Here is a 144,179-nt window from a genome sequence, read left to right as displayed (position 1 = left end):
AGTTGTTATCGACAACTGTTTCTATAGAAAAAGTTGTTATCGACAAGAAAATGTTGTTATCGGTGAACTTTCTCCACAGAAGATGTTGTACCGATTAAATTTTCCATAGATAATATTGTTATCGATTAACTTTACTATTGAAAATGCTGTTATCGATTAACTTTTCCACTGAAATTGTTGTTATCGATCAAGTTTTCCACAGAAAATGTTGTTATCGATCAACTTTTCACTAGAAAATATTGTTATTGATCAACTTTTCCACGTAAATTGTGGTTATCGATCAAGTTTTCCACAGAAAATATTGTTATCGATTAACTTTTCCACAGAAAATGTTGTTATCGATCAAGTTTTCCACAGAAAATTTTGTTATCGATCAATTTTTTCGTTGAAAATATTGTTATCGATAAACTTTTCCATAGAAAATGTTTTTATCGATCCACTTCTCCATATATAATGTTGTTATCGATCAATTTTTCCGCAGCAAATGTTGTTATCGATACACTTTTCCAAATATTATGTTGTTATCGATCAACTTTTCCATAGAAAATGTTGTTATCGATTATCTTTTCTATAGAAAATGTTGTTATCGATCACCTTTTTAAAAGAACGTATTTTTATCGGTCAACTTTTCCATAGAAAATGTTATTTTCGATTAATTTTTACACAGAAAATGTTGCTATTGATCAACTTTTCCTTAGAAAATGTTGCTATCGATCAACTTTTCCTTAGCATATGTCGTTATAGAACATATTTCCTATAGGCAACGTTATTATTTAAAAACATTTTCTTTATTATAGACATTTATTTGTAATATATACCCCACGTTGTTCTAACCTAGAGACATCCAAGGTGGCATTCCGCACATTCCACTTTCATTGAAAATAAAGTCCAACGGTAAAACAATACAAGTTACAATTATCAATTTGCTCAGTGTTACAGCATTGAATTAGGCCACCTACTTACAACTGGGTAATTGATCTTAGTCCCTCATCTCTAGTGTTGCACATGATTGCATTTGTGTCTCTTTTGGGGTAGGGGTGTTATCGATTACAATATTCATCTTCTATGTCTATGGTTACGACGACAACGTTACAGTTAAATTCCAATGCTGATCGGGCATTTAAGCGAATAATTAAACGCAAACGATATAAACAAAAGTACAAGTTATTGATATCTTAATGAAGATTATGACGGGGAATTTAATTTCAATAACAAACCTAAAATATTGATGACAAAAATAAATATGGAAAAATGTAAACCATGACTGCAGATGTAGGAATTTGTTTTACTGTGGAGAGGAAAACATTTCTCTATGGAGAAATCGATAGCTGTTATGTATTACACTTCCAGTTTTAAGAAATCAAACCATAGCTTCCTCTAAATCTAATTTTCTTTTTGTTTTTGCATTTTCAGAACATCTTGGAGAAATTCAATCCTGGCGCTCGACAATTAATCACTGCTGGCAAAGGTTATCTAAAATCATTACATGGTGAGTTGGTGAGATCATTGATTTGGAACCAAAATCAATATTTACGTAAATTTGTTACAAAAAAAAAAAAAAAAACAATAAAAACCAACAATCGATAGCTCATTCCATCATGGTCCGCTCTGGCCAATAATTGTTTTTCGGATTTTATTACTTGTAAAACGTTGCGATGGGTCGTATTTCATTCCATGGATGTAACAGCAATAACAGTCGTCATTATATTGTAAAATTTAAGACCAAAGTGTTGTGAATATGCAGTTGCAACAACAGTAATAACAACAAATACGTTTTCTTTTTCTTCTTTTTTGTTACGAACAGGTGCTGCAACATCAGCGCGCGTATTCAATGAAGCTTTAGCTAAAATTGCCATGAATGCTCAACACAGTGGAACTGGAGATATAGGTAAGCACGATATTGAAGATATACAGTAGCGTAGCCAGATGGCAAGGTTGTTATCGAATAATTTTTCGAAAGAAAATGGTGTTATCAGACAACTTTTTTGTAGAAAAAACTGGCATCGCAGATCTTTTCTATAGAACAATACGTTATCGAACAATTTTTTTATAGAAAAAGTTGTTATCGGAAAACTTTACTATAGAAAAAGTTGTTTTCGGACAACTTTTCTATAGAAAAAGTTGCTATCGGACAACTTTTCTACAAAAAAAGGTGTTATCGAACACTTTTTCTATAGAAAAAGTTGTTTTCGGACAAGTTTTCTATAGAAAAAGTTGTTTTTGGACAAGTTTTCTATAGAAAAACTTGTTTTCGGACAACTTTTCTATAGAAAAAGTTGTTATCGGACAACTTTTCTATAGTAAAACTTGTTATCGGACAACTTTTCTATAGAAAAAGTTGTTATCGGACAACTTTTCTATAGAAAAAGTTGTTATCGGATGACTTTTCTCTAGAAAAAGTCGTTATCGGACACCTTTTCTATAGAAAAAGTTGTTATCGGACAATTCTTCTATAGAAAAAGTTGTTATCGGACAACTTTTCTATAGAAAAAGTTGTCATCGGATGACTTTTCCCCAGAAAAAGATGTTATCGGACAACTTTTCTATAGAAAAACTTTTTATCGGACAACTTTTCTATAGAAAAAGTTGTTATCGGACAACTTTTCTATAGAAAAAGTTGTTATCGGACAACTTTTCTATAGAAAAAGTTGTTATCAGACAACTTTTCTATAGAAAAAGTTATTATCGGATAACTTTTCTATATAAAAAGTTTTTATCGGACAACTTTTGTATAGAAAAAGTTGTTATCGGACAACTTTTGTATAGAAAAAGTTGTTATCGGACAACTTTTCGATAGAAAAAGTTATTATTGGACAACTTTTCTATAGAAAATTTTTTATCGAACATTTTTTCGATAGAAAAAGTTGTTATCGAAAATTTTTTTATAGCAAAAGTTGTTATCGAACAACCTTTCTATAGAAAAAGTTGTTATCGAGGAACTTTTCTTTAGAAAATGTTGTTATCGAACAACTTTTCTGTAGAAAGTTTGTTATCGAACAACTTTTCTATAGAAAATGTTGTCATCGGACAACTCATCTACAGAAAATGTTGTTATCGAACAACTTTTCTGTAGAAAATGTTGTTATCGAACAACTTTTCTGTAGAAAATGTTGTTATCGAACATCTTTTCTATAGAAAATGTTGTTATCGAACAAATTTTTTATAGAAAATGTTGTTATCGAACAACTTTTCTGTAGAAAATGTTGTTATCGAACAACTTTTCTGTAGAAAATGTTGTTATCGAACAACTTTTCTATAGAAAATGTTGTCATCGAACAACCTTTTTATAGAAAATTTTGTTATCGAACAACTTTTCTATAGAAAATGTTGTTATCAAACAACTTTTCTGTGGAAAATGTTGTTATCGAAAAACTTTTCTGTAGAAAATGTTGTTATCGAACAACTTTTCTATAAAAAAGTTTTTATCGGACAACTTTTCTATAGAAAATCTTGTTATCGAACTACTTTTCTATAAAAAATGTTATTATCAACCAACTTTTAAATAGAAAATGTTGTTATCGGACAACTTTTCTATAGAAAATGTTGTTATCGAACAACTTTTCTATAGAAAATGTTGTTACCGAACAACTTTTCTATAGAAAATGTTGTTATCCAACAACTTTTCTATAGAAAATGTTGTTATCGAACAACTTTTCTATAGAAAATCTTGTTATCGAACAACTTTTCTGCAGAAAATGTTGTTATTGAACAACCTTTCTATAGAAAATTTTGTTTTCGAACAACTTTTCTATAGAAAATGTTGTTTTCGAACAACTTTTCTATAGAAAATGTTGTTTTCGAACAACTTTTCTATAGAAAATGTTGTTATCGAACAACTTTTCTGTAGAAAATGTTGTTATCGAACAACTTTTCTGTAGAAAATCTTGTTATCAAACAACTTTTCCATAGAAAATGTTGTCATCGAACAACCTTTATGTTGTTATCGAACACATTTTCTGTAGAAAATATTGTTATCGAACAACTTTTCTGTAGAAAATTTTGTTATCGAACAACTTTTCTATAGAAAAAGTCGTTATCGGACACCTTTTCTATAGAAAAAGTTGTTATCGGACAATTCTTCTATAGAAAAAGTTGTTATCGGACAACTTTTCTATAGAAAAAGTTGTCATCGGATGACTTTTCCCCAGAAAAAGATGTTATCGGACAACTTTTCTATAGAAAAACTTTTTATCGGACAACTTTTCTATAGAAAAAGTTGTTATCGGACAACTTTTCTATAGAAAAAGTTGTTATCGGACAACTTTTCTATAGAAAAAGTTGTTATCAGACAACTTTTCTATAGAAAAAGTTATTATCGGATAACTTTTCTATATAAAAAGTTTTTATCGGACAACTTTTGTATAGAAAAAGTTGTTATCGGACAACTTTTGTATAGAAAAAGTTGTTATCGGACAACTTTTCGATAGAAAAAGTTATTATTGGACAACTTTTCTATAGAAAATTTTTTATCGAACATTTTTTCGATAGAAAAAGTTGTTATCGAAAATTTTTTTATAGCAAAAGTTGTTATCGAACAACCTTTCTATAGAAAAAGTTGTTATCGAGGAACTTTTCTTTAGAAAATGTTGTTATCGAACAACTTTTCTGTAGAAAGTTTGTTATCGAACAACTTTTCTATAGAAAATGTTGTCATCGGACAACTCATCTACAGAAAATGTTGTTATCGAACAACTTTTCTGTAGAAAATGTTGTTATCGAACAACTTTTCTGTAGAAAATGTTGTTATCGAACATCTTTTCTATAGAAAATGTTGTTATCGAACAAATTTTTTATAGAAAATGTTGTTATCGAACAACTTTTCTGTAGAAAATGTTGTTATCGAACAACTTTTCTGTAGAAAATGTTGTTATCGAACAACTTTTCTATAGAAAATGTTGTCATCGAACAACCTTTTTATAGAAAATTTTGTTATCGAACAACTTTTCTATAGAAAATGTTGTTATCAAACAACTTTTCTGTGGAAAATGTTGTTATCGAAAAACTTTTCTGTAGAAAATGTTGTTATCGAACAACTTTTCTATAAAAAGTTTTTATCGGACAACTTTTCTATAGAAAATCTTGTTATCGAACTACTTTTCTATAAAAAATGTTATTATCAACCAACTTTTAAATAGAAAATGTTGTTATCGGACAACTTTTCTATAGAAAATGTTGTTATCGAACAACTTTTCTATAGAAAATGTTGTTACCGAACAACTTTTCTATAGAAAATGTTGTTATCCAACAACTTTTCTATAGAAAATGTTGTTATCCAACAAATTTTCTATAGAAAATGTTGTTATCGAACAACTTTTCTATAGAAAATCTTGTTATCGAACAACTTTTCTGCAGAAAATGTTGTTATTGAACAACCTTTCTATAGAAAATGTTGTTTTCGAACAACTTTTCTATAGAAAATGTTGTTTTCGAACAACTTTTCTATAGAAAATGTTGTTTTCGAACAACTTTTCTATAGAAAATGTTGTTATCGAACAACTTTTCTGTAGAAAATGTTGTTATCGAACAACTTTTCTGTAGAAAATCTTGTTATCAAACAACTTTTCCATAGAAAATGTTGTCATCGAACAACCTTTATGTTGTTATCGAACACATTTTCTGTAGAAAATATTGTTATCGAACAACTTTTCTGTAGAAAATTTTGTTATCGAACAACTTTTCTATAGAAAATGTTGTTATCGAACAACTTTTCTGTAGAAAATGTTGTTATCGAACAACTTTTCTGTAGAAAATGTTGCTATCGAACAACTTTTCAATAGAAAATTTTGTTACCGAACAACTTTTCAATAGTAAATGTTATTACCGAACAACTTTTCTTTAGAAAATGTTATTATCGAACCACTTTTCTATAGAAGATGTTGTTATCGAAACACTTTTCTATAGAAGATGTTGTTATCGAAACACTATTTTTTAGAAAATGTAGTTATCGAATAACTTTTTCATAGAAGTTCTTATCCAAAATAGTCATTCCCCCTCCGAAAAATCTCCTTACACCCCTGTCCGCCTTATTAAAAATCTATAATTATTTTTCTAACAAATTTGTTACAAAGTCTGTCGTTTACTACCTGCCAACTAACTCTTGTCTAACCATAATTCTTCTATCTGTCTCTTAAACTTCTAAAACGCTGTTGTATGCGTTTTTTCATGTTCATACATTTTTTCTTTACAGGTGCGGCTCTACTCAGTGTTGTCAGCGTCTACAAAGAAATTCAAGAACAACAAATGAACATTGTAAGTACAACAAAGTCGATCAACCGATCATTCAGTCGACCGGTCTTCTTCTTCTTGAACTTATTGGGAAAAGGGGAGAAAGTTTTTCAACATCCGGAAAAATATGTCAAGAATTTCTTTTGAAATGTAATTTTGCTTTTATTTTCTATTTATTCTTGTTTCTTTGTCTCTGTCCCTCCTTTACTACCGTTTCGTTCCAACAGCTCAAAGCCTTTTATGTGGATTTATTAGTGCCATTAGAAACCAATTTGGAAAAGGATACAAAAGTTGTACAACATGAACAGAAGAAATTTCTGCAGCAGCATAAAGTTCGCATGGAATCATTTCAGAAGGCGGTCACAACAATGAAGAAGCAGCGCAAGAAAAAAGCTAGTCCCGAAAACACGGAAAAGGAACTGAGGGTAAGCTAAATGAACTTAGTTGTTCTATCAAAAATTGTGTTATCGATAACATTTTAAGTAGAAAATGGTGTTATCGATAACATTAGTAGAGGGGTAATGCCGATTCCAGATCAGTAATTTGATACCTTTTTACCTCCTGTCTGTGTGTGTGTGTGTGAGAGAGAGAGTGTGTGTGTGTGTGTGAGAGAGAGAGAGAGAGAGAGAGAAGGAGAGATAAAGTGTGTGTGTGTGTGAGAGAGAGAGTATTTGGAGAGCGAGGGTTAAATTTAACTGCACAGTGGGTCAAAACAACAAAAAATTACAAGAAATATGATAGGCTAAGCCACCTATATGAACGGATGAGGGGGAGAGAGCCCGAGAATTTGAGAGAGACCCACATTTTTTCGATAATATAATCAAGAATACATACATACATATGTAAGCGTTTAAATATAAGCGAGGCAAAATATGAAACAATGTTGCATATTTTACCTCCTGTATGTGTGAAGCAAAATATGAAACAAAGTTGCAAATTTTACCTCTTGTATGTGTGAAGCAAAATATGAAACAATGTTGCATATTTTACCTCCTGTATATGTGCTACAGAGAGCGAGACCGAGATTTGAGGAGAGAACCACATTTACCCTGTATATGTGTGGGAGGGAGCCAGACCGAGAAGTTGAGAGAGAACCACATTTGATCGCTAATGTAAACAAAATACATTTATTTTAATATATGTCTGTCCGTAAGCATGCCGAATCATGATCGTAATCAAAGTGGATTTTTCCGTCCGTCCGCCAGTCTCTCTGTGAGCATGTTCAATCATGTTCATAACTTAACATATGTATACCCAATTAATTTCACAATATTGTGAAATTCATGTTTTAGCATACTACAGTTTTCGTATAAAAAGCAAAAATTTGAAAATAAGATTCACAGTATAAAAGTTAAAGTACAAGTGAAGACATGGCGAGCGGAGATTTAATTACTTTCTTCAATTCCTTCAACATCAAATCAATAATTCCTTTGAAGGATATGGAGGACAACAAGGATTACATCATCACCGGAGCATTCAAGAGCAAAACAAAATATGGGGAGAGAATTGTATTGAGGATAAATGACTCTATTCTTTACTTGCCAACAAGATTTCTTTCACTAGGAGACGAACATGTGAAACAATTAGCTGGTGGAGGATATGCTATCACAAAATCTACCCTGAAAGAATCCAGCGGATCAGATGTATATAAATTAGAGTTAAAACAATTGGAAATTCCAACATTTTATTATCCACCGTATTAAACAAAAATAAAGAATTTTTATAAAATTTAAAGTTTCTGTGGCTTCTTATTTAAATTTGGGGGGATAGAGGTTTCAGTATGAAAATAGTACTTTAGTTAGAAAGATGTCTGCGCTTAATAGGGAAGACGAGCGTTTAAAAACCTTCAATGGTTGGCCATTACCGTATCCAGATACAAAGACGATGGCTGCTGTTGGATTTTATTATATTGGTATAGGAGATTTGACCAGATGTTATTTTTGTGAATTAGTTATCCATCAATGGGAAGAAGCTGACTGTCCTGTTGCAGAGCATTTACGAATGTCATACAGCTGCCCGCTAATGAGAAGACTTTATACAAACAATATTCCCATCAATCAAGATATTTTAGATGATATCCTCCCTGAAATTGGTCTAGATGTTTGCGGCACCAGAGAGTTTTAAACAATATTAGTATTATTGTTCACATTCATTGCTTGCACTTCTATGAATAAAATTTGAGAAAAATTAAAACACTCAGATCTTTGTTGTTTTATTTATAATCTTTATTTTATGTTTTGGTTTTTACAATCCATCTTGTATTATATCACGAATATAATACCATTTCTGTTCAATGAAAACAAATATCTTAAATACATTATTAACAGCACATTTATACTTAGAATCTATATGTATTGGACAGTTGGTGAAATAATCTTGACGAGTTCTAAGATTCATATTACTTTCTAAATTAACAATATTAGTTTGAAGATAGTTTTCCAAAAAGCATTTCTTTTCTTTCCCATTTACAAAAACGTATTGATAGTTGTTTAATGGTGAGAGAACATCCTCGATATCATTGTAGCAGATTTCTCCATCGGTCCAGTCTAATCCATTCACATGTGCTTTGGTGTAGTTGATTGTTCTGAGTGCTTCTCCATCAAGTTCCTTTGCACTATAAGGTGGTCGAAACAAAAAATGATTCGGAATAACAGAAGTTCCACACATAAATGAGAGTTCCTTCATGAAAATATTTTTATCATTTCCATGACAATATTGAAAGTCGGCAAATGCGACATCCGATCTTTGGATTAGGTACGACATCTTGGATAAGTTGTATTAGACTGTAGTGAGTAATTTTGTTGTTGGTGTATTTTATTTATAAAATCTTGCTCATTTGCAACAAAAATTTTAAGCAAAGATGACCACAGTTGTATGTATTGAAACGTTGATCTCGTTTATAATTATATGTTGTATCTGATCCCAAGTAACGTAGAATTTCAGCTGGAGGTTGAAGGTTCCCAAAACTATCGTAATAGTCGATGATGTTATTATTCTTATAATATGCCACCCAATGTGTGCCAGGCCCACTGTCAATATCCAAATTTACGACACCACATTCGATTCGATAAGGCTTTTTAGGTAGTTTATCTCGCATATAAACACCTCTAAAGTGAGGTATGTATTTTTTTCCAAAGGTATTTATATGTGTATCGGCAAGTGGACCTTTGGGCAGCTGTTTTATTAGTTTTTTGGCGTTTCATTTTCATCAACATAAATTCCATAGCCTTTTTTGTATGGTTTGAGATAGAGACCTTTACCCATAGCTATAGCTTCTATGGTTTTGTTGTGTCTGGTCTGCTCTTGCAACTCTTCTTTGGCTTTTTTAGCATTCAAAACTGCATTGGTTATCGCTGAACTGCCCGAAGCTAATGCACCCAATGCTCCCAACCCAGTTAGAATAGGTATGAGAGGAAGAAATCCTCCCCTTTTGGGTACCCTTATTACTCTTGGTATAACCACCTTTGACTTTTTTCCTCGGAATGTCTTTTGTATTTCTTTCCTTGCTATTTTGATGGCAGCATTAATATCAGTTGGTTTAACGCTTTTAAGTGTATCCGTAGCATTCTTTACAGCATTTTTAAAAATTTGTTGACCAAGTATTTGTTTGGGTTTCTTATTACCCATCCCCATTCCAAGCTTTGTCTTTGCCTTCATTATATTAGTTACAAGATATGCGTTTATTTTTTCTCCAATGCTACTATCCTTTGATTTTACTCGTTCCCAAGCTCGTTCAGTTAGTTCACGATCAGCAATATGACGTTGTTCAATATCTTTATTCTGCGAATAGGCAATATCGTGTTTTCTACAAGCAGCATCCAGTGGATTAACACCTTGATCTCCTCTTTGTATACGTTTTCTTAGCTTTGTACCTGGGCCACAAAATTGATAACCTGGTAGATGAAGTTCGACTGGAAGAGAGTTTATCAACTTATTTACAAGTCCTCCTCCTTTAACGGCTTTCTTTCTAATAAATCGATTTGCGTTGTAAACAATCATTTTATACTTTTTCACATGTGCTAAACAAAATATATATGTAAATTGATTATATATTATAAATAGTCATGTGTTCTTATACTAGTCATTAGTTGTAAACATGAGATTAGTTGAGCAACAAGCTAAAATTACAGTACGAAATGGGGACTTTATACAAAAGAAAACCCCTCGACATAGTACTTTGTTACCCAATACTATACGAACATTAATAGTGGGTCCATCAAACTGTGGAAAGACGAATGTTATGCTTAGTTTGATTGAAAGCCCAAATGGATTAAAATTTGAAAATGTTTACATTTATTCAAAATCGCTATATCAACCGACATATGAGTACCTAAAGAAACTGATTTCCTCTGTAAAAGGGATGGGGTTGTTTACATTCACCAATAATGATGATGTTATACAACCAGATGAAATAAAACCAAACTCAATCATGATTTTTGACGATGTAGCGTGTGATAAACAAAACAATATTAAAAACTACTTTAGTATGGGACGACATAAGAATGTTGACTCATTTTACTTATGTCAAACATACACCCGTATCCCAAAGCATTTGTTGCGTGATAATGCAAATATGATAATCATGTTTAAACAAGACGATCTGAATTTAAGACACATATACAACGATCATGTGGGGTGCGACATGAGTTTTGATATCTTCAAAGACATGTGTCATGAATGCTGGAAAGAAAAATATGGATTTCTAACGATTTCTAAAGATGATGAAATTCACTCTGGGAGATATCGAAAAGGCTTTCATACATTTATTCAACCATAATATTATTTAAAAGATGTTATATAGTATATTTACATTAGTACACCTGCAACCATGGAGGAAGCAATGTTGAAACGACTTGTAAAGTCCAAAAATGTTTTGAAAAGAAAATTTCAAAGCATTAAAATGGGCGAAGATGCTAAAACTACTGAATTGACAAACACTTTTAAACCATTAACAGAACCCATAAACAAACTACTAAAGCTTTCGACTGAGAATGCAAACAAAATGATTGCACCCAAGAAGGAGAATATGGGTTCATTTAGAGAATCTTTTGTAGCGAGTACACCCTTTAAAAAATATAAACCGGAGATTAAGCTTGAACCAAGTATATTGGAGGGGAAAGAGGATAAAGGAGATTATTCACAAAATGTTGATACTTACAACACCTCAAAAGATGACACATTTTATTCAGAAAATGAGGATGATGAAGACGATCCTATTAGTCTAACACTCTTGAAGAAAAATAAAAAACTAGATACAGTATATGGACCGCATAAAGATGAAAATGGTGAATGGATGTTTGGAGATAAACCACTGAAAATCAGCGATGAAAAGATTACGATTGGAAATAAAAATTGGGCATTTACACCAGGACTATTTGAACTCTTATTTTATCAAAACCCCAAAAAATATGATCCTACAGAACTCGACATATATAAAACAATCTTGTTGGACTCAAATGCATTTAAAATAAACTATGATCCTAATGGTAGAATCAAGGGGAACAAAGGACAAAAATATAAGCGGATAATTAAAAAGTTAATGGGGGATACTCACAGTGGCAAAGGCTTAATGACACTAAGTCCAAGTAAACCCAACTATATATACTGGGACGATCCTAACGAGTTGGTAGAACGATTAAAGCTGTTGATGGCATCACAACAAGCCGGAAACAATAATCATACTAATGAGATTGTTTCGATTATCGAAGAACTGCGAGAAGGCAACATAATCTATTAAGTAAACTTTAAAGGAAACAATCAACCTATGACTGTTGACAAGTTTGGTCATCATTATAATCTAAAAACCCACTCAATAGAAGTAAGAGAAAATGTTTCGAGAATACTGGGAATTAATATTGACGAAGATAACAACCTTGACGTGCAAAATAAAAAAATTAGGAACGTTGCACCCCCAACAGAAGGAACGGATGCGGTCAACCAAGCATACATACATTCACAAATCAAGCACATACAAGAAGTATTAAACCAAAATATCATTCAGGAGTGTACTCAACTAAGAGAAGAAATATCCCATCTCAAACAATCACATAAGGAAATTTTTAAAGTCTTATCTCAACCTCCATTCAACTCAATTGCTCTAATATATCCCCCAAAACTTGAATAATGGAAAAGCGAGGATTGGTAAACGAACTCCACTCTCAAGCACGAAGAAATTTTAAAAGACGTAGGGTTATTACAAAGGGGATCGATGACCTTTGGCAAGCTGATTTAGTTGAAATGGGCAACTATTCCAAAACAAACAGGGGATACAGATTTATGCTTACTGTTATCGACACCTTTTCGAAATTTGCCTGGTGCGAAGCACTTAAAACAAAAACAGCAACAGAAGTATATAGAGCATTTGAAAAAATTTTGAAAGATGGAAGAATTCCAAAGAATTTGCAAACCGATGATGGAAAAGAATTTTTCAACAAGGAATTTAAAAAATTAATGCAGAAACATTCAATAAACCACTACTCTACATACAGTGTCTTGAAAGCCTCAATTGTTGAACGCTTCAATAGAACTCTAAAAGGTATGATGTGGAAGGAGTTTAGCTACAATGGAAATTATCAATGGATTGATATTTATAGAGGCCTGGTTGATCAATACAACAAAACTCGTCATCGAACAATAAAAATGGCACCTATTCAAGTAAACTCATCGAATGAGCAGATGTTGTTAAAAACTGTATATAACCACATAAAAATCTTTAAGAGGCAAAATCTTCGTGCTGGTGATCATGTACGGATCAGCAAATATAAACATCAATTTGAAAAGGGGTATACACCAAATTGGACTACAGAAATATTCAAAATAAGAGGAATACGATTAACCAACCCTGCTACTTATTTACTAGAAGACTACGAAGGAAATCCCATACATGGATGTTTCTATAAAGAAGAACTTTTACCCACAAAATATCCCAACACATACTTAGTAGAAAAAATATTAAAAACAAAGGGTGATAAAGTCTTTGTTAAATGGCTGGGATTTTCAAACAAGCATAATTCCTGGATAGATAAGACAAATGTATTGTAAACTTAACACATTTAAATAATTTTAATAAAATAAATAAAAACCTTATATAAACATATGTATATTTGATGTTTTACTTATTACTAGAAAGAATCTTACAATGTCAACAACGTTTACTTTGACGGGTAAATCATCAATTTTACACTCAAACTATTCACCTCCTATTGAATTGGGAGAGGGTAGTTATGAGTGCTGTTTAATAGATTTTCAATCCTACAATTCCATTCCAAATGTGGACAATGATAACAATCTCTTCCATATCGGAGACAAAATTATAAAGATACCCATAGGATCATATGAACTACAAGACATTGCTCACTACTTGGAGACACAGTATAGAGCAATCCACATTAACAGATCTATTGAGATTAAAGCCAACAATAATACGCTACAGATAGAGATCTTATCCTCTCATGATCCCATATACTTTGATAAAGAAAAATCCATTGCAAAACTCTTTGGTTTTACCGAAAAAATTTTAGAACCTGGCAAAAAGCATACTTCAAACCTTCCAGTTAACATTTTAAAGGTCAATGCCATACAAATACATTGCAATATTGTTACCGGATCATTCATGAATGGGTCGCCTGCTCATATTCTACACGAATTCGCTCTTGACGTCCCTCCAGGCTATAAATTGGCGGAGAGACCGATGAATCTCATTTATTTGCCGGTGAACGTCAAAGAAATAAGTCATCTGGAGATACTCATATTAGATCAAGAAGGTCGCTTGATAAACTTTAGAGGAGAAGAAATTACGCTACGAATTCATATAAGACCCAGACAGCCATGATTATTTACAATAAATACACCCATAAACAAACACCAAAACACATTCATCATCAAGGAGCCAAACCGTCAAGACCTCCTCTCAGCAAGGAAAATAAAGAATTTTTAAAGCTTATAAAATTAAAAGTCAAACCAAATGTCTGAAATACTCGACATTAATGAGCGCCCACTCTCTGACGAGAATATTGTGAAGAGAGACTACCATAGCTATGTTCCATATATTCAATCATTTAAAAATAACGATGAAATTCGTATAAGTATACAAAATCAAGATCTTTACATACTACCATCGGAGAGCTATCTATACATTGAAGGAAATTTGAAAAACTCAAAGGGGGGTGTTTCGCAGAATGCTAAACTAAGGAATAACTGTGTGGGTTACATGTTTGATGAAATTCGCTATGAACTAAATGGAATTGAAATTGATCGTACTCGTTATCTGGGTACCACAACAAAAGTTAAAAATTGGATTTCTCTAAGTGAATCCGAAAGCAAGGTTATGAGTAATGCAGGCTGGAATCCAGATGGTGACGTTAATACAAGCTCATTCAATTTTTGTGTTCCCTTGAATCGTCTACTGGGCTTTGCAGAGGACTTTAATAAAGTAATTTGCAACAGCAAACATGACCTGATTCTCTTGAGAAGCGCCAACGATAAAAATGTATGTTATTCAACTACTGAAAACGAAGAAATTCAACTCACCATTACAAACATTGTTTGGAAAGTACAACACATTCATTTGTCAGACTATAGAAAAATCAGTTTCTTGAAAACAATCAAGGATGGAAAAACTTTACCGATAGCTTTCCGCAGCTGGGATTGCTACTTTAATCCAACTTTTGCTGGTGGAAGACAACACAGCTGGAGTGTTAAATTGTCTGCCAATCATGAAAGACCTCGATACGTTGCTTTGATATTTGAAAGAGACAACAAGCTACAACACTGTGAACTTCAAAACATTAAAGTTCACTTGAACTCTGAAACTTATCCATATGATGATTTGAATCTAAAGTTTGGAGAAAATCGTTATGCAGTACTCTATGACATGTATGCCAAGTTTCAACAATCGTATTATATGAGGGAACCACAACCACTTCTCACATATGCAAGTTTTAAAGACAACCCCATTGCCGTTATTGACATCAGCAATCAAAACGAAACTGTGAAGAATGGACCCATCGATTTAAAAATTCAATTTGAAACCAATACACCAATTCCTCAAAATACCTCAGCATATTGCTTAATTATCCATGATCGTCTGGTGGAGTATGTTCCATTGACTGGAATCGTTCGAAAAATAGTATAAGTTCTTTGCATACTTACCTTTATATCATGTAAACTCAATAATGAAATAAAACACATTGTTTTGTAATTTCAATTATAAAAAAGTATTGTTTTATTTTTTCAAAAAACGTTATAAATGTATGTAGTTTGTAATAGTACATAGATAATTAGTAAAAATAATGGTTTTTATGTGTAAAGTTAGTATTATTAATAATATATTGTTAATTAGTAAAACATTGTTAAAAAAGATTAATACAAATACCATGTGTAATTTCTAAAAAGTAACATGAAAATAATGCTGAAATTTTAATGATAATATGTTGAAATACTAGCAGTAAGGCAATTAATAACCAATATTTATACATTAGATTTTATTCCTTAATTTAATATATTTACATTTTAATCAATGTCCATTGGGACAGGTGAATCTAAATTATCCGTGTTTAAATCCTTATTTATATTGTTTAGTTTATAGTGGCCCCAAGCATATGTACTTATACCATCTTCTCGAATAAATCTTTTATCGTCTTGATGGCTTAGAGATATTTTTGTAATTTTGTCTGTGGTTATAGTATGCTGTCTTGACCTAAATGTATACATTGTGTCATACAAAACCTTTTTATCATATAAACATTCTCTATATGTATCTATTGTATACTTTTTTATTACGGATTTTTTAACACCCTTAGATTTCTTCACATCGTCGCTATCAACTACTTTGATAGCATAGACTTTAGGACGAAGACCTACAAACTCAATCATGGTTTTTCCGTTATTTTCATCCTTCATCATACCCAATTTCTTTTTATTAATGAGAGGAATTCCATACTTATTGTTGGGTGAGAAGTCTGATGTGTCAAACCTTTCCTCTATTTCTTTCAAAGTCAATACCCTATATAGATTCAGTCCTTTAAATGTTATGATGAAAGAGTCCGTGTCCATATAATTTAAAATAAAGGCGTCGCCAAATTTTGCTTTCAGAAAGTCATAAAGGAAAGCATACATTAACAGCTTTGATATTTCTAGCACGCAAAAGCCTAAATATAATGGTTTATCATATTTTACTTTTACGTTTTGCATCTGGATAGCCACCATATTTTCAGAAAATATAGAAAGACTATGGAAATTGGGTTTAGCAATTAGCTTGCTAGCTACATTTCTTTTCTTCTTGTTATTCTTGTCCTCCCACTCTGTTACAATTTTAACAGTTTTCCTCTTGTCTATATTTTCCATAGTCTTACCGTATACCGAGTTATTCAGCAATTTGAAAAAATCTTTTTCAAATGCATTTTTAGCATTTTCTCGATGCATATTATTCTTTAATATATAGGGAGCTAACCAGGCACGTTGTGTAAATGACAAAACTCTATGTACTTTCTTAAGAATCAGTCCATGTTGCAAACATTGTTTTAAAGCAGAATAATGAATTGTGTACGATTTTTTGTCCGTCAAGTCCGCAATTAACTTTTTAGTTTTAGACCCCCCAACACATTTGTTTTCTGGACAAAAGGGTAAGTCATTATGTTTGTCATGAAGATGCTGAGGGTAATCGAGATCAACCTCTAATATGTAGCCAGTTATATTATCATCTGGAATTAATTGTATCACATTAGGATCATTAAATATTTCCATGTCCTCTTCCCACTTGAAATTTTTTTCTGGGAGAGGTTTTGTCATTGCTGTTCCATATAAATTATTAACGTCCAAATAATATATGTTTACTTCTGGCTTGCTTTTGTCATAATTGGGGACATCTTCATTATTGGCTACAGCATGTCTATTTGAGCACTGGGTTAGTCCACCTCTAATAGCATTTTTACAGAAATTGTACATATTTATATCTGTAAAAAGCTCAAGTTCAACCTTTGTGCATAGTAGCATTGCATCCCAAGATAGAGATGGGGCCGTAAAGTATTGACAGGGGTCTAATTTGTGAATATTCATACAGACATCTCGAAAATTTTCAAAGACGTCTGTTAGTAAGAGGACATCTGTTTTCAGGTACAACTCCATATAATCTTGCAAAGTCTGACAACGAAAATGTGACCAAACTTGTTTTGCATGGTTGTAGTCCTCTACTGAACATTCAGAATCTGTCATTTTATTGTAAAATTCTTCTATGGGTGGTAGTTGGGTATCTTTTAGTTTTTCAAATGATGAAAGATAATCATAAGGAAAAACACCTTTCCTTGTCAAGAGCGTAAAATCTTTCTCCTTAGGGAAATATGATTTCACCGCATGAAAATCGTCTTTAGGCAGATTCTTTGCCAATTTGTCTAAACTTGTAGGCATGAATCTAAAACTGTCCAGGAAACGTAGTTCAAGTCTGTTTTGTCTCTTCTTTTTCTTCTTGTCTTTTTCACATTGTCTTTCCTCCCCTACATCTTCTTCCTCTGAATCCTCTCCCTCATCACTCCATTCTTCTTCATCCTCTTCTCCTACAACAACACTACTATTGGAGCTAGTAGTGTTATTCGACTCATCATCTTTCATATTAATGAAATAAGACATGGATATATAAAGTTCCTTATTTTGAGGAATTACTTTTATATCTCCACCAAAATTAGATAATTCTTTAATAAAAAGGTGACAGTCATAAGATGAGAAGTTATGGAAAAAAATTGGGATGAATTTAGGTATTTGATACTGCAGATTACAACGATTATGTGCAGGCCCGCGATATTTACCAGTTAGGTGGCAATGATCACGAACTCTATCACCACCTAACGGTTCATCGCATATGTGGCATCTGACACTTGTTTTAAAGTGTAATTCTTCTTCGGGTGTTAATGTAATCATTGGTTTAACTTTTGACAAATAGTTATTATAAAAGAACTTGCAATCATTAATTAAATTTTCTAAGAAAACTTTAGGCGCGTCAGGGCCAGTATAAGTAAAGAACTTATCTAAACTAGAGTCAAAACTACATTTTATATTATAACTAAAAGCACATGGTACGTGCTCTTTTACTTGCTCTGTTTTTCCGCTGTTATTGGGTTCCTGCTCCTTATGTTTCAATACGCTCTCAGCATCAGCATATATACTAATACCCACCCTCAGCATCTTTTTGTAGTTTCCAAATTTGAGTATCGCGTCCTTCTTTGTCTTGGGCATGCTGCAAACTACACCTCCACATTGCTTTTTGTGAACATCGAGGTCCTTCTCCTTATGAAAATGTTGAACGCATCCGTTACAGATATATACCGCGTGTCCATGTTTTGATATTTGAGCTGATAGAAGTCTGAAATTAACGGAAATATACAATTAATAAGTTAATGATTTGAGCATTATTAAATGTTGATATATTACCGTGACATGTTCTTAATCCATATGTAATGGAATTTTTCCCCATCGTTGAGTAAAATCAGGTTAACATGATGTCTCTTTTCCTCTTTTGTAAGGTAGTATGGCCCTTCAATGGAATATCGCTCATATCCGTAAACATTTACACTGATTTCGGGGTTGGCTTTTTCAAATTGTTTTACATCCTTTAGAGCCAATGGAAAACTTAAACCCATAAAGTTTAATGTTATTCCTGAATCGAGACGGATGACATCCTGCTTGACATCGACTTTATATGTAGATGGTCTATCGACATTCATTGTTCTCGGGAAACTTAGTGCCGCTACCATACACAGCTTAAAGCAGTATTCATCATTGTTTTTTATGTTTATGCATGCGCCTTTTGTTCTCAATGATGCTGGCGTTTGGATGTATTGTGACCCACGAGTTAAATTGACTTTGTTAATATTGATGTCAATTTTTATAAGTTTTTCCAAGGCCCATCCAGAACCTCTTTCTTGAAACTCGTCTGATTTGTCGACAAGTTCATTCTCTTGGTTGGTAAAGATTTCATCTAGATCATCACCTAGGGAAAGGATTACAGTCTTTGATATGTGATTAAACACTTGTTCTGTTTCTATCGACTCTGTAGATTTTGACTGATTCTCTTTTACAGCGGTGGGCTTCACATATTGTCCCTGCAGCTCCATATTGACTTTGATACAATTTTTTTCAATCAACTCAAATTTTAAACATTTTATTATTGAGTCTTTAGCGTCTCTTAGAAAATCACGGGGTAATATTATGTCTTTAGTATTTTCCACTTCATAACATGTGATGTTTTGATTAAACGCACTTTTTATAATTTTTATATTTTTTTCCAAATTTTTTCTAACAACACCGCGATGATTCTCACTTCGAATATGAGATATCATATTCTTCACTGTAACGTTGCACTCTTCACATAGCTTATCGGCCCGATTAATTTTGTCTATTTTAGGTGCATTCATCTGCGATACAGTTGGTTGTTCTTGTTGTTTTGGTTTCTGATTAGATGTTACAGTTGGTTGTTGTTGAGAAAGAGTTAAAGCTTGTTGTTGTTGAATTTGTGAGATTTGATTAGATGCAATAGTTGGTTGTTGTTGGATACCAGTATAAACTTGTTGATGTTGTTGAAGTTCTGAGCTTTGAATAAATGATTCAGTTGGTTGTTGTTGTTGGGTAACACTTAAAACTTGATGTTGATTAATGAATTGTATATTTGTTTCACTTGATTGGGCATGTTTTGTCAGTTGGTGAAATTTTAGTTGATAACAATTACTAAACAGTTGACCACAATTTTTACAATGCATTTTTACGTGTTTTAAAAACTCGCGTTTAACATTGAAAGTAGTAGCACAATAAATGCAAGTATATTTAGCCATTTTTAAAAGCAATTAGAATTTTGGAATGCGATGTTGAATAATCCGTGACTTGTTAAGTACTGATGATGTTCTCAACAATTCCCATCAATATATAATTATTTGAATGAATCAAAGTATTGATTGTATTCCAGAATCAAAATCCGCCTTCAACCTAATCCCCACATCACACTTGACCCCCTATCCCCCTCCACATGATGGTCAACATAAACACATGCATTGCAGACTCAAACTGTGTAATACCCACAAAGGGCAAGAATTCCTACGAACAAAGAAATATTCTTGTAGCATAGAATACTGCAGATTTGTTTACATTTGTTAAATGTAAACAAATGACCTAATGCTCGTTGACAAAAATCAAATTTTTGGTCAATGTATCGATCACCAGTACGCTACTAACATGGAGTAAAACAATGGAAAGAATTTGTACGAATCATTTCATGGCCACTTAATGTTTACTCTTGGGTTTTTGTTGCAATATGAGAAACTCTGACATTCATCTCAACTCATAGCATTATGAAATTCAAAAGACGAACGAACCTGACCATCATCAATAATTTCACAAACTTGTGAAATTAATTGGGTATACATTGAATCTTATTTAAGATTATTTGCTTTTTATACGAAAACTGTAGTATGCTAAAACATGAATTTCACAATATTGTGAAATTAATTGGGTATACATATGTTAAGTTATGAACATGAATGAACATGCTCACAGAGAGACTGGCGGACGGACGGAAAAATCCACTTTGATTACGATCATGATTCGGCATGCTTACGGACAGACATATATTAAAATAAATGTATTTTGTTTACATTAGCGATCAAATGTGGTTCTCTCTCAACTTCTCGGTCTGGCTCCCTCCCACACATATACAGGGTAAATGTGGTTCTCTCCTCAAATCTCGGTCTCGCTCTCTGTAGCACATATACAGGAGGTAAAATATGCAACATTGTTTCATATTTTGCTTCACACATACAAGAGGTAAAATATGCAACTTTGTTTCATATTTTGCTTCACACATACAGGAGGTAAAAATATGCAACATTGTTTCATATTTTGCTTCACACATACAGGAGGTAAAATATGCAACATTGTTTCATATTTTGCTTCACACATACAAGAGGTAAAATATGCAACATTGTTTCATATTTTGCTTCACACATACAAGAGGTAAAATATGCAACATTGTTTCATATTTTGCCTCGCTTATATTTAAACGCTTACATATGTATGTATGTATTCTTGATTATATTATCGAAAAAATGTGGGTCTCTCTCAAATTCTCGGGCTCTCTCCCCCTCATCCGTTCATATAGGTGGCTTAGCCTATCATATTTCTTGTAATTTTTTGTTGTTTTGACCCACTGTGCAGTTAAATTTAACCCTCGCTCTCCAAATACTCTCTCTCTCACACACACACACACTTTATCTCTCCTTCTCTCTCTCTCTCTCTCTCTCTCACACACACACACACACTCTCTCTCTCACACACACACACACAGACAGGAGGTAAAAAGGTATCAAATTACTGATCTGGAATCGGCATTACCCCTCTACTAACATTTTCTAGAGTAAAAGTTGTTATCGACAACTGTTTCTATAGAAAAAGTTGTTATCGACAACCGTTTCTATAGAAAAAGTTGTTATCGACAACCGTTTCTATAGAAAAAGTTGTTATCGACAACTGTTTCTATAGAAATAATTGTTATCGACAACTGTTTCTATAGCAAAAGTTGTTATCGACAACTGTTTCTATAGAAAATGTTGTTATCGACAACTATTTCCATGGAAAAAGTTGTTATCGACAACTGCTTCTATAGAAAAAGTTGTTATCGACAACTGTTTCTATAGAAAAGTTTGTTATCGACAACTGTTTCTATAGAAAAAGTTGTTATCGACAACGGTTTCTATAGAAAAAGTTGTTATCGACAACTGTTTCTATAGAAAAAGTTGTTATTGACAACTATTTCTATGGAAAAAGTTGTTATCGACAACTATTTCTATGGAAAAAGTTGTTATCGACAACTATTTCCAAGGAAAAAGTTGTTATCGACAACTATTTCCAAGGAAAAAGTTGTTATCGACAACTATTTCCATGGAAAAAGTTGTTATCGACAACAGTTTCTATAGAAAATATTGTTATCGAACACTGTTTCCATGGAAAAAGTTGTCATCGACAACTGTTTCCATGGAAAAAGTTGTCATCGACAACTGTTTCCATGGAAAAAGTTGTCATCGACAACTGTTTCCATGGAAAAAGTTGTTATCGACAACTATTTCCATGGAAAAAGTTGTTATCGACAACTATTTCCATGGAAAATTTTGTTATCGATAACTATTTCCATGGAAAAAGTTGTTATCGATAACTAATTCCATGGAAAAAGTTGTTATCGACAACTATTTCCATGAAAAAAGTTGTTATCGATAACTATTTCCCTGTAAAAGTTGTTATCGACAACTATTTCGATGGAAAAAGTTGTTATCGACAACTGTTTCGATGGAAAAAGTTGTTATCGACAACTATTTCCATGGAAAAAGTTGTTATCGACAACTATTTCCATGGAAAATTTTGTTATCGATAACTATTTCCATGGAAAAAGTTGTTATCGATAACTAATTCCATGGAAAAAGTTGTTATCGACAACTATTTCCATGAAAAAAGTTGTTATCGATAACTATTTCCCTGTAAAAGTTGTTATCGACAACTATTTCGATGGAAAAAGTTGTTATCGACAACTGTTTCGATGGAAAAAGTTGTTATCGACAACTATTTCCATGGAAAAAGTTGTTATCGACAACTATTTCCATGGAAAAATTTGTGATCGATAAATATTTCCATGGAAAAGGCTGTTATGGACAACTATTTCCATAGACAAAGTTGTAATCGACAACTATTTCCATGGACAATGTTGTTATCGATAACTATTTATCTGGAAAATGGTGTTATCGACAACTATTTCCATGGAAAAGGTTGTTATCGACAACTATTTTCATGGATAAAGTTGTTATCGACAACGATTTCCTTCGAAAAGTTGAAATCGATAACTTTATTGCACTATGGGTAATTTTTTTCTCTTTTATCAATTGTTTTTCTCATATTTTCCCACAGTCTCTACAAATGTTGGAAGATCAAAAGAAGAAATTGGATGCATTTTGTGAACAAAGCTATAAAAATGTAAGTAAAGCAATCATCCTGAGGTCTGCAATAATGACCTTCATTATTGGTTTTAAAATGCAGACAAATAATTCTTTATTCTTCTGTTTTTTCCCAGGCCATGACTCAAGAACGTCGTCGTTATGGTTTCGTTTTGGAACGTCAATGTTCGATAGCCAAACACTGGATGGCCTATCACAGTACCGGGAAACAAGTAATTGATAATCATTTGGAAAATTGGCAAGACATAGCAGCATCACGCGAGGTATTGCCCACAACAGTGTACGACGGTAATTCCTTGCTGGTGGGCAATAAAAGATTGGTATGTTGAGTGAATATGAGTGTGTGTTTGTGAGTTTTATTGATTTGTTTTGTTGCTAATGAGCCAATTATGATGTTGCAGGAACGTCTGAAGGATTCTGAAGATTCCCATGCCAATGGTTCATCATCCAATTTGCTGAAGAAGTCACGTAGTGTTGATGCTCCATTTGGAGATATGCGCAGCGTGCATGAGTCCCATATACCGTTTACACAAAATTCTTTGCCACGTGCCAAATCCGATTTTAATTTGAACAGTTCGGCAAATACGAATGGCAGCAGTGGTGGTAATATGCAAGGTAAGGAAGGAGGGGGGCCTTTTCTTGTGGGAACTTTTTTACAGCAAATCTCTTTTGCAGCCAATGACCACCCTGACAATGGCCACTGGGATCAACGCACCGTGGTAAAGGCCCTCTATGCCTACATGCCCTCGGGTGAAAATCAATTACCCTTCGAAGAGGGAGATCGCATTGCCTTGGTGGGTAGCAAGGCCAAAGGTTGGCAATTCGGTGAGAATTTGCGTACACAAATGTTTGGCTGGTTCCCCATAGCCTACACCAATGCTGAGCTGATGTTGGAGAATAAAATGAAAATGGACAGGGAACAGCAGCAGCATGGCAGTCGCAGCGATCGCTTTGAAAGTATGCACTATGAACGCCATGGTGGTAACAGTGGTGGTCAATCTATGCGCAACAGTTATCATGAATCGTATGGCATGGATTCTCAGCAGGAGATGGATAGTGACGTAGCCTATCGTCGACCAGATCGTGGCGAAGAATCATCACCCACCAGGATGTTTGGTGATACCTATAGGAATCAGAAGAAGGTAAGTTGTAAAACATGTCCTTAATTATTGGATATTAATTGTTTAAATCTTTTTAGTATCGCCCCTCCGCGGCCGGTAATCCCCGTCCTGGACCACCACCCACATTGCCCGCACCCGTACCCTCCGCCTCGAACGGTGGACGCATGCTGAATTCTTCACAAAGTTTTTGTGCTCCCAATGGCAGTCAAATGGCCATTGAAAGACGCAAACAAAAATTACAAAATGGCAATCAAATGAATCATGTAAGCACCACTGGTTGTAATCCTTTGGATCCCTACTGATCTTCAATTGTTTTTTCTCCACAGCAATCTTCTTCTATGAATCAAATGAAACCGGCGGCTGCTGCCAAAACTTCATTGCACAGCAGCAATGACAGTGGTTTTGCCAATGAACCACCACCACAACCGGAAGTGGATTATTCCGATGATGATCAGCCAACTAGTCGAGTACCCATACGGTAGGTAGAGAAGAGGTGGTTTTCAACTCTACTTTGGTTGCAAAAGGACATAGAAGCTAGAAAATCTGACTAGATAAGCATTTGCTCAAACGAAAGTCTTCGGATAAGAACATTTTCCATTGGAAAGATTATCGATAACAACTTTCCCGATGGAAAAGATTATCGATAACAACTTTTCCCATGGAAAAGAATATCGTTAACAACTTTCTCTATGGAAAAGATTATCGATAACAACTTTTCCGATGGAAAGATTACCGACAACAACTTTCCCGACAAAAAGAATATCGATAACAAATATTTCCATGAAAAGAATATCGATAACAACTTTTCCCAAGGAAAAGATCATCGATAACAACTTTCTATATGGAAAAGATTGTCGATAACAACTTTCTAATGGACAAGATTATCGATAACAACTTTCCCGATGGAAAAGATTATCGATAACAACTTTTTCATGGAAAAGGTTGTCGATAACAACTTTTTCTATAGAAATTGTAACCGATAACAACTTTTTGGATTGAAATAGTTTTCGATAACAACTTTTTCCATGGAAACGGCTTTCGATAACAACTTTTTCTATAGAAATTGTAACCGATAACAACTTTTTGGATTGAAATAGTTTTCGATAACAACTTTTTCCATGGAAGCAGTTACCGATAACGATATTTTCCCTGTAAGCAGTTACCGATAACAACTTTTTCCATGGAAATAGTTACCGATAACAACTTTTTTCATGGCAATAGTTAACTATAACAAATTTTTCCATGGAAATAGATACCAAAAACCACTTTTTTCATGGAAATAGTTACCGATAACAAATTTTTCCATGGAAATACTTACCGATAACAATTTTTCCAATGAAATAGTTACCAATAAGACATATTTCCATGGAAAAAGTTATCGATAACAACCTTTTTCATGGAAATAATTACCGATAACAAATTTTCCATGGAAATAGTTACCGATAACAACTTTTCCTATAGAAATAGTTGTCGACAACAATTTTTTTATGGAAGTAGTTACCGATAACAACTTTTTCCATGGAAATAATTGTAGATAACAACATTTTCTATAGAAATAAATGTCGATAACAACCTTTTCCATGGAAATGGTTATCGGTAACAACTTCTTCCATGGAAATAGTAACCGATAACATTTTTTCTATAGAAATAGTTACCGATAACAACTTTTTCTATAGAAGTAATCAACGATAACATTTTTTCCATGGAAATAGTTACCGATATCAAATTTTTCCATGGAAAAATTAACCGATAACAAATTTTTCCTGGAAATAGTAACCGATAACAACTATTTCTATAGAAACAATAACCGATAACTTATTTTTCTATTCTATTTTTATCGATAATCTTTTCTAGGGAAAAGGTTGTTATCGATAATCTTTTCCATGGAGAAGTTGTTATCGATAATCTTTTCTAAGGAAAAAGTTGTTATCGATAATCTTTTAAATGGAAAAATTTGTTATCGATAATATTTTCCATGGAAAAAGTTACCGATAACAAAATTTTCCATATAGAAAATTATCGATAACAACTTTTTCCATTGAAAATATTATCGATAACAAATGTTTCCATTTAAAAGATAATCGATAACAACTTTTTCCTTAGAAAAGATTATCGATAACAACTTTTTCCCTAGAAAAGATTATCGATAAAAAATGTTTCCCTAGAAAAGATTATCGATAAAAAATGTTTCCTTAGAAAATATTATCGATAACAACTACTCCCATGGAAAAGATTATCGATAATAAGTTTTCCTATGGATAAGATTGTCGATAACAAATTTTTCCATGGAAAAGATTATCAATTACAACTTCCTCGATAGAAAGGATTATCGATAACAACCTTTTCCAAGGGAAAGATTGTCGATTACAACTTTTCCCATGGAGAAGATTGTCGATAACTACTTTATTTCTTGGAAAAGACTATCGATATCAATGTTTTCTCTGGAAAAAACTATAGATAACAACATTTTCAAGGAAAAAAATTCCATTGAAAATATCATCTATAGCAAATTTCTTCATGGAAAAGCTGTCGATAACTACATTTTCCGTAGAAAACATTGTCGATAACAACTTTTTCCATGGAAATAGTTACCGATAACAACTTTTCTATAAAAATAGTTTTCGATAACAACTTTTTCTTAGAAATAGTAACCGATAACAACTTTTTCTATAGAAATAGTAACCAATAACGACTTTCTATCGAAATAGTTGTCGATAACAACATTTTTCATGAAAATAGTTTTCGATAACAGCTTTTTCTATAGAAATAGTTTTCGATAACAAATTTTTCTATAGAAATAGTTGTCGATAACAAATTTTTCTATAGAAATAGTTGTCGATAACAACGTTTTCAATGGAAACAGTTACCAATAACAACTTTTTCTATATAAATGGTTGTCGACAACAACTTTTTCTATAGAAATAGTTAACGATAACAACTTTTTCTATACAAACAGTTATCGATAATAACTTTTTCTATAGAAATTGTAACCGATATCAAATTTTTCCATAGAAATAGTTGTCGATAAAAACTTTTTCGATGGAAAATGTCGGTAACAACTTTTTCCACGGAAATAATTGTCGATAACAACTTTTTCTATAGAAATAGTTGTCGATAACAACTTTTTCCATGGAAATAATTGTCGATAACAACTTTTTCTATAGAAATAGTTGTCGATAACAACTTTTTCTGTAGAAATAGTTGTCGATAACAACTTTTTCTATAGAAATAGTTGTCGATAACAACTTTTTCTATAGATAGTTGTCGATAACAACTTTTTCTATCGAAATAGTTGTCGATAACAACTTTTTCTATCGAAATAGTTGTCGATAACAACTTTTTCTATCGAAATAGTTGTCGATAACAACTTTTTCTATCGAAATAGTTGTCGATAACAACTTTTTCTATAGAAATAGTTGTCGATAACAAATTTTCCTATAGAAATAGTTGCTGATAACAACTTTTTCTATAGAAATAGATGCCTGTAACAAACTGTTCTACAGAAATACTTGTCGATAACAACTTTTTCAAAAAAGAAGTTATCGATAACACCTTTTCCCATGGAAATAGTTGTCGATAACAACTTTTTCTATAGAAAACGTTGCCGATAATATCTTTTTCGTTAGATATATTTATTGATAACAACTTTTTCTATGAAAATATATGTCGATAACACCTTTTCTCATGAAAACATTTTCCATAGTCGCCTATAACAACTTTTCATATAGAAATAGTTGTCGATAACAACTTTTTCGATAGCAATTTCTCTTTAGAAAATTCTTTACAAAATTCACTATCGATCACTAAAAATACTTATCGATTTTTCATCATCATTTGGTCATCAATCTGTTTTTGCAAGCAAATGTTGTTTCGAAGTTTGTTCTACAGAAAAATAGTTATCGACAAGGAAAAAGATGTCGCCACTAAAGTTTTCAATAGAGAAGTGTGTAAGCAATCAACTTTTCTGGTGAAAATATTGTTATCGATCAGCCGTTGTATAGAAAATATGTTTGTCGATCAATTTGTCTTTAGAAATTGTTGTTATCGATAAACTTTTATACAGAAAAATATGTTATCGATCAACCTTTATGCAGAAAAAAGGTGTAATCGATCAACAATTATGCAGAAAAGTTGTTATCGTGAAAAAAAGTTCTTTGGATAAGTTATTATCGGTCGCTATTTTTCTTTAGAAAATATTGTTATCGATAAACTTTTGGTAAGAAATTGTTTTCAGAAAAATTTGTTATCGATCGACTTTGCTAATAAAAAAGTATTTATCGATCATTTTTTGTAGAAAAATGTTGTTATCGATCAGCTGTTATATAGAAAACAAAGTTATCGATCAAATTTTCTCTAAGCAATTTTGTTGTCGATCAACTTTTAAGCAAAAAAAAAATTGTTATCGAAAAACCACTTCTTTGGAAAATGTTATTAGCGGTTAAATTTTATTCTGAAAATGTTATCGATCAACTTGTATTCTGAAAATGTTGTTATCGATCTACTTTTCATTAGAAACTCTTATTATCGATTAATTTTTCTTTGTTATCGATCATCTTTTCTCGTAAAAATTTCATAAGAAAATGTTGTTAACGATTATCTTTCATTCCAATAATGTGGTTATCGATCTACTTTCCATAAGAAAATGTTGTTATCGATTATCTTTCCTTCTAATAATGTGGTTATCGATCTACTTTTCATTAGAAAAACGTATTATCGATTAAATTTTTTGTTATCGATCATCTCTTTTAGTAAAAAATGCTGTTATCGATATACATTTCATTAGATAATGTTGTTATCGATTAACACTTATTCCAAAAATGTGGTTATCAATATACTCTTAATTAGAAAATCTTATTATCGATCAACTTTTCTTTGTTATCGATTATCTTATTTAGTAAAAGTGCTGTTATAGATTTACTTTTCATAAGAAAATGTTGTTATCGATTAACTTTTATTCCAAAAACGTGGTTATCGATCTACTTTTCATTAGAAAATCTAATTATCGATAAACTGTTCTTGTTACTTATAATCGTTTTTAGTGATAATGCTGTTATCGCTCAACTTTTCTTGATAAAATATTGTTATCGATTAATTTTTATTACACAAAAGTTGTTATCGATCATCATTTTTTGTGAAAATGATGTTATCGCTCAACTTTCTTTAGAAAGTTAGTTTTCGCGTATGTCCTTTTCTTTCCTTGATTCAATTTTGTTTGTATTTAAGCCAGCTGACCTTGACATTACATATCATTTGCATTGTTATTATTATTTTTTTTTTTTTTTTTTGTAAATAACAATTTTCTATTATTACTTCTTAAGTTTTTCGCTTAATTATTTTAATATTTGCTTTTCTTTTTTGTGTGTTTTCTTTTTATGTTTTTGTTTCGTTTCGCCTCATCCTTGTGTGTAACATCTTTACATAACCTCAAAAAAAACATCCACCAAAACATTGTATTGCCAATATCCCCAACCTAACCTCAAAACCCCCAACAAAAAAAACTCCAGTCGTCGTGCCGACACCAATTCCCATATTTCCACCAATCGTGAGGTTGCCTCTTGGACTTTGAATCGCAATTTCCGCAGCAGCATTGATAGTCAAATCGATGATCGCAGCTTGAAGACCCTGAATCGTAATTCGATGGGTGGTAAAATGCGTTACGACTTGATTGCAAGTGATGATGAGATACTGCAGGCCTCTTCGGGTGGCATCAAACGTACCAAATCCTTTTGGAAATTTGGTGGAGGACGTAATGAGGATATTTTGGCTGGTATGTCATTGTGGCAACATCGTGATTTGGTGGCCACACCCAATGTTGATGAATTGCGGGATGAGGGTTATCGCACCACAAGCAGTAAAATGGAGAGTGAAAAGGAAATGGAGCGCAACGACACCCTGACCAAGACCAATTCGAATCATTCAAATGCTTCTTCGCAGGAGAAGGGAGGAACAACAGAACGTCGCCGTAAAGAGAGTGTGACCAGCATGGAAATGTATGATGATGATGAGAACATTTATGGCCTGACGCCCATGGTAAGAGAGCCTATGTTGAATCGCAGTGTGGTGAGTAACAATTTCACCCCAAAGTCACGCATGAAAATTATGAAGACCATTGAAATTGATATTGAAAATCCGGGTGAGAACGAGCGTCTCAGCACCATCAAGCGGAACCAAAAGGAGTATAGGGAAAGCATGCAAAATCGCCAATCCATGAATGAATCGGCCTCAAAACAGAAGCAACAAAATACCATGAATAATCGTAATTCATCATCGGGGCAAGGTGGCAACGCTAAGAATAACAAAATGTCCTCAAATGGCCAACAGAATAAGGCCAACTCTGCGTCCGCTCAAAATCGCAACAATCAGCAGGACATGTTCCATTCCACAGAGAGTGAGGCTGGGGAAAGTGAACTCGATAATGGCACCCTAAAAATGAGTGATGTCAACAACTTTTTCGACAACAATGGCAACTCTATCAGCGGCATGGGCAATGGGGTTAGTGGTGGCATCATTATGAAGACCGTCAAGCGCAAAGATATACTCAAGCAATACTATACCAGTGAAGATGATTCCGATGATCCGGAAATAAAATCCACCAGTTCCGATCCCTATGATTGTATTGTCATCAATGACCACTTGGTGCGTCGTGATGAAAAACAACGACGAGCCATGCATGCTGCCCTCCAACAGGAACATCAAATGGAATTTCAAACATTTAGGGCCACCACAACTTCTTCCACCAGCGCTGCGCAAAATCAAATGAACGCTTCCAACAGTGGCACCTCGAAAAAGAAATCGGAACGCTCAAACCACCAGGAACGCGGCGAACGGGATGGCGGCGATCGCCAGCAGCAGCAACAACAACAACAACGTTCATCAAAACAATATCAAGATAGTCACCACCACCACCAACAGGATTCCAATCAAATGCGTCAATATGATGACAGCACTTTGAGACGTCATCAGTCCCAGTCGGCCCTTTCCACACCCACAGCCACCATTTTGCCACGTACCCGACTCATGAAATCTTCGAATATGTCCAGCATGACATTGGAACGAAATTCAACGAGTAGCGCCGCCCAAAAGGCTTTATTGAACAGTGAGAGATCAGCGGGAACGAGTGGAGCAAATTCAGCATCCGCCGCCGATAAGCATTATGGCAAAACTTACGGGCCGTGGTATGATTTTTGGGATCAACCGGAACAGAGTGTAAAATCGAATAAAATGAAGTAATGTTTTTGGAAATTCTGTAGTGGGCAGACAGAACCTTGTTACGAGGGAGGGGGACTTTTTCCAGGAGATAACGTGAGGTTGGAGATAGAGGGGAGGGAAGAAAATCGTTAATTTAAAGCACAAATTTCAAAAACTGTGGTTATTTTCCATGGGAAAAGTTGTTTACGATAACATTTTCCATGGGAAAAGTAGTTATCGACAACTATTTCCATGGAAAAAGTTGTTATCGACAACTATTTCTATAGAAAAAATTGTTATCGACAACTATTTCTATAGAAAAAGTTGTTATCGATAACTATTTCTATAGAAAAAATTGTTATCGACAACTATTTCCACGGAAAAAGTTGTTATCGACAATTATTTCCATGGAAAAAGATGTCAGCGACAAGTATTTCCATGGAAAAAGTTGTTATCGACAAGTAATTCCATGGAAAAAGTTGTTATCGACAACTATTTCCATTGAGAAAGATGTTATCGACAACTATTTCCACGGAAAAAAATTGTTATCGACAACTATTTCCATGGAAAAAGTTGTTATCGACAACTATTTCCATGGAAAAAGTTGTTATCGATAACTCTTTCCATAGAAAAAGTTGTTATCGACAACTGTTTCCATGGAAAAAGTTGTTATCAACAACTGTCTCTATAGAAAAAGTTGTTATCGACAACTATTTCCATGTTATCGACAACTATTTCCATGGAAAAAGTTGTTATTGACAACTATTTCTACAGAAAAAGTTGTTATCGACAACTATTTCTATAGAAAAAGTTGTTATCGACAACTATTTCTATAGAAAAAGTTGTTATCGACAACTATTTCTATAGAAAAAGTTGTTATCGACAACTATTTCTATAGAAAAAGTTGTTATCGACAACTATTTCTATAGAAAAAGTTGTTATCGACAACTATTTCTGTAGAAAAAGTTGTAATCGATAACTATTTCTATAGAAGAAGTTGTAATCGATAACTATTTCTACAGAAATAGGTGTTATCGGCAACTATTTCTATAGAAAAAGTTGTTATCGACAACTATTTCTATAGAAATTGTTGTTATCGACAACCATTTCTATAGAAAATGTTGTTATCGACAACTATTTCTATAGAAATTGTTGTTATTGACAACGATAACAACAATTTCTATAGAAATAGTTGTCGATAACAACTTTTTCTATAGAAATAGTTGTCGATAACAACTTTTTCTATAGAAATAGTTATTTCTATAGAAAAAGTTGTTATCGACAACTATTTCTATAGAAATTGTTGTTATCGACAACTATTTCTATAGAAATTGTTGTTATCGACAACTATTTCTTTAGAAATTGTTGTTATCGACAACTATTTCTATAGAAATTGTTGTTATCGACAACTATTTCTATAGAAATTGTTGTTATCGACAACTATTTCTATAGAAATTGTTGTTATCGACAACTATTTCTACAGAAAAAGTTGTTATCGACAACTATCTCTATAGAAAAAGTTGTTATCGACATCTATTTCCATGGAAAAACTTGTTATCGACAACTATTTCCATGGAAAAAGTTGTTATCGACAACTATTTCCATGGAAAAACTTGTTATCGGCAACTATTTCCATGGAAAAACTTGTTATCGACAACTATTTCCATGGAAAAAGTTGTTATCGACGACTATTTCCATGGAAAAACAACTGTTTCCATGCAAAAAGCTGTTATCGACATTTATTTCCATGGAAAAAGTTGTTATCGACAACTATTTCCATGGAAAAAGTTGTTATCGACAACTATTTCCATGGAAAAAGTTGTTATCGACAACTATTTCCATGGAAAAAGTTGTTATCGACAACTATTTCCATGGAAAAAGTTGTTATCGACAATTATTTCCATGGAAAAAGTTGTTATCGACAACTATTTCCATGGAAAAAGTTGTTATCGACAACTATTTCCATGGAAAAAGTTTTTATCGACAACTATTTCCATGGAAAAAGTTTTTATCGACGACTATTTCCATGCAAAAAGTTGCTATCGAAAACCGTTTCCATAAAAAATGTTGTTATCGACAACTATTTCCATGAACAAAGTTGTTATCGACAACTATTTCTATAGGAAAAGATCTTATCGACAACTATTTCTATAGTAAAAAATCTTATCGACAACTATTCATATAGAAAAAGTTGTTATCGACAACTATTTCCATGGGAAATGTTTTTATCGACAACTATTTCCATGGAAAAATTTGTTATCCACAACCATTTCCATGGAAAAAGTTGTTATCGTCAACTATTTCTATAGGAAAAGATCTTATCGACAACTATGCATATAGAAAAAGTTGTTATCGACAACTATTTCCATGAAAAAAGTTGTTATCGACAACTATTTCCATGGAAAATGTTGTTATCGACTGCTATTTCTATAGAAAAAGTTGTTATCGACAACTATTTCCATCGAAAAGGTTGTTATCGACAACTATTTTCATGGAAAAAGTTGTTATCGACAACTATTTCCTTGGAAAAAGTTGTTATCGACAACTATTTCCATGGAAAAAATTGTTATCGACAACTATTTCCATGGAAAAAGTTTTTATCGACAACTATTTCCATGGAAAAAGTTGTTATCGACAACTATTTCCATGGAAAAAGTTGTTATCGACAACTATTTCTATGGAAAAAGTTGTTATCGATAACTATTTCTATGGAAAAAGTTGTTATCGACAACTATTTCTATGGAAAAAGTTGTTATCGACAACTATTTCCATGGAAAAAGTTGTTATCGACAACTATTTCTATGGAAAAAGTTGTTATCGACAGCTATTTCTATGGAAAAATTTGTTATCGACAACTATTTCCATGGAAAAAATTTTATCGATAATTTTTTCATTAGAAAATGTGGTAATCGATAAAATTTTCTTTTGCAAATATTGTTCCAGTTTTGAAATATGCTTCCTCGAAACACCTTAACCTGAAAAAGTCCTTTGTTAGTCTTCTGGAATAAACCCAATGTATCTTATTTTTGGATTAATTTCTCTATGGAATTTCACGCACAAGGCACTCTCATCATTTTCTTACTGGCTAAGAAAATGATAAGGTTTCTTTTTGATAAAAATATTAAAACACAAAAAAAGAAGTGCCAAGTTTATACAACAAATGATGGAGCGGGAGACACAAACTCGTCGCCAGCATTAACGAATATTATTAAGAGCAATTAAAATTATTATTATTTTTTCTTGTTTTGTAAAGAGTCTTATTTTGTAAAGTCACTTTTTTATATATACATACCAACAAAATTTTTTTTATATAAATATATACTCTATTTTTTATTAGTTGATAAGGTTTTTTTAATATTTAAGTTATTCTGCGACTATCTTTCATACACACTTTTTGCTCATCTCTAACAAATCTTGTGTGTGTGTGCGTTTTCTTTTCGATTGTTCGTAACAACATAAACCAAGTCTTCCAATGAAAATAAAATTATAATAATACTTTTTATATTTCACCTTTATTTTTTAATCTCTTTTAGCAAGGTTGGTGCCTATCGTAATTTTGTATATCCCTAGATTTGGAACAAAAATTCCCCAATTTTTCCCCTAAGAACAACAAGTATACCTATGCTAATACCTATACTTTTGATTATACCTGCATATATCCATCCACATTGTAATATTTTGATATTTTTATTATTATATATAGTTTGTATATATATTACTTAATTTTAATGAAAATATTTCTAATTTTTTAAATGCAACAAAAAAAAATTCAACACTTGGAATCTACTTACTCCTTCAATAGAGCTTCACAATTTGCCACCGTTAAATTGCGTCACACGACAACAAATGATCGTTCGGCTCCCATGATTTACAGATGTGTAAATAAATAAGACGAATTTTCAAATATTTCAACAAATTGGCATTTAAATAATTACAAATTTTTTATAAACAAAATATTCTTTCAATTGATATTTAGAAATTAGTTATTAAGAAAATTTTAAAATTAAAAAAAATTATTGTTTGCAGTATGTTTTTAAAACATCCGTTATAATTATACATTGAAAAATAAATAAAAAAATAAAAGTTTTTTTCGTAGAAAAATTCAAAACCAAATGGCATTTTTAATTTAGGAAAAAAGGCAAAACTAATACTCTGTTCCAGAACCTGCAAGAAGCTACTATTTTTTACTACGATAACATTTTTTCCTTTATGTATCGAAAAAACAGTAAAAATGCTTGAAGTACTGGAACAGACCATTACATAGTATGTATGGCATGTTTCAATGAATGTAGCGGCGAATCATTTTTCACTGATTTTCTTAGAGATTAATGTCGGTAATGACCAAAATTAATAAAACATACTGTCAAAGAAATTAATGTAGGAAAATTGGAGAAAATAACCGCGAAAATATGTCTCAAGGTGGTGGAACTGGTGCCGAAACAGTTGTATAATGTGATAATCTGCAACGGTAACTATAAAAATCTTAAGCGAGTAACAAAACTGTCTTTTTCTCAAAAAATATGTAAAAGGCAAAATACTTTTTTGAGGTAAAATATTTTGTGTTGTTATAGATTTTTGTCGATATCTAGAAGACCATTAAGCCTTTCGCAGCGGTTATTGCAGATATTGGATACTAAACTATCCACAAACATACTACATACAAATATTCGATTTTTGACCACTAATTTGATGGTTTCAAACGAATTTATTGAAATTTTTTAAATTTTCTAAAGAGGCAAAATACTTAATTGACTCACTGTATGTCACTCTGGGTATAAGACGATTAGACTTCAAATTCTTTGAAGTACGAAAAAACATCTATTTAAAAAAAAATAGGTTCATTTTTGTTTTCAATCAAACACAATTTTTCCACAACAGCAGAACTTTGGTAGTAATTCATAGATGAACAAAATGAGTACTCGCCTTTATGTTTTCGTACGATTCACCATACAATTTCTCTCTTTGTGTTCATCATTGTAGTATTTTGAATTCGAATCGTCTTAGTGAAACAGCCGACAACAAGAACAAAAACACATGGAGTACCTACCTTTTTCATGGCGCCACAAACTCGAAACACATGGAGTACCTACCTTTTTCATGGCGCCACAAACTCGATTTTTCGCGATATTTTGGCAATTAGGATATTTATATTTCATGACTTTTCATTCAAATTATGGCATTGAATAATCTGCACGTGTGAAGAAATTCAGTCATTGATAAATATTGGAATTTTCCCACACTCTCGTTTGTCTACCTCTTCACCTGACAATGGTGACAATAATTCCAGAAAACGACAAAGGATGATAACAATCACAACTGTAATACAAGGTGTACCTTCCCAGCAAACCAATCGTACCGACATCTTAACGAAATCGGATCAAAATTCGGACGATACGTCCGATGTCTGTAGTGGAATTCTGTAACTCATTTTTTGACTTATCGACAAAAGTCGGTAAAATAAAAATGCTTCTAATTTCGGTAATTAACGAAAAATTTCGGCAAGTTAACAATCGAAACAAAGCTGTCGCTAAGTCCCACCGATAGCAACAGTGCTGTCAACTTTTATTGATACTTTTTATTCATTATTTTGCTTTATAATTTTACCGATTTTTGTAGGTAACTCAAAAAATGTGTTACAGAATTCAACTACTGTAGTGCGATTCTGTAACTCCTTAACGACAGAATTAACGATGAATGTCGGTAGTTAACGATAATTTTCGGTAAGTGCTATTCTGTAACCAATTTTAACGATTTTTGTCGGTAAATTTTGTCGTTAATTACCGAAAATTATTGTTAAGTTAACAACCAAAAAAAAGTTGTTGTTAAGTCTTAACGACAGTACATTATTGCAATATTTTGTTGATTTCTTTTAAAAAAGGCGTTTTTATATGAGCATATGTTATGTTAATGAGAAGTGTACACAAGGTAAATTCTGCCTTATTGAGAAAAATCTTCTTAAAGCGTTTACATAAGGGTTAACTATGTATGACAACATGGGTCAGCTTCGCCACTGTTGTGCTTTCGCCAGCGCCGATTTTATTGAAACTGCATAAAGATTATCAAAGTTCTCTTTGATCTTCGATTAACTCATAAATTTCCTTTAGACCACCTTCATGTAACATCAATTAAATCAGCGCTGGCGAAAGCGCAACAGTGGCGAAGCTGCCCCATGCTATCCTACATATGAAGACTACGCTAACCTTTGTTTTACTTACTAAAGAGGAAAAACGTTAGCTAATGCTTCAAAAGAACTTAAGTGTGGTACTGCTATGTAAGACCTATACCAATGTCCTTAACACTATCTTTCTAAGAGGCTTTCGTTGGCTTTAATTCAGCATTGAGGCCAACACGTGAATAGTATTACTATAACCTACTTTGTTCTGTGATAATCTTATAGATTTTAACTCAGCATCACTAACAATCAGAATGCTAAAAATGGCGTATAAGCATGGATTTTCGAACTTTTCATACTCTCCGCTATGAGAAATTTCATTTAATGTGGGCGTGAATTGAATATGTGAATATATAAACTCAAATGACGGTAACGTGGATCCACGATCACTGAAGGGGCTTAAGTCATGTCAAATATCAAAGCTGAATTTCCATACAGAGCGCCACAACCCAAAATATGATCCCAACTTTTAATTAAAGAAATACAACTGCGCTTTTAAAAAAGATTAATGATGGTTTTATCACTTTTATTACTTTTAAATCACACACACAATAAAAATATCTTAATGCTGTTCTACACGGTATGTTTTTTACATATTTGTGCATACCAACTGTCACTTTTTACAAATCTGAATTTTGTACACATGGTGTGAACCATACAGAAATTTCAATGCATGAAAGTGTTATGTGCATACATATGTATATTTTTCGAATAGAACGCGCTCTATTCTCGTCTGTACAACCAAAGGTAAACAGCTGTTTTGTTTGTACGCGGAATAAATAAAGAAAACAACAGAAAACGAATGAAAAATAAAATTTTGCCGTGCAGAAGGAATCACATATGGGCGAAAAAAGTGACAGTTGTTATGCATGAATATGTAAAAAACATACCGTGTAGAAACCCCATTAAGAAATCCTTCTTTACTGGCATCCGTATTCATCCAAAAGACACACATTTGAGCCAAATTCCTTCAAAAATCTGAATTGTTTCCTTCTTAAACGCTTTATGTTTTGTACTCGCGACGAAATAATGTTTTCAGCTTCAAAATATATTTTAATAAATGTTAAAATATAATATTTGACATTTCCTTCCTATCGATTTTCGTCGGTATGAGTAAACGATTTCTACATTCGTTAACATAAAGTTACAGAATAGCACATTCGTTAACTCAACCGAATATTTTTGTTAACTACCGATGTCGGTTCGTTATTAAAAAAAAGTTACAGAATCGCACTACTGATCCGAAATCGTAACGATATCTTAACGAAAGTTGTATGAAGTGGTTGACATAATTTCGCAACGAAATGTCGGAGCGACATCGTATCGATTTCGATCCGATTTCGTAACGAAATCTGAAGAAAATCCTTTGGAAATTCGGAAAGGAAATTTCTTTCCGACATTCGTTCCGAAATCGTAACGAAATCGGTACAAAATCTGAACTATTTCCGCAACGAAAAATCGTTTAGAAATCGGAACGAAATCTGAACGACGTTGCTTCCGAAATTGTTCAGAAATGTCGGACATCCGACATTTGGTTTGCTGGGTTCATTTTATGGCCTCAAACAGACGTTTTCGAACTCAATGAATGTGTCCAAGGCGCGTAATAAAATCGGGGTTTTCCCTCGATTTTTGTTTTGCAATTAGATCTTTTTTTGATCAAATTATGACATTGTTGTTGCCATATCGAAAATATGATGGTAGATGTCGTTGAGTTGCCACAAATTGGAAAAATGTAATCAACGTACCGAATTTTAACCCCCCGTTTACACATGCAAGTGGCAGTTCGAAAAATACCAATACACTCACACATATTCACTGCCACACCAACTAACAACCTCACTGCCGACAAAATTTCCTTGTCAGTAATCAATGTAAGTGCTTTGAAAGTAACTTCAATTTTTTACCGAACGTTTACACATGCAAGTGTCAGTTCGAAAAAATTGAAGTTTCGACTATAATTGGCCTGTTCCTTTACTTTTTAAAATGGTAAAACCGGCAAAAGTAGTAAAAGTTGTAAACTGCTTCCATATGAATTGTATAGTGTCTGAAGTAAAGGAACGCTTTTCAAGTAAAAAGTGGTAAAACTTGAAGATTCCTGCACGTAAAGGAACAGAGCTAATATGTATACACAACTGTCTGCAAGTTACTTGCATGTGTAATCCTTTGGGATCGTTTGATATCGAGCGTATGTGTGAAGCGTAAGACGCCAATACCGAAAATGTATGAGTCACATTTTATATACAAAATATATACGCTAATGATTGGTTTACATTTACGAAATCCACTCGATTTCAACTGTCAAATTCATAGGTTAAACGTCAAATGAAATCCAATGGATTTCAGATGAGATTTCATTTGACGTTTGATCTATGGAATTGACAGTTGAAATCGAGTGGATTTCGTAAATGTAAACTTAGCATAAGTGACAACACATATCGCACCTGTTCTCGAAAAATAGTTAAAAATGTGACCAAATACTTAATGAAATAAAAAGAAATCCAGTGCTGTAGTGTAGTAAAAAAGATATCTTTACGATGGCATAGTTTTTTTGTGTATTATACCTTTAACATAAACATAAATCGTTTTTTGTCTATACTGAAAAGTAGAAAATTTTGAGTTACTACCCTTTTGTTGAACAGGTGCGATATTTAAAATAACATATCGCGTAAAACACCCATTACATTAGATCTTTCGGTCTGTTCAAGATCTATTTAACAGGTCACGTAAGTAGCACAACAACAACTCATTTTTGGCGGAAAATTCTTCAATATGTCAAAATCTTTGTTTACGTTTTCATACAATTTATTCACAGTAACAAAATCTCTGACAGATTGAAACCAATCAGCTGGACGTTTTACGCCACCTTATTATTTCATCATGGGTCTGTTTAACTACCTTTATAAGGGTTACTGGGTGTGCAATATGTAAACGTACGTTTACAATTTCTTTCTACAAATTCCAATAAAAACCTTTTCAAATTAAAAAAATCATTCTTAAGATTTACACGTAATGTGAGTGACGAATCAAAATTACTCTTTAAAATTCATATTCCCAAAAATCCTAAATACCTACTCAAGTTTTCTGCAAAATCCATGGTACTGTATTCGATAGCTTTTGCAAAAAAAAAACAGTATTAGCTTCGTACGCTGAATACATACGCTGTACAAGATAAGATACCATGGTAGAACAAATACAAGGTAAAGTTAATACTACAACAAATACAACTCGAACAACAACCACAAAGGAATTTGTTTTTGTTTGTAAACCTTAGTGTCAACGTAAATGTAAACAAAACAAGGAAATGTCTATAAATTATTGGAATTTAAAAAACTAATAATTTTTCACATTTGATTGAATATTTTGGAAAACATGAATGAAAACTCGTTAGATTTTCAATTTGAATGTTTCCATATCATTCCACTAAATGCATAATTTCTCGCAGAAAGTAGAATACTTGCAAAAATGTTTCGGGTCGCTGGTAATTCATTGAAAAAAGAGAAGATGTTTCAATCATTTGCTTTTGAAAACAAAAAAGCACATGTTTATTAGGGCTTTATTCTTTTCAAGTTTAACAAAATACCACACATATTAACAAATATTGTACCGCCTCTATAAGCAGTGTTTTAGTGTGCGGCATGTCGTTCGGACCTGGAGGAGGTTACATGTCAATGATATGAAGCCGTCTTAATGGGAAATAGTTTTTTTTTCTGATGAATAAATTTGTTCTTCAAAAATATATATCCCTAATATACATCGAACATAGAAATAAATACATAAAATGTCGAATGGAATTTGACACTAACACTACAACCCAGTTCAGTCAGCTGGGTATTGCTGCTACCTTTTCTTGTTCTACCATGATAAGATACGTTGATTGTGCTCTTCCACAAAGTGGCAACGCAATGTAAATGCCACCATATTTTCGATATGGCAACCTTCAAGTAAATAGCTGAATTTATTTAAAGGCTTTACCTAATTAACTGCGTGTATTTTGTTTTTAATTCGAAATACATGTATTTTGTTTTTGTATTTTTGAACGCACACGCAACACGCAGTTAATTAGGTAAAGGCTTAATGGAAATTTTTCAGTTGAAAAAATAAAATCAGTTGGAAAAGACATTTGTTTGTGACAACAAGTAAAATAAAATTGAGTGAATTGTGTTCAAGCCTCTCGAGATTCAATTTTGAAAAGAAAAAAAAGGTGAGTAATTTGTGCAATATTTGATTAATTTTTGTGTTGTGTGCTTTAATTGTTGAATATTTCTAAAAACTGTTTGCTATTAACACAGTGTTACATTTAAAAGTGATTTTTTTAATCGGTAAAAAGATTAGGTTTTTTGTTTAAATTTTTTTCTTACATTTCTAAAAAAAGGAGGAAATGATATAAACAAAAAATTTACCTCATTTTTATTCAACTTTCTTTACAAATGACAATATTTTACCCAATTCTTTAACTTTACAACGTTTAACAAGTATTGTGCGGTAATAGTTTCATACAGATGTAAGTTTGAAGAAATCCTCCATACATTTCCTGTGTGCTTAAAAATTATCACCTGCAACATTTTCTATTGGGCTTAAGTCTCGTTTAGGGACACCTCTCGGATCGGGCTAAAATTTTCACCATAGGTAGTCCTTGGTACCCTGATCACAAGTGTATATATCTTTCCCGGGGGAAATCCATACTTTAAATGATACCTATATTGCCCAAGTAAAAATAGTAAAATCTCAAGACCCATATCTCGAGAAGTATGGACTCCCCCCGAAAAAGCTATATATTGTTGTAATCAGAAGCAAAAGTTGTAATTGCAAAGAAAAGTACTCACCGCGAGCTTTAAAATGATACCCATATTGCCCAAGTAAAAATAGTAAAATTTCAAGACCCATATTTCGGGAAGAATGTACTTCCCCCGGGAAATATATATATAGTTGTGATCAGGGTCCCAAGGACTACCTATGATGAAAATTTCAGCCCGATCCGAGAGGTGCCCATAAATAAAGTAATGGTGCTAAAGTAGGACTTTCCCGAAATGTCAAGACACATATCTCGGGAAGTATGGACTTCCCCCGGGAAATATATATATATATATATATAGTTGTTATCAGGGTCCCAAGGACTACGTATGGTGAAAATTTCAGCCCGATCCGAGAGGTGCCCATAAATAAAGTAATGGTGTTAAAGTATGACATTCCCGAAATGTCAAGATCCATATGGACTTCCCCCGGGAAAGATATATATAGTCGTGATCAGCGTCCCAAGTACTACCTATGGTAAAAATTTCAGCCCGATCGGAGAGGTGCCCCTAAACGAGACTTGTTCCCATACGGGCAAAATGTGCCCCATCGAAATAATGGTTTTAGACCCCATGTATGTTTGGACGAAATGTGTTTCAGACAATTTGGAGTCGATTGAGCGATGTCCGTCTGTCTGTCTGGCTGGAGCGCACGATAACTCTCGAACGGATCAACCGATTCGATCCAAAATTTGGCTTTCCTAATATTTTGTCCAAACTTAGTTTAATTTCGAAGATGGGTTATATCGGTCCCCTCCTTCCGGTACTTCCCCCACAAAAGTTCGCAAATGTTCGGAAAATTTGTGCGCACGATAACTCTTGAAGGAAGTAACCGATTTGATCCATACTTTGCACATCGTGAAACTTCTACTAAACTTAGATGAGGTTCCAAAGTGGACTCAATCGGTCCACCCCTTCGGGTACCTCCCACACAAAATTTCGGATAAGTTCAGATTAGGACCTGCTCTCGAATCGCTTTGATTTTTGTTGCAACAACTTGTACTCATTGCCCCCCATACGACGGTACAAGTTTCATCAGGGGCAAGCCCACACTTCCTGAGAAAATAGCCTGAAAGATGCAAAAATCCCCTATGACACCGTGTGTAGTGGATGGAGCGCAATATAACTCTCGAACGGATCTGCCGATTCGGTCCAAAATTTGGCCTTCGTAATATTTTGTCCAAACACCGTGGTGCAATGGTATGCACGCCCGCCTTGCACGCAGAAGGTCGGGGTTCGATTCGCCGGCCAAGCAACATCAAACAGTTTGCAACGGTGGCAAAATACCCCTCAGTAATGTTGGCGACATTTCCTGAGTATTTCAGCCTTGAAAAACTTCTCTACAAGTGGTGTCTTAAGACACGCCGTTCGGACTCGGCGATAAACAGTAGGTCCCATATCATTGAGCTAAATATGAATCGGGGTGCACTCATTGATATGAGAGAAGTCTCCCTTGTCCCGTATGGGATGTTGTGGAACAATGTTGTTGTTTTAATTTAAATTAGGGATAAGCAGTGAGTTGCAATAATCGATTTTTCGATTATTCGGTTTTTGTGAAAAACTCAAAACTCGACTTTCGATTAATCGTTAACCGCCGAAAACCGATTATACTCGAATATAATCGACCATTTTCGTTAATGCGATCCGTGATGGTTACATGTATAAAAAGTACCGTCGATTATGCGGTTTTAGCACACCCAATAGTCAACTACGACTAATAGTCGACCACGATTAATAGCCGACTACGAATAATAATAGACTACGACTAATGGTTGACTACGAATAATAGTTGACTCTGTCTTTCGAAAGTCGACTAAGAATAATCGATTATCCGGTTTTCGAACAGTCAAAAGTCGACTACGACTTTTGGAAATTTTACGGTTAATAGTCGATTAACCGAAATCGATTTTACATATCCCTAGTTTGAATTCGAAGATAAGCCATATCGGTCCACTCCTTCAGGTACCTCCCCCACAAAAATTCAAAAATGTTCGGGAAAATTGTGCGCACGATAACTCTTGAAGGGAGTGACCGATGCAATCCATACTTTGCACATCCTAATATTTCCACCAGATCGAGATCAGGTTCGAATATGGACTATATTTGTCTACTCCTTCTGGTACTTCTCACACACAATTTCGGATAAGTTCACTTTAAGACCTGCTCTCGAATCACTTTTATTTTTGTTGAAGCGATTTGCATTCGCTACCTTCATTACGACGGTAAAAGTTTTTTCAGGGGCAAGTCCATATTTCTTAGGAAAACAGCCCGAAAGGTGTAAAAAATCCCTATGTCACCATATGTGGCTGTCGGAGAGCACGATAACTCTTGAACTGTTTAACCGATTTGGTCTTCGTCATATTATATCCAAACTTAGTTTCATGGGGCAATACCGGTCCACAACTTCCGGTTCTTCTCCCAATATTTAAAAAATGCCACTAAAATGCTAGGACGATATCACTTGAGTGGGACAACCAATTTGGTCCAAACTTTGCACAGACCAATGAGATGCAATAAACTGAAAACATTGGCTTTTGTTCCTGACATTTTAATTTATTTATTATTTAATTTATTTATGTATTTTTAGCCAACAACAAGTAAGAGCATTATAAAATTGCGGGCAGAAGAGTTGAAATATGTCAAAAATTTGGAAGAGGAAATTTCAAAAATAAACAAGGGTGATTTCCCTTTAATCACCGATTTGGTAAATAAAGGTATGTAATAAATGGTACTTAATTTGATAAAATTCATAGCAACATAATTCATATGTTCATAGTTTTTGTTTACTGATTTTAAAGAAAGTTTCAGCCAAAAGACGAATAAAATTAATTGATATGAACTGAAATAAAAATATTTGTCCTTGTTACAGATATCTATTCAATATTAAATTATATAAATTTCATTCATGTTTTCTATTTTTTCTCAAAATTATGGTGTTTTCAGTATATTTTCAAATTTTTCTATTTTAAAAATTAACGAGAGAGAGACCTGCCAAAATAACTTTTTGGTATACAGACTTTTGATTTTTGTTTCTAACGCTGCAGTTACACACATGCTAGTAAATTAGTGTCAGTTGAGTACATGTAAGTACATGTATTATACTCGAAAATGCCGAAAAATGTTCGACTGGCATGCAGTTTTCTTGTGTGTTTACACATGCCAAGTTCAATTTCAAAATTAGTAGTAGGGTTTTGTCCTGTCAGATCCAGTTCGGTCAGTTTATGGCCTCATCAAAAATCTAGACTTTTTTGCATTTATCAGGCCTTTATCTCAGAAAGGAATAGGAATTTGGCCTTGCTGTCTTTAGCAATATTGTAGCCCTAAACTAGTAGAACTTATCTTTCGAAAAAACCACATAAGAAAAACTTCATCTAGAGCATCAAAATCTATAAGATATAGAAAATTTTACATAATTGCTGAAATTCTGGTTAGTATCGGCTAAACTATTGGGAGTTGAACCAAGTAACCTTTTGCAAAAATCTTCCAAATAAAGTTCTCAACAATTCTTTAGAACATTCTGAAACTCTAAAACTCTTACTTCATGTTGTTTCAGCGGTATTTTGCATCATATCTTTTACAACACGTATTTCAAAAACAGTTCACACCAACAGTTTATTCTCGCATTTCGGATTTCACTTCATTGACATTTTTATTAAATCGTCTGACACAACAAAACCCGTCTGACACAACAAAACCCGACTAGGGTTTCTTGTCGTTTGGGTCTGTACTTTCAAAAAATCCTCAGTTCGAATTGTTTGCACAAGATCACCTTAAAAATGTTGCACAGTGTAATACTACACTGGTTTTGACTGCCCCGACAAATGAATTTTGTTACATGGATCACTGTTGAGATTGGATCAGATTGTTTATGAAAATCCGGCTTAAAATTTATGAAATGTTTCTACATGTAATAGTATTTTAAAAATTGTTCTGAATAGTGTAATATTGCTTTCATGTTATCATGAAGGCGGTCTCTCAATAAATTGTTGGTGTCCACCATTTTCATATTAAATATTGTTTATTTGTACATTATTCCATTTATTTGTACATTATTTATTAACAGCGGTTGATCGAGTATATGGGGCAGGAAGAAGGAACGATGATGCCATAAATGTCCTATCAGACAACAAATACACAACATTAATGCAGATAGTCTCGGTGCCCACAGCGGAATTTCCTAATTTTAATTTTAAGGGGAAATTATTGGGACCGAGAGGTATGACACTCAAGAAGCTGGAGGAAACGACTAAGTTTCGGATCCAGTTTAGGCGTCGCGGTTCCTTCAGGTCCTCTGAGGAAGGGGAAGTTAAGCGCACGTCTGGAGATCCTGCCTTCAGGCATCTCCAGAAAGAAATGCACGTTGTAGTTACTGCGGTAGCTCCGCCCGTGGAGGCATGCTCGATGATGGCAAGTGCGCTCCGGACTTTGAAAGAACACCTAAAGCCGGATAAATTTGATAAAATCTCGCAGAACCAGTTCAAAGAGCTGGTAAGGCTCAACCCAGAGTATAATAGGTAAGTAAGGATTGGCATAATTTTATTTATTTATTTTATTTATTCAATCCATATACTAAGTGTGACGTTTTTGTCATTATTATTATTTTCAGAAATCAATGTAAACAATCCAGATACCAGCCGTACCACCATAATAAGCGAAGCAAATGAACACAACGGTTCCAAAAGCTAGGAAATGGTACCTCCACCACCTTTCAAAACGATCATAGTTTCACTCAAACAGGAGATTTAGGAATTACATCCATTGCTGCAGTTGTGGAGAAGAAGATAACACAACAAATACAGCAGCAACAAAGTGTTTCCACAACAAATTCCTCCTCTCAACAAAACCACCTGGTTTCCACTAAATTAGAAAATTCTGACGGAATCGGAAAATGTAAAGATTCTACAGTTACATCTCCAGCAGCAGACACAAATCCAAATAATGGCTCTTGCATGAGGGACAATTTGAGTAGTAACCAACAAGAACCTCAAGAGATACAATCACCAACATGGCTTTCCACCTCTTCAGACTTCCCAAGTTTTGCGCAGCTGGCGCCATCCGAATCTTCCTCTGGATTGTGGACTTCCTCCACAGCCCCAAGTTTTTCTCACCATCAACAACAACAATCCTCAATGCAAAATTATCGCAATAAAATCGCTGATGTTGTGGAGAAGAAGATAACACAACAAATACAGCAACAACAAAATGTTTCCACAACAAATTCCTCCTCTCAACAAAACCACCTGATTTCCACTAAATTAAGAAATTCTGACATTATTAAAAAAAAAATAATTATTTTAGGGTTTATTGAGTACCTTTTGAACCTCGTAATCTACAGGCTTATAGCCTGTGAGACCGGAGCTAGGAGGCTTGTTGAATATATTTTCTTCTCTGCGTTTTTTAAGTCGATTTCTTATAGTCCTTGCAGGAACACCGTACTCCACCTCACACTTCGCGGGGCTCATTTCCCCATCCAGGCACATTTGCACACACATTACTAATGTTTCTGGTGGGTAATTTTTTCGTTTTTTTGCAACATTTGTTTTTTGGCCCGTTTTTGGCATTTTGTTTTTACATCTGATGGAGACGATGTAGATGCAGATTGGGTTGACGATATAAAGGAAGACTGGCCTTGGGCTGCTTCCACCATTGACGATGTTGAGGCTGGTTGCACCAGTGACAGATTTGAGGAAGACTGGCCTGGGGCTGGTCGCAACAGTGACGATGTTGAGGCTGGTTGCGACAGTGACGATGTTGAGGCTGGTTGCAACAGTGACGATGTTGAGGCTGGTTGCAACAGTGACGATGTTGAGGCTGGTTGCAACAGTGACGATGTTGAGGCGGGTTGCAAAAGTGACGATGTTGAGGCTGGTTGCACCAGTGACAGATTTGAGGAAGACTGGCTGGGGCCCAATTGAATTCTTGAAACCCCATGCGGGACAACAATAATTATAATTTTGTCTTCTTTTGTATCTGAAAAACAGAATAATACAAAATGACACTAAATAAGAGTAGTTTATATATATTGAGAGGTTTTCTTAATTATTATGTGGAAATGGTATTTTAAGTTTTTTTTGGTAAAAATTCATGTAACACCCAAAGGTTCTTTCTTACAATGAGCTTACTTGTTCAGAAGAAACTTTGATTTGGTGAAAGCTAACTCGCTGTAGGGTATGGTATGGACGGCCCTGTCCAACCATAGCCTTTGCTTACTTGTTTTTTATTAAATTTAGTTATAAGTTGAGTAGTGTAAGTAATGTGTCTGCTCTGTTGCAATGTTAGGCCATGTTTATATTATAGCCTTTTGCAGGGTTAACCTTCTTTATGAGGATTTGTTTGACGTATATGTAATGGAATTGACATTTAAAACCCAGTGGGTTTGTTAAATCCTGTTATATATAAACGTACTATTAAATAAATAAATTGAAATTAAAAATGAAAAAAGCAAAAATAAAAATATAGGTTGAAAAATATATTACAAAATACCAACCCTTTTATTTTGGGAAATGCAATTCAGCCCAAAACAACCTGTTAGCCTCTTCAATGTTGTTGCACGTTGCAACGCAGGCATCGGATCGCTCCTTCGCATATTGCATTGAATTGTTTGTTGGGGTGCCCTCAACCAGACTTCTAACATTGTGGAAAAACTTTTCATTATGATTCATAATTAATATCTTGATATTAGAAGCATATTAAAAGCACAAGATTGGTGACTATCAGGTGCAGTTTTATAAAGGCCAGTTAAATCGTCAGTTGTAAAGCAGATAGTTAATGAAAAAATCATTAAAGAAATGTCATAATGCATTCAACGATAAACCTACCATTGTTTCGCTTAGAGTGCTCCAATGTCGATTCCATTGTGCCCAACATGAACTTTCAAGTGAAACGAAACTCTCCCTTTCTATTATGCATTTTAAATATTGTTGTTGCATTTTAAATATTTTAGTTTCTCCGTGGAAATTTGTCTTCAATCCACAATAGCTGGACATCTGGATTTGACATAGACCAAGTCTTCGATTGTGGCATTAGTTGTGTAACGACTTTTGAATAAAGCATAAAATGCTTCAATCACCCTTATTACGGTTGGCGTTGTCGTATCCAAAATTGCAAGCTGACGTGTCGTAACGTCTAATTGGTATTATGTATGTTTTTGAACAAAAAAGCAAAAATTTCAATTTTTAAAGAATTCTTTTTGTAACAAACATAATTAGAATTATTAGTAGATCATTTTTAAACTTTTAATTCAGAAGAAAAACTAACCCTATAGTTTTTACAATCAAAATAAGTGTTTGGCGTAGACGTTTTTGTGGTGGTTGGCGTAGTCGTTGTCGTAGGGATATTTTTTGGTACCACGTAACATTTACGACAACGACAATTTTTTTCTCATACAAAATTTAAAAAATATATATATTTTAATTGTAAAACTATTTGTTTGAAATCATCTTTTGAGCAAGAACTAAGAAATTTACATTGCATCAATCGTTATATGAGGACTCTAACAGATTTTCAATAGAAAGTTTGTCATCTGATAAAGACACGAAATTTATCTTATGCAAATGAATCAAAGTAGTAATATTTGTATTTATTATAGTTATTTTCCAATACATTTTAATAATCATTGCCAAAAAATTCTTTTGAAATTCATTTGTTTTTATTTTTATATGCTGTCGTTTACAAAATCGGTCACGACTCTTTCCTCGTATTTCAACGCCATACGTAATACCAATTTGTCGTGTTACGCCATACGCAATACCGATTTGTCGTATCAAAAAAAATAAATGTTGTATTTAAACCAAGAAATGCGTTCTGGGAATTAAAAATGTATTTCTTTCGATTTTTTAAGGATATAACATGCTATAAAAGACAAAAAATGTCGTTGTATATAATTTTTCATCATATAAAAATGTATCTTACGACTACGCCAACGTCTACGCCTACGACAACGTCTACGTCACTTGAACGTCTACGACTACGCCAACCGTAATAAGGGTGAATACCAATTAGACGTTACGACACGTCAGCTTGCAATTTTGGATACGACAACGCCAACCGTAATAAGGGTGATTGTTAGATAACACTTCAGGGAAAAATACAAAATTATTAAAAAAAACCATAAGTATTTTGCCTTAAGACGGGCTTCAAAAACTGGTTATGCCATATGGCATAAAATCACCGAAAGGGTTAAAAATTTGCAGTGAATCACAGTCAAAAGTATCCACTTCAGTTTCTTTCACTAAAACTGCGATTGCTAAGAATTGGTTAATGATAGCGATTTCATTCCTTTTTATATTTGTACATAAGTGTTTTAACATAAATATAAAAAAATAAAATTAACGAAGTTTAGGTAAATTTAGATAAAAAAAAATAAAAATGGTTAAACAACATCGATTTCTACCTCACAGTGAAAAGTATGCACTCTAAAAGTTTCATGAAACAAAAAGGATTTCTTAGGAGTTTAGCACTTGGTATGTATGACATCCTTTGTTATTCTTTACAGCTTTTAGCCTTTTTGACAAATATTTAACTAAGTTTTCGGGGCAAGATATCGGAATTTTCACCCATTCTCCTTGCAAGGCATATTTCAGGGTTCCTATACTTTAGATCATCATCCGGCAAAAAGGGGCACACGTGCCCTTGATGAGAATAACAGCAGAACAACCACCATTCAGTCTTCATCCAGAAGTCAAAGAAGCAAGTTCTGCTGTCGCTTGTTTCAATGATTTTTATACCCTCAGCCTTTAGGCTAAAGAGGGTATTTACACTTTGATACAACCAAAAATCTGCCTCATCGAAATAATGGTTTTAGACCCCAAGTATGTTTGTACGATATCCGTTTCAGACAATTTTGAGTAGATCTAGCAATGTCCGTCCGTCTGTCTGTCCGGCTGGCTGGTGCGCACGAAACTCTCGAACGGATCAATCGATTCGGTTCAAATTTTGGGTATCGAAATATTTTGTCCAGATTCGATTTAAGTTCGAAGATGGGCCATATAGGTCCACTCCTTCAGGTACCTCCCCCACAAATGTTCAAAAATTGTCGCAAAACTTGTGCGCACGATAACTCTTGTAGGGAATAACCGATTTGGTCCATACTTTGCACATCGTGTAATTTCTACCAAACTTAGATGAGGTTCCAATATGGACTCAATCGGTCCACTCCTTCGGGTACCTCCCACACAAAATTTCGGAAAAGTTCAGTTTAGGACCTGGTCTCGCATCGCTTTGATTTTTGTTTACTCAAGTTGTATTCGCTGTCCTCTATACGACGCTGTAAGTTTCATTAGGGGCAAGTCCATACTTCCTTAGAAAATAGCCTGAAAGTTAAAAAAACGCTATGACACCGTGTGTAGTAGTTGGAGCGCAAGATAACTCTCGAACGGATCTGCCGATTCGGTCCAAAATTTGGCTTTCGTAATATTTTGTCCAAACTTAGTTCAAGTTCAAAGATGGATTATATCGGTCCACTCCTTCCGGTACCTCCCCCACAAAAGTTCGAGAATGTTCGGAAAATTTGTGCGTACGATAACTCTTGATGGGAGTGACCGATTTGGTCCATACTTTACACATTCTCATAATATCTACCAGATATAGATCAGGTTCGAATATGGACTATATTTGTCCACTCCATCCCGTACCCCCACACAAAATTTTGGATAAGTTCACTTTAAGACCTGCTATTGAATCACTTTGATTTTTGTTGAAGCAACTTACATTCGCTGCCTCAATTTCAGGGGCAAGTCCATACTTCTTGAGCCCGAATGGTGTAAAAACCCCTATGGCAACCCCATGGTCTATGTCGGTCCATTCCTTTAAGTACCTTTTCCGCAAAATTTTTGAACTTTAATCCTAATCAAGAATTTTGTCGGTTCATACGACCAAAATTTTGAAACCCCCTAAATACATAAGTTTTTTGTGAAAAAATTGTTTCAATTTGCACAGGCTGAGGGTATATCTCTGTCGGCAAAGCCGACTGATACTTTTTTACTTGTTAATTTTAGCAATGCATTAACGCATTGCATTGGAGGGAGCGAGAGAGAGTCGTATGCGTGAAACCGCAAAGAATGCGTTTGTGTTAGTGCCGATACCTGCTTTAGATCATAGCCGACCAAGAAGAGCGAGCGCTTAAATTGTTTATGTGTGGGTAAAATTACACTGACAGAACAGAACAGGGTGATGATTTTCATATTGAGTATGAAATGAAAAACACAGGAAAAAAGTTGTCACGGCGTGATAGCGTTCAGAGCCAAACATAGTGGTGGGTGTGTGGGTTCGAATCGTCGGCTTTCCTTTTTCATTTGCATTATAGATCATAAAAAAAGCTCGATTAATAAATTAAAAAAAATTAATAAGCCCAATCATGAATATCAACTCACCGTGAGTTGTTTCACTTTCTCCTTTAAGTTGCAACGACAGAAAGACAAAACTCACGGGGAGTTTACATTCATGATTGGACTGAATACTAAAAATGATCTTCGCCTAAAAAGGCAAAATTTTCAAATAGAAAAAATATATTGTTGGCGCGTTCGCTTTGTATGACTAAAATTAAAAATAATATACAGTGAATCACAGTCAAAAGTATCCACTTCAGTTTCTGTTATTAAAACTGCGATTGCTAAGAGTTAATTAATGATAGCGGTTTCGTTCTTTTTATATTTTTACATTAGGGTCTTAACTTAAATATAATAAAATAAAATTAACGAAATTCGGGTAAATTTTGATAAAAAAAAAAAAAATGGTTAAACAACATCGATTTCTACCTCACAGTGAAAATTATCCACTCATATTATTTTTTTCGCACATTTCCCGTCATTAAATGATATTTTGTATGCGTATTATAATGACGCCTAAGGTAAGATGGATATGCGTCATTAAAAATATTAATACAAAACAAAAAATCATTTTCAAATTCTTCCCTCTCCATATATTTGCTGTACAACTGCAAAATCTTTTCAGTGCACCAAAAAAAAAAAAAAAAAAAAAACAAATAAAGCGGCATCAACCTGCTTGCATGACATTGAGTACAAAACTGAAGTAAAAAAATCAAAACATTTGCTCCCTTACTTTGCGTTCGGGTCGCGTGTGTGTGATTTGCCGAAAAACTTCGTAACCATATCAATACCAACGAACGGGTTTGCTTTAGATGTTACTTTTTTATATTTGTCTCCAAAATACTCCATAAATTATCTATAGGATTCAAATCCGAGGATAGGGGAGGTGTTTGAATCACTTTTGGACAGTTACAAAGCATCCATTTTGGAAAAATATGTGATTTGTGCTCGGGCTCATACATTGATAAAATAGGAATGTTGTCCCAAATCCCATTTTTCAGCGCCTAAATTTCAAATTATCCTTTCAGAATGTTTAAATAATACATCTTATCCTTAATTCGTTCGACACGATTTCCTATACCGGAAGCACTCAAGCAACGCCATACCACAACTGTGCTTTACTGTTGAAATTGTGTGTGTGTGGGGTCCAAGGCGGTATTTGCCCTATAACATACCTTAATTGGTCCATATGACCAAAATGGGCTGCCAATGAAAGCAATGAAGACAACTTTAACCTGTTTTGGTTAAATTTGGTTTTGTTTTCAGGAATTGTTAAGTGACTTATTGATCATTTCACAAGCGTGGATATTTTTTTAAAAATAATACATACTTATATTATATAATATTGAAATATTATATATTATATTTATAAATAAATATAATCAAATTAATTTTATATTTTATATATTTTATTACTAGTACAAATTTTTGTTATGATTGTTTTTTTCTTATTTTTAATATTGCTTAGCTGATTTACTAAACACATCTTCATATTTTCTTTAATTACATACTTTTAATGAATTTTAAGACTATTAAATTTAATGTATTGTTAGTTTTAACCTTTTGTAGTGTATGTTTTGCATCTTTTGGAACCGTTGTATTCATTTGCTTCGCTTATTATGGTGGTACGTCTGGTATCTGGATGGTTTACATGGATTTCTGAAAATAATAATAATGACAAAAACGTCACACTTAGTATATGGACTGAATAAATAAAATAAATAAATAAAAAATAAATAAAATTATGCCAATCATTACTTACCTTTTATACTCTGGGTTGAGCCTTACCAGCTCTTTGAACTGGTCCTGCGAGATTTTATCAAATTATCCCGCTTTAGGTGTTCCTTTAAAGACCGGAGCGCATTTGCCATCATGGTGTATGCCTCCACTGGCGGAGCTACCGCAATAACTACTACGTGCATGTCTTTCTGGAGATGCCTGAAGGCAGGATCTCCAGACATGCGTTTAGCTTCCTCTTCCTCAGCGGACCGGAAGGAACCGCGACCCCTGATCTGGATCCGACACTTTGTCGTTTCCTCCAGCTTCTTTAGCGTCATACCTTTCGGTCCCAGCAATTTCCCCTTAAAACTAAAATTTGGAAATTCCGCTGTGGGCACCGAGACTATTTGCATTAGCGTTGTGCATTTGTTGTCTGATAGGACATTTATGGCATCATCGGGCCTTCTTCCAGCCCCATATACTCGATCAACCGCTGTTAACAAATAATGTACAAATAAATGGAATAATGTACAAATAAACAATATTTAATATGAAAATGGTGGACACCAAAAATTTATTTAGAGACCGCCTTCATGATAACATGAAAGCAATATTGCACTATTCAGAACAATTTTTAAAATAGTATTACATGTAGAAACATTTCGTCGGATTTTCATAAACAATCTGATCCAATCTCAACAGTGATCCATGTAACAAAATTCATTTGTCGGGGCAGTCAAAAACAGTGTAGTATTACACTGTGCAACATTTTTAAGCTGATCTTGTGCAAACAATTCGAACTGAGGATTTTTTGAAAGTACAGACCCAAACGACAAGAAACCCTAGTCGGGTTTTGTTGTGTCAGACGATTTAATAAAAATGTCAATGAAGTGAAATCCGAAATGCGAGAATAAACTGTTGGTGTGAACTGTTTTTGAAATACGTGTTGTAAAAGATATGATGCAAAATACCGCTGAAACAACATGAAAGCTCTGTTCCTTTACGTGCAAGAATCTTCAAGTTTTACCACTTTTTATTCGAAAAGCGTTCCTTTAGTTCTGACACCATACAATTCATATGAGAGCAGTTCACAACTTTTGCTACTTTTGCCGGTTTTACCATTTTCAAAAGTAAAGGAACAGACCAGAAGTAAGCATTTTAGAGTTTCAGAATGTTCTAAAGAATTGTTGAGAACTTTATTTGGAAGATTTTTGCAAAAGGTTACTTGGTTCAACTCTCAATAGTTTAGCCGATACTAACCAGAATTTCAGCAATTATGTAAAATTTTCTATATCTTATAGATTTTGATGCTCTAGATGAAGTTTTTCTTATGTGGTTTTTTCGAAAGATAAGTTCTACTAGTTTAGGGCTACAATATTGCTAAAGACAGCAAGGCCAAATTCCTATTCGTTTCTGAGATAAAGGCCTGATAAATGCAAAAAAGTGTAGATTTAGATGAGGCCATAAACTGACCGAACTGGATCTGACAGGACAAACCCCTACTACTAATTTTGAAATTGAACTTGGCATGTGTAAACACACAAGAAAACTGCATGCCAGTCGAACACTTTTTCGGCATTTTCGAGTATAATACATGTACTTACATGTACTCCACTGGCACTAATTTACTAGCCTGCGTGTAACTGCAGCGTTAGAAAAAAAAATCAAAAGTCTGTATACCAAAAAGTTATTTTGGCAAGTCCCTCTCTCTCGTTAATTTTTAAAATACAGAAATTTGAAAATATGCTGAAAACACCAAAATTTTGAGAAAAAATAGAAAACATGAATGAAAGTTATATAATTTAATATTGAATAGATATCTGTAAGAAGGACAAATATTTTTTAAGTTCATATCAATTAATTTTATTCGTCTTTTGGCTGAAACTTTCTTTAAAATCAGTAAACAAAAACTATGCACATATGAATTATGTTGCTGTGAATGTTATAATGAACTATGTTTAAAATCAGTAAACAAAAACTATGAACATATGAATTATGTTGCTATGAATTTTATCAAATTAAGTACCATTTATTACTTACCTTTATTTACCAAATCGGTGATTAAAGGGAAATCACCCTTGTTTATTTTTGAAATTTCCTCTTCCAAATCGTTGACATATTTCAACTCTTCTGCCCGCAATTTTATAATGCTCTTACTTGTTGTTGGCTAAAAATACATAAATAAGTTAAATAATAAATAAATTAAATTAATAAATTAAAATGTCAGGAACAAAAGCCAATGTCTGCAGTTTATTGCATCTCATTGCATTTTCATGTAGGTTACGTCTTTATTCATGGTGACCTCTTCATTTTGACCACAAACTTACCTCTTCATTTTGACTTTTTTTATAAAAGATTTTAATATTGTTTTTTGTTCTTCAAATATTTATAAATTCGTCAGACATTCTGGAAATTATTTATTATTTATTGATCTTATTGAAAAATTCACGTCTTTGCGCGTCAAATGTTGCGGGTTCAAATGTTGTTTTCCAAAATAACTTTTTGGAACTAATTGCACGGAAAGAGTTCAAGAAGTTCAAATGGTGTTTTCCAGAATTACTTTTTGGAACTAATTGCATGGTAAAAGTGCAAGATGGTTAAAAGGAAGATTCTCCGAAGTAAATTTTTGGAACTAATTGCACGGTAAAAGTGCAAGATGTTCAAAAGGAAGATTCTCTGAGGTAAGTTTTTGGAACTAATTGCACGGTAAAAGTGCAAGATGTTCAAAATACTAAACGTTAATGTTTTAATTTGTTTTCATTATATAATATATGTATATTATAAAATAATTGTAATTGGCAATTTTGTAAGGGTTACCGATGATTTGTCTGACGATTTCTTTCCCTCCGATGTGGAAAGCTTCCTAATAGAGAATGGCATACTGGTTGACAAGAATCTTTATAATTTACAAAAATAACAAGATGAAACAAATGGAAGAAAATGTGGACAAACTACTTAACTACTACACAAATATATATTAGTACCCCTAAAAAGAAAAGCTTGATTTCAAGTTATTGATATGTTAAACTATAGCTGTGTTCCAGAACTAAAAAGTTTTTACAATTTTTACGCCTTTTACACATTTTACTCGAAAAAGCGTTCCCGTACACAAAAAAAGTTGTAAAATGTTCACTTCTCTTTAAACAAAAATGGCGCTGAATGACGCTCTCTTTAAAAACTTTTTACACGACAAATTTGGGCGAGTAAAAAAATAGTAACATGGTTGCCGGCGTCTGATTGGCTGATACGCCGACTTTGACATTTGTTCCAGTTTTTTGACTTATTTTCCATTTTTCCGTTCCCGAACTATTTCAAAAAACTTGTGCGTGAGAATTTTTTGCAGTTCTCTCTTTTACGAGTTTTACTATTAAAAAGTACGGGAACGAAGCTTATTTGTTTCTTTCACAATTCCAACCGTAAGCACAGAGGAGACCCTGTTGTGGTATGGCATTGTATGAGTGCTTTCGGTGTAGAAAATCGTGTCTTTATCAATCCTTCACATTGTTTTCTACAAATGGAACTACATATTTATTTAAATAAAGCTACTACTAACATTCTGATGTTTGTAAAATATAACACAAGTCGTGTAAGCTTTCTCTCGTGTCCAGAATAGCAGCGGTGCTTCTTGTTGTTGTTCCAAACCTTTTGTTGTTAGAGAAGAGGCAGAGGTTAAAGAATCCGTTTGAGGGGAACTTGTGCAAACGTTTTGTTGCTCTTCTTTTGTGTTTTCTAGCTGCAGATATATCCGGGATTGTCCCATTCTTCCACTTGTAGTCGGAATGTTTTTTAACTGTTGTTGCTGCGTCCATGGTAAAACTTCTCCCATTGGTCTGGCAACCATTTGTAGCTGAGATTTGTGTAGAATTTCACCTGTTGTATTATTTTCTTGTTGCTGTTGTTCATATCGTGGTACCAAGGTTTGGGTTGATCTAACCAATGATGAAGGGAAATTCTGATTGTGGTGAGAGTAACTTGGTGTAACCTCTCCTGCTGCTCTGGGGACAATTTGTAGCTGAGATCTGCGTACAATATCTCCTGTTGACTTTTCTGGTTGCTGCTGTTGCATCCGTGGTACAACCTCTCCTGCTGGTCTGGCTGAGATCTGAGATTTTCGTACAATTTTCCTTGCTGAATTATTTGCTTGTTGTTGTTGCATCCATGGTACAGCTCTCCTGCTGGTCCGGCAACCATTTGTAGCTTAGATCTGCGTACAATTTGCCTTGTTGAATTATTCTGTTGTTGCTGCTGTTGAGATCGTGGTACCAAGGTTTGGGTTGGTCTAACCAATGATGAAGAGAAATTCTGGTTGTGGTGAGAGCAACTTGGTGCAACCTCTCCTGCTGCTCTGGGGACAATTTGTAGCTGAGATCTGCGTACAATATCTCCTGTTGACTTTTCTGGTTGCTGCTGTTGCATCCGTGGTACAACCTCTCCTGCTGGTCTGGCTGAGATCTGAGATTTTCGTACAATTTTCCTTGCTGAATTATTTCCTTGTTGTTGTTGCATCCGTCGTACAACCTCTCCTGCTGGTCTGGCAACCGTTTGTAGCTGAGATCTGCGTACAATTTCCCTTGTTGACTTATTTGCTTGTTGCTGTTGTTGCGTCCATGGCACAACCTCTCCTGCCATTTGCAGCTGAGATTTCCGTAAAATTTCTCTGCGTACAATTTGCCCGTTGAATTATTCTGTTGTTGAGATCGAGGTACCATGGTCTGGGTAAATCTCACCAAAGATGAAGTAAAATTCTGATAGTTGCACATGGTTGCCATTGTAACATTTTGCAACTGCTGTTGTTGTTGCTGCTGTACCATTCCATATGTTTTTATACTGGACATGGAGGTGGTGGTGGTTACCAATTCTGAGCGCGATGAACTTTGGAAAATACATCGACCAAATGTTGGGATATGTTTGGAAGATTGCCTGGTATTCATATTCGTTATGTGGCGACCAGATGTCACCATTTCGCAAAGTTAAACGATTATTTCTATAATACATTTAGAATAGAATGGTATCATGATTTATTTAATAATGAAATTCTGCAGGCACTGCACGACCAGGCAGGCAACGACGACATCAAGGCAACGATCAAATTTCTATCGGCAATGACGGAGTTCAAAAAGCAACAAATTGTTGGCAAATTGGAAAAAAGTCTTACGGCGGTGTAGCACTCACATCCTCAGCAAGTATATCCGGACGCTGATGACGATGAAAAAAATGTTTGCAAGTTTTGGAAATTTAAAGTTGGACCTACAAAGCAGCCATCTAACCATCGAAAAGTTTTTCCACAATGTTAGAAGTCGGGTTGAGGTCACCCCAACAAACTATTCAATGCAATATGCGAAGGCGCGATCCGACGCCTGCGTTGCAACGTGCAACATTGAAGAGGCTAACAGGTTGTTTTGGGCTGAATTGCATTTCCCAAAATAAAAGGGTTGGTATTTTGTAATATATTTTTCAACCTATATTTTTATTTTTGCTTTTTTTCATTTTTAATTTCAATTTATTTATTTAACATTGCAACAGAGCAGACACATTACTTACACTACTCAACTTATAACTAAATTTAATAAAAAAAAAACAAGTAAGCAAAGGCTACGGTCGGACAGGGCCGACCATACCATACCCTACAGCGAGTTAGCTTTCACCAAATCAAAGTTTCTTCTGAACAAGTAAGCTCATTGTAAGAAAGATCCTTTGGTGTTACATGAATTTTTACCTAAACAAACTTAAAATACCATTTCCACATAATAATTAAGAAAACATCTCAATATACATAAACTACTCTTATTTAGTATCATTTTGTATTATTCTGTTTTTCAGATACAAAAGAAGACAACATTATAATAATTGTTGTCCCGCATGGGGTTTCAAGAATGCAATTGAGCCCAAGCCAGTCTTCTTCAAATCTGTCACTGTTGCAACCACCCTCAACATTGTCACTGTTGCAACCAGCCTCAACATCGTTACTTTTGCAACCAGCCTCAACATCGTCACTGTTGCAACCAGCCTCAACATCGTCACTGTTGCAACCAGCCTCAACATCGTCACTTTTGCAACCAGCCTCAACATCGTCACTGTTGCGACCAGCCCAAGGCCATTCTTCCTCAAATCTGTCACGGGTGCAACCAGCCTCAAACTTGGGAAGTCTGAAGAGGTGGAAAGCCATGTTGGTGATTGTATCTCTTGAGGTTCTTGTTGGTTACTACTCGAATTTGTTGTGGAACACTTTGTTGCTGCTGTATTTGTTGTGTTATCTTCTTCTCCACAACTGCAGCAATGGATGTAATTCCTAAATCTCCTGCTTGAGTGAAACTATGATCGTTTTGAAAGGTGGTAGAGGTATCATTTCCTAGCTATTGGAACCGTTGTATTCATTTGCTTCGCTTATTATGGTGGTACGGCTGGTATCTGGATTGTTTACATTGATTTCTGAAAATAATAATAATGACAAAAACGCCACACTTAGTATATGGATTGAATAAATAAATAAAAAATAAATAAAATTATGCCAATCATTACTTACCTATTATACTCTGGATTGAGCCTTACCAGCTCTTTGAACTGGTCCTGAGAGATTTTATCAAATTTATCCGGCTTTAGGTGTCCTTTCAAAGTCCGGAGCGCACTTGCCATCATCGAGTATGCCTCCACTGGCGGAGCTACCGCAGTAACTACAACGTGCATTTCTTTCTGGAGATGCCTGTAGGCAGGATCTCTAGACGTGCGCTTAACTTCCTCTTCCTCAGCGGACCTGAAGGAACCGCGACCCCTAATCTGGATCCGACACTTTGTCGTTTCCTCCAGCTTCTTGAGTGTCATACCTCTCGGTCCCAATAATGTCCCCTTCCGCAATTGAAATAAACTTTTCCTTCGATTCCCTATGGAAAGAAAAAAAATTGTAGTTGCATTAAGTGAAAAAACTCAAAACTATACATACCTTTTTTCCTTTTTTCCAGCACCTTCCGCAATTGAAATGAACTTTTCAATTTGTTTTAATAATAATTTTGTTTTCCATTCAGTTCAGTACACATGCCACTTCTTGAAAACCCTTCTCTAGCAGACGTGGTATCAACGATGATATACCCAATATCAGTGCACATACCACGAACAGGAGATCCAAAACAAACCACTTTCCTTTGTAATAAAAACAATTTCAACAGTTGCAGAGTTTTATGACGCCAATTTAAAACAATTTCACGCAGCGATAAGCCTACATAGAAACGACGCAGAGCACGACGTGATTCATCACCATCCATCACCCTCTTCAAAGAAGGCATCAGCTATCAACGATAACTTCACCTGGGGTAATGTTCCGACAACCTCCCCTTTGATTATCTTTACAATATTTGTTTTCACCCTGGAGTTGCTGTTTTCACCCTATGCCCATGAAATGGATTTTTGAATTGGTGTGGTATTTGTATGGGTTGCCATTTGTCAACATGGTTTCTATTTCTCCTTTGCAAATCGCTCGGAACGCATCATCATCTTCACAACCTTTGTAGCCACGCTATTTTTGTTTACCTCATTTTCGGCAAATATTGTGGCCCTCCTTCAAAGTCCTTCGGAGGCCATACATAACTTAAAGGATTTAAGTCAATCTCCCTTGGAAATTGGGGTCCAGGACACGGTCTATAATAAGATATATTTTAATGTAAGCTGATTTCGTGAAGTGCAAATTGTAAAAAGTTAAAATGTACCTTCCTTCCAGGAATCCACTGATCCCGTCACCACAGGCTTATAGCCTGCGAGACCGGAGCTAGGAGGCTTGTTGAATATATTTTCTTCTCTGCGTTTTTTAAGTCGTTTTCTTATAGTCCTTGCAGGAACACCGTACTCCACCTCACACTTCGCGGGGCTCATTTCCCCATCCAGGCACATTTGCACACACATTACTAATGTTTCTGGTGGGTATTTTTTTCGTTTTTTTGCAACATTTGTTTTTTGGCCCGTTTTTGGCATTTTGTTTTTACGTTTTGGTTGTGGTTCAAATAAGAAATCCGAACCGCTATCTGATGGAGACGATGTAGATGCAGATTGGGTTGACGATATAAAGGAGGCTGGTTGCACCAGTGACAGATTTGAGGAAGACTGGCCTTGGGCTGGTCGCAAAAGTGACGATGTTGAGGCTGGTTACACCAGTGGCAGATTTGAGGAAGACTGGCCTTGGGCTGGTCGCAACAGTGACGATGTTGAGGCTGGTTACACCAGTGACAGATTTGAGGAAGACTGGCCTTGGGCTGGTCGCAATAGTGACGATGTTGAGGCTGGTTGCACCAGTGACGATGTTGAGGCTGGTTGCAACAGTGACGATGTTGAGGCTGGTTGAATTAGAACCATTTCAGCTACCCATGATTGCTGTACCAACGAGGAAGAATTTTCCCTCAAGGAACTTTTTCGAAGACAGTAAGTATGTATGAATCCTCGGGTTCACGTACTCCATAGTAGGCCTCACGTTGTGGCCTTTGGAGGCCTGGAAAAAATTCTATAAAAAATCAAGTTTTAGGGTCTTTGGAGGCCTGGAAAAAAATTCTTTAAAATAAACCACGTTTTACGGCCTTGGAGGCCTGGAAAAAAATTCTTAAAAAAATCCAAGTTTGAGGGTCTTTGGAGGCCTGGAAAAAATTCTTTAGAAAATCCACATTTTAGGGCGTTTGGAGGTCTGAAAAATTGTTTAAAAAATCTGCGTTTAAAGGCCTTTGGAAAAAAATCTTGAAAAATTCATGTTTTAGGGCTTTTGGAGGCCTGGACAAATTGTTTAAAAATCTGCTTTTTAAGGCGTTGGGAAAAAATTCTTTAAAAATTCACGATTTAAGGGCTTTGAATGGCTGGAAAAAATTCTTTTAAAATGTACGTTTTATGGCCTTTGGAGGCCTGGAAAAATGCTTTAAAAATCACAGTTTGAAGTCCTGGAATAAATTCCTTAAAAAATCCATGTCAAGGAACGTGGAACAAATCTGTTGCAATAGGTTCTGTTCCGCGGCAGTTGTTATGTTTATCATCGAGAACTTGAGAACGTAACATCATAACCTCAAAACTGATCAAATAGAAGGTATTGTCTGGTTTACATTCGGCATCGTTTCGTGATTTCGAAGGCGTTTCGTGATTTCGCGTGGAATCATGCAAAATTTATCATGATTTCCCATACAAAAATGAAATCATCTCATTTCGTGATTTCAGCGAAATCAACATCGAAATCACAGTACACATGATATACAACCCTGTGTTTGCCTAAAAAAGTACCAAAAGTTGCAACACTTTTCACGTATCACAATAAACAAGGTAGATGGTCAATTGCTGCAACAAAAAATTTTATTATCAAAATTTGTAAACAATGTGAATAAAATATTAAATTACTTTTCTTAAATGCTATTTTTCATTGTGTTCCCGTACTTTTTTAATGGTAATGTTAGAAAAAAGAGCGAATTGTCAAAAATTTATTAAAAATTCCGGGAACGAAAAAATGACGGAAATTGCAAAAACTCCAGCATAAATGTCAACGTATCACCAATCATATCATGATCATGCTTGCTGCTAGTTTCTACTAGGCCAAAATTGTATGGCAGAAATCAGGAGAAGAACACAACTGTTATCGATCAAAATTTATTATGATGCTTCAACGATAAATGGCCTGCTCCCGTACTTTATAAAGTGGTAAAAGTCGTAAAAATTGTAAAAGTCGTAAAGGATTTTCATATAAATTTTGTGTACGGGAACGCAAAATGTGTAAAAGTGGTAAAAATTGTAAAAACTTTTTAGTTCTGGAACAGAGCTAAAATCATTGTTTATTTTTCCATTTGTTGGAACCATACACAATTAATACGATATATAGATAATTTTACGATAATTTTCAAAAGTTGTAAAGTTCTATATTGTCGTATATTTTGATGACTAATACAATTTACAATAACTTGTTTTGAAAATTCATGTTCAATCAGCTGCGCATATGCATCTACCTTGATCATTGTGATATGTCTGAAATCAACAAAAAATAAGTGTAAACACCGGGGTGTATTTCAGGATTTCGTGAAATCCAGTGGATTTTGGAGCGCAAGTGTAAACATGGCATATGATCGTTTACGAATGGTTTGAAAAATTGAATATGTTTTTCACAGCAGAATATCATTTTAATCTTTATTTTACAAAAACAATACCCTGGTACATGTTTAAGCACACATGAAATGTAAAGAAAGATTGCTTCAATCTTGCATCATTCTCTCTTTTAGGGAACTATTACTGCGTACAATTAGGAAAATAGTGTAAAAATATCATTTGTAAGGAAAATGTAATATATGTGTTCTGTTTTTTGTTTACTTCCTTTCCTCCTTTTTCAGGAAATGTAGGTAACAATTTAAACCAAAATAAAACCCTAACCTCCTTTATTAATTTATCTTTTCGGATGTATTTTTATACAAATTTCCTAACATTTTGCAACATAACTTTAAACTAATGCGCATTAATTAAATAATTTGCACAAATGGTAATGTAGAAAGATAACTATCACGAACACAAAAAATTCAATATTTTTTACGATTGAAATAAGAAAAAAACACGTCAAATTTAACACTATTTTAATAATAGCAAAGAGATTTAAAAAGTATTTAACAGTTTAACAGACAAACAAAAAAACAATTAATCGAAAGAATTTTGCACAAATTACTCACCATTTCTTCTTCTTTTTTTATCACAAAATTGAAGCGCGAGAACTTGAACACAATTTATTTGAATTTATTTACTTGTTGCCAAAACCAAATGTCTTTGCCAACTGATTTTATTTTTTCAACTGAAAAATTTCCAGCAAAAAAAATCAGTTGTTTACTTGAAAGTTGCCATATCGAAAATTGGTATCTACATTGAGTTGCCACTTTGTGGAAGAGCACAATCAACGTATCGTATCTTGTCGTACAGCGTATGTGTGCAGCGTACGACGGGAATATTGCAACAACTATCAAATACAGCCCAGCAAGAAGAAGAGACAGATAAACACGAATTGCTGCTTGAGGTGAGAAATTATAGAAAGAAATTATAAATTGTATGTAAATTCTTTAAAAATCATTAAAAAAATACAAAAATAGCTCGAAAAAAACTACTCAAACATTTCCACCTACATTTGTTTATTCATTCGCGTTACTTATTCTAAAAATAGAAATAAGGTGGTTTTATTTTTTGTTTATACCGGCCTCATTGCTCTCTCGCTCTGTAATGCAACTCTCATCACCTTATTTTGCAAACAATTTGACATTTAATTCACGAAATCATTCCTTGACAATTACAGACTTGGGAAGAGGATAAAAGCATTCACAGGAGGAACTTTGGAATTGTGTGAGCCCTTCGAAGCAACCAAGACGGCAACATGAAAACTTATTTGCTGCCCATATTGCTGGTGCTGGTATTTGCAGCATATTCCCTGCCACTTTTTCTCAGGGTTTATAGCACAACACAAATGGTCATCGATGAAGAATTCCACTTGAAACAAGGTCTACGTTATTGCCACAAGCAGTTCAAGGAGGTAAGTGATAAGATGAAATCTTCATTGATGCCATATAAAGCTACAACTAAATATGCTTATTTCTCGTTCTCTTCTAGTGGGATCCCAAAATAACCACATTCCCCGGTCTCTATTTCTTTGCCTTGCTCTTAATACCTTTAGAATTTTGTGAGGTATTGGGTTTGCGTTTGATTTCCTTGGTAGCGGCCGCCGTTAATGTTGTCCTCTTGTATTATATACGTCGCAAAACTTTGGGTAATGCCCATTCTACATTGGCTGCATTGGAAGCTCTGACAATTGGTAGTCTACCACCTCTATATTTCTTTAGTCATTTATATTATTCCGATACTCTGTCGTTGACCACGGTCCTTTTGATGTATGTCTTTTGGCAGAGAGGTAACCATTTACAGGCATCTGTGTATGGTAGGTTTGTGGATACTATTGTTCTTCCCTTCCATTGAATTATTTGTTGTCTTTCCTTTAGCTGCTGCCAGTGTTTTAATGCGTCAAACCAATGTGGTTTGGGTTGCCATGGCCTTCGGTACAATGGCCTTGGATTTGGTGACGGTGAAATATGCCGAACTGAAGGGAATAAAACCCAACGATGTGCAAATTTATAAACCTAAGGTAAAGTGACCGACTTTATTGTGGAGTAGATGACCCCAAGAGGCGTCTACTGTAGAGTAGATGACCCCAAGGGTCGTCTACTGTAGAGTAGATGACCCCAAGGGTCGTCTACTGTAGAGTAGATGACCCCAAGGGTCGTCTACTGTAGAGTAGATGACCCCAAGGGTCGTCTACTGTAGAGTAGATGACCCCAAGGGTCGTCTACTGTAGAGTAGATGACCCCAAGGGTCGTCTACTGTAGAGTAGATGACCCCAAGGGTCGTCTACTGTAGAGTAGATGACCCCAAGGGTCGTCTACTGTAGAGTAGATGACCCCAAGGGTCGTCTACTGTAGAGTAGATGACCCCAAGGGTCGTCTACTGTAGAGTAGATGACCCCAAGGGTCGTCTACTGTAGAGTAGATGACCCCAAGGGTCGTCTACTGTAGAGTAGATGACCCCAAGGGTCGTCTACTGTAGAGTAGATGACCCCAAGGGTCGTCTACTGTAGAGTAGATGACCCCAAGGGTCGTCTACTGTAGAGTAGATGACCCCAAGGGTCGTCTACTGTAGAGTAGATGACCCCAAGGGTCGTCTACTGTAGAGTAGATGACCCCAAGGGTCGTCTACTGTAGAGTAGATGACCCCAAGGGTCGTCTACTGTAGAGTAGATGACCCCTAGGGTCGTCTACTGTAGAGTAGATGACCCCAAGGGTCGTCTACTGTAGAGTAGATGACCCCAATTAATTTTTGTCTTCTTTTTATCTCCATTCAGGTTATAGTGGATATTTTGAAACGCTTTGAGCTTGTGGTAAAATGCCTTTGGTACATTATTACACAAGGATGTTTCTATCTGGTTATTATCCTACCATTTATGGGTTTCGTTTATCTCAATGGTTCTATTGTGCTGGGAGATAAGAGAGCTCACGAGGCTAGCATTCATTTACCACAGGTAATACCAAACAGATTTTAAAAATGCAAATCAAAAAACTTATGTTTGTCTTCTGTTTCTCTTACAGCTCTTCTATTTCGCCGTATTCTGCTGCTTCTTTGGCATTTCGAATGTTATTAATCGTTTCCGTGTCACTATGCAAGCCTTGTGGAAGTATAAAAGTGAAATGTGCATGTTGACTGTGGTCTTCCTTATGATTGTGCGTTTCAATACCTTGGTCCATCCATACCTCTTAGCCGATAATCGTCATTATATATTCTATGTATGGCAAAGGCTATATGGTCGCTATTGGTGGTTTAAGTACTGTATGTGCCCTGTCTATGCTATCTGCTTCATGTTCATCCACCAAGGCATTAAACATTTACGTTTTAATCTTCAATTTATGTTTTGGTTAGCAACTGCCATAGTTTTATGTTTCCAACGTCTATTGGAATTGCGTTATTTTATAATTCCCTTTGTTCTGTTTCGTCTAAATACCCGTCCTAATTTGAAATCTAGTCGTTCCCATTGGACTGAATTGAGCTTTAATGTTCTAATTAATGCCATAACATTTTACATATTCTTTACCAAAGAAATTCAATGGGATAATTATAAGGAACCACAAAGGCTTATATGGTAGAGCGAGCACAAATTACATATTGTTGTTAGAAGAACTTGACGTTATATATTCTTACAGTTTAATGCATTTTATTTATTTTGAAGAAACAAAGAAGACTTGCTTGAGGAAAAAATCAATAAAAATCCATTTTTGAAAACAAAGAAAAACGAAATAAAAAGAAAAAACCTCATCCGGAGCCACAGTAAAATGAAATAAAAAGAAAAAAACTGCGGAATCGTGAAGCCAAGATGTGTAATAATTAATACGTAACCTATAGCGGTAAGAGGCATATCCTGTAGATAATTTTACAAACAAGCCTCCAACATTTTTTTAAGTTCTCTACATTTATTAAAACACAATCAAATCTTGAAAACATACAACAAACAACAATCTACATAACAAATACAATTCAAATAGAAAGCAAATATTTGGTAAGCTACGTCTACAATGTTGCTGACTAGGCTAATTGATTTTCTTTTCGTTTAGCGACAAATCACTTTACTGTCAAAAATATCTACTATTGATAAATAATTGAATATTGTTAACATTGATTATTTTCCAATTACGAGGTTAGTTCAGCATGTCAAATCATCATTCAAATTATTTTCGGCCCAATAATTTCGGGAAATATTTCTCCATTATAATAGGAATTCATTCTCATACCCAAACGATGTAAAATTCTTATCAAAATTTCACAACAAAATACGAATATGGCCAATAGAACACCATAACCGAACATGGCCAAGGCATAGCGACATTCGGTGAGTCCAATGGAAACAAAACCACCAACGCCACCTTCACATTTAGGTTTCTGTGGAAACCATTTCAGTTCTTCGCGATTCATTAGACCCACCTCACGCTGCCAACGTAATCTGGAAAGAGAAAATAAATAAGATATTTAAAAATTTTTTCCAGGCTTCCAAATGCCGTTAAACGTGGAATTTTAAAGATTTTTTCCAGCCCTCCAAAGGCCCTAAAACGTGGATTTTTTAAAGAATTTTTTCCAGGCCTCCAAAGGCCGTAAAACGTGGATTTTTTAAAGAATTTTTTCCAGGCCTCCAAAGGCCGTAAAACGTGGATTTTTTAAAGAATTTTTTCCAGGCCTCCAAAGGCCGTAAAACGTGGATTTTTAAAGAAATTTTGTAGGACTCCAAAGGCCATAGAACGTGATTTTTTCCAGGCCTCCAAAGGCCCTAAGACGTGGATTTTTTAAAGATTTTTTTCCAGGCCTCCAAAGGCCGTAAAACGTGGATTTTTAAAAGAAATTTTTTAGGACTCCAAAAGCCGTAGAACGTGAATTTATTCCAGGCCTCCAAAGGCCCTAAGGCGTGGATTTTTTAAAGATTTTTTCCAGTCCCCCAAAGGCCGTAAAACGTGGATTTTTTTAAAGATTTTTTCCAGGCATGCAAAGGCCTTCAAACGCAGATTTTTAAAACAATTTTTCCAGGCCTCCAAAGTAGCTCAAACGTGGATTTTTTAAAAGATTTTTTTCCAGACCTCCAAAGGCCCTAAAACGTGGATTTTTTAAAAGAATTTTTCCACGTCTCCCAAGACCCTAAAACGTGGATTTTTTTAAAGAATTTTTTTCAGGTCTCCCAAGACCCTAAAACGTGGATTTTTTAAAGAATTTTTTCCAGGTCTCCCAAGACCCTAAAACGTGGATTTTTTAAAGAATTTTTTCCAGGTCTCCCAAGACCCTAAAACGTGGATTTTTTAAAGAATTTTTTCCAGGTCTCCCAAGACCCTAAAACGTGGATTTTTTAAAGAATTTTTTCCAGGTCTCCCAAGACCCTAAAACGTGGATTTTTTAAAGAATTTTTTCCAGGTCTCCCAAGACCCTAAAACGTGGATTTTTTAAAGAATTTTTTCCAGGTCTCCCAAGACCCTAAAACGTGGATTTTTTAAAGAATTTTTTCCAGGTCTCCCAAGACCCTAAAACGTGGATTTTTTAAAGAATTTTTTCCAGGTCTCCCAAGACCCTAAAACGTGGATTTTTTAAAGAATTTTTTCCAGGTCTCCCAAGACCCTAAAACGTGGATTTTTTAAAGAATTTTTTCCAGGTCTCCCAAGACCCTAAAACGTGGATTTTTTAAAGAATTTTTTCCAGGTCTCCCAAGACCCTAAAACGTGGATTTTTTAAAGAATTTTTTCCAGGTCTCCCAAGACCCTAAAACGTGGATTTTTTAAAGAATTTTTTCCAGGTCTCCCAAGACCCTAAAACGTGGATTTTTTAAAGAATTTTTTCCAGGTCTCCCAAGACCCTAAAACGTGGATTTTTTAAAGAATTTTTTCCAGGTCTCCCAAGACCCTAAAACGTGGATTTTTTAAAGAATTTTTTCCAGGTCTCCAAAGGCCGTAAAACGTGGATTTTTTAAAGAATTTTTTCCACGCCTCCAAAGGCCGTAAAACGTGGATTTTTTAAAGAATTTTTTCCACGCCTCCAAAGGCCGTAAAACGTGGATTTTTTAAAGAATTTTTTCCACGCCTCCAAAGGCCGTAAAACGTGGATTTTTTAAAGAATTTTTTCCACGCCTCCAAAAGCCGTAAAACGTGGATTTTTTAAAGAATTTTTTCCACGCCTACAAAAGCCGTAAAACGTGGATTTTTTAAAGAATTTTTTCCACGCCTCCAAAGGCCGTAAAAGGTGGATTTTTTAAAGAATTTTTTCCAGGCCTCCAAAGGCCGTAAAACGTGGATTTTAAAGAATTTTTTCCAGGCCTCCAAAGGCCGTAAAACGTGGATTTTTTAAAGAATTTTTTCCAGGCCTCCAAAGGCCGTAAAACGTGGATTTTTAAACAATTTTTTCCAGGCCTCCAAAGGCCGTAAAGCGTGGATTTTTTAAACAATTTTTTCTAGGCCTCCAAAGGCCGTAAAACGTGGATTTTTTAAAGAATTTTTTCCAGGCCTCCAAAGGCCGTAAAACGTGGATTTTTTAAAGAATTTTTCCAGGTCTCCCGAGACCCTAAAACGTGGATTTTTTAAAGAAATTTTTCCAGGCCTCCAAAGGCCGTAAAACGTGGATTTTTTAAAGAATTTTTCCAGGTCTCCCGAGACCCTAAAACGTGGATTTTAAAGAAATTTTTCCAGGCCTCCAAAGGCCGTAAAACGTGGATTTTTTAAAGAATTTTTCCAGGTCTCCCGAGACCCTAAAACGTGGATTTTAAAGAAATTTTTCCAGGCCTCCAAAGGCCGTAAAACGTGGATTTTTTAAAGATTTTTTTCCAGGCCTCCAAAGGCCGTAAAACGTGGATTTTTTAAAGAATTTTTTCCAGGCCTCCAAAGGCCGTAAAACGTGGATTTTTTAAAGAATTTTTCCAGGTCTCCCGAGACCCTAAAACGTGGATTTTTTAAAGAATTTTTTCCACGTCTCCCAAGACCCTAAAACGTGGATTTTTTAAAGAATTTTTTCCACGTCTCCCAAGACCCTAAAACGTGGATTTTTTAAAGAATTTTTTCCACGTCTCCCAAGACCCTAAAACGTGGATTTTTTAAAGAATTTTTTCCACGTCTCCCAAGACCCTAAAACGTGGATTTTTTAAAGAATTTTTTCCACGTCTCCCAAGACCCTAAAACGTGGATTTTTTAAAGAATTTTTTCCACGTCTCCCAAGACCCTAAAACGTGGATTTTTTAAAGAATTTTTTCCAAGTCTCCCAAGACCCTAAAACGTGGATTTTTTAAAGAATTTTTTCCACGTCTCCCAAGACCCTAAAACGTGGATTTTTTAAAGAATTTTTTCCACGTCTCCCAAGACCCTAAAACGTGGATTTTTTAAAGAATTTTTTCCACGTCTCCCAAGACCCTAAAACGTGGATTTTTTAAAGAATTTTTTCCACGTCTCCCAAGACCCTAAAACGTGGATTTTTTAAAGAATTTTTTCCACGTCTCCCAAGACCCTAAAACGTGGATTTTTTAAAGAATTTTTTCCACGTCTCCCAAGACCCTAAAACGTGGATTTTTTAAAGAATTTTTTCCACGTCTCCCAAGACCCTAAAACGTGGATTTTTTAAAGAATTTTTTCCACGTCTCCCAAGACCCTAAAACGTGGATTTTTTAAAGAATTTTTTCCACGTCTCCCAAGACCCTAAAACGTGGATTTTTTAAAGAATTTTTTCCACGTCTCCAAGTCCGTAAAACGTGGACTTTTTTAAAGAATTTTTTCCACGTCTCCCAAGACCCTAAAACGTGGATTTTTTAAAGAATTTTTTCCACGTCTCCCAAGACCCTAAAACGTGGATTTTTTAAAGAATTTTTTCCACGTCTCCCAAGACCCTAAAACGTGGATTTTTTAAAGAATTTTTTCCACGTCTCCCAAGACCCTAAAACGTGGATTTTTTAAAGAATTTTTTCCACGTCTCCCAAGACCCTAAAACGTGGATTTTTTAAAGAATTTTTTCCACGTCTCCCAAGACCCTAAAACGTGGATTTTTTAAAGAATTTTTTCCACGTCTCCCAAGACCCTAAAACGTGAATTTTTTAAAGAATTTTTTCCACGTCTCCCAAGACCCTAAAACGTGGATTTTTTAAAGAATTTTTTCCACGTCTCCCAAGACCCTAAAACGTGGATTTTTTAAAGAATTTTTTCCACGTCTCCCAAGACCCTAAAACGTGGATTTTTTAAAGAATTTTTTCCACGTCTCCCAAGACCCTAAAACGTGGATTTTTTAAAGAATTTTTTCCACGTCTCCCAAGACCCTAAAACGTGGATTTTTTAAAGAATTTTTTCCACGTCTCCCAAGACCCTAAAACGTGGATTTTTTAAAGAATTTTTTCCACGTCTCCAAGTCCGTAAAAAGTGGACTTTTTTAAAGAATTTTTTCCACGTCTCCCAAGACCCTAAAACGTGGATTTTTTAAAGAATTTTTTCCACGTCTCCCAAGACCCTAAAACGTGGATTTTTTAAAGAATTTTTTCCACGTCTCCCAAGACCCTAAAACGTGGATTTTTTAAAGAATTTTTTCCACGTCTCCCAAGACCCTAAACCGTGGATTTTTTAAAGAATTTTTTCCAGGCCTCCAAAGGCCCTAAAACGTGGATTTTTTAAAGAATTTTGTCCAGGCCTCCAAAGGCCCTAAAACGTGGATTTTTTAAAGAATTTTTCCAGGCCTCCAAAGATCCTCAAACATGGATTTTTTTAAGGATTTTTCCAGGCCTCCAAAGGCCGTAAAACTTGGAATTTTTTTAAGAATTTTTTCCAGGTCTCCAAAGGCAGTAAAACTTGGATTTTTGAAAGATTTTTTTTCCTGGCCTCCAAAGGTCGTAAAACGTTGATTTTTTATAGAATTTTTTTCCTGGCCTCAAAAGGCCACAAAGTAGAGTAGGTGAACCCGAGGGTTCATACTTACTGCCTTCGAAAAAGTTCCTTGTAGGGAAAATTCTTCCTCGTCGGTACAGCAATCATGGGTAGCTGAAAAGGTTCTAATTCCATGAGGCCACATTTTTCCGGTTCACTAAAGGTGTCACTTATAATTTGATAGCCAGCCTGTAGTTCCACCTGATAGGCAAAGAGCCCGGTGCGCATCTTTTCCATGCCAATCATGGGACGCATATAAATACTCTCGCCCTTGGGAGCAATCTTTTTATGGTACAAGAGATTGGTGACGGGATCAGTGGATTCCTGGAAGAAAGGTACATTTTTATTATTTCCAATTTGCACTTTTAGCAGCTCTCACATTAAAATATATCTTATTATAGACCGTATCCTGGACCCCAATTTCCAGGGGAGATTGACTTAAATCCTTTAAATTATGTATAGCCTCCGAAGGACTTTGAAGCAGAGCCACAATATTTGCCGAAAATGAGGTAAAAAGAAATAGCGTCGCCACAAAGGTTGTAAAGATGATGATGCGTCCTGAGCGATTTGCAAAGGCAAAATAGAAACCCTGTTGACACATGGCACCCCACACAAATACCACACCATCCCAAAAATCCATTTCATGGGCATGGGGTGAAAACAACAACTCCAGGGTGAAAACAAATATTGTAAAAAAAATCAATATCAAAATTGAAATCCAAACATCACTTTCGAAGGGCATTGCAAAAATATTTGCCACCGCCGAAAGGGGAGGTTGTCGGAACATTACCCCAGCACGAATGCGAAAAGTTTCGGCCACAAAATCACACAAAGCTATACGATCCAAACGCATAAATATTGCCATTTGACCAAAATCCAATTCGTAACGTTGCATGCGGCCCATGAAGCCATCAAAGGAGCCGTTCGGTTGATGCCAGCCATAATTGTCCATTTGATGGGTATTGAACCTAATTGGAAGAATGTTAATCGAATATTTGGAATGGAATGTGGAACTTACTTCATATTCAACTTATTTGCCAGCTCCAAAGTCAAGCGATTATTCACCTTCGATATGGTATCAATGTGCCGCAATGACAAATCATTGATGTCGGTAAACATATCCGGAAATGCAATGACCAGGCCAGTTTTAAAGGTTATACCCTCCAAATTTTCACGATATGATATTGGCGAACCAAATTTTTGTAAAGCTCTGAGCATTTCTTTAACTTCCGTAAAATTTCCCAATACTTTGCGGACCTTGAGCCGCTTCTCAGCAGCCACTTTGTAGATATCAATGAGCGAAAAAGTCCCAATTTCGGATTTTAGCAAAACCTTAACTTCACTATCCGGAGGTAGAAATATATCATTAACCTCTAATGATGCTAAGTCTTGCTCATCCTTGCCAATCAATAGCCAAAAACGATTTGTGGTAAAATAATTTTGTTCTGAAGCTGCACACCAACTTAACACGTTCAGGGCACATGGTGTGTTGAATTGGTCCACAATAATACCCGTTTTATGGGCTATAGTTTTCATTTGCATATTCAAGGGTCTGCGTCCGATACTATCGTTTCGTTGAAAGGTAATGGGAGGTCCATATTGGTTTGGTTTTGGGGGCTCCTTTAAATAATCCACACCAGACCAAACACGTAACGGCATATTCTCTTTCATTAGATGGAGGAATATTTTGGGATCCAGAAGATAAGTATCTGGGGGGGAATAAGAGGAGAAGAAATTGAAAGAAGAAGAAAACAACTTTCACAATAGAGGGAAATGAAAAAATAAGCTAAATCTTTTAAATGTTTTAAAAAATCCTTTAAAAATATTTAACAAAATTCTAAATAGTTTCAAAAAATTCCTTACAAATATTTAAAAAAACCAAATATTTAAATTTTATTCAAATAGTCTTATTTAATGGAATAAATAAATATATAAAAACCTTTGAAAAACATTTAAAAATTTCGTTAAAACTATTTAAAAAAATCAAATATTTGGAAAAAAATCTTTATAAATATTTAAAAAAAATTCAAATGTGTTAACAAAATTCTTTATAAATAATTTAAAAAATTCCAAATATTTTAAAATTATTTGAAAAATAAAATCCAAATATTTTCAAAATGTATTAAAATTCATTAAAAATATAAAAACTTCCAAATATTTTCAAAAAACATTTTAAATGAATATCAAACATTATCAACAAATTCTTTAAAACAATAAAAAATTCCAAATAGTTGTAAAGCATTCTTTAAAAATATTAAATATGTATATTATTTTTAGAAAATTCTTTAAAAATATTAAAAAAGTTCCAAATATTTTCCAAAATTCTATTACAAGAATTCTTTAAAAATTAAAAAAATGCAAATACTTTTTAAAAATTTCAAATATTTTCTGAAAAAGTTTTAAACATATTTTAAACAATTCCAATGCTTTTAAAAGTTCTTTAAAAATATTAAAAAAATCTAAACATTTTTAGAAAATTCCTAAAAAATGTTTTAAAAAATATTTTAAAAAATTTCCAAGTTTAAAAAAAAAATCCCAAGCTTTTTAGAATTACTTTTGTGATCTCTTCGACCTTTTTATTTTTTAAAAAAGGTTCTTTCAAAATATTTAAAAAAATTTTTAAAACTATATTAAAAAATTCAATACATTTTGAAACCTATTTAAAAAAAAACTAAATATTATTTAGAAATTTTAAAAATTGTTGTTGTTGTTGTTGTAGCAGCATATAATGCTGGTTGGCAGCCGCTGGCCGAGACACTTTCGGTTTCGGGTCAATCCGGTACGTAAGAACCCGCTGCCGTGGGATTGACTGTAGAACAAACTACAACAATATTAAAAGATCAAAGGTCGACAAAAATATAATCAAAATTTTAAAAATGTTATAACAAAATTCCAGATATTTTCAAAAACGAATTCTAAAAAATTCTTTAGAAAATGAAGACGTGAACTTTGCAAGCCTAGAAAAAGATCTCTAAAATTTAAAAAGTTCCAAATATTTTTAAAAAATTATTTAAAAAAATAAAATATTTAAATATTAAAAAAATAGAAAAAAATTCAAAATTTTTAAAAAAATCTAAAATTTTTTTTAAAAAATTCCAAAAATTATCTTTAAAAATATTTAAGAAAATTTCAAATATTTTTAGAGAATTTTGAAGCCTAGAAAAATTTCTTTACAAAACCACGTCTTCAGAAATTTTGAAGCAGAGAAAAAATTCTTTAAAAATAATTTAAAACAAGTAAAAAAGTATCAGTCGGTTTTGCCGACAGAGATATACCCTCAGCCTGTGTATATTGAAACAAATTTTCCCCAAAATACGTATGAATTTAGGGGGTTTTAAAAATTTTGGGCGTTTGAATCGACAAAAATATTGATTAGGATTAAAGATCAAAAGTTTTGCGGAGGAGATACTAAAAGGAATGGATCGACATTGACCGTTATGGAAGTGGATCTCCAACCACAACATATGGTGCCATAGGGGGTTTGCTCAAGAAGTATGGACTTGCGCCTAAAAAAACTTTTACCATCGTAATTGAGGCAGCGAATGCAAGTTGCTTTAACAAAAATCAAATTGATTCGATATCAGGTCCTAAAGTGAACTTATCCGACATTTTGTGTGGGAGGTACCGGATGGAGTGGACAAATATAGTCCATATTTGAACCTGATCTATATCTGGTAGATATATTAGGATGTGTAAAGTATAGACCAATTCGGCCACTCCCTTCAAGAGTTACCGTACGAAATTTTTTTCCGAATATTTTTTAACTTTTGTGGGGGAGGTACCCGAAGGAGTGGACCGATATGGCTTATGTTCAAACTTATACTCTGTTTGGACAAAATATTACTAAGGCCAAATTTTGGACCGAATCGGCAGATCCGTTCGAGAGTTATCTTGCGCTCAAACCACCTCACACGGTGTCATAGGGGTTTTTTGCAACTTTCAGGCTATTTTCTCAGGAAGTGTGGACTTGCCCCTGATGAAACTTGTACCGTCGTATGGAGGGCAGTGAATACAAGTTGCTAAAATAAAAATGAGAGCGATTCGAGAGATGGCCCTAAACTGAACTTTTCCGTAATTTTGTGTGGGAGGTACCCGAAGGAGTGGACCTATTGAGACCATATTGGAACCTCATATTACTCTGGAAGAAAGTTTATGCTACAGAAAGTATGGACCAAATCGATCATCTTAAAATAAATCCACGCTTTGTGGCCTTTGGAGGACTAGAACAAATATTTTGAAAAATTATTTAAACAAATACATCGATACAAACATTTTTAAAATACTTCTGGTTTAAAATATATTTTTTGAAAATATTTAAAAACCACAAATTTCGACGACTTGAAAAACTATACATTTTTTATGAAGTATTTTGAAAAAAGAAAAAAAATAGTTTTAATAAAATATTTATAAAAAAGAACTTAAAAATCACAAAATTCAAATACTAGAAAAAAATTGTAAAAAAATAATTTTACAACATATTTTAAAAAAATTTAAAAAAAAATATTTTGAAAAAGGTATTAAAAAATAAAAAATGTATAGAAAATATTTTGAAAAAAAATGTTTAAAAAATATAAATATATGTTGAAAAAATTAATCAATAAAAATACTTAAAAAATCCAAATATTTTCAAAAATAAGTTAAAAAATCAAGGATTTTATAGGCCTAGAAAGAATTCTTTTAAAATCCAAGTCATGTGGACTTTGGAAACCAAATAAATATTGAAAACCTAAAAAAATCTTTAAAAATTCAAAATATTTAAAAATTCAAACTAGTATTAAAGAAATATATGAGAAAAATATGTTGAAAAAAGATTTAAAAATATATAGAGAATATATTTTGAAAAATAAAAGGAAATTTTTTTAAAATATTACAAAAATGTATTATTTTTAATATTGTTTTGTTGTTTTGTTTGTTTTGTTTTATATTTTAAGAAAATATTTAAAAAATATATAAAAAACATTTTAATAAATTAAAAAAATTATTTTGAAAAAAATATCTTTAAAAATATGAAAAAACTCATATTTTAAAAAATATTAAAAAAATAATAAAAAAGTTATAAAAAAGTTAAAAAAACATTTAAAAAAATAAAAAAATGTTTTAAAACCGAGCCGACGATAGATGTTTGGGTTGGAGAATATCCACAAACAAAAAACAAGGGAACATATGAGATCCTGTGGTGAGGATCGAAACTATAGTCTTCCCTGCCTTACCCCTTGGCGAACAATGACAAATTTTTCCCACTAATCAATTCACTGCTTTAAAATATTAAAACAACAACGAAGGGATTAAGACAGACTATTTTGAAAAAGAAAAGAAAAAAAAAAAACAAAATAGCAACAGCTATTCAAATAAAACGTCACCGTATTTCAAAAAAATAAATAATAAAAATATTTCGAAAAAAATATATTTAACAATATTAAACAAATGTATTTAAAAGTATAAGACATAATAAAACAAATTTTAAGTGGTTTAAAAAAATATTAAAAAAATATTGAAAAGAAAATGTTTTGAAAAAATGTTTTGAAAAAATATTTTAAAAAATTAACTAGAACATTGGTGTTGTGTTTTTTATTGGGATAACTGTTACAATTTTGATTTTTCAAAATAGTCTGGCTTAAACCCATTGCTGTTGTTTTAATATTTAAAATAACTAATTTATTAGTGGAGAAGGTTTGGCATTGTTCGCCAAGGGGTAGTTTCGATGCTCGCCACAGGATCTCATCAGTTCCCTTGTTTCTTGTTTGTGGATATTCTCTACCAAAGTTATTTTTCAATAACTTCTTCAACAAAAAACTTTTTATACCCAAACATCAATCGTCAGCTCGAAGTATAAAGGGGCTTTATAAAAGACTTTTTTTAAATATTTTCTTAAAATATTTTTTTCCAAATAAATCTGTTAAATATTTATTTGTTTTAAACATTTTTTCAAAATGGTTTTTTTAATCTTTTTTTAAAAATGTTTTGTTTTAATATTTTTTTAAAGATATTTTTAAACATATTAATGTTTTTAAATATTAAAAAGAATACATTTTTGTAATATGGCTTGTTCCAGAACTGCAAGAATCTACTAATTTGTACTATTTTTTCCGATAACATAAATGAAAAACTGTTATCGTAGTAAAAAATAGTGGCTTCTTGCAGGTTCTGGAACAGAGCTATATTTTGAATGAAAAAGTGTTAAAAGGATATTTTTATATTTTTTTAAATCTTTTTTCAAAATAGTTTTCTTATATACATATTTCTTTAATACTAAAAAAAATATCAAAGGCCACAAGACGTGGATTTTAAAAGAATTTTTTTCTTGATTTTTTAACTTTGAAAATATTTGTATTTTTTAGTTATTTTTATTAACTTTTATTTTTTTGTATTTGTATATTTTTTAAACATTTTTTTCAAAATATTTGTTATAAATTTTTTTTTTTAAATATGTTGTAAAATAGTTTTTTAAATTTTTTTTCTAGTCTTCGAATTTTGTGATTCTATCTTTTTTATAAATATTTTAGAAACAATTTTTTTTTTGTAAAAAAATATATTTTTTTTCAAGTCGTCGAATTTTGTGGGTTTTAAATATTTTCAAAGAATATATTTTAAATCAGAATTATTTTAAAAATTTTTGTGTCGAAGTATTTTTTAAACAATTTAAATTTAAATTATTTCATAATATTTGCCCTCCAAAGGCCACAAAGCATGGATTGTTTACACATTTTTTCTAGGCCTCCAAGGCCAAACGGGGAGTGGATATTTTAAACAAGGCCAAAGGCCACAAGGCGCGACCACAAAGACTGATTTTTTTACAGGTTTTTTTCTACGCTTTCAAAGGCCACAAGGCGTGGATTTTTTAAGCAATTTTTTTCTAGGCCCTCTAAGGCCATAGTTCTGAATTTTTTTAAGAATTTTTTCTAGGCCTGCACAGAGCGTGGATTTTTAAAGATTTTTTGTTCATTTCATTAAATTTATTTTTGGAAAATATTTGTCATTTGGTTGACATATTTTTATAATTTTCTAAAATTATATGGAATTTTTTTAATATCTTTAAAAATTTGTTTCTATGTTTCAAAATTTCACAAGACGTGGTTTTTTAAAGACATTTTTCTAGGCTTCCAAATTCTCTAGAAATATTTGGAATATTTTTAACCCAGATATGCCCAGCGTCCTATATATAGGACACACAAAATTCTTGCTAATTTGATATGTTATGTTTATCAAAGTACCGTTTATTTTGGTGATATACTCAGTACACATCTGTAGCTCTTGGGATATTATGTGATTCCATTATTTTGAGCTACTATTTTTGAGTTTTGAGGTCTAGTTCATCGAAGTTACCACCGATTGCTTAGTTTTTACAATGATTTGCGTTATGACCGATTAATTATTGGGTAATTTTATAACGAAAACATACACGATGTGGAGCCTACTACGAAAAAACGTTAACTAGATGCCGAAAAGGTGTCTTTGGACTATATGTCAAATGTTTTGTGTCCCATAACTCCCAGTTATATGATAAAACCCTGTGTCCAAAAGTGGCCTCAAAAACCACTTTTTTCAAAAAACTTTTAAAAAACATATAAACATACTGTTATTATTTCACATTTGCTTCTAAAATAATATAAAAATACTTTTAAAATGATCACGATCAAGCAATGGGCATATCTGGGTTAAAGAAAATTTTGGGATTTTTGTTGAAAATATTTGGAACTTTTTAATTTTAGAGATTTTTTTTCTAGGCTTGCAAAGTCCACGTCTTCATTTTCTAAAGAATTTTTTGGAATTCATTTTTGAAAATATTTTGAATTTTGTGATAATATTTTTAAAATATTCTAAAAATATTTAGCTTTTTTAAATATTACTTACTATTTGTTGTAGTCAAGCTTAATCTCAAATTTGTTGTTTTCAAATTTAAAAAAACAACAACAACAACATACATCTCAACAAAACTGCCAAAGTGAATCTTTTTAAATATTTTTGAAAATGTATTGAATTCTTTAAAATATTTTTAAAGAACTTTGTTTAAAAAAATATTCTTTTATCACAAAAATTATTTTTAAAACACTTTTAAAAACTTTGGATTTTTTTAAAAATTACTTGGAAATTTTTTAAAATATTTTTAAAGAATTTTCTAAAAATTTTTGGATTTTTTAATATTTTTAAAGGACTTTTTTTAAAAGCTTTGAAATTGTTTAAAAACATTTTTAAAGCATTTTCTGAAAATATTTGGATTGTTTTTATTATTTTTAAAGCGTGAATTTTTTACTGATTTTTTCTAAGGCCACAAGGCGTGGATTTTTTAAGCAATTTTTTTCTAGACCCTCTAAGGCCATAAGGCCTGGATTTTTTAAAGATTTTTTTTTGAAAATATTTGTCATTTGGTTGACTTATTTTTATAATTTTCTAAAATTATTCGGATTTTTTTAAATTTCTTTAAAATTTTTTGTTCTGGGCTTTAAAATTTCACAAGAAGTGGTTTCTTAAAGACATTTTTTCTAGGCTCCCAAATTTTCTAGAAATATTTGGAATATTTTTAAAGAAAATGTTTGGTTTTTTTTAATATTTTTTAAGAATTTTTGAAAATATTTGGAATTTTTAAAGATTTTTTTGAAAATATTTTGATTTTTTATATTTTTAAATAATATTTTTAAAAATATTTGGAACTTCTTAAATTTTAGATAATTTTTTCTTGCAAAGTCCACGCCTACATTTTCTAAAGAATTTTTTACAATTCATTTTTGAAAATGTTTGGAATTTCGTTATAATATTTTAAAATTTTCTAAAAATATTATTGAAAATGTATTAAATTTTTTAATATACTTTTAAAGATTTTTTTTTAAAGAACTTTATTTTAAATAATATTTTATTAAAAAAAAAATAAAAAGGTCAAAGAAATCGAAAAAATTATTTTTAAAAACCTTTGGATTTTTTTTTTAATTACTTGAAAAATTTTTAAAATATTTTAAAGATTTTCTAAACATTTTTAGATTTTTTTTAATATATTTGAAAGCTTTGTTTGGTATTGTTTAAAAACACTTTTAAAGCATTTTCTGAAAATATTTGAAATTTTTTAAAAGTATTTGCAATTTTTCTTATATTTGGATTTTTAAATATTTTTACAAATTTTTTTGAAAATATTCGAATTTTTGAATATTTTTAAAGTTAATATAATAATAAATAAATAAATTAATTAATTAATACATTTGAAATTTTATAATATTTTTTAAAGAATTTTTGAAAATATTTGGACTGTTTAAAGAAATATTTGAAAACATTTGGAATTCTCTTAAAATATATTTAATGTTTTTTTTTTTGAAAATATTGGAATTTTTTAAGAATTTTTTAAAATATTGGGAACTTTTTTTAATATTTTAAAGAATTTTCTTAAAATAATCTACATATTTAATATTTTTGAAGAATGCTCTACAACTATATGGAATTTTTTTAATGTTTTAAAGAATTTTTATAGACATTTATTTTTTTCAACATATATATGAGGAAAAGTCAAAATTTTTTAGTTTCCATGAAGCCAAGGTTTGCACTATTATAATACGCGAACTATTGTAGTTTACCAGTAACTATGAATATTGCTGGATTATTTTAGATGTTTTTGTACAAAGCTAAAAAAATTAGCAAAAAAATTTAATTTACGTGGTAGTTACGACCGCGTAAAGGAAAAAACATAGGTAAAAACACGTTGAAGCTAAACAGGTCTTTTACATTGCTATTCGATTTCTGATTAAACCATTCAAATGACGGACATCTGTCCAAAGTAAAAGTGGGAGAATACAAAATGAAGATTACACTTCTAATGTATCACTTTCCAAAATTTCCACTGTATCCACCTTTTATGGATGCTGACATTTTGAAGCCGGATTTCAGGTGTTTTTTGTATTTTTTATGTAACTGGGACGCGCATTCGGATATTTCGAAAAACCACTTATAGGATTAAAGAACTCGCGATTTCGCATAATCTGATATGTATGTTGAGTATGTAGCCCACACAGCAGCAGAGTAATTTACTGCCAAAGGCCAAAATTTAGTGTGATATTTTTTCTAAAAAACCTATTTTTTGGGTACAGTATTTACAATATCGTTTTGAGTGTGCTGGTACCCCGCGATATTTTAGTTTTTCGACGATCCGGATCATATGAATCACAGATCGTAAAAATCCATCTACTAGAACGGCGGAAATGGCTACTGCAAAAATTGAAAAATTTGCGAAAAATGTTTTTTAAAATATCGCTGACTAATTCGCGTTTTATGTGGATCGTATCCATTTCAATGAAGAAAGTGAATCATCACACGCGTTTGTGCGAAAACAGCGGTTTGAAAAATTTAGTGGCATGGGAGCTGTATCCGATTTATCCAAAAAATACTGTGTGATGCTACATCCACGGTTCTTGATGGATTTTTTTGAAATATGTTTAGATTGATGTATTTTTTCACGGTTGATAGTGAAATCGGATGCGCATAAAAAGTGTATGCACTTTGTGCAAAATATAAGCGTTATACAGTTTGTTACACACTAAATTGCAGACGATGCTACATCTTAGCGGCCAAAGTAAATCCTGGCAAATGTGTACAAATTAAAAGAGAAGAATTCGCTGTATTGGTAAACCGCATGCGCATCAAGTGATTTTGAGGATTTCGCGATTTACGCGCATTTCAAAATGAACATTACTCGATACAATTTTATTTCAAGATTATACCCCATTTAAAGGAACCCAACATTTATTTGAAAGATATCCATATCTTCTGCTAGATGTTAGCGTGTTTTCGAGAAGTGATTAGAATAAAAAATGTGATTTATTGCGTGAAATTTAACTAAAATAGAAGAAAAACTTCGACCTAGTTTTCTTAGATTTTGTTCAACTAACTCACAAAATAAATTTTAATAAATATTTTCTCTTACAAAATTTTTATAAATTTCCTCAATATATTTTTTTGTTTTCGCTATAATATGAAAACCACTAAACGGATTTGTATAGTTTTGGTTTCATTTGAATCTTCGCAATGTATAGATTACGTACATATTTTTTATATATTTTTCAGAGGCATAAGCAGGTTGAATTTTATTAAAACAAGTTGCAAACTACCAATTGTTTGGAATTCTTTCCTAATTTCCGCGAAAATGCACAACTTTTTCACTAAAGTTATGGGACCTCAGTAAACATATAGTATGTAGGGAGCCCCTAATTAAGAGAGTTTCTCAATATAATGATTAGAGTCTTTTAAAGATTTTTTTCTTTTTATCAGAATTGAAACCGCCATAACTTTTGTGCGCAACAACCAAAATTAGTATCACGAACAGATTTAAGAACGACATTTTTTTCCCAATGTATGTACCAAAAATCTTTCATGTAGCTTAAAAAAAATTTTTTAAATTTTTTTTTATGGAAAACTAAAAAATTTTGTCTTTTCTTCATATATAACATGTTTTTTTTAAATATTTTTTATTTTTTAAATATTAAAAATACTATTTTACACCATATTAAAAAAATAAAAATATATTTTGAAATGGGTATTCAAAATATTATTTTATTTTTTTTAAATATGTTGTAAAATAGTCTTTTAAATATTTTATCTAGTCTTCAAATTTTGTGATTCTATCTTTTTTATAAATATTTTATTAAACTTTTTTTTATTTTTTTTATAAAAAATTGTTGATAATGTTTGAAATTCTTTTAAAATGTTTTTTGAAAATATTTGGAAATTTTTGTATTATTAATGATTTTTAATATTTTTTTGAAAATATTTGGATTTTATTTTTTTTTTTATTAAAGAATATTTGAAAAAATATATGTTTTGAAGAAGTGTATAAAAAATATTTAAAAAAATGTTGGGTTTAAAATATATTCTTTAAAAGTCCACAAAATTCGACGTTTGGAAAAATTTGTTTTAAAAATATTTTGAAAATTTAACAAAAATATTTTAAAAAATTTAAAAAAAATATTAAAAAAAAAATGTTTTACAACTATTGATTGAAAAAACTTAAAAAAATATAAAATACAACTTTTAATGCTTTGAGAGGCCTAGTAAAATATTTCGAAAGAATATTCTTAAAAAAATGTTTCAAAATCCACGCTTTGTGGCCTTTAGAGGCCTTGACAACAATTCGATAAAAATCCTCGTTTTGTGGCTTTCGTATCACCCTCATTCCGGGACATTTAATAAAATTCAAAAATTATTAAAAAAAACATATATAATATTTTGAAAAATATCTTTCAAAATATTTAAAAACACATTTAAAAAAATATTTAAATAATGGGTTAAAATAAAAATTATTAAAAAGTCATCAACGCAAAATTTTTTTTTAAATAATATATTTAAAAAATATATTTCTTTAGAATAATAAAAAATGTGTGTTTGAAAAAATATTTTAAATTTAAATTTTTGGTTAAACTCCCACTTTTAAAAACATATTGAAATTGTGCACGTAAGTCGTTGACATATAGACATAAAATATATTTGAAAAAATATATGTTTTGAAGAAGTGTATAAAAAATATTTAAAAAATGTTGGATTTAAAATATATTCTTTAAAAATCCACAAAATTCGACGCTTGGGTTTTTTTTAAACATATTTTGAAAAAATATTAAAAACATGTTTTGAAAAAATTTAACAAAAATATTTTGAAAATATTTAAAAAAATGTTTTAAAGGTTTTAAAAATATGTATTGAAAAACTTAAAAAATTATTTCTAAAAAATACAACTGTAGACAAAAAATATTCGGAAAAAAAATATTAAAAAAGACACTTTAAAAATATTTTAAAAATCCAAGCAATTCGACAAAAGGAAAAACATATATAATATTTTGAAAAATATCTTTCAAAATATTGAAGAACACATATAAAAAAATATTTAAAAAATTTGTTGAAATATATTTTTTTTTAAAATCATAAACACAACAATTTTTAGAATATTAAAAAATGTATTTTGAAAGATATTTTAAATTTAAATTTTTTGTTAAACTCTCACTTTTAAAAACAGATTGAAAATATGCAAGCAAGTCGTTGACTGGGAAAAATTTAATTTAATTAAGAAATATATTAAAGAATATTTGAAAAAATATATGTTTTGAAGAAGTGTATAAAAAATATTTAAAAATATATTCTTTAAAAATCCACAAAATTCGACGTTTGGAAATTTTTTTTTTAAAAACATATGTATATTGAAAAAATTTAAAATCATATTTAAAAAAAATTAACAAAAACATTTTGAAAAATTTAACAAAAATATTTAAAAATATTAAAAAAATGTTTTAAAATTATGAATTGAAAAACTTAAAGAAAATAATAAAAAATATAAAATACAACTTTTGATGCTTTGGAGGGCCTAGAAAAATATTTCAAAAAAATATTCTTAAAAAATATTTTTAAAAATCCACGCCTTGTGGCCTTTGGAGACCTAAACAAAAATTCTTTAAAAATCCACGTTTTGGGGCTTCCTTACCACTCTCATTCCGGAGACATTTAACAAATGTTGGGTTTAAAATATATTCTTTAAAAATCCACAAAATTCGACGTCTGGAATTTTTTTTAAAAAACATATTTTGAAAAATATTATAAACATTTGAACAAATTTAACAAAAATATTTAGAAAAATTTAACAAAAATATTTAAAAATATTAAAAAAAAAATGTTTAAAAAGGTTTTAAAAATACATATGTATTAAAAAAAAATATTTCTATAAAATACAACTTTTGATGCTTTGGGAGGCCTAGTAAAATATTTCGAAAGAATATTCTTAAAATATATATTTTTAAAAATCCACGTTTTGCGGCTTTCTTACCACTCTCATTCCGGGGACATTTAATAAAATTCAATGTACGAACTCCATGGAATTTGAAATATCTTAAAATAAGTTGATTTATGTGACTTTGACCGTTCTTTGAATACTTTCCTTCCAGGGAACGAATATAGAAACCGACAATTATAGCCATATATAACACCAAAAACTTCATGATTGAAATTATATTTCTTGAAATTGAAATTTATTATATTTCTTAATGCTGTGTTATGGCCCAACGGACTATGGCGATAAAATTGAAACTTATTTCCAAATATGTATTTGTTATATATTTCTTTCGCTTCCTTTCATTCACATGAAAGCGCGTTACTTAAATTATAAAATTATTTTGCAATTTAAAAATTAAAGAAAATTTCTAGCACAAACTGTAGTACTGTTTTGTAAATTACAATGGTGTAAATTATAAAGGTGGGGTCTGGTCATTATTTCAAATTACGGCATGGTGTTGGAAGGTCACTATTTCCAATTAAGTAATTTTCGCATTGCAAAAAATGACGTTGTAAAGAAGTGACGTAGGCTCGCTAAAATTGTTTTGGTATTCTTTTGTCTGTTTGTCTTCTCTGAATCTTCATACCACCCATAACAAAAATTTAAATCCCTTTTTGGCTTCATGCAACAATTTAAATGCATTCTTTCAATTTATTCTTCAATACCTTGTTTTTTTGTTGTTGGCTGCAAGAGGATCTCGTCTCGATGTGTACTTGAACTAATAACACATTAAAGACATTTCATGACATGGATAACACGACACCCTCACACACATAAACACACAATCAAAAACTATTTCGAGCCAAAAAACAATGAAAAGCTACTTAAAAATCAATTCCGAATGTAAATCTCAAACAAAAAATTTCACACTTTCGTTTTCACTTGAGGATTATTGCATGGCAGTCGGTGGCGGCGGCAATGGCAGACATAGAGTTTCAATTTGGAAGTCATTCAAAATTAAAGACTTCCAAAACTATACCCCCGTTTTACCTCCCCCCCCCCTATTCGTGAGAAATAACAGATTGAGTGACAGTCTTAAATTGGCAAAGAATGTTTGAAAAATTATTTGGCCGCCCTACAGACACACATTTCCCTAAGCAGGGCAAGTGCAAATCCTATGTAAATATGAATTAAATTTTTTTTTGAAATATTGAATATCACTTTGGTAGGCGTGTGAAAGTTATGAACAACGTGATTACAAACTCAAAAAAAAAAAAAAAAAAACAACGGAAATAAATTGTTAGCCAAGAGTCTACTTAGCTGTCTCGCAAATAAAAGTCAAATTAAAAGGTATTTAACAGTCCCAGATAGCAGACGGAAATTTTGGAATTGAGCGGAGCAGCAAAAATAACAAAGAAAATATGGCTAATCAATTTAAGGCCCAAGGTGCGGTGGCCATTACACCAGAATTGGCAATGGTAAGTTAAAAAAAATATTCTACTTTAATGACATTTTTAATTTAAATGAATTTTTTCCAGGAATTAAGGCAACTGGTCTTTGGCACTTCGGCCATACCCATGCGTGCCGAATGGACCCAAACGCCGTTTACTTTTGGTTCACCCAAAGAGGAATATGCCTACGGGTTAAGGAGTCCCAGGAATGCCACAAGGGGACTGCTATCAGTTGTGCAAGGATTTGTGGTGAAACATTTGTTGTTTGCTCGGAAGACCACGAGGGCTGCAGCAATGGCAGAGTAAGTGCGTTGTAATGGATTTATGGGAGAAAAGAAAATTCCAGAAAAAAATAGAAACAAATTCCAGAAAAATTATTGCTGTGATATAATACGCAAAAAATTGTGTAACTGTGAATTATCACCAAAACAATTATCGAGAAAAATTGAAACTGTGATATAACACAAAAAAAAATCTGGAAAAATTTCCATGTGATTATCACAGAAAACATTTTCAACTGCCATAGATCACTGACAAAATTTTCTAGAAAATTTGTTGCTGTGATATATAAAAAAATCTAGAAAATTCGTCACTGTGATAGATCATAGAAAACATTTTCTAGAAAACTGTTTTAGAAGTGTTTTAAAAAAATATTTATAAAAAAATTTAAAAATTTCAAATATTTTCGAAAAATACCTTAAAAATACTTTCAAAAAAAATTCATATGTTTAAATTCAATGTCTAAAAATATTTACAAAAATCCAAACATTTTGAAAAATTCTTAAAAAAAAAATATTTTAAAATATTAAAAAAAAAAATTAAAAAATTTCAAACGTATTCAAAATTTTGTTAAAAATACTTAAAAGAATTCCAAATATTTTCGAAAATTCTTTAAACTATTTAAAGAACCTAAACATTTTGAAAAATTCTTTAAAAATATTAAAAAATCGAAATATTTTAAATAAATTATTAAAACAAATTCCAAATACTTTCAAAAATTATTTTAAAGAATTTCAAATATTAAAAAAAAAAATTATAAATATTTAAAAACTGCAAATATTTTCAAAAAATTCTTTAAAAAAATATTTAAAAAAATTCCAAACGTATTCAAAATTTTCTTAAAAATTCTTTAAAAGAATTCCAAATATTTTCAAAAATTCTTTAAAACTATTTAAAGAACCTAAACATTTTGAAAAATTCTTTAAAAATATTAAAAAATTCAAAATATTTTCACAAAATTATTAAAACAAATTCCAAATATTTTCAAAAATTCCTTAAAAATATTTAAAGAACCTAAACATCTTTGAAAATTTTTTTAAAAATATTAAAAAATTCGAAATATTAAAAAAAAAATTATTAAAAAAAATTCGAAATATTTTAAAGAATTTCAAATATTAAAAAAAATATTTAAAAATATTTAAAAGGATTAAAAATATTAAAAAATTTCAATTATTTTCAAAAAATACTTTAAAAAATTCGAAATACTTTCAAAAAAAATTTCAAATTTTTAAAATTAATGTCTAAAAATGTTTACAAAACTCCAAACATTTTGAAAAATTCTTAAAAAAAAATATTTTAAAAAATTGCAAACGTATTCAAAATTTTCTTAAAAATACTTTAAAAGAATTCCAAATATTTTCGAAAATTCTTTAAACTATTTAAAGAACCTAAATATTTTGAAAAATTTTTTAAAAATATTAAAAAAATCGAAATATTTTCAAAAAATTATTAAAACAAATTCCAAATACTTTCAAAAATTCCTTTAAAGAATTCCAAATATTAAAAAAAAAATAAAAATATTTAAAAATTGCAAATATTTTAAAAAAAATACTTTAACAAAATTCGAAATACTATCAAAAAATTCTTTAATTTTTTAAAATAAATGTCTTAAAAATATTTACAAAAATTCAAACATTTTGAAAAATTCTTAAAAAAAATATTTAAAAAAATTCCAAACGTATTCAAAAATTTTTTAAAGATACTTTAAAAGAATCCAAATATTTTCAAAAATTATTTAAAAATATTTAAAGAACCTAAACATTTTGGAAAAATTATTAAAACAAATTCCAAATATTTTCAAAAATTCTTTAAAAATATTAAAAAAAACCAAATATTTTCAAAAAATTCTTTTAAAGAATTCCAAATATAAAAAAAAAATTAAAAAAGTTTAAAAATATTTAAAAATTTCAAATATTTTCAAAAAATACTTTAAAAGAATACAAAATAATATTAAAAAATTCTTTAAAAAAATTTACAATTTTTTTTTTAAATAAATCTAAAAAATATTTTAAAAAAACCCAAAAAAATTCTTTACAAAAAGTTTAAAAACTAAAATTCTTTATTAAAACTATTTTTAAAGAATTTTCTATTTTTTAAATATTTGTAAAGAATTTTTTTAAATATTTTTTAGACTTATTTAAAAAAATTGGATTTTTTTTTAAAGAATTTTTTGAAATTCTTTTATAGTATTTTTGAAATATTTGAAATTTTTTAAATATTTTTAAACTATTTTTTTAATATTTGGAGTTTTTTGAAAATATTTGGTTTTTTTTTAATATTTTTAAAGAATTTTTGAAAATAGTTGGCATTTGTTTTAATATTTTTTTGAAAATATTTCGATTTTTTTAATATTTTTAAATAATATTTGAAAATGTTTAGGTTCTTTAAATATTTTTGGAATTCTTTTAAAGTATTTGTAAGAAAATTTTGAATACGTTTGGAATTTTTTTAAATATTTTTTTTAAGAATTTTTCAAAATGTTTGGATTTTTGTAAATATTTTTAAGACATTTTATCTTAAAAATTTAAAGAATTTTTTGAAAGTATTTTGAATTCTTTTTAAATATTTTGAATTTTTTTTAAATATTTTTTTTAAATACATATTTGGAATTCTTTAAAATACATTTTGATTTTTTTTTAAGAATTTGTCAAAATGTTTGGATATTTGTAAATATTTTTAAGACGTTTATTTTAAGAATTTAAAGAATTTTTTGAAAGTATTTTGAATTCTTTTAAAGTATTTTTTGAAAATATTTGAAATAATTTTAATTTTTTTTTTAATTTTTTTAAATATTTATTTTTTAATATTTGGTATTCTTTAAAAGAATTTTTTTAAAATATTTGTTTTTTTTAATATTTTTAAAGAATTTTTGGAAATAGTTGGAATTTGTTTGAATAATTTTTTGAAAATATTTCGAATGTTTTAATATTTTTAAATAATTTTTCAAAATGTTTAGCTCCTTTAAATATTTTAAAGAATTTTTGAAAATGTTTGGAATTCTTGTAAAGCATTTTTAAGAAAATTTTGAGTACGTTTGGAATTTTTTAAATATTTTTTCTTTAAGAAATTTTCAAAATGTTTGGATTTTTATAAATACTTTTAAGGCATTTATTTTAAAAGTTTAAAGAATTTTTGAAAGTATTTTGAATTCTTTTAAAGTATTTTTTAAAATATTTGAAATTTTTAAATATTTTTAATTTTTTTTAAATATTTTTTTTAAAATAATTGGAATTCTTTAAAAGAATTTTTTGAAAATATTTTTTTTTTAATATTTTTAAAGAATTTTTGAAAATAGTTGGAATTTGTTTTAATATTTTTTTTGAAAATATTTCGAATATTTTAATATTTTTAAAGAATTTTTCTGGAAGAATTTTCGCTGTGATATATAAAAAAATCTAGAAAATTCGTCACTGTGTTAGATCATAGAAAACATTTTCTAAAAAATTGCTTTAGAATTTTTTAACAAAAAACAAAAAAAACAAAAAAACAGTGTTGGTCACACAATTAGCACACCCCACTACCAACATTTATTTTGCCTAAAAAGACCTTCAAAAGTAGTTGTATTGAATAAAGTATTTGTTCTAATATATTCTCAGTAGTATGCTTAAAGAATACAACGCAATACAGAAACTGAAACATAACTGTCAATTTGAATAACCTCCAAAAATGTAAAAAATGTCCTAAATTCACTGGACACGTAATTAGCACACCTTAATATAATCACTAATATTGTGAATAGTTTCAGTATTTTCGTCCATATTCTGTTTTAAATCCCTTTCGTTTGGGAATAAGTTCCAGTCTGCTCGTTATACTCTCCACCAGTCTCCGAAATTTCAGTGTCAGAAGGGAATTATATGGGGTACACCTTGGGTCCCAAGGACTGATGGAAATTTCAGTTTTTAGTGTTTTTTTATCGATTTTTGCACATGTAAACAAATTCAATGAGGCAAATAGTTCATAGAAACATCAAATAAAACATCATATTCTTGTTCATCTCTGTAAATTTGCGAATAGTGGGATGTACCCACCAGCAGTGTGCATCTGTAAAATCCGTTTGACACAAACATTTTCATTAAGAAACTGTAATATGATGGTTTGAGCTATTGATTATATAAATACTTATCCATCTGGACTGAATTTTACCGATATGTCGTGATGTATGCCACGAAAAACCTATGTTCATCTCTATGGGACCTACGCGAATTTCAATAATTTCATAAACATTAGGCAAATTGGAGATAGTCTAGTGAGACCGTAAGATAATATGTTTCCCGGAGCTTAAAACGATTAAATTTAAAATCAATAATGCAGAAAACATTTATATTGAATAGTATATGCCTACTTTCATGGATTCTGACCAATTTCAGCAAACCTCAAAATCCTTTATTGTTAGAAAGGGGTTATACCTTTAAACATACTCATGTGCTACGTGTTCACCTAGCGCTTTGTTGACAGTTTTGTAGTGATAGGTCTTTGGTGTTATTGAGACTTGTAATTTTGAATAACAAATGGTGTTATAAGTTGATCCTTCTTTACATAAGGGTGCATTTTATTGATCTTCATTCTATAAACCCCTTCCAAATCGAAAATTTTCTTGAATGAATCATCTACCTTAAACACTTTTTGAAAAGTTTTTGCACTTTATATTTAAATTTCAGTAATCGGTTAACAATTCCAATAATTTCAGATCCAATTGTACATTTGTTTTTAAAGTTTTGGCGATTTTCTGACGTTTAGGTGTACATTACGAAAAATGGTCCGCTATTGGGATATATTTTGAGATTCCGGGGTCATAAATTATTTTTTCTTTGAAAAAATGATTTGTTCAATGCGTTTTGAATATGAATTAACTTCAATATAAATTAATTTTTGTATATTAATTGAATTACATTAAAAAATCATAGGGTGTGCTAATTATATGTCCACTTGATAATTTGGGCGTCTTCACAAAACTTTTATTTTCAAAAAACCACTGATAATACTATTCACTTATATCATTAAATCTGTTAAATACATTATAGAAAAGGATTTTGTTTACGAAAATATTTCAATTTTCCCTATCAAAACTCTTAGCTGACTGAAATCATTTTGCCCCAAAGGGGTGTGCTAATTCTGTGACCAACACTGTATATGGATATTCTTTTAATATTTTTAAAGAATTTTCTTTTTTTTAATATTTTTAAAGAATTTTTTCCAGAATGTTTGGATTGTTTTTAAATATTTTTTAAACTTATTTTTAAAAAATTTTAAATTTTTTTAAAGAAGTTTTTGAAAGTATTTTGAATCCTTTTAAAGTATTTTTTGAAAATATTTAAAATTTGTTAAATATTTTTTTAATATCTGGAATTCTTTAAAGGTATTTTTTTAAAATATTTTTTTTTAAATATTTTTAAAGAATTTTTGAAAATATTTGGAATTTGTTTAATAACTTTTGAAAATATTTCGAATTTTTTAATATTTTTAAAGAATTTTTCAAAATGTTTAGCTCTTTTAAATATTTTTAAAGAATTTTTGAAAATATTTGGAATTCTTTTAAAGTATTTTTAAGAAAATTTTGAATACGTTTGGAATTTTTTAAATATTTTTTTAAGAATTTTTCAAAATGTTTGGATTTTTGTAAATATTTTAAAGACATTTATTTTAAATCTTAAGATTTTTTAAAGTAGTTTTAATTATTTTAAAGTATTTTTTGAAAATATTTGAAATTTTTAAATATTTTTAATTTTTTAAATATTTTTTTAATATTTGGAATTCTTTAAAAGAATTTTTCAAAATGTTTAGGTTCTTTAAATATTTTTAAAGAATTTCTAAAAATAGTTGGAATTTGTTCAAATTTTTTTTTAATGTTTCCATTTTTTTTTAAATTTTTAAAGAATGTTTCAAAATGTTTAGGCTCTTTAAATATTTTTAAAGAATTTTGGAAAATATTTGGAATCCTTTTGAAGCATTTTTAAGAAAATTTTGAATACGTTTGGAATTTTTTTAAATATTTTTTCTTTAAGAATTTTTCAAAATTTTTGGATTTTTGTAAATATTTTTAAGACATTTATTTTAAAAATTTAATAAATTTTTTATGTTGAATTTTTTTAAAGTATTTTTTGAAATTTTAAATATTTTTAATTTTTATTTAAATATTTTTTTTAAATCTTTGGAATTCTTTAAAGGAATTTTTGAAAATATTTAGTTTTTTTTAATATTTTTAAATAATTTTTGAAAAAAGTTGGATTTTGTTTTAATAATTTTTTGAAAATATTTTGAATTTTTTAATATTTTTAAAGAATTTTTCAAAATGTTTAGGTTCTTTAAATACTTTTAAAGAATTTTTAAAAATATTTGGAAACCTTTTAAAATATTTTTTAAAAAAAATTCCGAATATTTTTTCAAGATTTTTTCAAAATGTTTTGGATTTAAAGATTTTTTATTTAAAAGTATTTTGAATTCTTTTAAAGTACTTTTTTAAAAATATTTGAAATTTTTAAATATTTTTTTTTTTAAATTTGGAATTCTTTAAAGAATTGTTGAAAATTTTGTTTTTTTTTTTAATATTTTTAAAGAACTTTTGAGAATATTTGGAATTTGTTTTAATAAGTTTTTTTTGAAAATATTTCGATTTTTTTTAATATTTTTAAAGAATTTTTCAAAATGTTTAGGTTCTTTAAATATTTTTAAAGAAATTTTGAAAATTTTTGGAATTCTTTTAAAGTATTTTTAAGAAAATTTTGAATACGTTTGGAATTTTTTTAAATATTTTATTTTAAGAATTTTTCAAAATGTTTGGATTTTTGTAAATATTTTTAAGACATTTAAAAAATTTTTGAAAGTATTTGCAACTCTTTTACAATTTTGTTTGAAAATATTTAAAATTTTTAAATATTTTTAATTTTTAAAATTTTTTTAAATATTATTTTTTTTTAAATATTTGGAATTCTTTAAAAGACATTTTAATAATTTTTTGAAAATATTTCGAATTTTTTAATATTTTTAAAGATTTTTTTGATATGTATAGGACCCTTAAATATTTTTAAAGAATTGTTGAAAATATTTGTAATTCTTTTAAAGTATTTTTAAGAAAATTTTGAATACGTTTGGATTTTTTTTAAATATTATTTTTATAAGAAAATTTCAAAATGTTTGGATTTTTGTAAATATTTTTTAGACATTTATTTTAAAAATTTACAGAATTTTTTGAAAGTATTTTGAATTTTTTTAAAATATTTTTCGAAAATATTTGAAATTTTTAAAAATTTTTAATTTTTTTAAATATTTTTAAATATTTTTTTTTAAATATTTGGAATTCTTCAAAAGAATTTTTGAAAATATTTGGTTTTTTTTTTAAATTTTTTAAAGAATTTTTGAAAGTATTTGGAATTTGTTTTTATAATTTTTTGTAAATATTTTGAATTTTTTAATATTTTTAAAGAATTTTTCAAAATGTCTAGAATCTTTAAATATTTTTAAAGAATATAGAAAATATTTGGAATTCTTTTAAAGTATTTTTGAGAAAATTTTGAATACGTTTGGAATTTTTTTTAAATATTTTTTCTTGAAGAATTTTTCAAAATGTCTGGATTTTTGTAAATATTCTTAGACATTAATTTTAAAAATTTGCAATTTTTTAAAAGTATTTGCAATTCTTTTAAAGTGTTTTTTGAAAATATTTGAAATTTTTAAATTTTTTTAATTTTTTTTAATGTTTTTAAAAATTTTTTTAAATATTTGGAATTCTTTAAAAGAATTTTTGAAAATATTTGTTTTTTTTTTAATATTTTTAAAGAATTTTTGAAAATAGTTTTAATAGAATTTGTTTTAATAATTTGTTGAAAATATTTCGAATTTTTTAATATTTTCAAAGAATTTTTCTGGAAGAAATTTCGCTGTGATATATAAAAAAATCTAGAAAATTCGTCACTGCGATAGATCATAGAAAACATTTTCTAGAAAATTGTTTTAGAATTTTTAAAACTATATGGATATTCTTTTAATATTTTTAAAGAATTTTCTGTTTTTTTTTATATTTTTAAAGAATTTTCTATTTTTTAATATTTTTAAAGAATTTTTTCAAAATGTTTGGATTGTTTCTAAAAAACTTATTTTTATTTTTTAAAAAATATTACATTTTTTTAAAGAAGTTTTTGAAAGTATTTTGAATCCTTTTAAAGTATTTTTTGAAAATATTTGAAATTTGTTAAATATTTTTTTAATATCTGGAATTCTTTAAAGGAATTTTTTGAAAATATCTTTTTTAAATATTTTTAAAGAATTTTTGAAAATATTTGGATTTTTTTAATAATTTTTTGAAAATATTTCGAATTTTTAATAGTTTTAAAGAATTTTTCAAAATGTTAAATATTTTTAAAGAATTTTTGAAAACATTTGGAATCCTTTTAAAGTTTTTTAAGGAATATTTTGAATACGTTTAGAATTTTTTTAAATATTTTTTCTTTAAGAATTTTTCAAAATGTTAGGATTTTTGTAAATATTTTTAAGAAATTTATTTTAAAAATTTAAAGTATTTTAATTTTTTTAAGCATTTTTTGAAAATATTTGAAATTTTTAAATATTTTTAATTTTTTTTAATATTTTTTCTAAATATTTGGAATTCTTTAAAATAATTTTTGAAAATATTTGGGTTTCTAAATATCTTTAAAGAATTTTTGAATTTTTAAAATAATTTTTTGAAAATATTTTTTTAATATTTTTAAAGAATTTTGCAAAATGTTAAATATTTTTAAAAATTTTTTGAAAATATTTGGGATTCATTTAAAGTATTTTTAAGAAAATTTTGAATACGTTTGGATTTTTTTTTAAATATTTTTTCTTTAAGAATTTTTAAAAATGTTTGGATTTTTTTAAGACATTTATTTTAAAAACTTAGATTTTTTTTGAAAGTATTTTGATTTTTTTAAATATTCTTAATTTTTTAAATATTTTAAAATAATTGAAAATTTTTAAAATATTTGTTTTAATATTTTTTTGAAATATTTAAATATTTTTTTAATATTTGGAATTTTTTAAAAGAATTTTTTGAAAATATTTGTCTTTTTTTAATATTTTTAAAGAATTTTTGAAAATATTTGGAATTTGTTTTAATATATTTTTGAAAATATTTCGATTTTTTTAATATATTTAAGGAATTTTTCAAAATGTTTAGATTCTATAAATATTTTTAAAGAATTTTTGAAAATATTTGGAATTTTTTTAAAGCATTTTTAAGAAAATTTTGAATACGTTTGGAATTTTTTTAAATATTATTTTCTTAGAACTTTTCAAAATGTTTGGATTTTTGTAAATATTTTTAAGACATTTATTTTAAAAATTTAAAGAATTTTTTTGAAAATATTTGAAATTTTTAAAAATATTTGAAATTTTTAAATATTTTTAATTTTTTAATGTTGTTTTTTTTTTAATATTTGGAATTCTTTAAAAGAATTTTTGAAAATATTTGTTTTTTTTTTTAAATATTTTTAAAAAATTTTGGAAAATAATTGGAATTTGTTTAAATAATTTTTTGAAAATATTTCCAATTTTTTAATATTTTTAAAGAATTTTGCAAAATGTTTAGGTTCTTTAAATATTTTTTGAAAATATTTGGAATTCTTTTAAAGTATTTTTAAGAAAATTTTGAATACGTTTGGAATTTTTTTAATTTTTTTTAAGAATTTTTCAAAATATTTGGATTTTTGTAAATATTTTTAAGAAATTTATTTTAAACATTTAAAGAATTTTTTGAAAGTATTTTGAATTTTTTTAAAGTATTTTTTGAAAATATTTTAAATTTTTAAATATTTTTAATTTTTTTTAAATATTTTTTTTTAATATTTTTAAATATATATCTTTTAAATATTTGGACTTCTTTAAAAGATTTTTTGAAAATATTTGGTTTTTTACATATTTTTAAAAAATGTTTAAAAATATTTGGAATTTGTTTTAATATTTTTTTCGAAAATATTTCGAATTTTTTAATATTTTTAAAGAAATGCTCTTTAAATATTTTTAAAAGATTTTTGAAAATATTTGGAATTCTTTTAAAGTATTTATAAGAAAATTTTGAATACGTTTGGATTTTTTTAAATATTTTTTCTTTAAAAATTTTTCAAAATGTTTGTATTTTTGTAAAAAAAAAGTAAATATTTTTAGACATTTATTTTAAAAATTTGAATATTTTTTGTAAGTATTTTGAATTCTTTTAAAGTATTTTTTGAAGATATTTGAAATTTTTTTAAAATATTTTTTTTGAAAATATTTGTTTTTTTTTAAATTTTTAAAGAATTTTTGAAAATATTTGGAATTTGTTTTAATATTTTTTTGAAAATACTTCGAATTTTTTAATATTTTTAAAGAATTTTTCAAAAGACAATTAATTTAAAACAATTTTCTAGATAATTTTCCACTGTGATATATCACAGAAAAAATTTTGTACTGTGACAGATCACAGAAAAAATTTTCTAGAAAATTTTCCACTTTGATATATCACAGAAAAAATTTTCTACAAAATTTTCCACTGTGATAGATCACAGAAAAAATTTTCTACAAAATTTTCCACTGTGATAGATCACAGAAAAAATTTTCTAGAAAATTCTTCACTGAAATATATCATCGAAAAAATGCTTTTCTTTTTTCACAGAAACAATCTGTAGAAAAATTCTAATGCAATATTTTTCCCTTTCTTCAGCCCCCTATCACCCACTGTGGACATGCAACGGGATGCCTTGGTCTCAGCTCTAATAGAAATTTTACGCATTGTAGCCGATAAGGATAAAGTGGTGATGGTTTTACCCTCACCAGACGATGAGTGTTTTGTGGACCACAGTGCCTTGTATTTCCATGATGGCGTAACGGAAAAGGTAGGTTATGTAATGTTTATATTTTGGATGCTCCAACTTACATATTTTTCTTTTTAATTTTAGCTCTACATATTCACCTTGAATCAAAATGAGGAATTGGAATTTTTTATTAAAAGGCATTATAAAATTGTGAGTCAACAAAAATAGATAAAAATTTAAAATGTTGAGTGCCCGAATTTGAGAAATCTAATTTAGGAAAATCCGGTGTCCTCGAACATTTCAACACCGAGTCTAGTTTTTTTCTAAGACTCATCATTCAGAATCCTACATTTTTTAATATTATTTCCATTTTGTTTCAAAGTTTACCGAAGAGGATTCACCAGGAACTTTGCTGTTCTTATATAGTGCTGTATTGACACGCACAATGGGACGGTAAGTTGTAAAAGTGATGAACTTTTTTCTACTTCTAATTGTTTATTAATTTTTCTGTTGTCTTTCTAGGGTTCGCAGTGATTTGGATTCCACCAAAGTTGTGCCATTGACCATGAGCAATAATGAGGAAGGTTCATTGATGATTGTTACCCTGCTGCTGACTGGAAGGGCCACACCTTATATACACAATGGGGTGGTGAATGTGGGCGATGAAAATAGTTATGTAAGTAAGGATAGAGTAAAGAGAGGCACTCTCATCAGATAAATCGCAGAGAAGAATTTTCTGATTATTTCCCATTTTTAACCATTTTCCCCATATCAATACCTTAGGCTGTTCCTCAATATGGTGTCCTGAATCGCTGTGCCATTGGTTTGATGCTATGGGAGGGTGAAAGTGGTCAGGTGAGTTTGAAAAACTAACAATTGAAAAAATAACGAAAATTCACATTTTTTTCTCCCCCTTAGAGCAACCTTGTGGCTCGACAACCTGGTTCACGTCTAAAAACACCCAATTTCCCCATTTGGATAACCCTCTGCGCTGGTCACTTTGGTGTTATGTTTAATCGTAATCCAGATCTTTTGCGAAATTATCATGCTGAATCACGTTTTGATCTCTATTACTACAGTTGTTCGGGTCGTGAGATACTTATGACCATAGATAATCGTTCGTATAATGATCAGGCCACAGGTATGTTGGAACGACAAGTGTCTACAACGGAATCAACATCGCTATCGGGTAAACCCAAGGATGATAAAGAAGAAATTAAGGAAGAGTTGGCAGAGAATACACCACTGCAGAAGTTGATTCACACCAAATGGGAAGAGGCCCAGGTGCGTTTTCATGCTCAACCCTCAACATTGAGTTATTTGTTTAGTACTCAGCAGTAGAGGGAGAGATAGATAGAGAGCGAGAGAGAGAATGATGATGGAATGTGAAAACGAGGAAGTAGTAAGAAGAACATAGTCAAGGAGAAAGTGTGAGAGTAGCACTTTATTTTTATAGCTTTGAATTTGCTTTAAGCTTTTTTAGGCGGGAGAACAAATACGTCATTTTAAATAAAATAATTAAAAAGGCTTGAAAGCTAAAGAATAAAACTGATTTTATTGTCGTTAAAGTGGTTTTATTTAAGATCGGTTAGCCGTGGCGTGTGGTGTGACGATGGCGTATACTTCTTGTTGATACTCATACGCTCAAGGTAAGTGGGGAAATGGGACTCTGAAGATTGAAAAAGGCTTAAAAACATTGGAAATTATATCCACACAAATGAAGGCGAAAACAAAAAATAAAAATAATAAAAACTAAGAATATTAATAATTATAAAAAAGAATATAATAAAAACTATAAATGATAATAATAAAAAATAAAAATAGTAAAAATAAAAATAATAATAAATACAATTTAAAAAATTGGATATTATTAAAAAATAAAAATAGTTAAAATAAAGATTATATAGAATAAAAAAACAAAATATAATAAGGAATAACAAATAAAAAAATTAAAAAATAAAAATTATAAAAAAGTAATAAAAAATAAAACTATCGAAATTAAAAATTATAAAAAAAAATAAAAAAGTAATAGCCAAAAAAAATAAAATAGTAAAATAAAATTTATAATAAATAAAAATTAAAAAATGAAGAAATTTTAAATTTTAAAACATTTAAATAGTAAAACTTACAATAATACAATTTTTAAAAATAACTAAAATAAGCATTATAAAAATTAAATTTATAAAAAGTAAAAATTAAAAAAAAATAAGGAAAATTTAAATTATAAATATTTTAAATAATAAAAATTATAAAAATACAAATAGCTAAAATAAACATTATAAAAACTAAAAAATAGTGACATCAAAAACTATATATATATATATATATATATATATATATACAGTTGCGTTCAAAATAATAGGAGCGCCCATACAAAAAAAGAAAATTGTCAAAAAATATGGTTAAAATTACCCATTTTGGTTTATTTTGAATTTGTTTAACATTGTTGACATCCCAACAGTTAATTCATCAGCAGAAAAGTGGCAATCTGTTTTAAATTATTTACTGTTTACACCAACATTATAAATCGTGTTTAAAGTTTTTGTTCAAAAAAATAGGAGTGTGGAAGAAAAAGGACGATAAAAATAGTTTTAGTTGAGTTTAGGATCAAAATTGTCAATATTTTAGTTAACAGTAGTAAATCCAATAGATTTTATGAGATTTGATTGCTGTTTGAAAACAAAAGTCCTTTGGAGGTAGCCAAAAAACAGTCGATTGTCCTTGCAGACATTTTTCCCATAAATTGAGCACTTATCGGGCAAATCAATGGATTTTGTAGACAAAAGCTTTAACGATTAGATTTGTTTGATGCTATGGATGTTATTTCTAACAATATATAATAATTGGTATCCCATAAATTTGTGTATTTTGATCCTTGAGCCAAGCTTAAGACAGTTTACATTAGCCCTTAAGGCAAGGATCGGCCAAAAAAGCGTATCTATAAGGAATTTATTCCCCAAACCAAATAATATTTAAAAGTCCTTAGGATGCTAACCTTGTGTATGCAATCAGTTTCGCTTCTATTCAAAAAATGTTTAAAACGTGAACGGTTGAAATGTACTTTGACCCATTTAGTGATAGGCAGGCTGGGATTGCACTATGGTTGGTATACGCCGTAATATATTTTTCAATATAAACTTACGTTTTTCACTCAAAATTACTTCATTTAGGTTAGTTTCATTAGAAAACTGTTTATTATACGATGCAAAACCTAATAAAAATAATCTTAGGCCAACTTCAAAACTTTGTCTTTAAAGTTTCCTTCTCAAGAAAGCGTTTTGAAAAATGTCTCATATGTGCCAATCATCCAATTATTCAAAAATGAACCATATAATGAATTCTGCGTGCAGTTAAGATGCAAAGGACCTCAAGACATCACTTGATCGAGAAATTAATGCCTTATAAATACGCTTTTTTAACCGATCCTTACATAATCAAAATACACAAATTTCTGGGATACCGATCATTATATATTGTTCGAGATAACAGCCAGAACATCAAAAAACTCTAATCACTAAAGTTCTGTCTAAAAAAACCATTGAGTTACCCAATAAGTGCTCAATTTATGGAAAAAATCTCTGCAAGGACAATCACCTGCTTTTAGGCTACCTCCAAAAGAACTTTTGTTTTCCAACAGCCATCAAATCTCATAAAATCTATTGGATTCACTACTGTCAACTAAAATATAGACAATTTTGATCTTAAACTCAACTAAAAATATTTTTATTGTCCTTTTTCTTCCGCACTCCTATTTTTTGAACAACAAATTTTAAGGCGATTTATAATGTTGGTGTAAACAGTAAATAATTTAAAACAGATTGCCACATTTCTGCTGATGAATTAATTGTTGGGATGTCAACAATGTTAAACAAATTCAAAATAAACCAAAATGGGTAAGTTTAACCATGTTTATTCGACCATTCCCTTGGTGTGAATGAGCACTCCTATTATTTTGAACACAGCTGTATATATATATATATATATATGTCCTTTATTTACATCGGTATATCTTACATAAAAAATTGCATTATTACATAAAAAACAGATGTAAAAAGTTCAGGTAGAACATAGGGCATCGACAAGCTCTCTCCATCTCCTATCATTGGCCAGATGTTTTGCTTGGCCCCAGGATATATGGGTTGATTCAAGCTCTATTTTTGTACAACGGATCCATGTTTCTTGGGCGTCCTCTCTTACGTTGTCCTTGCGGATTCCAGTCTAGAACTGTTCTGGCGATGTCACTGTGTGGTCGCCGAAAGATGTGGCCTATCCAAGTCCATTTCCTCCTTCGAATTTCTACCTCGACAGGGCTACAATTGGTTCGGAGTAGTAGTTCCGAATTTGATACTTTATTAGGCCAGAAGATTCTCATAAGTTGGCGTAGGCACCGATTGATAAATACTTGGAGCTTTCTAGTGGTCGCTTGCGTAAAACTCCAAGTCGTACAACCATACTGTAGAATAGATTTGACACTGCAGTTAAATATCCTAATTTTAGTTGTGGTTGATATGGCACTACACCTCCAGACTTTATTGAGTGATCGGAACGCATTTCTAGCTTTGTTAATACGATCGCTGATATCTGCTTCTGATCCGCCGTCTTTGGTAATCTTGCTACCTAAGTAACAGAAGTGTTCTACGTCTTCGATAATTTGTCCGTTTATTGAGAGTGGTGTTTGACTTGTTGTGCCTAATCTCATAAGCTTTGTCTTTACGGTGTTTATTTTTAGACCAACTTTTGAGGCATTTCGGGTAAGCGATTCCAATTTGGTTTTGATGTGGTCGAAGTTGTGGGCGAAAAAGCAAATGTCATCTGCATAATCGATGTCGCCAAGGAAATCATTTACATTCCAACAAGTGTGGGGGATAAGAGACATCCTTGCTTTACACCCTTACTGGTTTCGAAGGGTAGACTTTCTTTGCCGTTGAAACGGACGGACGTTTTGGCGTCTCTATAGAGTTCCCTGATTAGGGATACAATTTTAGGAGGGAGGCCTTTATTTATAAGGGCGTTCCACATAGCATCTCGGTAAACGATATCAAAAGCTCGCTCAAAATCCACGAATAAAAGATAGAGAGGTGAGTTTAATTCAGCAGACTGTTCTATAATTATACGTAAGGAGTTGATGTGATCTGCACACGATCGACCAGGGCGAAAACCCGCCTGTTCCTTCCGTAAAATTGAATCGAGCACTGGAGATATGCGGTGTAGTATAAGTTGTGCCATTACCTTGCTAATTGCGTTTAACAATGTTATTCCTCGCCAATTTTTACACTGGGTCAAATCACCTTTTTTGGGATTGTAACAATTGTGCCATTTTTCCATTCGTTGGGAAAGACATTTGTCTTCTTGTCACGTCTCTTATAATTTGGGTGATAGTTTGCGCAATGGGTTCCGCTCCATACTTGAGTAGTTCCGAGGGTATGTTATCCGGACCAGCTGCCTTGCCATTTTTGAGTGACTTTAGAGCTCTTAATACTTCTTCATACGTAGGTGGATCTGTATTTACATCTCTCCTCGGGTTGCGGCGTAATGTAGAAGTAGAAGTATATGGCTGTGTCTCATTATCTGAATGGTTTTCAGTGCTGAAAAACCGACGCCAGCGATCTATTTGCTCATCAGGGCTGCTTAATTCCTGTCCGTTTTCATCCTTGATTGTTGAAATAGGCCTAATATTGTTGCCACTCATTATCTTAATTGTTTCGTACACACCACGAATATTGCCAATATTAGAAGCTTGTTCTGCTTGTTCAGCTAGCTTATTGTAATATAAACGTTTGTCTACGAGCTAAACGCTTAACAGTATTTGCGGCGGTACGGTAGTTAGCTTTGGCCTGTGTTTTTGCTTCGTTTGTTTTGGATTTTAGGAATATATTGCGTAGGCGCTTACGGTGTTTTATTGCCTCGAGAGTCTCGCTTGTTATCCATGGCTTTAGAGTTTACTTTGCAGTTCCAATGACGGTTGTCGCTGCTTCTCTGCACGTTTCTGCTATATTTTCCCATGTGTTCGAGTTGCTTCCTTGGAGCCTTTCAGTAAGCATTAGCTTATATCTGTGCGCGACTTCTGGGTTTTGCAGTTGCAGAAGATTTAGTTTATTGCGCTTCTGATGTTGACGCTTTACAACGGCCGGGCGTAGACGTAGAGTAGCAACTAACAGCATGTGATCACTATCGATATCGGCACCGCGTCTCGTTTTTACATCCATCAGCGATCCCAGGAAAAGTTTGCTGATGAGAATATGGTCAATCTGGTTTCGTGTGTGACCATCTGGGGATTCCCATGTGTATTTGTGAATATTTTTATGTGCAAACTTTGTGCCCCCAATAAATAAACGGTGTCTAGCACAGAAGTCAACCAGTCTATCGCCGTTTTCGTTTCTTATGTCCCCAAGGCCTTGTGTGCCCATGACAGTGCTTAAATTGTTGTTATTGCAACCCACTTTTGCGTTAAAATCACCGATAATAAGCTTGATGTCCCCCTTTGGTAGAGAGTTAATAACTGCATCAAGCTGAGAGTAGAATAGGTCTTTTGATTCTTCATCGTCTGGTTCCGTTGGGGCATAGCACTGTATGATGGATATCTTGCGAAACTTTGAGTTAAGCCTTACCATGTTTATGCGCTCGGATATGGTCTTATATCCACGGAGGGCTTTGTTCGCCTTTGGTGATAATATTATCCCGACCCCATTTTTTCTGCTAATAGCATTCCCAGAGAAAATGAAATTGTATCCGTTTTTGAGTGATAATGTTCCGGAATTCGTCCAGCGGACTTCACTTAGTCCAAGGACATCTAAACGGTAGTTTGACATTTCGCTCTGGACTTGGTAGAGTCTCGATGTTTCAGAGAGAGTTCTTACATTCCATGTTCCAATCATAAACCGGGTTTTAAATCCATAGGTCGTCATCGAGGGGTTATCAGTTCTTATATTGCTTATTGATGTTTCTGTAATCTGGTGTTTTAAAGATGGGTGGCTGATTGGGCCATCGCATCCGCACCTAGTGCTGGGGCTGCCAGCCATCCTCTAGGCAAGAGTATGTTGATAGTAAATCTTCTGAAGATCTTTGGGCGCCACCGTTGGCCATACCATTGGCTCATCCGCTGCCATCCCTATTGCTTGATCCCATCCCAATCAAACAAGGAGTCGAGAGAAGTGCTCCAGTTAAAAAGTGCTGCAGGTATTTCTTCCATGCATCGGGTTAGAGTTATACCGCCCATGATCGGTCGCCAGAGCCTCGTTTGCGTGAACAGAGGACACCAAGTCTCAAGTGGACAGTGGGTGAGGTTGACGTTTGAAGAGGATTGGCTATGTGAACAGATATATTATTCGTCTTCGCTTCTCTCTCCCGTTAGTCCTCAAAAACTATAGAAAATAAAATTATAAAAAAAACTAAAAACATTGGAAATTATAACCACACAAATGAATGCGAAAAGAAAAAATAAAACTAAAGAAACTAAGAATAATAATAATTATAAAAAAGAATATAATAAAAACTATAAATGATAAAAAAATATAATAAATAAAATTTTAAGAATTGGATATATATTATTAAAAATAAAAGTAGTTAAAATAAAAATTATAAAGAATAAAAATAAAAAAAAAACAAAAATAATAAAGAATAAGAAATAAAAAAATAAAAGTTATAAAAAGTAATAAAAATAAAACTATAGAAATTAAAACTTATAAAAAATAAAAAAAATTAATGAAATCAAAAACTATGAAAAAAATAAGAAATAATAGCCATGTAAAAAATTAAAATAGTAAAATAAAATTGATAAAAATTAAAAAATAAGGAAATTTTAAATTATAAAACATTTAAATAGTAATACTTATAATAATAACATTTATAAAAATAAAAATAGCTAAAATAAACATTATAAAAATTAAATTTATAAAAAGTAAAAATTAAAAAATTTAAAATTTTAAGTTATAAATATTTTAAATAATAAAAATTACAAAAAATAAAAATTTTAAAAATACAAATAGCTAAAATAAACATTATAAAAACTAAAAAATTGTGACATCTAAAACTATAGAAAACAAAATTATAAAAAGCTAAAATAGTGATAATAAAATTATAAAAAATAACAATTATAACAACTAAAAGTTATAAAAATAAAAATTAGAAAAAATATAAAGAATAAAAACTATAAAAAAATAAAATTAGTGAAAATAAACATTATAACAAGTAAAAATTATACAGAACAAAAATAGTGAAAATAAAAATTATAAATAATAAAAATTATAACTAATAAAAAATAAAAATAGCGAACATATAAAAGATAAAAAATAAAAATTATAAAAAAATTGTAGTTAACAAAAAATATAAAAAATAAAATCATAAAAAATAGAATTTTAGAAAAATAAAAATTATAAAAAGTTTAAAGTAATAAACAATATAAATTGTAAAAAACGAAAAATAAAAATTGTAAAAAATGAAAAACAAAGACAGTACAAAATAAAAATAAAAGTTATAAAAAATTTAAAAATAAAATTAGGAAAATAAAAAATATAAAAATTAATAATAATAAATAAATAAAAATAGTGAATAGTGAAAATATAAAAAATGATAGTTTCAAAAATAAATATTATACAAAAATTAAAATAATTAAAAATAAAACAGTGAAAATAAAATGTATGAAAAAATATTTAAAAAAGTATTGAAATCAATTACTATATCTATAAAATAAAAATAAAAAATAAATATTAAAAAATATAAATTAAAAAAAATAAATGTTATAAAATATAATAAAAGATAAAAATAATAAAAACTATAACATTTATATTTTATAATTTGTATTATTTTCCTCTTGTATTATATTTTATAATTTTTATTTTTTTTAATTTTTATATTTATAATTTATTTTTTTTTAATATTAATACTTATTAAAAATATATTTTTTTATTAGTTTTAACTTTTATTATATTTTATAAATTTTAATTTATTTTTAATTTTTATTTTTATAATTTTATTTTTTTAATATTTATTTTTTAATTATAAAAAATTAAATTAGTGAAAATAAAAATTGTAACAAATAAAAATAATAAAAAATAAAAATAGTGAAAATACAATTTTTAAAAAAATAAAAATTATTGAAAATAAATGTATTGAAATCAATTACTATATCTATAAAATAAAAATAAAGAATAAATGTAAAAAAAAAATAAAGATTATAAAAATAAAAATTAAAAAACAATAAAAGTTATAACATATTATAAAAGAGAAAAATAATAAACAAATAAAAATGATATAAACAAATTTATAAAAAAATTTAAAAAAGGTTAAATATAATAAAAAATAAGAATTATAAAAAATTAAATTAGTGAAAATAAAAATTGTAGTAAACAAAAATAATATAAATTAAAAGTAGTGAAAATAAAAATTATAACAAGTAAAAATAATAAAAAAACATTAAAATGACAAAAAATTAGAAAATAAATATAATAAAAAATAATAACTATAAAAAATTAAAATTATAAGAACTAAAAACTATAAAAATTAAAACTTATTAAGAACAAAAATTATAAAAAATAAAAATAATATAAAAAATAAAATGTATAAAAAATAAAAATTTAAACATAAAAATAATAAAAACTAATGAAAAATAAAAATAATACGAAAATAAAATTATAAAAAATTAAAAATTTAATTAGTTAAAATAAAAAATATGAAAAAAAATTATGTAAAAAATAAAAATTGTGAAAAGTAAAAAAATAATAAACAATAAAAATTATAAAGAATAAAGAATAAAAATATACGAAAAAAATGAAAATTATAAACAATAAAAGTTATAAAAAATTAAAATAATAAAAGAATAAAAATAGTGAAAATAAAAATTAAAACAAAAAAAAAATAAAAATTATATTAAAACTAAAAAATTATAAACAACAAAAATTATAAAAAATTAAAATTATATTAAAATAAAAATAATAAAAAGGTTAAAAATAGAAATAATGAAAAATAAAAATTAATGTTATAAAAAATGGAAATAATAAAATAATAAAAATGGTGAAAATTAAAATTTAAAAACATTAAAATTTAAAAAAAATAGAAAATGTTAAAAAATTAAAAAGCCTAACCAGTTAACGAAACGATCGTCGCATAGTGGTTGATGTGAAGGACTTCGCTAGATATTATTTTCTCAATATAATCTCTTTAGGTCACATAGCTCTATTAATTAAATTACATAATTAAAAAATCTCACAAATAATGGCCTTCGCCCTAAAAAAGGGAAAAACTAAAAAAAAAACAAATTCAGCTGAGCCCGGCTGGAATTTGAACCTGGGTCGTCATAAGTCAACAGAAAATGTTGTTGACTTCTTAGCGTTCTAAATCACAATCCACTTAAAATCTATCGATATGAAAGACATACTGCAATACAATGAAAAAACTGTCGATATTAAAAAAAAAATGATTTCTAGTAAAGAAGGGCGACAAATGACTCGTCTTTGAAAATAAAAAAGCTTCAATTTAAAATTCACATATGCAAATGGTGTACGTATAAATAGGGGCTCCAAATTACGTTAAATAATACAAATTATAATAATAAAAATAAAAATTATAAATAATAATACAAAATCAAAATTATAAAAAATAAAAATTATATAAAATGAAAATTATAAAAAGGAAAAATTATAAAAAAAAATGTATATAAAATAAAAATAAATAAAATAAAAATTTATTTAAAATTTGAAAGGAAAGGAGCTTACACTTGGGAAGTTTTTGCTGAATCTGAAATTACAATGTTCATAAAAAATCGCCGGACCGCTTCTTTAATAAATCGCGGTCAAAGTTCACATTTTTAGGGTTTTTTAAGTTTTTACGATTTTGTTTGAAAACCGCAAGTACTATCGAAATGGGATTAGAGAAAATACTGTAGCTGTGAAAAATCTCTACAAAATTTACCTTTATGATATTTTCGTAGGTTTTACCATTTTTGATATATAGAAGTTCAAATTGGGACAATTCACTGACTGTATTGCCTCCTTAAAAAGTCGTTACCTACCTTTTAACCTTTTAATAAATTTAACATTACCATTTATTATTATTTTTTTTTTTTCAAAAAAATGTATGTATTTTTATTTAGGAAGTTGTTGTATTTTTTTGTTTATTTATTTGTTTACTGTTTGTTTATTATTATTTATTATTAATGTTATACATTTGGTTGAAAAATTTATTAAATATTTATTTTTAGATTATTTATTCACAATGTTTATTTTATATTAAAAAAAAATAATAATTATTATTTTCCTTTTTTTAAATTCAGACTTAAATCAGATATAGTTATTTATTAAAACTTTTAAAATAATTTAAATAAAATTACAAAAAAAAAAAAATAATAATTTTTAATTTATTTTCTTGAGTTACTTTAAATTTTACTTAAGTACAAAATAATGAAATTAAATAAAAATTATTGTAATTAAAACTAAATTTAGTTTTTGAAATACACTTCGAGATTTGAGCACTTGATTATTTTGTAGAATATAAAAGAGACATTATATTTTTATAAATTAATTATTAATACGAAAATTTTAAACTTTTTATAATTGTTATTATTTATTAGCCATGACGAAAATTTTAAACTTTTTTATAATTTTTATTATTTATGTATATTTTTATTAGCCATGAACCTGAAGTATGTAACTAAAATAACTATCACATTTCAGTTCAAATTATGCGTTTCACTTTCTTTTTTTAATTTTTTTTTAAGATAGTTTCTAGGAATTTTTGCAAAACAAATTGATATGAGAGTTATAGTTTGTTAATATAATTTTAATTTAGGTTTTTTGCTTAAATAAAATATTAAAAGAAAAAATAATTTTTTAAATAAATTTTCCAAAAAACTATCTATTTTATAAATTTAATATTATTTTGTAGAAAATCTTAATATTTTTCTAGAAATTGTGACTATTTTTTTAAAATAAAATTTTGTTTAGAAATTGTTTTAATTTCAAATTATATTATCAACTGATCCATAAAAGACGATTAGATGTGGTTTCGAAGAGACAAGGGATACTTCCCTTCCCTCAATAAGTTCACCCCAACCTTTTTATATCTTTGATGGTAATCAGCCATCTTCAAAGAAGAAGATCATCAGCTGATCTGTAAAGACCATAAGTTGGTCTTTAAAGATCCATGCAAGTCATCAACTAGCCTTTGAAGATCATCAGCTGAACCTTGAAGATTATTAGCTGATATTTTTTTGTTTTATAAAATGATTCGATTCTAGAGAATTATTCATTATAGAGAGGTTCGAATATATTAGAGAAAAAGGATCATCATAAACATAGACTAGGCTATCGTAGGATCTGACACCAAATATGTGTCAGATGAAAACTTATGCGACGTCATTCTGTAATATTCTTTTTATTTATTATGAATATTTTACAATATTCCCAAAGACATACATTTTTAGCTGGTTACCAATTAGATTTTAAATATCTTCCCAAAGCATACAAAATAGCGGCATATGTCTGGTTTCATTTGCATTTTTCCGATTGTAAATCGATTAAGAATTCTTAAAGATATTGGCATTTTAGTGAAACAACTTCCCAATTAATAACACTCATACGCACCAATGGACGTGATTTAAAAATGCAATATTATAGGAATGGAGCAATATTTTGGAAAAATTTAAACTGAAATCGAAATAAATTGAAAAATATTATCTATATGAACTTATCTGCTGCTAAAAAAACAGATGTCTAGATATATTAGGTAGGATTTTGTATCTTGTGATGAACATTTTTTGAATGTTACTTAAAGGCCCCGAAACATGACTTTTCCAGAGATTATAAAAGGCCAAAGATACATTGTAATTTTCCAGGCTTTGTGGCCTTTGGAGGCCTAGAAAACATTCTTTAAAAATTCCACGCTTTGTGGTCTTTGGAGGCCTAGAAAAAATTCTTTAAAAATTCCACGCTTTGTGGCCCTTGGAGGCCTAGAAAAAAATTCTTTAAAAATTCCACGCTTTGTGGTTTTTGGAGGCCTAGAAAAAATTCTTTAAAAATTCCACGCTTTGTGGTCTTTGGAGGCCTAGAAAAAATTCTTTAAAAATTCCACGCTTTGTGGCCCTTGGAGGCCTAGAAAAAATTCTTTAAAAATTCCACGCTTTGTGGTTTTTGGAGGCCTAGAAAAAATTCTTTAAAAATTCCACGCTTTGTGGTCTTTGGAGGCCTAGAAAAAATTCTTTAAAAATTCCACGCTTTGTGGTCTTTGGAGGCCTAGAAAAAATTCTTTAAAAATTCCACGCTTTGTGGTCTTTGGAGGCCTTTAAAAATTCCACGCTTTGTGGTCTTTGGAGGCCTAGAAAAAATTCTTTAAAAATTCCACGCTTTGTGGCCTTGGAAAAAATTCTTTAAAAATTTCACTCTTTGTGGCCTTGAAAAAATCTTTACAAATTCCACGCTTTGTGGCCTTTGGAGGCCTAGAAAAAATTCTTTAAAAATTCCACAGTTTGTGGCCTTGGAAAAAATTCTTTAAAAATTCCACGCTTTGTGGCCTTGGAAAAATTCTTTAAAAATTCCACGCTTTGTGGCCTTAGAAAAATTCTTTAAAAATTCCACGCTTTGTGGTCTTTGGAGGCCTAGAAAAAATTCTTTAAAAATTCCACGCTTTGTGGTCTTTGGAGGCCTAGAAAAAATTCTTTAAAAATTCCACGCTTTATGGCCTAGAAAAAAATCTTTAAAAACTCCACGCTTTGTGGCATAGAAAAATTCTTTAAAAATTCCACGCTTTGTGGCCTAGAAAAATTCTTTAAAAATTTTACGCTTTGTGGCCTTTGGAGGCCTAGACAAAATTCTTAAAAAATTCCACGCTCCGTGGCCTTTGGAGGCCTAGAAAAAATCTTTATATTCTTCTAAAGCCAGGAACAATTTGAAAAAAAGATCAACGCTTCAAATATTACAAAATATTATTTTGAGCTAGTTTTAATTTCTTTGGAATTTATATTTTATAGGGCTTCCAAGACGATTTTCAAATGCTTTGTTAAATAATAGAAAACAGCTGCATATGTCTAGTTTAATATGCATTTTTCAGATCGAATATCGCTTAAGAAACCTTGAAGATATTGGCATTTTACTAAAACAACGCCCCTATTAATAATACTCATACGCACTAAGGGACATAAATTAAAAATTCAATATTATTGGAATGGAGCTATGTTTCGGAACAATTTAAACTGAAATCGAAATAAATTAAAAAATACTACCAATATCAACTAATCTGCTGCTAAAAAGTAGATATCTAGACATATTAGGGAGGCTTTTGTATATTATTTTGAAAAATGTTGAAAGGTTATTTCGAGACCATACAATGTGACTTTTACGGGAGATTACATCAACCGTATATTAAAGACTTCCAAAAGGCATTATGGACCAGGATTTCTAAAGAATTATGAAATAGCCTTTTAAATAATTTTTGAGAATACTATTCAGATTTTCATTGTTGATGAAAACACGTTGAAATGAAATGAAGAAAAAAAAACATCATTGAAAAATCCCTGCTTCTGAAAGGTCAAGATAGATATTGTTAGAAATATTGTTTTTATTATTTGAGATAGAGATATTGTTTTTAGTCAAGGAGTCCTAAATGTGAATTTAAGTCGAACCTTTCTTTGTAATATCAGAAAAAAAATTAAAATTTGCTCCAAACTATGTCAAGTTGCCAAAAAAAACTTTAAATATAAATATTTTTTCAGGATATTTCAAAAGACTTGAATTTTTCAAGGGGTTCCGATACGATTTTTAATTTCTTTGCCAAGAACAGATAATAGCAGCATATGTTTAGTTTCATTTGCATTTTTCGGATCTAAAGTCGATTAAGGTGCCTTGAAGTTATTGGCATTTTAGTAAAACAACTCCCCTATTAATAATACTCATACGCACCAATGAACATAATTTAAAAATTCAATATTACTGGAATGGAGCAACATTTTGGGAAAATTCAAACTAAAATTGAAATGAATGAAAAAAGACTATCCATATCACCTAAATCTGCTGCTGGAAAATTATATATGTAGACAAATTTGAGGGGATTTTTGAGGGTGATTTAGAGACCATGAAACGTGGCTTTTTCAAGGGTCTCTAGAAATCCAGTTTATGTTCAACAAAAGTTGTAATGTTCAGAAATTATAGAAGCCCACGAAGAGGCCATCTAGCGTGTGTTTAAAGGCTTGTAAGGGACATTCTGGACACTGAAATTGAAGATTAGATTGAAATATACATCGTATTGGTTAAGGAAACCACCAAAGGTCGTGCTTCTGATAATATACTAGCCTACACAAGACCGAAAAAGTCTTCTCCTGACCCAGAAGCCTTACATGAGCAATCTCCAATTGAGATTAAGCGGGAACTTGTAAAATTGTCAGAAAGATTTTTTGCACAATATTCCCAAAGACTTGCATTTTCCCAAGGTTTCCGATACGATTTTTAATTTCTTTACAAAGCATACAAAACAGCTGCATATGTCTACTTTCATTTGCATTTTTCGAAACATAAATCGATTAAGGGGCCTTGAAGATATCGGCATTTTAGTAAAACAACTCCCCTATTAATAATACTCATACGCGCCAATGGGCGTAATTTAAAAATTCAATATTAGTGGAATGGAGTAGAATTCTTGGATAAATTAAACTGAAATCGAAATAAATGAAAAAAGACTATCCATTTACATTAATGTGGTGCTAGAGGATTATATATGTAGACAAATTTGAGAGGATTTTGTATCTTACATAGAGAAATTTTTGAGGGTGATTTAGAGACCATGAAACGTGACTTTTTCAAGGGTATCTAGAAATCAAATTCAAGTTCAACAAAAGTTGTAATGTTCAGAACTTATAGAAGCCCACGAAGAGGCCATCTAAAGTGTGTTTAAAGGCTTGTAAGGGGCATTCTGGACAACTGAAATTGAAGATTAGATCCATGTCCAGGAAACCGGCAAAGGTCGTGCTTTTGATATTCTTCGAGCCTACACAAGATGGAAATAGTCATCTCCTGGCCCAGAAGCCGTACATGAGCAATCTGCAATTGAGATTAACGAGGACTTGCAAAATTGCCAGAAAGATTTTTTGAACAATATTCCCAAAGACTTGCATTTTCCAATTGGTTCCGCTACGATTTTTAATTTCTTTACAAGGCATAAAAAAAGCTGCATTGGTCTACTTTCATTTGCATTTTTCGAAACATAAATCGATTAAGGGGCCTTGAAGATATTGACATTTCCGTAAAACAACTCCCCTATTAATAATACTCATACGCACCAATGGACATAATTTAAAAATTCAATATTACTGGAATGGAGCAACATTTTGGGAAAATTCAAACTGAAATTGAAATTAATAAAAAAAGACTATCCATGTCAACTAATCTGCTGCCGAATAGACAGATATCCAGACATATTCGAGAAAATTTTGTAAGCTATGTTAAGAAACGTTAGCAAGTTATTTAGAGATCATGCAACGTGACTTCCAAAATATATTATGGACCAGGATTTCTAAAGAATTAAGAAATATCCCTTTAAAGAATTTTTGAGAATACCATTTAGATATTCTTTGTTACAAAAAAAAAAAAAAAAAAAAAAAATGCATAGAATCAACATTAATGCAAATTGCCTGCTTCTGAAGACCAAAATAGTTTTCAGTCAAGAATTAAAATCGAATCCTTTTCTGTAATATCAGAAGAAATTTAAAATTTGCTCCAAATTATGTAAAGTCGTCTAAAATAAAAAATAATAATAGATAAATAAAAAATGCAATTTAAATATGAATATTGCACAATACTCCCAAAGACTTGCAATTTCCCAAGGTTTCCGATACGTTTCTAAAATTCTCTACAAAGAACAGAAAATAGCAGCATATGTCTACTTTCATGTGCATTTTTGGGAACATAAATCGATTAAGGGGCCTTAAAGATATTGATATTTCCGTAAAACAACTCCTCTATTAATAATACTCATACGCACCAATGGACATAATTTAAAAATTCAATATTAGCGGAATGGAGTAACATTTTTGAATAAATTAAACTGAAATCTAAATCAACGAAAAAGGACTATACATATATACTAATTTGGTGCTGGAAAATTATATATGTACACAAATTTGGGGGGATTTTGTATCTTATGTAGAGACATTTTTGAGGGTGATTTATAGACCATGAAACGTGACTTTTTTAAGGGCCTTTCTACAGACCAGTTCAAGTTTAACAAAAGTTGTAATGTCCAGAAATTATAGAAGCCAACGAAGAAGCCATCTAATGTGTGTTTAAAGGCTTGTAAGGGACATTCTGGACACTGAAATTGAAGATTAGGTTGAATTATATATCGTATAGGTCCAGGAAACCGGCAAATGTCGTGCTTTTGATATTCTTCGAGCCTACACAAGATCGAAATAGTAATCTCCTGGCCCACAAGCCTTACATTAGCAACCTCCAATTGAGATTAACGAGGACTTGTAAAATTGCCACAAAGATTTTTTTGCACAATATTGCCAAAGACTTGCATTTTCCAAGGGGTTCCGATACGATTTTTAATTTCTTTGCAAAGAATATAAAATAGCTGCATATGTCTACTTTCATTTGCATTTTTCGAAACATAAATCGATTAAGGGGCCTTGAAGATATTGACATTTCCGTAAAACAACTCCCCTATTAATAATACTCATACGCACCAATGGACATAATTTAAAAATTCAATATTAGTGAAATGGAGTAACATTTTTGGATAAATTAAACTGAAATCGAAATAAGTGAAAAAAGACTATACATATATAATAATCTGGTGCTGGAAAATTATATATGTAGACAAATTTGAGAAGATTTTGTATCTTATGTAGAGACATTTTTGTGGGTGATTTAGAGACCATGAAACGTGACTTTTTCAAGGGTCCGTAGAAATCCACTTCAAGCTTAACAAAAGTTGTAATGTTCAGAAATTATAGAAGCCAACGAAGAGACCATCTAATGTGTGTTTAAAGGCTTGTAAGGGGCATTCTGGACACTGAAATTGAAGATAATATTGAAATATATATCGTATTGGTCCAGGAAACCTGCAAAGGTCATGCTTCTGATATTCTTCGAGCCTACACAAGACCGAAATAGTCATCTCCTGGCCCAAAAGCCTTACATGAGCAATCTCCAATTGAGATTAGCGAGGACTTGTAAAATTGTCGGAAAGATTTTAAATCGAATCTTTTTTATAATGTCGGAAGTGGGGGATTTAAAGCAGTTCGGATGGAGGAAAATTCTAACAGAGCCACAATCTTTACATCCTTGTATCTGGCTAGGACAGTTCTAACAGAGCCACAACTTTACATGCTTGTATCTGGCTAGAAAAATATTCAAAAAATAATTTTCTTTAAAGAATTTGATAATTTCCTATAATAAAATATTAAATAATATAAAATTTAATTTTTTAAGTTAATTTAAATCGAAAAATAAAAACTAAAAAAATAAAAAAAAAATATTGACTCAATTTTAAAAATAATTTAAACTAAAAAACTGATTTAAAAAATGTGGTTTACATAAACTTGTCTTTTTTTAGTCGTTTGTGAAATAAAAACTAAACAATAAAAATAATTTTTCATAAATTTTCAAAATAATAATAATAATAAATTATATATAAACTAAATATTGAATTTTGAGATTTAAATTCTACACTTTATATCTTTTTAATTTATATAGTTTTTTTTTGTTACTAAAATGATTGTTTTGTTGGTTGAATTTTTAAATTAGGTTCGCTTTTTTCTCTCTTTTCTTTTTCTCTTTATTATACCAGACAGTCTAACTAATAGTTATTTTATTTATTTATTTTTATATAAATTATTATATTATGTTTAATTTATAATAATAGATAAAAGTTAAGTTAAGTTATTATAAATTACTTTTTCGTTATTAAATATTTATTTTATTTATAATATTTACAAAAAATTTATCTTTTTCACTTATTTCTATAGTATAAATATTATTTTATTTATGTAAAAAATATTAAAAAAAATAATAAAATATTTACATTAAAATTGTTGAGGATATTTTTGTCTTTATAAAGCTTTACACTTTGTGCCTTTTTTGGGTGAGAGTATGAGACTGTCTTTTTTTACTTTTTTGGTTTGGATTTATATATACATATCATTTTAATTTTTATATATATCTCATGGAAGTACAACTTTCATGTTCCACGAAATTTTCTGCCCCCAAATATTTTTGGTTTTGTTTCTTCTTGATTTTTGGTTCTATTATTTTTCTAGTTTTGGTTTTCATTACAAAAGAAAAATGTTATCTTTGGTTGTTGTTGTCGTCTTTCTACCCATTTCTTTTATATTCATAAATTTATAGTTAAGAATTTAGTTATAATTTAATACGAAATATTTGTATAAGATTACCTTAGGGTCTAACAAGTGCTTTATCTATTAACACTAAATTGGTATCACCGTATTTGGTCATATTCAGTTTTTCTGCAGGACTATTCTTTTTCGTTTGTGTGTGCCATGTTAGGATCTGGAAGGAAAAGAAACAGGAAATATAAAATTAAAAGGTAATAAAAAGTCCTATAGAACTTTGAAAGATATTCAAAAAATATCCTGGTTTCTCTTCACTAATGGACCTTATAAAGGCAACACATATTTATATAAAAATGTGAAAACATATATAACAAACAACACTTTATTAATAATTTTCATTTAATTTAAACATTTCTTCAAAATACAGCAAATTAAGAAAGACTTTCCTTTCCAACTAATATGAATATCTAAGAATATTTCAAAAGAATTGAAATTTTATGAGATTTCCAATACGATTTCAAATTTCATTCCAAAGAATACAAAATAGCTGCATATGTCCACTTTCATTTGCATTTTTCAGATCAAAAATCGGTTAAAAACCCTTGAAGATATTGCCAATTTAGCAAAAAAACTCCTCTATTAATAATACTCATACGCACCAATGGACATAATTTAAAAATTCAATATTATTGGAATGAAGTAGAATTTTTAGAAAATTAAAACTGAAATCGAATGGAAATAATAAAGGCTACATGTCTTAACTAATCTTATACCGAAACATTTTCATATAGATTGGATTTGAAATGATTTGGCCGGGGAATCGAACCCACGACCTTTAGTGTGCAAGGCGGGTGTGCATACCATTGCACAACGGTGGCTCCCAATAAGTACAATGCATTAATTTCATGTACACAAAAATAAATGAAATATTCCTCCAAAATATTGCGTAGTTGCAAAAGAATTTCCATTGCAACTAATATGAATATGTGAATATTTCAAAAGAATTGAAATTTTATGAGATTTCCAATAAGATTTAAAATTTCATTCCAAAGAATACAAAATAGTTGCATATGTCCAGTTTCCTTTACATTTTTCAGATCGCAGATCGGTTAAAATCTCTTGAAGATATTGGCATTTTACTAAAACTACTCCTCTATTAATAATACTCATACGCACTAATGGACATAATTTAAAAATTCAATATTATTGAAATGAAGTAACATTTTTTGATAATTCAAACTGAAATCCAATGGAAATAACAAAGACTCCATATCCTAACTAATCTGATGCCGAAACATTTTCATATAGATTGTAGTTGAAATGATTTTGTATACTATTACTAGGCATATGAGAAGGTTATTTAGAGACCAGAAAATGTGGCTTTTTTCGAGGGTCTTTAAAATTCAAGTACGAATTTATCTTGATTTTATTTTACCCGAATTATAGAGGGCAACTAAAGGTCATCATACTTGTTTTAAGTCTACAAAGAACCATTGTAGATCTTAAACCAAGGCAACGGACATTTTTAGATGGTCTTAGTAAAGCATCTTAGAAGAACATTCACACCTGCATTCTTGAGGCAACTGTTTTGCAAAATGGACATTAATCAGCAGCACGGCAAAGTGACTGAAGACCGAAATAGACATCATCTTGATCCACAAACCCTGCATAACTGCAAAGCGACTGTTTCTGAATTTCTTCAAGTCCATACGAAATCGAAAAGTATGTCATGGTCTTGGCCCACAAGATTTAAATAAGCGACATTCAATGGAGATTAGGACTTATAAAGTTACCAGAAAGAACTGATATTGTATATTCTTTCCCAAATCTCCTAAATGAGGTAGATTCGAAAAGAGAGGGATTAAAAGACAACTAGGATGAAGCACAGCTGTAACAGAGCCAGAATGTTTACACACTCATATCACGCAGGCACTTTAAGATATATCACAGCTATTTTCATGCCTAACTCGGCTCACAAAAATGTGGCGTTCCGGCAGGTACCTCCTAAATCGCAAACAATGAAGGGGAAGTTCCGACCAGAACAAGTTGCGGTGATCCGTCAACTTCTTATCCAAATCACAATAAACAAACGTGAAGTGATTCTCTATAAAGGAGCCGTAGAAAGAAGTCTCCATAGACGAGTCCCTAAAAGTGTGCTGACGAGCACACAAGTTGAAATAAGTCTTTACTGACGATTTTAAGGGAAGTTCTTACACACGAATTGAAGGGAGTCCTCATTCAAAGACGAATGAGTAACATCATAAAAAGCAACATATGAAAATAAGTATATGCAGTTTTGTCAAAGAAATTACCGGTGTCCATTGAACGAGATAGTGATCCGGATCGTTCAATTGAAGGAGATTGCCCAACTCTAGTCTTTATACACGAGCTGAGGGGGTACTTATAGGTGATCTGAAGGAATTCTTTATATATAAGCTGAAGAAATTCTTATAGATGCGCTGAAAGGAGTCTTTAAATAGGAATTAAAGAGAGGATCTGAACAGTGTCATTTTCTGGATGAAAATACAAATAAAATTAATGAAGTCACCTATTTAATAAAATTTTCTCCTATATATTTTCTTAGACTTTAATTTTTATTGGTTTTCCAATCCGATTTTTAAATTCTTTAAAAAGAACAGAAACTTGCTGCACATGTCTAGTTTCATTTGCAATTTTCATATCGAAGATCGGTAAAGAAACCTTGAAGATATTGCCATTTTAGCAAAACAACTCGTCTATTAATAACACTCATACGCACTAGTGGACATCAATTAAAAATTCAATATTATTGAAATGGAGCCGAATTTTGGGAAAATTAAAAACGGAAATGGAAGGGTATGAAAGGGGGCTACATATTTTTCCTTATTCGACCCTAAAAATAGAAGTGTTGACCGAATTAAAACGCCAACAACATTACAATATTGAAGCCACTGATAGAACAATTTAAAGGCAGTTGTTACAGAGTACGAGTAGACATTGGGAGTTATCTGCTATAGCGTAGAATAACTTAAGACTCACCTAAAATATGTCGTTCGGATTCATCTAATACAGATTAGGTGCCGTTCGGAATAATCATCTATAGTGTATATGACATTCGGAGTAATCTACAATAGAATAGATGACGCACGAAATCATCTACTACAGAATAGATGACATTCGGAGTCATTAACTTTAGAGTAGATGTTGTTCGGAGTCGTCAACATTAAAGTAGATTACATACAGAGTCATCTACTATTGAATAGATGACGTTCGCAGTTATCTACTATAGAGTAGATGACGTTCGGAGTCATCTACCATAGAGTAGATGATGTTCGGAGTCATCTACAATAGAGTAGATGACGTTCGGAGTCATCTACTAAAGAGTAGATGTCGTTCGGAGTAATCTACTAAAGAGTAGATGTCGTTCGGAGTCATCTACAATAGAGTAGATAACATTCGGAGTCACTACAATAGAGTAGATAACATTCGGAGTCATATACAATAAAATAGATGGTTCGGAATCCTTCGCAGTCATCTACTAAGGAGTAGATGTCGTTCGAAGTCATCTACTATAGAGTAGATGACGTTCGGAGTCACCTACAATAGAGTAGATTACGTTCGGAGTCATCTAAAAATAGAGTAGATGACGTTCGGAGTCATCTACAATAGAGTAGATGACGTTCGGAGTCATCTACAATAGAATAGATGACGTTCGGAGTCATCTACAATAGAATATATGACATTCGGAGTCATCTACAATAGAGTAGATGAAGTTCGGAGTCATCTACAATAGAATAGATGACGTTCGGAGTCATCTACAATAGAGTAGATGACGTTCGGAGTCATCTAAAGTAGAGTATATAGCATTGGGAGTCATCTACAGTAGAGCAGATGACCTTCGGAGTCATCTACAATAGAGTAGATGACGTTCGGAGTCATCTACAATAGAGTAGATAACATTCGGAGTCATCTACTATAGAGTAGATGACGTTCGGAGTCATCTACAACAGAGTAGATGACGTTCGGAGTCATCTACAATAGAGTATATAACATTCGGAGTCATCTACAATAAAATAGATGGTTCGGAATCCTTCGCAGTCATCTACTAAGGAGTAGATGTCGTTCGAAGTCATCTACTATAGAGTAGATGACGTTCGGAGTCACCTACAATAGAGTAGATTACGTTCGGAGTCATCTAAAAATAGAGTAGATGACGTTCGGAGTCATCTACAATAGAGTAGATGACGTTCGGAGTCATCTACAATAGAATAGATGACGTTCGGAGTCATCTACAATAGAGTAGATGACGTTCGGAGTCATCTACAATAGAGTAGATGACGTTCTGAGTCATCTACAGTAGAGTACATGACGTTCGGAATCATTTACAATAAAGTAGATAACATTTGGAGTCATCTACAATAGAGTAGATGTCGTTCGCAGTCATCTACTATAGACTAGATGACGTTCGGAGTTATCTTTAATAGAGTAGATAACATTCGGAGTCATCTACAATAGAATAGATGACGTTCGGAGTCCTATACTATAGAGTGGATGACGTTCGGAGTCATCTGCAGTAGAGTAGATAACATTTGGAGTCATCTACCATAGAGTAGATGTCGTTCGCAGTCATCTACTATAGACTAGATGACGTTCGGAGTTATCTTTAATAGAGTAGATAACATTCGGAGTCATCTACAATAGAATAGATGACGTTCGGAGTCCTATACAATAGAATAGATGACGTTCGGAGTCATCTACAGGAGTCATCTACAATAGAATAGATGACGTTCAGAGTCATCTACAATAGACTAGATAACATTCGGAGTAATCTACAATAGAATAGATGACGTTCGGAGTCATCTACAATAGAGTAGATAACATTCGGAGTCATCTACTATAGAGTAGATGACGTTCGGAGTCATCTACAACAGAGTAGATGACGTTCGGAGTCATCTACAATAGAGTATATAACATTCGGAGTCATCTACTATAGAGTAGATGACGTTCCGAGTCATCTAAAATAGATTATATGACTTTCGGAGTCATCTACTATAGAGTAGATGTCGATCTCAGTCATCTACTATAGAGTAGATGTCGTTCTCCGTCATCTACTATAGAGTAGATGCCGTTTGAAGTCATCTACAATAGAGTATATGTCGTTCGCAGTCATCTACTACAACGTAGATGTCGTTCGCAGTCATCTACTACAACGTAGATGTCGATCTCAGTCATCTACTATAGAGTAGACGTCGTTCTCAGTCAGCTACTATAGAGTAGATGTCGTTCGCAGTCATCTATTATAGAGTAAATGGCGTTCGGAGCCAGCTACTATTGCGCAGATGCCGTTGAGGTTCATCTGCTATAGCGTAGCACAAGACCCGTTCCTCTATCCCTACATAAGTTATACTCCTTGATGTGTTCAGAAAACCCTTCCGAGAAAAAAGATTCCTCCTTATAGGGGAGGTTGCGTATTAGTACCACCAACCCTCATACTCACCTCTGTACAATTATTGGCTAATAGCTCAATTTCGGCATTATCCAAAGGCGCCAGACTTTTCAGGAAGCCATCTTCTTCATAACCCGCCTTAAAGGGCATTTTCGCTTTGGGTCTTTCATGCAGGAATCTCACGCTCACTGCAAATCCAGCCATATCCACAGGATATTTGCGGCCACCCAGCCAACCATCGTAGAAGCCAATAATTTTGCCATTTTTTACAATGGGACTGCTGACACCGTATTTGGTGACCAGGCCCACAGGCCACATTGAAACCTTTTTGGTATAGCGCATCTGGAAGAGAAGGGATCAAGTTAAACATATTACAGAGGGATCATTTAAGGGACCACCCACCTGTTCAAAAATGCTAATATCGTAGGTGTTATCATCATCGGCAAAATAGAAAACCCCCTCGGTGGCATTTTCCATCAGCCAACTAAGGCCGCGATTGCGATTGGAGACACCTCTGGGTTTGGCCTTTTTACTTTTGTATTCCTCTGGCATGGGAGCTGAAACAAAAAATCAAAATTTAAAGATTTCAAAAATACATATTTTTTTTTTTTAAACAAAACTCACCCAAAAAATACTCAAAAGGCACACCAATTCGATTTAACGTCTCTATCACCATCTCCGATGTTTTATTGGCATCCTCAATGACCAGCCACAACAAGTTGGCAACATGTTTCAGTGTATAACCCAAACGTGTTAATTCGGCCAATTGTTCGGGACGGCGATAAGTAGGTGTGATAATGTACAAGGGTGGCTAGAGAGAACAAAAAAGGAAAACAAAGAGAAGAAGAGGAGAGGCAGAACAATTACATGGCTGTTGAATATCAGAGTTGTGTTGAACAGAAAACAAAAAAACGGCCACCATTAAATTCCATTTAAAATAGGCCATTTTTATAAAAACAAGAGCTCATTTTAAACCATTCTGCTAATTACAATATACAAATTGAATAAATTAAACCAACAAAAAAAAGCACACACCAACAAACACCATGAAATAACTATGCAATTAAAAAAACGATTGCATGCAAATTTTCGAAGTGAATGGAACAAAAAAAAAACTTGAATAGTAAATTAATGCTCCAGAGCGGAAAACACAAAACAACAGAAGGATTTGCAAAAATATAACTACGAATACTAATGAATTTGTTTATGCTAAAATATGCCTAAGGGCCGGCGGGAGGTCGGCCGCCCATTTGTTATGGTGGGAAAATTATAATTAAGGCAAATTAAATTGTCATTATAACAAATGGGGGCCAATTAAAATTTTAATAGTTTTTTTCTTTAATAGCTACCAGAATTTTAGTATAATTTTGGGGCAGATAATATAAACATGAAAACATGTTTATCGGAGTCATTTATTATAGAGTAAATGACATTCGGAGTAATTTACTATAGAGTAAATGACGTTCGGAGTCATTAACTATAGAGTAAATGACGTTCGGAGTCATTTACTATAGAGCAAATGACGTTCGGAGTCATTTACTATAGAGTAAATGACGTTCGGAGTCATTTACTGTAGAGTGAATGACGTTTGGAGTCATTTTCTATAGAGTAAATGAAGTTCGGAGTCCATTACTTTAGAGTAAATGACGTTCGCAGTAATTTACTATCGAGTAAATGACGTTCGGAGTCATTTACTATCGAGTAAATGACGTTCGGGGTCATTTACTATAGACTAAATGACGTTCGGAGTCAATAACTATAGAGTAAATGACGTTCGGAGTCATTTATTGTAGAGTAAATGACGTCCGGCGTCATTTACTATAGATTAAATGACGTTCGGAGTCATTTACTATAGAGTAAATGACGTTCAGAGTCATTTACTATAGAGTAAATGACGTTCAGAGTCATTTACTATAGAGTAAAAGACGTTCGGAGTCATTTACTATAGAGTAAATGACGTTCGGAGTCATTTACTCTAGAGTAAATGACGTTCGGAGTCATTTACTATAGAGTAAATGACGTTCAGAGTCATTTACTATAGAGTAAATAACGTTAGGAGTCATTTACTATAGAGTTAATGACGTTCGGAGTAATTTACTTTAGAGTAAATGACGTTCGGAGTCATTTACTTTAGCGTAAATGACGTTCGGAGTGATTTACTATAGAGTACATGACGTACAGAGTCATTTACTATAGAGTAAATGACGTTCGGAGTCATTTACTATAGAGTAAATGACGTTCTGAGTCATTTACTATAGAGTAAATTACGTTCAGGGTCATTTACTATAGAGCAAATGAAGTTCGGAGTCATTTACTATAGAGTAAATGACGTTCTGAGTCATTTACTGTAGAGTAAATGACCTTCGGAGTCATTTACTGTAGAGTAAATGACCTTCGGAGTCATTTACTGTAGAGTAAATGACGTTCGGAGTCATTTACAATAGAGTAAATGACGTTCGGAGTCATTTGCTATAGAGTAAATGACGTTCGGAGTCATTTACTATAGAGTAAATGACGTTCGAAGTCATTTACTATAGAGTAAATGACGTTCGGTGTCCTTTACTATAGAGTAAATGACGTTCGGAGTCATTTACTATATAGTAAATGACGTTCGGAGTCATTTACTATATAGTAAATGACGTTCGGAGTCATTTACTGTATAGTAAATGACGTTCGGAGTCATTTACAATATAGTAAATGACGTTCCGAGTCATTTACTATAGAGTAAATGACGTTCAGAGTCATTTACTATAGAGTAAATGACGTTCAGAGTCAATTACTATAGAGTAAATGACGTTCGGAGTCATTAAGTATAGAGTAAATGACGTTCGGAGTCATTTACTATAGAGTAAATGACGTTCGGAGTCATTTACTGTAGACCAACTGACGTTCGGAGTCATTTACTGTAGAGTAAATGACGTTCAGGATCATTTACTGTAGAGTAAGTGACGTTCGGAGTCATTTACTTTAGAGTAAATCACGTTCGGAGCCATTTCGGAGTCATTTACTATAGAGCAAATGACGTTCGGAGTCATTTACTTTAGAGTAAATGGCGTTCGGAGTAATTTCCGAGTCATTTACTATAGGGCAAACGACGTTTAGAGTCATTTACTATAGAGTAGATGACTTTCGGAGTCATTTACTATAGAGTAAATGACGTTCGGAGTCATTTACTATAGAGTAAATGACGTTCGGAGTCATTTACTATAGAGTAAATGACGTTCGGAGTCATTTACTATAGAGTAAATGACGTTCGGAGTCATTTACTATAGAGTAAATGACGTTCGGAGTCATTTACTATAGAGTAAATGACGTTCGGAGTCATTTACTATTGAGTAAATGACGTTCGGAGTCATTTACTATGTAGTAAATGACGTTCGGAGTCATTTACTATAGAGCAAATGACGTTCGGAGTCATTTACTATAGAGTACAAGACGTTCGGAGTCATTAAGTATAGAGTAAATAACGTTCGGAGTCATTTACTATAGAGTAAATGACGTTCGGAGTCATTTACTATAGAGTAAATGACGTTCGGAGTCATTTACTATAGAGCAAATGACGTTCGGAGACATTTACTATAGAGTAAATGACGTTCGGAGTCATTTACTATGTAGTAAATGACGTTCGGAGTCATTTACTTTAGAGTAAATGACGTTTGGAATCATTTCGGAGTCATTTACTATAGAGCAAACGACGTTGGGAGTCATTTACTATAGAGCAAATGACGTTCGGAGACATTTACTATAGAGTAAATGACGTTCGGAGTTATTTCGGAGTCAATAACTATAGAGTAAATGACCTTCGGAGTCATTTACTATAGGTAAATGACGTTCGGAGTCATTTCGGAGTCAATAACTATAGAGTAAATGACGTTCGGAGTCACTTATTATAGAGCAAATGACGTTCGGAGTCATTTACTACAGAGTATATGACGTTTGGAGTCATTTACTTTAGAGTAAATGACGTTCGGAGTCATTTACTACAGGGTAAATGACGTTCGGAGTCATACACTATAGAGTAAATGACGTTCAGAGTCATACACTATAGAGTAAATGACGTTCGGAGTCATTTACTATAGAGTAAATGACATTCGCAGTCATTTACTATAGAGTACAAGACGTTCAGAGTCATTTACTATAGAGTACAAGACGTTCAGAGTCATTTACTATAGGGTAAATGACGTTCGGAGTCATTTACTATAGAGTAAATGACGTTCGGATTCATTTACTCTAGAGTACAAGACGTTCAGAGTCATTTACTATAGGGTAAATTACATTCGGAGTCATTTACTATAGAGTAAATGACTTTCGGAGTCATTTACTATAGAGTAAATGACGTTCGGAGTCATTTACTATAGAGTAAATGACGTTCGGAGTCATTTACTATAGAGTAAATGACGTTCGGAGTCATTTACTATAGAGTAAATGACGTTCGGAGTCATTTACTATAGAGTAAATGACGTTCGGAGTCATTTACTATAGAGTACAAGACGTTCGGAGTCATTAAGTATAGAGTAAATAACGTTCGGAGTCATTAAGTATAGAGTAAATGACGTTCGGAGTTATTTCGGAGTCATTTACTATAGAGCAAATGACGTTCAGAGTCATTTACTTTAGAGTAAATGACGTTCGGAATCACTTCGGAGTCATTTACTATAGAGCAAATGACGTTCGGAGTCATTTACTTTAGAGCAAATGACGTTCGGAGTCATTTACTTTAGAGTAAATGGCGTTCGGAGTTATTTCCGAGTCGTTTACTATAGAGCAAACGACGTTCGGAGTCATTTAATATAGAGTAGAAGACTTTCGGAGTCATCTACTTTAGAGTAGTTGACTTCCGTAGTTATCTACTATAGAGTCATCTACTATAGAGTAGATGACTTTCGTAGTCACCTACTGCAGTGAAGATGACTTTCGGAGTCGTCAGCTTTAGATGGGATGACTTTTGGGGTCATCTATGTAGCGTAGATTGCATTCGGAGTCATCTACTATAGCGTAGATGATTTCAAAGCCATCTTTGGAGTCGTCTTGTATGGATTATATGACTTCGGAGTCATCTACTATGCATATATGACTTTCGAAGGCAACAACTATACTATAGATGATTTTTCGGAGTCATATAATATAGAATATACGACTTTCGGAGTCTTCTACTATACCATAGATGGCTTTCGGTGTAATCTACTATAGCAAAAATGTTTTTCGGAGTCATCAACTATAGCATGGGTGACTTTCGGAGTCATCGACTATAGAGTAGATGACATTCAGAGTCATATACAATTGCGTAGAAGTCATCGGACTCATCTACTATGGAATAGATGACGTTCGGAGTCATCTACTATAGAGTAGTTGACATTCGGAGTCATTTACTATGGAGTGGATTACATTCGGAGTCATCTACTATGGAGTAGAGTATGTTCAGAGTCTTTTATTTTGGAGTAGATAACGTTCGGAGTCATATTATATGGAGTAGTTGAAATTCGGAGAAACCTACTATGGGGTAGATTTAATTTAGAGTCGTTTGCAATAAAAAGATGAATCTCGATTACTTTCGGAATCCTCTGTTGAACCATTTCCTTTCCTGTTGTTTTTGCCGGGCTAATCTTTCTTCCAAAAAAACGACAAACTTCTTTCCTTCTAAACCCCTGTGGATTATTGACATAGAAACCCGAAAAAAGCCACCACATTGTTGGCTCAACTGTGACATGCAATGGACACATAATCTCCAGGGTTTCCGAATGAAATGTTTTTCTTGCTGTTGTTTGGTAAGAGGGGAGGGTGTCGTTCTACGCAATTTTCTAATTAAATGCATGCAAAATTATTTATTTACATATTTGAGTAGTTTTGGCTGATTGTTGGTGCGGTTGTTGTTATCAACAACAACATCACAGCTACAACTGTTTGTCTGTCTGTGGCAGAGGAAGGCATATTTGTAACCCAAATATACAACAAAAAAACAAAAAATAAATAAATAAATAGAAAAATAAAACTAAATGCATTACAAAAAAGTGCAATGTGAAACCACACAATGGAGCTACCCAACCATCCATCCCTCCATCCATGGATAGGTGGTTAGGTGGGTGCATAAAAGATGATTCGTTTAGGGGGTATGCAACTGATTTGTATGCTCGTATGGATGGATGGATGTTGTTGTAGTTGATGCTGATGATGATTCGGATGTCATGATTATGGATTGCAATGACAATACTCGTAATGACCCGGTTAGGAAAACATGACACGGTTGATATATCCACAACCGTTGTTGTTGTTCGTGTTGTTGCTGTATTTTTCTGGTGTTGACGTTGTTGTTTATGTTGTTATTTATTATTCAAGTGATTTTATTGTAATTTTGTGTCAGTGTGTGTCGCTTATTTGTCTCTGCCGTCGGCTGATGGGGCCAAGTGGATAAACGAACAAAAACAACAAAAATATTACAAGGATAAATTAAATTGAGACGAAATGGGTCAATAATTGTAATGAAGGTCTTGTGCAAAGTGCAGATATTATGCTAAGCAATGATGTGGGAAGGGGGAGGGTGAGAGATTATGGCGTATAAAATATGCGTAAATTTTTAAAATAATTTCTGGAGCCTTTAATAGGCAACGTGGATTTTTTAAATAATTTTTCGAGCCTTCTACGGGCATCGTGGATTTTTTAAAAAATTTTTGGAGCCTTCTAGAGGCATCGTGGATTTTTTAAATAATTTTCGGAGCCTTCTACAGACATCGTGGATTTTTTAAATAATTTTTGGAGCCTTCTTAAGGCATCGTGGATTTTTTAAATAATTTTTGGAGCCTTCTTAAGGCATCGTGGATTTTTTAAATAATTTTTGGAGCCTTCTACAGACATCGTGGATTTTTTAAATAATTTTTGGAGCCTTCTTAAGGCATCGTGGATTTTTTAAATAATTTTTGGAGCCTTCTTAAGGCATCGTGGATTTTTTAAATAATTTTCGGAGCCTTCTACAGACATCGTGGATTTTTTAAATAATTTTTGGAGCCTTCTTAAGGCATCGTGGATTTTTTAAATAATTTTTGGAGCCTTCTTAAGGCATCGTGAATTTTTTAAATAATTTTTGGAGCCTTCTACAGACATCGTGGATTTTTTAAATAATTTTTGGAGCCTTCTTAAGGCATCGTGGATTTTTTAAATAATTTTTGGAGCCTTCTTAAGGCATCGTGGATTTTTTAAATAATTTTTGGAGCCTTCTTAAGGCCTCGTGGATTTTTTAAATAATTTTAAAAGCCTTCTACAGGCATCGTAGATTTTTTAAATAATTTTTGGAGCCTTCTTAAGGCATCGTGGATTTTTTTAATAATTTTTGGAACATTCTACAGGCATCGTGGATTTTTAAAACAATTTTTGGAGCCTACTACAGGCATTGTGGATTTTTTAAATATTTTTAAAAGCCTTCTGTAGGCAACGTGGATTTTTTAAATAATTTTAAAAGCCTTCTGTAGGCAACGTGGATTTTTTAAATAATTTTAAAAGCCTTCTACAGGCATCGTGGAATTTTTAAATAATTTTTAGATCCTTCTACAGGCACCTTGGATTTTTTAAAAAATTTTTGAAGCCTTCTACAAGCATCGTGGATTTTGTTTAATAATTTTTGGAGCCTTCTACAGGCATCGTGGATTTTTTAAATAATTTTTCGAGCCTTCTACAGGCAACGTGGATTTTTTTTAATAATTTTTCGAGCCTTCTACAGGCAACGTGGATTTTTTAAATAATTTTTCGAGCCTTACAAAGGCAACGTGGATTTTTTAAATAATTTTTGGAGCCTTACACAGGCAACGTGGATTTTTTAAATAATTTTTGGAGCCTGCTACAGACATTGTGGATTTTTAAATAATTTTTTGAGCCTTCTACAGGCATCGTGGATTCTTTAAATAATTTTTGGAGCCTTCTACAGGCATTGTGGATTGTTTAAATAATTTTTGGATCCTTCAACAGGCATCATGGATTTTTAAATAATTTTGGAGCCTTCTACAGGCATCGTGGATTCTTTAAATAATTTTTGGAGCCTTCTACAGGCATTGTGGATTTTTTAAATAATTTTTGGATCCTTCAACAGGCATCATGGATTTTTAAATAATTTTGGAGCCTTCTACAGGCAACGTGGATTTTTTAAATAATTTTTGAAGCCTTCTACAGGCATCGTGGATTTTTTAAATAATTTTTCGAGCCTTCTAAAGGCATCGTGGATTTTTTAAATAATTTTTCGAGCCTTCTAAAGGCATCGTGGATTTTTTAAATAATTTTTGGAGCCTTCTAAAGGCATCGTGGATTTTTTAAATAATTTTTGGAGCCTTACAAAGGCATCAAAAGTTTTTTAAATAATTTTTGGAGCCTTCTACAGGCATTGTGGATTATTTTTAAATAATTTTTGGAGCCTTCTATAGGCATCGTGGATTTTTTAAATAATTTTTGGAGCCTTCTACATGCGTCGTGGATTTTTTAAATAATTTTTGGAGCCTTCTACAGGCATCGTGGATTTTTTAAATAATTTTTCGAGCCTTTTGCAGGCAGCGTGGATTTTTTAAATAATTTTTCGAGCCTTCTACAGGCAACGTGGATTTTTTAAATAATTTTTGAAGCCTTCTACAGGCATCGTGGATTCTTTAACTAATTTTTGGTGCCTTGTACAGGAATCGTGGATTATTTTAATCATTTTTATAGCTTCCTAAAGGGATCGTGGATTTTTTAAATAATTTTTGGAGCCTTCTACAGGCATCGTGGATTTTTTAAATAATTTTTGGAGCCTTCTAAAGGCATCGTTGATTTTTTAAATAATTTTTGGAGCCTTGTAAAGGCATCGTGGATTTTTTAAAAAATTTTTGGAGCCTTCTAAAGGCATCGTGGATTTTTTAAATAATTTTTGGAGCCTTCTAAAGGCATCGTGGATTTTTTTAAATAATTTTTGGAGCCGGGTAAAAGCATCGTGGATTTTTTAAATAATTTTTGGAGCCGTGTAAAGGCATCGTGGATTTTTTAAATAATTTTTGGAGCCTTCTAAAGGCATCGTTGATTTTTTAAATAATTTTTGGAGCCTTGTAAAGGCATCGTGGATTTTTTAAAAAATTTTTGGAGCCTTCTAAAGGCATCGTGGATTTTTTAAATAATTTTTGGAGCCTTCTAAAGGCATCGTGGATTTTTTTAAATAATTTTTGGAGCCGGGTAAAAGCATCGTGGATTTTTTAAATAATTTTTGGAGCCGTGTAAAGGCATCGTGGATTTTTTAAATAATTTTTAGAGGCTTCTAGAGGCAACATGGATTTTTTAAATAATTTTTAGAGGCTTCTAGAAGCAACGTGGATTTTTTAAATAATTTTTAGAGGCTTCTAGAAGCAACGTGGATTTTTTAAATAATTTTTCGAGTCTTCTACAGGCAACGTGGATTTTTTAAATAATTTTTCGAGTCTTCTACAGGCAACGTGGATTTTTTAAATAATTTTTCGAGCCTTCTACAGGCATCGTGGATTTTTTAAATAATTTTTCGAGCCTTCTACAGGCATCGTGGATTTTTTAAATAATTTTTGGAGCCTTCTACAGGCATCGTGGATTTTTTAAATAATTTTTGCATCCTTCTTCAGTCATCGTGGATTTTTTAAATAATTTTTCGAGCCTTCTACAGGCATCGTGGATTTTTTAAATAATTTTTCGAGCCTTCTACAGGCATCGTGGATTTTTTAAATAATTTTTCGAGCCTTCTACAGGCATCGTGGATTTTTTAAATAATTTTTGGAGCCTTCTACAGGCATCGTGGATTTTTTAAATAATTTTTGCATCCTTCTTCAGGCATCGTGGATTTTTCTAAATAATTTTTGGAGCCTTCTACAGGCATCGTGGATTTTTTAAATAATTTTTGCATCCTTCTTCAGGCATCGTGGATTTTTCTAAATAATTTTTGGAGCCTTCTACAGGCATCGTGGATTTTTAAAACAATTTTTGGAGCCTACTACAGGCATTGTGGATTTTTTAAATATTTTTAAAAGCCTTCTGTAGGCAACGTGGATTTTTTAAATAATTTTAAAAGCCTTCTGTAGGCAACGTGGATTTTTTAAATAATTTTAAAAGCCTTCTCGAAAATTATTTAAAAAATCCACATTGCCTACAGGATTTTTTAAATAATTTTTCGAGTCTTGTACAGACATCGTGGATTTTTTAAATAATTTTTGGAGCCTTCTATAGGTATCGTGGATAATTTTTCGAGCCTTCTACAGGCATCGTGGAATTTTTAAATAATTTTTAGATCCTTCTACAGGCACCTTGGATTTTTTAAAAAATTTTTGAAGCCTTCTACAAGCATCGTGGATTTTGTTTAATAATTTTTGGAGCCTTCTACAGGCATCGTGGATTTTTTAAATAATTTTTCGAGCCTTCTACAGGCAACGTGGATTTTTTTTAATAATTTTTCGAGCCTTCTACAGGCAACGTGGATTTTTTAAATAATTTTTCGAGCCTTACAAAGGCAACGTGGATTTTTTAAATAATTTTTGGAGCCTTACACAGGCAACGTGGATTTTTTAAATAATTTTTGGAGCCTGCTACAGACATTGTGGATTTTTAAATAATTTTTTGAGCCTTCTACAGGCATCGTGGATTCTTTAAATAATTTTTGGAGCCTTCTACAGGCATTGTGGATTGTTTAAATAATTTTTGGATCCTTCAACAGGCATCATGGATTTTTAAATAATTTTGGAGCCTTCTACAGGCATCGTGGATTCTTTAAATAATTTTTGGAGCCTTCTACAGGCATTGTGGATTTTTTAAATAATTTTTGGATCCTTCAACAGGCATCATGGATTTTTAAATAATTTTGGAGCCTTCTACAGGCAACGTGGATTTTTTAAATAATTTTTGAAGCCTTCTACAGGCATCGTGGATTTTTTAAATAATTTTTCGAGCCTTCTAAAGGCATCGTGGATTTTTTAAATAATTTTTGGAGCCTTCTAAAGGCATCGTGGATTTTTTAAATAATTTTTGGAGCCTTCTAAAGGCATCGTGGATTTTTTAAATAATTTTTGGAGCCTTACAAAGGCATCAAAAGTTTTTTAAATAATTTTTGGAGCCTTCTACAGGCATTGTGGATTATTTTTAAATAATTTTTGGAGCCTTCTATAGGCATCGTGGATTTTTTAAATAATTTTTGGAGCCTTCTACAGGCGTCGTGGATTTTTTAAATAATTTTTGGAGCCTTCTACAGGCATCGTGGATTTTTTAAATAATTTTTCGAGCCTTTTGCAGGCAGCGTGGATTTTTTAAATAATTTTTCGAGCCTTCTACAGGCAACGTGGATTTTTTAAATAATTTTTGAAGCCTTCTACAGGCATCGTGGATTCTTTAACTAATTTTTGGTGCCTTGTACAGGAATCGTGGATTATTTTAATCATTTTTATAGCTTCCTAAAGGGATCGTGGATTTTTTAAATAATTTTTGGAGCCTTCTACAGGCATCGTGGATTTTTTAAATAATTTTTGGAGCCTTCTAAAGGCATCGTTGATTTTTTAAATAATTTTTGGAGCCTTGTAAAGGCATCGTGGATTTTTTAAAAAATTTTTGGAGCCTTCTAAAGGCATCGTGGATTTTTTAAATAATTTTTGGAGCCTTCTAAAGGCATCGTGGATTTTTTTAAATAATTTTTGGAGCCGGGTAAAAGCATCGTGGATTTTTTAAATAATTTTTGGAGCCGTGTAAAGGCATCGTGGATTTTTTAAATAATTTTTGGAGCCTTCTAAAGGCATCGTTGATTTTTTAAATAATTTTTGGAGCCTTGTAAAGGCATCGTGGATTTTTTAAAAAATTTTTGGAGCCTTCTAAAGGCATCGTGGATTTTTTAAATAATTTTTGGAGCCTTCTAAAGGCATCGTGGATTTTTTTAAATAATTTTTGGAGCCGGGTAAAAGCATCGTGGATTTTTTAAATAATTTTTGGAGCCGTGTAAAGGCATCGTGGATTTTTTAAATAATTTTTAGAGGCTTCTAGAGGCAACATGGATTTTTTAAATAATTTTTAGAGGCTTCTAGAAGCAACGTGGATTTTTTAAATAATTTTTAGAGGCTTCTAGAAGCAACGTGGATTTTTTAAATAATTTTTCGAGTCTTCTACAGGCAACGTGGATTTTTTAAATAATTTTTCGAGTCTTCTACAGGCAACGTGGATTTTTTAAATAATTTTTCGAGCCTTCTACAGGCATCGTGGATTTTTTAAATAATTTTTCGAGCCTTCTACAGGCATCGTGGATTTTTTAAATAATTTTTGGAGCCTTCTACAGGCATCGTGGATTTTTTAAATAATTTTTGCATCCTTCTTCAGTCATCGTGGATTTTTTAAATAATTTTTCGAGCCTTCTACAGGCATCGTGGATTTTTTAAATAATTTTTCGAGCCTTCTACAGGCATCGTGGATTTTTTAAATAATTTTTCGAGCCTTCTACAGGCATCGTGGATTTTTTAAATAATTTTTGGAGCCTTCTACAGGCATCGTGGATTTTTTAAATAATTTTTGCATCCTTCTTCAGGCATCGTGGATTTTTCTAAATAATTTTTGGAGCCTTCTACAGGCATCGTGGATTTTTTAAATAATTTTTGCATCCTTCTTCAGGCATCGTGGATTTTTCTAAATAATTTTTGGAGCCTTCTACAGGCATCGTGGATTTTTTAAATAATTTTTGGAGCCTTCCAAAGGCATCGTGGATTTTTTAAATAATTTTTGGAGCCTTCTACAGGCATCGTGGATTTTTTAAATAATTTTTGGAGCCTTCCACAGGCATCGTGGATTTTTTAAATAATTTTTGGAGCCTTCTACAGGCATCGTGGATTTTTTAAATAATTTTTGGAGCATTCTACACGCATCGTACGCATCGTGGATTTATTAAATAATTTTTGGAGCCTTCTACAGGCATCGTAGATTTTTTTAAATAATTTTGGGAGCCTTCTACAGGCAACGTGGATTTTTTAAATAATTTTTCGAGCCTTCTACAGGCAACGTGGATTTTTTAAATAATTTTTCGAGCCTTCTACAGGCATCGTGGATTTTTTAAATAAATTTTGGAGCCTTCTACAGGCATCGTGGATTTTTAAATAATTTTTGGAGCCTTCTACAGGCATCGTGGATTTTTTAAATAATTTTTGGAGCCTTACAAAGGCAACGTGGATTTTTTAAATAATTTTTGGAGCCTTACAATGGCAACGTGGATTTTTTAAATAATTTTTGGAGCCTTACAAAGGCAACGTGGATTTTTTAAATAATTTTTGGAGCCTTACAAAGGCAACGTGGATTTTTTAAATAATTTTTAGAGTCTTACAAAGGCATCGGGGATTTTTTAAATAATTTTTCGAGCTTTCTACAGGCATCGTGGATTTTTTAAATAATTTTTGGAGCCTTCTACAGGCAACGTGGATTTTTTAAATAATTTTTCGAGCCTTCTAAAGACATGGTTGGATAATTTTTGGAGCCTTCTTCAGGCGTCGTGGATTTTTTAAATAATTTTTGAAGCCTTCTACAGGCGTTGTAGATCTTTTTTAAATAATTTTTGGAGCCTTCTTTAGGCATCGTGGATTTTTTAAATAATTTTGGAGCCTTCTACAGGCATCGTGGATTTTTTAAATAATTTTTGGACCTCTCTAAAGGCATCGTGGATTTTTTAAATAATTTTTGGAGCCTTTTAAAGGCATCGTGGAGTTTTTAAATAATTTTTGGAGCCTTCTAAAGGCATCGTGGATTTTTTAAATAATTTTAGGAGCCTTCTAAAGGCATCGTGGATTTTTTAAATAATTTTTGGAGCCTTCTAAAGGCATCGTGGATTTTTTAAATAATTTTTGGAACCTTCTAAAGCATCGTGGATTTTTTAAATAATTTTTGGAGCCTTCTATAGGTAACGTGGATTTTTTGAATAATTTTTGGAGCCTTCTACAGGTAACGTGGATTTTTTAAATAATTTTTGGAGCCTTCTACAGGCATCGCGGATTTTTTAAATAATTTTTGGAGCTTTCTACAGGCATCGTGGATTTTTTAAATAATTATTGGAGCCTTCTAAAGGCATCGTGGATTTTTTAAATATTTTTTGGAGCCTTCTAAAGGCATCGTGGATTTTTTAAATAATTTTTGGAGCCTTCTACAGGCATCGTGGATTTTTTAAATAATTTTTGGAATCTTCTACAGGCATCGTGGATTTTTTTAAATAATTTTTGGAATCTTCTACAGGCATCGTGGATTTTTTAAATAATTTTTGGAGCCTTCTAAAGGAAACGTAATTTTTTTTAAATAATTTTAAAAGCCTTCGTGGATTTTTAATAATTTTAAAAGCCTTCGTGGATTTTTAATAATTTTAAAAGCCATCTACATGTACCTTGGATTTTTTTAAATAATTTTAAAAGCCTTCTAGACGCTACGTGAATTTTTTAAATTATTTTTGCAGCCTTCTACAGGCATCGTGGATTTTTTAAATAATTTGTGGAGCCTTCAACAGGCATCGTGGATTTTTTAAATAATTCTTCGAGCCTTCTACAGGCAACGTGGATTTTTAAAATAATTTTTCGAGCCTTCTAAAGGCATCGTGGATTTTTTTAAATAATTTTTCAAGCCTTCTAAAGGCATCGTGGATTTTTTAAATAATTTTTCGAGCCTTCTAAAGGCATCGTGGATTTTTTAAATAATTTTTGGAGCCTTCTAAAGGCAACGTGGATTTTTTAAATAATTTTTGGAGCCTTCTAAAGGCATCGTGGATTTTTTTAAATAATTTTTCGAGCCTTCTAAAGGCATCGTGGATTTTTTAAATAATTTTTGGAGCCTTCTAAAGGCAACGTGGATTTTTTAAATAATTTTTGGAGCCTTCTAAAGGCATCGTGGATTTTTTAAATAATTTTTGGAGCCTTCTAAAGGCATCGTGGATTTTTTAAATAATTTTTCGAGCCTTCTAAAGGCATCGTGGATTTGTTAAATAATTTTTCGAGCCTTCTAAAGGCATCGTGGATTTTTTAAATAATTTTTCGAGCCTTCTAAAGGCAACGTGGATTTTTTAAATAATTTTTGGAGCCTTTTAAAGGCATCGTGGATTTTTTAAATAATTTTTGGAGCCTTCTAAAGGCATCGTGGATTTGTTAAATAATTTTGCGAGCCTTCCACAGGCTTCGAATGACATCTTCTCTATAGTAGACAACTCCGAATGTCAGGTTACTGAGGATGGTGTTTCGGGGAAAAACTTGTCCTCAGCTTACTGAGGATGATTTTTCTTTAGAAATGATTGTCGTCAAGTTACTGAGGATAAATTTTTCTATAGAAAAATTGAATTGAAAAACTAAATTTAAAAAAAAATTTTTTAATGAGCATTTTTTTACATGCTTTTGTTGTTGTTGTTTTTTTACGAAACTAATGATCATCACACAGAGAACTACATACAAACATAAGAAGATTATATACTACTTGAATGAATAAAAGGATTATTTAAATATACATATATGTATGTATGTAAATGTAAATATATATTTACTTTATCTACATTAGCCATTAATGATTGTGAAGATGCTCTGTTGTAGTTGTTGTTCTTGTTTTTAATTATGTTTTTGTTGTGGTCTTGATGTGTTCGGACTGCTGCCAATGATGGCGACGATGATAATGCAGCAGCAGCAGGTATTGTTGTCACTGTAGTTGTTGTTGAGGTCGAGGAGGTGGTCGATGTTGTTGTTGTTGTTGACGATGATGACGTCGACGACGAGGAGGAGGATGATGATGTTGAAGTAGATGAAGTTAATAAAGTGTTATTTAAATCCACAACAGTTGCTGGCAACAATGCTGAGGCTGAGGCAGATGAAGTAGCTGAAGATGATGAGGCTTTATTGGCCTTGGTGGCCATTGCAAATGAGGGCTTAGATGATGATTGTTGCTGTTGGTTTTGCATGGCAATTCGCAGCAATGCAGCAGCTGATGGTGATGATGATGCTGATGCAGATGATGTGGTTAATGATGCCGTGGAGGTCTTGGGGGATTTTGCCGCCGTCGATGAAGACAGTAATGACATGGGTGACCACAGAAACAGATTCATTTTCTTGAACAGTTTTGTTGTTCGATTTGGCAATGCAAATAATGACAATGTGGAAGTCAGTGATGAGGATGATGATTGTTGTTGTTGTTGTGGTGGTGCTAATGACATGGGTGTTAAAGCAGTTTTGCTATTACTGTTGTTGTTATTATTGTTGCTATTTAATGACAATGTTGTGGCTGATGCGGAGCTTAAAGAGGATGAGGAGGATGCTGAAATATAACTACCACCATATCCATTGCTGATGATGCCCCCCTCACCGATAACAATTGATTTGTCTCTATGCTGCACACACAGGTAGACACCGGGAAATAGTAGGGGAGCGGGGGTGAGCGAGTTCATATGATAACGAGAGCAATAAATTTAATGTGATTTGGGCACACACACCCAAGGGGGGAGAGAATAATCAAAAAAGAGAAAAAGAAAGAAAAAACATGTTGAGAGAAAACATTGGAAAAACACAATCAAATTTAGTGTTGTTGTTTTTGCTGTTGTTGTTATTGTGGAAAAATAAGAGACAAATTGCAAAATTGAACAATCACAATAACAATACAATAAAAATAATACAATACAAATATCATAGTTGTTATGGTTGTTGTTGCTGTTCTAGTAGAATAGGACGCCCCAAATGTGTGTTGTAAATTTTATTGTTGTTGTGTGGATAGATGTGCTGCTGTCAAGGTAGGTAGGTGAGGTTTTACTACAACAATGCAAAACCAATTCATGGAGAGATGGCAAAGTCAGGCGGTGAATGTGGAAGTGGCTTAAGTTCGAAAAAAATAAAAAATAAATCTTTTGGAGCCTTCTAGAAGCAACGTGGATTTTTCAAATAACTTTTAGAGGGTTCTAGGGGCAACGTGGGTTCTTTAAATACTTTTTACAGGCTTCTGGAGGTAACGTGAATTTTTTAATAACTTTTAGAGGCTTCTAGAGGCAACGTGGATTTTTAAAATAATTTTTAGAGGCTTCTAGAGGCAACGTGGATTTTTTAAATAAATTTTAGAGGCTTCTAGAGGCAACGTGGATTTTTCAAATAATTTTTAGAGGCTTCTAGAGGCAACGTGGATTTTTTAAATAATTTTTAGAGACTTCTACAGGCAACGTGGATTTCTTAAATAATTTTTCGAGCCTTCTACAGGTAACGTGGATTTTTTAAATAATTTTTAGAGGCTTCTATAGGCAACGTGGATTTTTTAAATAATTTTTAGAGGCTTCTAGAGGCAACGTGGATTTTTTAAATAATTTTTAGATGCTTCTAGAGGCAACGTGGATTTTTTAAATAATTTTTAGAGGCTTCTAGAGGCAACGTGGATTTTTTAAATAATTTTTAGAGGCTTCTAGAAGCAACGTGGATTTTTTAAATAATTTTTAGAGGCTTCTAGAGGCAACGTGGATTTTTTAAATAATTTTTAGAGGCTTCTAGAGGCAACGTGGATTTTTTAAATAATTTTTAGATGCTTCTAGAGGCAACGTGGATTTTTTAAATAATTTTTAGAGGCTTCTAGAGGCAACGTGGATTTTTTAAATAATTTTTAGAGGCTTCTAGAAGCAACGTGGATTTTTTAAATAATTTTTAGAGGCTTCTAGAGGCAACGTGGATTTTTTAAATAATTTTTAGAGGCTTCTAGAGGCAACGTGGATTTTTTAAATAATTTTTAGAGGCTTCTAGAGGCAACGTGGATTTTTTAAATAATTTTTAGAGGCTTCTAGAAGCAACGTGGATTTTTTAAATAATTTTTAGAGGCTTCTAGAGGCAACGAGGATTTTTTAAATAATTTTTAGAGGCTTCTAGAGGCAACGTGGATTTTTTAAATAATTTTTAGAGGCTTCTAGAGGCAACGTGGATGCTTTAAATAATTTTTAGAGGCTTCTAGAGGCAACGTGGATTTTTTAAATAATTTTTCGAGCCTTCTACAAGCAACGTGGATTTTTTAAATAATTTAAGAGGCTTCTAGAGGCAACGTGGATTTTTTAAGTAAATTTTAGAGGCTTCTAGAGGCAACGTGGATTTTTTAAATAAATTTTAGAGGCTTCTAGAGGCAACGTGGATTTTTTAAATAAATTTTAGAGCCTGCTAGAAGCAACGTGGATTTTTTAAATAATTTTAGAGGCTTCTAGAGGCAATGTGGATTTTTTAAATAATTTTTAGAGGCTTCTAGAGGCAACGTGGATTTTTTAAATAATTTTTAGAGGCTTTTAGAGGCAACGTGGATTTTTTAAATAATTTTTAGAGGCTTCTAGAGGCAACGTGGATTTTTTAAATAATTTTTAGAGCCTTCTAAAGGCAACGTGGATTTTTTAAATAATTTTTAGAGGCTTCTAGAGGCAACGTGGATTTTTTAAATAATTTTTAGAGGCTTCTAGAGGCAACGTTGATTTTTTAAATAATTTTCAGAGGCTTCTAGAGGCAACGTGGATTTTTAAATAATTTATAGATAGATTTTTAGATTTAAAAAAAAAAATTTAGATACTTTGTGAGGCAACGTGGATTTTTAAATAATTTTTAGATTTTTAAAATTTTTTTTAGATAATTCTAGAGGCAACGTGGATTTTTAAATAATTTTTAGATTTTTAAAATTTTTTTAGATACATCTAGAGGCAACGTGGATTTTTAAATATTTTTTAGATAGAGTTTTAGATATTTAAAAATTTTTTTTAGATACTTCTAGAGGCAACGTGGATTTTTAAATAACTTGTTGAAGCTTCTAATTGTATAGGGTTGCGTATACGTAGTGACATACATCATACGCCCCTTGCCTGAGGTGATTTTGTGTGATAGTTTTATTCCCTTAAATACTTATACCACTTTCAGGAAAACACAATACGTCTCTTCTTTACCTTCTCCATGAATTTGTTGCATAGCTTCAAATTGTCATCTGTCATGTAAAACTCAGTTGAAGTGCAGTGCAGAGTCTCTATTGTGTAGTTGTTGTGTGTCTGTGTAGATAAAAGTGTGTTCTGTTGCCTGTTGTTGCCATTCCTAGACATTTGAATACAGTGCGCTGTAAACTTGGAATACAAATGAAGCTGTAGAGATTTTGACAATACAGGCAGATACTTGAATATGGTTGTCGGTATGGATGGATGAATGAAGAGATGTTTGGATTGATGGATGGCTGGGTGGCGTTTGGATAGATTGCTGGATGGACATATGACTTGTGAAAATGATGATGATGATTGGATTGGTTGAGGAGATGTTTGACGAGAAAGAAGAGGCAAATAGACAAATGCTGGCTTTTGATGAATGCATTTGGGGGAGGCAAATGTCTATGCCTGCTTGTCATGCCTGGTTTGCCTCTTGCACTTCATTGACTCTCAAGTGCCACAGTGTAGGTATTTGCCTCTCCTGTCCTCTCTTTGTCTGTCTTTGTGTGGGTAATTTAAATATCACAACGTACTTTTTACCATACTAAAATGTAATTTAATAAACATACTTTTGCTTAGTGGCTTTGCCATTACTTTTTTGTGGTTTGCTACTACTTTCTTTCTTTGCCTACTACTTCGGAATGGAAGACTAGAATTCTCTAGATATGTGTGTGTGGAATTGTGAGTGTGTGTGTGGCAATGTTGGCGAGGCATGAAGGATGAAGGTCTATAGAAATAGTTTTTTTTTGTGCAATTATTTTTGAATTTTCTTTTTTCCTTCTTTTGGGTGTAGTTCAAACATCTTCATCTACTTGGGTGCTCTTTTAAAAGTAGTTTAAATAAAAATAGAAATATTATTATTATTAACTATTATTATGGATAATATAATATGTCTATGTGTATGTGATTA

General features: G+C 31.4%; 6 protein-coding genes across 9 annotated transcripts in view; 4 read left to right on the top strand and 2 right to left on the bottom strand.

Moving 5' to 3' along the window:
• Positions 1 to 1,260: 1,260 nt before the first annotated feature.
• Positions 1,261 to 35,618, top strand: IRSp53 (Insulin receptor substrate 53 kDa). Its single transcript, XM_073985458.1, has 12 exons — positions 1,261 to 1,272; positions 1,372 to 1,489; positions 1,805 to 1,888; positions 6,188 to 6,249; positions 6,453 to 6,650; positions 23,155 to 23,220; positions 23,318 to 23,521; positions 23,603 to 23,816; positions 23,877 to 24,343; positions 24,400 to 24,585; positions 24,649 to 24,800; positions 29,827 to 35,618. The coding sequence occupies exons 1-12, from the start codon at positions 1,261 to 1,263 to the stop codon at positions 31,550 to 31,552; spliced, it is 3,489 nt and encodes a 1,162-aa protein (XP_073841559.1). The 3' UTR covers positions 31,553 to 35,618.
• Positions 35,619 to 50,527: 14,909 nt separating this feature from the next.
• LOC141403925 (uncharacterized) lies at positions 50,528 to 61,046 on the top strand. 2 transcript variants are annotated; one of them, XM_073987031.1, is made up of 3 exons: positions 50,528 to 50,934; positions 59,559 to 59,947; positions 60,337 to 61,046. In XM_073987031.1, the coding sequence occupies exon 3, from the start codon at positions 60,390 to 60,392 to the stop codon at positions 60,807 to 60,809; it is 420 nt and encodes a 139-aa protein (XP_073843132.1). In that variant the 5' UTR covers positions 50,528 to 50,934; positions 59,559 to 59,947; positions 60,337 to 60,389; the 3' UTR covers positions 60,810 to 61,046. The 2 variants fall into 2 exon arrangements, with proteins under 2 accessions (XP_073843132.1, XP_073843131.1); XM_073987030.1 differs by lacking the exon at positions 59,559 to 59,947 and having other exon boundaries at positions 50,659 to 50,934.
• Positions 61,047 to 65,311: 4,265 nt separating this feature from the next.
• On the top strand, positions 65,312 to 68,299 carry Alg10 (alpha-1,2-glucosyltransferase Alg10). The gene is made up of 6 exons (XM_073987029.1): positions 65,312 to 65,515; positions 65,789 to 66,022; positions 66,100 to 66,424; positions 66,486 to 66,628; positions 67,382 to 67,558; positions 67,626 to 68,299. Exons 2-6 carry the CDS (start codon positions 65,867 to 65,869, stop codon positions 68,175 to 68,177), a joined length of 1,353 nt encoding a protein of 450 aa, XP_073843130.1. The 5' UTR covers positions 65,312 to 65,515; positions 65,789 to 65,866; the 3' UTR covers positions 68,178 to 68,299.
• Positions 68,300 to 68,481: 182 nt separating this feature from the next.
• Ir75d (Ionotropic receptor 75d) lies at positions 68,482 to 87,490 on the bottom strand. Its single transcript, XM_073981379.1, has 5 exons — positions 87,229 to 87,490; positions 74,467 to 75,157; positions 73,828 to 74,416; positions 73,501 to 73,772; positions 68,482 to 69,028 (listed from the first exon to the last, which is right to left on the bottom strand). The coding sequence occupies exons 1-5, from the start codon at positions 87,398 to 87,400 to the stop codon at positions 68,752 to 68,754; spliced, it is 2,001 nt and encodes a 666-aa protein (XP_073837480.1). The 5' UTR covers positions 87,401 to 87,490; the 3' UTR covers positions 68,482 to 68,751.
• An 896-nt stretch (positions 87,491 to 88,386) lies between these two features.
• LOC141402427 (inactive ubiquitin carboxyl-terminal hydrolase MINDY-4B) lies at positions 88,387 to 101,229 on the top strand. The gene is made up of 8 exons (XM_073983701.1): positions 88,387 to 88,652; positions 88,713 to 88,927; positions 99,577 to 99,748; positions 99,812 to 99,877; positions 100,050 to 100,120; positions 100,190 to 100,343; positions 100,451 to 100,522; positions 100,586 to 101,229. The coding sequence occupies exons 1-8, from the start codon at positions 88,596 to 88,598 to the stop codon at positions 101,006 to 101,008; spliced, it is 1,230 nt and encodes a 409-aa protein (XP_073839802.1). The 5' UTR covers positions 88,387 to 88,595; the 3' UTR covers positions 101,009 to 101,229.
• A 17,631-nt stretch (positions 101,230 to 118,860) lies between these two features.
• Positions 118,861 to 144,179, bottom strand: part of GlcAT-P (Glucuronyltransferase P) — a 197,918-nt gene continuing 172,599 nt past the window's right edge. Inside the window, exons 5-9 of one of the 3 annotated variants that reach the window (XM_073981362.1) lie at positions 139,856 to 140,689; positions 124,990 to 125,176; positions 124,768 to 124,922; positions 124,417 to 124,707; positions 118,908 to 119,157 (exon numbers count right to left, since the gene is read on the bottom strand). In XM_073981362.1, the coding sequence (XP_073837463.1) occupies positions 119,044 to 119,157; positions 124,417 to 124,707; positions 124,768 to 124,922; positions 124,990 to 125,176; positions 139,856 to 140,689 (1,581 nt within the window). In that variant the 3' untranslated portion in view covers positions 118,908 to 119,043. Of the gene's footprint in view, positions 119,158 to 124,416; positions 124,708 to 124,767; positions 124,923 to 124,989; positions 125,177 to 139,855; positions 140,690 to 144,179 lie in introns of all 3 variants that reach the window. The other 2 variants (XM_073981364.1, XM_073981363.1) reach the window with 2 other exon arrangements.

This window comes from Musca autumnalis, unplaced genomic scaffold (genome assembly GCF_047663935.1).
Source record: "Musca autumnalis isolate F117 unplaced genomic scaffold, ASM4766393v1 scaffold_4, whole genome shotgun sequence".
NCBI lineage: Eukaryota > Metazoa > Arthropoda > Insecta > Diptera > Muscidae > Musca > Musca autumnalis.
The sequence above is the reverse complement of the archived record's forward strand: the minus strand, read 5'-3'. Positions and strand labels throughout refer to the sequence as shown.

Coding starts and splice junctions, on each gene's coding strand:
- Ir75d (XM_073981379.1), bottom strand. CDS start 87,400: ATGAAGTTTTTGGTGTTATATATGGCTATAATTGTCGGTTTCTATATT. Junction 75,158..87,228: donor ATGTCCCCGGAATGAGAGTG/GTAAGAAAGCCG, acceptor ATTCCCCCCCAG/ATACTTATCTTCTGGATCCC. Junction 74,417..74,466: donor GCAAATAAGTTGAATATGAA/GTAAGTTCCACA, acceptor TCTTCCAATTAG/GTTCAATACCCATCAAATGG.
- LOC141403925 (XM_073987030.1), top strand. CDS start 50,880: ATGCACTCTAAAAGTTTCATGAAACAAAAAGGATTTCTTAGGAGTTTA. Junction 50,935..60,336: donor TCTTAGGAGTTTAGCACTTG/GTATGTATGACA, acceptor TCTGTTTTTCAG/ATACAAAAGAAGACAACATT.
- IRSp53 (XM_073985458.1), top strand. Junction 23,221..23,317: donor GTGAACAAAGCTATAAAAAT/GTAAGTAAAGCA, acceptor GTTTTTTCCCAG/GCCATGACTCAAGAACGTCG. Junction 24,344..24,399: donor CCTATAGGAATCAGAAGAAG/GTAAGTTGTAAA, acceptor AAATCTTTTTAG/TATCGCCCCTCCGCGGCCGG.
- Alg10 (XM_073987029.1), top strand. CDS start 65,867: ATGAAAACTTATTTGCTGCCCATATTGCTGGTGCTGGTATTTGCAGCA. Junction 66,023..66,099: donor GCCACAAGCAGTTCAAGGAG/GTAAGTGATAAG, acceptor GTTCTCTTCTAG/TGGGATCCCAAAATAACCAC. Junction 66,425..66,485: donor TTTACAGGCATCTGTGTATG/GTAGGTTTGTGG, acceptor TCTTTCCTTTAG/CTGCTGCCAGTGTTTTAATG.
- LOC141402427 (XM_073983701.1), top strand. CDS start 88,596: ATGGCTAATCAATTTAAGGCCCAAGGTGCGGTGGCCATTACACCAGAA. Junction 88,928..99,576: donor AGGGCTGCAGCAATGGCAGA/GTAAGTGCGTTG, acceptor CCCTTTCTTCAG/CCCCCTATCACCCACTGTGG. Junction 99,878..100,049: donor TTAAAAGGCATTATAAAATT/GTGAGTCAACAA, acceptor TTTGTTTCAAAG/TTTACCGAAGAGGATTCACC.